The sequence below is a fragment of the Arvicanthis niloticus genome, chromosome 3 (genome assembly GCF_011762505.2).
Source record: "Arvicanthis niloticus isolate mArvNil1 chromosome 3, mArvNil1.pat.X, whole genome shotgun sequence".
Classification (NCBI taxonomy): domain Eukaryota; kingdom Metazoa; phylum Chordata; class Mammalia; order Rodentia; family Muridae; genus Arvicanthis; species Arvicanthis niloticus.
The window spans coordinates 64,779,155-64,920,264 of record NC_047660.1 but is presented as its reverse complement, the minus strand read 5'-3'; the positions used below and the strand labels follow the sequence as shown (position 1 = coordinate 64,920,264).

The following is a 141,110-nucleotide window of genomic DNA, read 5'->3' as shown; positions in this document are numbered from 1 at the left end:
GGCTCTGCGATTCTTCTCTGGAGACCCCTCCATGGGTCTTTCCCTTAGTAAATACAGTCCATGTTGCTACTGAGTTTCTCATTCTTTTTTCTGTCCTTCCTTCTCCCTGACATGACAGAATAAAGGCAACTAATAGAAGACAAAGGAGAGCCAGTCTCCAACTGCAGAATATTAACAAGCATGGTCTGGAAATCCCAAACTGGGAGCTCTTGGATGCTGTAACCCAGCACCTCAGAGTTGTCACACACACACACACACACACACACACACACACACACAAAGCTTAGACCAACACTGCCTTTATCTGCATGGCAGAGATTCCATAAACAGAAATTGCTATGTACTCAGACACTTGCATTGACCTACAGAGGCATCCACCAGCCACTCTAAACTTCTCTCCTTTGTAAGTTTTAATTACATCCCAGGAAACTACTCACAAGAAACTTACCCAAACCATAGAGATGCACCATAGACATAGATTTAAAATAAATAAATAAATGGAAATACCTTCCCAAGCATAATCTACACATGCTATCTGTGATGTTGTATCCATCTTATTCTTCTGACTTAGAAGGTAAGTGTCTCCATTGCCCACCAACTTCTTTATTGACTCAAGCTACTATACTATAAGCTACTTATTCCCTAAGGCACTTTGTGCCATAATGGCCTCCACATTAGCTAACCATTTATCGCATACTCAGAATATACCTGTGCGTGCAAAGGCTGATTGGTTAGAACTTCAGTGACTGGAAGGCTTGTATTGTTGCAAGTCCATAGCCTAATTACAATATGTCTTGGACTATCTTTTTTTAGCACCCTAAATAGCCATTCTTTGTTGTTTACCTCTGCATCATGACTAACTGATAAAGTCAAACCTAACATCCTGTGACTAACAGATTTTAAATAAATAAATAATCAAACAAACTTTTGGAATTTGCTTATTAGCAAATTCCACCAAAAAGGTCTCCGATAGACTCTCAGATAGTGTCTAGGGCATATAACAGTTCTGTTGGGAATTGGTTCTAATGCTTTGATTTAATCGGGAATCTGTGTGTTCAAACGCTGAAGGTCCTTGTCCCCAGTTGGATTTTTGATTGATCAATAAAGATGCCAGTGGCCAATGGCTGGACAAAAGGAGATAGGACAGGACCTTTAGATGTGCATGGGCTAGGAACTAGGCAAGAGGAAACAAAGAATCGCCATGACTCAGGGGAGAAGGATGGGACCTAGAAACTGCATTAGAGAGAGACAATCAGTCATGTAAGAATGGCTGACATACCCACCAATGTGTTTGAAAAGTATCTTGATTCATAATTTTGTTTTGTTTTGTTTTGTTTTTGTTTTTGTTTTTGTTTTTCAAGATGGGGTTTCCCTGTGTGTCCTGGAACTTGTTCTGTAGACCAGGCTGGCCTTGAACTCACAGAGATCCATCTGCCTCTGCCTCCTGAGTGTTGGGATTAAAGGCTACCTAGTGATTCATAACTTTTTTTTGTTCAATTCCTGTAAACACTTCATGAAAGTGCTTCTATGTAGAAATATAGAATTTCTAGTGATCTAGACCTGTGTTCCCAGGCTCTGTGATGAAGTATGCCTCACTTTGAGGTGAGGGCTGGTTTTCATCACACATTCAATAACTCATTAGTTTGAGAAGACCATGTTAGGAGGCAGAATACAAGAATACACTGAATGCTCAAGTAGCTTATGTCTACAAAGGTCACACACACATGCAAGTGGCATACAGTGTGAGCAGCATGGTGGGGTGCCAAAGCGAGTGTTCACAGTCAGTAGATCCCAGGAAAGCCTGAAGATGAAAAGAAACCAAAGTTCAGCCAGGAGGAATGAAGTCTGAAATGAAGGCAAAGCCAGAAAAGATAAGCAAAAGAAAGGAGGGAGGTGCCCCTGGCTGTGGGAACAGCGCTGGCAAAGGCCAGAGTCTGGGTAAAGCGGAAGCCCTTCCAAAGCACTGAGAGAGAAAGAACAAAGCAGGCCCCTCATTAGACCCACAGGCCAGTTTAAATCTCTTTCCCAAGGCATAGCGAAATTTTGTTCAGAGACTGTGTGTGAACTAGGCATCTTTTAACAGTGTGGCTTATAATTATACCATTGTCTCTAGTCATTGTTAGGTAGCCTCCCAGAAAAGCCAGTTACCCCGCGCTAATGTATAACTCCTTTGTTTTCGGTAAAATAGCTAGCTCTGGTCTAAAAAAGAGCTTCATGCCTCTATTCAAGTGGAATGAATACCCCTCTCTGGCTGAAAAAGAGAAAACCTTGGGCTTTAATGATCTGTGGACCTTTCTTGGATGCACATAGCCAGCGCACCATGTAACCTTGTTCCTTCTACAGCGCGGAGAAAGAAGGCCTGCAGGGAGACTGAAGAATGAGCCACTGCCTTTCTATTTCTGGGCACAAAAGAGGAGGAGCCTGAGTGAGCACTGTTAGAAGGAGCAGGGGGAGGCTTCTGAGGCAGGGTAGAAAGAACAGAGATATTATGGGAACATGGAAAGGGAGAGACGCCCCTTCCCTCAGAGTTGGTTGAAGCCTCTCTCCAGCTGAAGAACAAGAATTCCAGCAATTGACATGCACTGTAAAGACTGGACACAGAATATTGCTTCTCAGGTTTATGTTAAAATAATGCAAAGGCTTAAGACCTAAGGGAGGACCCCCACTCCTTTCCCGGACATTTCCTAAGACTCTTGAGACATTAACTTGGTTTTTAGCAAATATGTCCTACCTTCCTGGAATTGTTTTAGTTTATCTGTTGTAATCCCACCAGGAACCTCCCTGTGCCCTCATTTAGGTTCCTTAGTGAACTTTTGAAAATAATAGCTTCAACCCAAAAATGTCCTGTCCATGCAAGAAGAGCCATTGTCTCAAAAGGGAAGAAATGTAATTCATTCTGTAACCAAATATGAGTGACCATGCCCAGGGTCGTAGATTTTGGTTGCCCTGAATTTCATGTTCCCAGGGGATAGCTGTTCCATAAAGTTTTTAATAGTAAAGAGACGAAAAACTCTTTAAATACATTGGTGGGTACATTGGGTAGGTAGGTTGCAGCCACCTGGGGAAATCTCTTTTATAGGCCTCAGATGTTATCTGGTGACATTCTTAGCTTTTGACTGATGGAAGCTAGGGATCTATTGATGCATTCCAAAACTCTTCACCAGATAATCACAAGGCTACTAGGCCAGACACAGAGGTAGACAACAAATGGCTATTAATGGTGCTAAAGATAGCCCAGGATACAGTACCATTAAGCTCTGCACCATCCCAGTCACTGAAGCTCTAGTCAGTTCACCAACCTCGTAGAGCATTCAATGTGAAGTTCACCTTCTTTGCAGGAACTTCATCCACAGTCCTACACAAGTCCACTGTAACAGTGCAGGACCATTCTCTCTCTCTCTTAAGGAAGCCCACCTATGCTCTCAGGTGTCTTATTTTCTTCCTGGGCATCTTTTTCCTCTTCTTAGGCCTTGTGCTTATGATACATATTTAAAATGCCATTTTATAGAGCACAGTTGTACCCCTACCATGCTACACTGCCTGTCTGCCTGCCAGTTGAGACCATATTAATAAAGCTCTTTCCTGAAGGACAATTTGACTAACCAACTTTCTTTCAACCCCTACCCACAACAACTTTACACTCCCCACATCTGAGGCTGGCTTGCAATTTGTAGTAAACCCTGGGACAAACAGCAGAAGATGTCAGAATTTGACTATGAGACAGTTTAGCCATCCCTTCCCTGGGGAAAAGACAATTTGGCTCCAGGTTACCTGCATTGACTCCTTTGTTACAGAGACAGTTTATTCAAGGCCAGACTTAAGGAAAATGGGGTAGGCATATCTTCTTAAAGAGTCACTACTTTTTACATAGAAAGGAGTTGAAAGATGTGTTGGTGACTTTTCCTGTTATAGAATAACCTGTGATAGAATGACCTGGTCAAAAGCAACTTAAGGAAGACAGGGTTTGCTTTAGTGTCTGATTCCAGAGAAACAGAGTCCATTGAGTTAGAGAAAGTATGGCACTAGGCAGGAGGACAAAACTGGCTGAGCACAGTTTTCATCCTCACACAGGAAACAAACAGAACAGGAAGTAGGATAAGACCATAAACCCTGAAAGCCCAGCCCCAGTGACATAATTTCTCCAACACTGCATCTCCTAAAGATAACAGACCCTCCCAAGACAGTGTCACCAACTGGGGTCCCAGTGTTCAAATGTGTGAGCCTACAGGAGACATTTCTCATTGAAACTGTCACATTCCATTCCCTGGCCTCGGGGCTCATGACCATGTCATGATACAAGCATGTTTAGTCTAGCTGCAAAACTCCCCAGAGGTCTTCACAGTCTCAATGCTGTTCAAAAGTCCCAGGCCTCTTCTGAAACTCAAGGAAATATCTTAACTTCGGCCCTCCTATTTAAATATATATTTATTTTATGTTCATTCCCATCCTAAAATAGAGCAATGAGGGCATAATTAGAAAAGGTTGGACAAAGCAAGACCAAACCCATCAGGGCAAACATCAAATTTTGTAGCTGTACCCAGAATCTGATGCTTCAATTTTAAAGGGTTTAGATGCCTCCACCCCTTCATCTTTGCTACCTACAATCTCTCTGTCTCTTTCTGTCTCTCTCTGTCTCTTTGTCTCTATGACTCCCTCTGTGTGTCTCTCTGTCTCTCTCTGTCTCTGTCTCTGTCTCTCTCTCTCTCTCTCTCTCTCTCCCTCCCTCCCTCCCTCCCTCCCTCTCTCTCTCTTCCCAATCCTTCACAAATAGTCCCACAAACTGCAAACTAAGCATTCATTTGAATGCTTATGTTTATGAGTCTGTGGGGCCATTCTCATTCAAACCACCACAGTTCATTCCTGAGGGAAAATGAAGCAGAAACTCAGGCAGGAGTCTAAAGTCAGGAACTGTAGGAACCTGGTCCAAGAACAAAGTCATCTGAGGAGATTGCTGAGTGCTAGTGAGAAAACTCTAAGAAAACAAGAGAAGAGTCTTTTTTTATTTATTTAATGTATAGGAGTACACTGTCGCTGTCTTCAGACACATCAGAAGAGGGCATCAGATCCCATTACAGATGGTCATGAGCCACCATGTGGTTTCTGGGAATTAAACTCAGGACCTCTGGAAGAGCAGTCAGTGCTTTTAACCACTGAGCCATGTCTCCAACCCCAAGAGAAGAATCTTATGGCCTCAGTTTCTTCAAAACACAGAATTGTTCTTGGAATGTGTTTCTGTGGCCCTCCCAGACATAGAAGATAAGTGAGTTTACATCAGATTATTCATTACAACTGGCTATTGTTATTTGTTTCTATGCCTTTGGAACACATGTTTTTGCCATAGGAAGCTTGTCCTTGTCATTGCACACTTTACTCGAGTGATTCTTCTTAACTATCACAATATAAAATGTCTGGTGCCCTGAATAAAGTTGGCTATTGCTCAAGACTTTAATCCACCTCATATATCAGCTCCATTCTCCAGGTCTCACCACCTCTAGACCAGCGACCATGAGCCAAAGCAAACTATGGAGGAACACTGCTTCCTAACTTGTTTTCTATGGCTTGCTCAGCTGCCTTTCCGCCCCAACCCTCAGGACCTTCGACAGGGTACCCTAAGAGAAAGGGGGAGAGAATGAAAGGGACAGGAGACACAAAGAACAAGACCAAGTCAAGTTTTCTGATCAAGGTCCATTGAGCTGTATTTTCTCAGGCAATTTATACAGGCAGGAAAGGGGATAATGTGTTTGGGGGAGTTTCACAGAAGCTGGGTGTTCCACCATGGCAGATATCATGCGGCCCCGATGTTTTTGTCTGGCTCAGGGCACAGCAACCACTTTCCTTTGAGCTCAGTGACCACTGGCCATCTGCTTTCTCGGGAGTTGATAGCTGAGGAAAAACAAAACCTAAAACTATTCTTTTGAAATGGAATCAGGTTGGCTCCCAGCACCTTTCTTATATACAAAAGACCACCTAACCAGCAATGACACTGCCTCCCCCATAGGCTCGACCCTCCAACATTATTCAGCATTCATTCAGAAAAATGTCCCAGGGACATACCCATAGATCAGTCTGATGGAGGCATCTCCCCAGTTGAGTTTCCCTCTTCCAGGTGACTCTAGCTTGTGTCAAGGAGACAAAAATTATAACCAGCATAGATAAAAAGAACCTGGGAAGATGTATTTCAAGTTCTAAAAGATCATAGCTGCCAATCCTAACTATTGCACTGTACCGGTCTGGCCCGTACAAAGTCAAACAGTCTTCTGAGTGGGGAATGAGGATGATTATAGGAAAGATAGAAAAAAGATGTAAAAGACAGATACGGGAAGGCTGCAGGTCATTACCATGCCAGCCCTGAGTGTATTTCTCATAGCCTTTTTATAATACAGTACCATGGGAAGCAAAGCCACAAGCTAACATTAACAATTGCTGAAATATACACAGAACATTTGTTCTCACACAAAAATCTCCCTGTTCCTTCTACCAAGGTCAATAGAATCTTCAGCCCCTCGCCTTGAGCCTCAAAGTGCACCTCCTCTTATCCTTCCATGCCTCAGCAGGCTGGGAAATCTGCCAACAGGCCCTGACCCGCCTTGACTCTGCCTGGCAGACAGACTTTCTCTTTTTTTCCCTCTGCTTCAGAAAAGCAGCAAATGGCTCCCAACATTTTGTACCCAAAGAAACTATTAAAATTGAGCTGAGACAGCAAATGGCAGACTTGGATATCTACCAGATCACAACATGCCAGCCTACAGAAGCTTCAGTGGTGGCAGAGGACACGATGACTGTGCTGGTGGCCATGGGTCCCAAAGCCAGAGGAGCTGCCCACAAAGCCGCTTACACAGCATACATAGGATATCTCCCTTTTAACATAATTCAGGACAACACAGATGCTATCTTTAAGGATCTCATACTATGGAGTAGAGTGTGCAGCTAGTTACAAAGATTCAGGCAAACTTGCAGGGTTCTGTTCTGTCAAATTCAAAGGAATGGATTTCCTGAAGAAAGCTCTAACAAAGGACAGTGCATTCTTGGGGAACTGGCCACTTCAACTGAACATTAGAGAAGGCAGGAAACAAAATGAAGGTGGCTTTGGATTCAGGAAAAGTAGACTCAGCAGCAGAGGAATGGGTGACTCATAAGAACCTTGAGGCAGATGGGACACCTTCAATTCTAGCTATAACTTCTTGGAAAGTGGGCAATCACCCTAGGAAATGGCGAGCAGGCTCTCCAGGGGAGAGTGGCTTTCAAAATGATCCTTCTTTTTTCAACTCCAATGCAGACTTTACAGAACCTATAAATAAGAAAAAAGCACCAAGACCATGACTGCCCCTTAAACCTGGGCAGTGGCAACACTGCTCGGCCAGAGTATCCACAGTGACTCCAACATCATAGGGGAAGCCAGAAGAGGAGTGGTTCAGAAGAAGCAAGAAGGAACTTGGGTTGGAAGGAGATGGGGTGTGGGGAAGCTGGAGCAAGAGCACAGGCTCATGGCAGGAGCCAGTCACCGTGCAGGCTCCATTCCCTGTGCCTGGTCCTGTCTGCCCTACAGCCAGAACAGCTTGTGAGTGCATGTCAGCTGCTTCCAAGTGGTTTCTAAATGAAGAAGAAGAGGGGGGAGGAGAGAGAAAGGAGAAATTCATATTTTTCATAATGAAAACAGACTAAGGAATTTATGAACACTTCACCAGCTCTGCAAAGGATACTGGGAGGGATCCCTTAGACTGAGGAGGATAAAGTTGTCACCCACAGGAGACAAACAATAGCAAACTGTTCACCAAAAGTGTTCTAAGAAAGCACCACAAAATCAGCAAAATAGCAGGAATCAACACACACCTTGAATAATAACTCTGAGTATTTAGAAATCTCTACTCACTGATAAAAGTGAGACAGGCTTTCGCACTGTCTTAGGAAACAGGATCCATCTTCTTGTTGCCTCCAGTTTTTATGACCCATCACAAATACTGGGGTGGACTTTGGTGGTGTCTTTGAGTCATTTCTGGTCCTGTGAATAATTCCAGTATAACTCATTGGCTCACTAAGTTGGATTTCGATGGTACCCATACTTTGGTCTGTTGGGTGAGAAACTCTCATTTACATCTCCCCAGAAATAACGTCACACAGCAGGTACTAAGTGTCTATCTCAAAAAGTTCAAGAGATCTCAAATAAATAAATTAAGACTTAAGACTTAATTAAGACTTAAGCCTTAAGACTTTAAAAACTAGGTGGATAGTGCTGTCTCACGCCTTTAATCCCAGCACTAGGGAGGCAGAGGCAGATGGATCTCTTAAATTTGAGGCCAGCCTGATTGATCTACAGAGTGAGTCTCGGCACACCCAGGACTACACAGAGAAACCTTGTGTCAAAAGATCAAAAATAAATAAATAAATAAAAATGTAAAAGACTTTACAAAAACAAAACAAAGCCAGAGACATTAGACAGGGAGAAATAATTAAAATCAGGGCAGAAACTAAAACATAGCCCAAAGTTGGAATTGCGGGCGTTTTGCTCCCTCCTCTATAGTCAGAGCCTGACGGTTACTAAAAGCTCAAGTGAGCAGGATTTAAGGACAAGCTACTCCCACATAGCAGGCAGAACCAGCAGGAGTTAGACTTAGGGCACAAATCATATGAGCTATTGATATTACAGCAGCAGCCGTGGGATGAGAAAGACATCCAATAAATACGGTGTTAAGTGCCAGACCCAGGAGGAAGATAAAAGCAATGCTAACGTCCTCGCCAAGGCCATCAGGTGGAGGAAAAGCAAGTGCCTTTCTATTGTTTGCCCAGCCACTCGCTTTCAGCTTTATATATTGTCAAGAGTTTCTGCCTGGTCGTGAGATGGTTATTTCTACTGACAAAGTCCTGGGAAGAGACTTACGATATGTTTTCTAGGTGTAAGAATTTTCCCCCCAGGAAAGGTGAGTAATTGTATAAGCCATTTCAATAGCCAGTGGGAACTTATAAAACCGACATCATTTCCATTTTAAAAGTCAGGGTAGAAACTAACGATCTAGGAAAGAATAAAACAGGCTGGAAAGATAGGTCAGTGGTTATGAGTGAGTGTTGTTCTTGCAGAGGACTCAAGTTCCACTCATACCACCCACATCAAGCAACTGCCTAGAGCTCCAGCTGTACTGTATAACAGCAACTCTAGGAATTCAATATCCTCTCTGGCTTCCATGAACACTGTCATTCATGTGCGCACACACACACACACACAGCTAATTAAAAACAAAGATTTTTTAAAAAATGAAAGAAAAAAGAAAAGCACAAAACAGCACAAATAATGAGATAAAGAGTTGGTGGTAGTGCACATCTTTAATCCCAGCACTTGGGAGGCAGAGGCAGGTGGATCCTTGTGTAGACCAAGGCCAGCCTGGTCTACAGAGCGAATTCCAGGTCAGCCAGGACTACACAGAGAAAGCCCTGTCTCGAAAAACTACACACACACACACACATAAAAGCTGGCTCATTGAGAAACAAGATTGATAAATGCTTGGTCAAATTAGCCAAAAAAAAAAGGGAGAAAGAAAAATAAAATTAATAAAGATTTTAAAATTAGGACTGGAGAGATGACCTAGTAGCAAAGAGGACTGGTGGCTGCTCTTGTAGAGGACCCAGGTTCAATTCTTAGTACCCACGGAACAGCTCACAACTTACTATAACTTAAGTCTCAGGGGATCAGACGCATCTTCTGGCTTCTAGAAGCACCAAGCAAGCAAGTGGTACACAGACATAAATGCATACAAAAATTCATACACATAAGTAAAAATTAAAAGTTGAAAAATAAATAAAATATGTAGCAGGATGGTTTCCTGCTGCTGCCACATTGTTTACAGTGGAGCTGATGGGGGAGGAGCTAATGTGGGAGGAGCGAAGAGAGAGGAGGAGAGGAAGGGGAGGAGATGAAGGAGAGGAGAGAAGATGGCTGGAGATGTTGGAGAGTCTTTAGCAGTCTCAGCTATTCATATCTAGGTTAGTTAATTGGGTTATCAATTCTAATTGTGTGGGCATCTTGTTAATTGAGCATTTCCAAATATATAAATATTGGATAGCCATATAAGTATTAAGAATCTTCATTCTAGCCGGGTGGTGGTGGCGCACGCCTTTAATCCCAGCACTTGGGAGGCAGAGGCAGGCGGATTTCTGAGTTCGAGGCCAGCCTGGTCTACAGAGTGAGTTCCAGGACAGCCCAGGCTATACAGAGAAACCCTGTCTCGAAAAACAAAAACAAAAACAAAAAAAACAAAACAAAAAAAAAAAAAAAAAAAAAAAAAACAAAGAATCTTCATTCTACCTGGTACCGCAGGATGGCAGGTATTATCTGGGATCAGCCAAACATTGTGGACAGCATGGTGGACTGGCTGATCTAGGCCCCACAGTGGCATCTAGTGGGTGCCAGGGCCAATGCTTCAAGCTGGCTGGAGCCACGGTCTGAGCTGAGCAGCAGCAGGAGCACACCGCCAGCCGCTCTTGACCTCTGGCCGCAACTAGTCGGGAACATGGCGGCTGCTTAAGAACAAGCCAGACCAGACGCCTTTTTAAATAGTACCCTCAACAAAAATAAAATAAGAGAATAGCGCACACCTTTAATCCCAGCACTTGGGAGGCAGAGGCAGGCAGATTTCTGAGTTTGAAGCCAGCCTGGTCTACAGAATGAGTTCCAGGACAGCCTGGGCTATACAGAGAAACGCTGTCTCCAAAAACAAAACAAAACAAAAAACAAAACAAGAGATTAAAAGGGGAGACTTTGCAATAGATACTAATGAAACTCACAATCATGAAGACATACTTTAAAAACCTATACCCCAACAAATGAGAAAACTTCAAAGAAATGGATTAATCTCTGTATAAAATAATCTACTGAAATTAAACCAAGAACAAATTAATTTAACTAGATGTGATGGATATGCTCGGCCCAGGGAGTGGCACTATTAGAAGGTTTGGCCCTGTTGGAGTAGGTGTGTCACTGTGGGTGTGGGCTTTAAGATCCTCATCCTAACTGCCTGGAAGCCAGTACGTATTCTGCTAGCAGTCTTCAGAGGAAGATGTAGAACTCTCAGCTCCTCCTGTACCATGTGCCTGCCTGGACACTGCCATGTTCCCACCTTGATGAAAATGGACTGAACCTCTCAACCTGTGAGACAGCCCCAATTAAATGTTGTCCTTACAAGAGTTGCCTTGATCATGTGGTGTCTGTTCACAGCAATAAAACCCTAACTAAGATCTATAATCAACAGTGAAATTGAAGTTATAGTAAAACATCTCCCAACTAAAAAAGCCCAGGACTTAGGAAATAAAATAATTAATAATAATAATATAAAAAGTCCAGGACTAGCTTCACTGCAGAATTTTAACAGAGCTTTGAAGAAAAACCAACACCAAGGCTACTCAAATTATTCCATAAAACAGAAAAGGAGTGGAGGCTTCTGAGCTCTTTCTATGACCAGAAAGAAGTATTATCATGATATCAAAACCAGATAAAAAACACCACAAAAGAAAAAGATACAAAGGAAATAATAGACCTATCTTCCTATTAAATATCAATTTTTTTAAATTATCAATAAAATAAAATATCAACACTTCAAGATTCAAAAGTACATCAAAATGTTTGTTGTGGGGCTGGAGAGATGGTTCAGTGGCTAACCATGCTTGACACTTGCAGAGGACCCAAGTTCTGTTCTTAGCATCTATATAGTGGCTCACAACCATCTGTAAATCCAGTTCCAGTAGATATGATGACATCTTCTGGCCTGCTTAAGTACTAAATGCACACAATACATATACTTATATTCAAGCAAAACATTCATACACATAAAAGTAAATAATAAATAAAAGACCATTCATTATGACCAGGTAAGCTTTATTCTAGTACAAAGCTCAAGTCCAGGTAGATTAAGGACCTCAATATAAAACCAGATATACTGAACCTAATAGAAGAGAAAGTGGGAAAGAGCCTCGAACTCATTGGCACAGGGCAAAATTTCTTAAACGAAACACCAATGGCTCAGCCTCTAAGATCAAAATTTGACAAATGGGACCTCATAAAACTGAAAAGCTTCTATAAGGCAAAAGACACTGTCAACAGAACAAAACAGCAACCTATAAATTGGGAAAAAATCTTCACTAACCCCACATCTGATAGAGGCTAGTATCCAAAACATATAAAGAACTCAAAAAGCTAGCCTCCAAAAACCCAAATAACCCAATCTAAAAATAGGATACAGAGGAAAACAGAAAATTCACAACAGAGGAGTTTCAAATGGCCAAGAAGCATTTAAAGAAATGTTCAAAATCCTTAGTCATGAGGGAAATGCAAATCAAAAGGACCCTGAGATTCTGCCTCACACCAATCACAATGGCTAAGATCAAAAACTCAGGAAACGGCCCATGCTGGTGAGGATGTGGAGACAGAGGAACACTCTCCTCCATTGCTGGTGGGATTGAAAATTGGTACAACAACTCTGAAAATCAATCTGGAGGTTTAATGTGTTTATAAAAAGATATAAGAGATATAGAGTATGTTCTATGGGGGTGTGGTGAGGTATGGGGGAAGGGGATGTCTCAGAGGGCCCATTCTGAGGCATCTCTTCCCCCTGAGGGACCAGCCATAGGACAGTATAGTATAGAATAGAGTTTATTCAGGGCATGGGGAGGGGAGTTAAAAGGGAGAGAGAGAAAGAGAGAGAGAGAGAGAGAGAGAGAGAGAGAGAGAGAAGAAGAAGAAGAGGAGAGAAGAGAAGTAGAGGTTCGCCATGAGCACGTGAGAGAGAAGGGGTAGGGGAGAGGGGAAGGGAAGAGAGCAAGAGGGCAAGAGATGGGGGGGAGGCAAGCAGCCCCCTCTTAGAGTGGGCCAGGCCTACCTTGCTGTTGCCAGGTAACGGTGGGGTGGAGTTTAGACAGAATGCTAACTAGGTTCCTCAGAAAATTGGAAATAGACCTATTTGAAATTCCAGCTATACCACTCTTGGGCATATACCCAAAAGATGCCCCACCACACCAGAGGGACACATATGTGCCACTATGTCATAGCAGCCTTATTTGTAATAGCCAGAAGGTAGAAACAACCCAGATGTCCCACAATTGAAGAATGGATACCGAAAATGTGGTACATTTACACAATGGAATACTATTCAGCTATTAAGAACAAGGACATCGGCAGACCTTGGGTGGCAGCTCTGCCCCCAACATCCAAGAAACCAGAGGAAGCAGGGATCCCAGGTGCTCGAGCTCAGGCAGTATCTTAGGTAAGCAGACAGCAGGGCCTGCCCTAAACAGGGAGTAACTGGGAACCAAAAGGACCCAGGAAGTCACTCCCGGCCTGGAACACTGGTTCCTTCCTGTCTGGGCCAGAGCACTGAGCAGACCTTGGGTGGCAGCTCTGCCCCCAACCTCCAAGAACCCAGAGGAAGCAGGGATTCCAGGCGCTCGAACTCAGGCAGTATCTTAGAATACACAGCCTTGGTGTATCTACTCATCAAGCATACTGAGCAGACCTGCCCAAACCTCTGATGTCCTGGAATTCCATCTGGATTCAGTGAAGACACAGCATCAGAGGCTTATCAACTTACTCTCCCCCCCCCCCACCCCTCTTCTAAAATCTCAACGCCCTTAATCAGCTTGAAGAAGTTAAAGAAGAGTCAGCGCCCCTATTCCCTGAGCTTGGGGACTAATGTGGTTAATAATGGTCTGTCTTTCTAGGGACAAGTAGTGGTTTTGTTGGAACAGGGGGGATTAGCTAGGACTTACTGCATAGCCATAACCTACTGGTAGAAATCTGTATACTTATTATCAAGATGAAGTTATAAATTCTTAAATGGTACAAAATTTACTTTGATCTCAAATTTAAGGTTTTCATTGGTACGAGCCTCTTATTAATATAAAAATGAGATGAATATTGATACACTCATGGGCATTGTGCCTGTATAACACATTTAGGAATACAATGCCTAGACCCAGCCATTTTTTAACTTTTTTAACTGATTTGGGATGGTTAACCTATGAGTTAAGGGACTATAGCAAATTCATATTTTTGAGTTTATTGTTAGGGTGCTTTCCATATTTTACTTAGAAATAGCTGAGAGGAGTTAACAGAAAACAGTCCAGGTTACCTTACATGGATAGTTGGTTTTCAAAACATCAGAAGTCCATAGAACTGATGCTACAAATATTTATATATTAATGTTCATATTGATTAGAGACCTGTCTGCTCCTGACAGCTTCCTGTCGTGGATTCTAAGAAGAAATTGAGCATCCTTGGAGTTACTCCAGTTGTGTGGTAACAGCCACTAGGCAAGAATTGCCTCTCTCCATCTACAGACAAATTACTGTCCAGAAAAGGACACACATGCAGAATAGTCGACTGATTATATCTGCCTAGACAGAGTAATCAGTCCTTAATAATCCTGCATCACCAAGGTCTGTCAGATGATTCTGGGCCAGAAGGCTGAAGATTTGATGCTCCAACGTTCGGTAGTATAGGGGCTTTTCAGGTGTTCAGAGGTCTCTATAAATTGGCTAAGTTTTAGAAGCTATGCTTTGTGCTTCCCACAATTATAGTTAACTCAGTCATTCTGGATTTCTGACGGGGTTGAAAACTTATAGCTATTTACCGTAAGAGAAAAGATTTGAGTGGATGGTAGTCAGCTGACATTCATCCTAAAGCCAGGTTCAGAACTAAATGTTTTAGTTAGGATAGATGACAGAGGTGCTGGTTAGTCAACAAAATGATGGACTGGATATTAGGACTATCTTGTACCTCACTGTTACAAATTGGCATAATTATGCTCTAATTGTATTTTGAGAGAAAAGTTTCATTTTAACAGGAAGGGTGATGTGTAGGAAGAGCTAAGGTAGGAGGAGCACTGAGAGCAAGAAAAGGAGTAAGAAGAGGAGGAGAAGAAGGATAGGAGAAGCTAGGTGATAAAAGAGAGAAAGAGGGGGGAGACAGGGAGGCAGATATTCATGTATCTCCACCAGTCAAAGATAGTTGTTATATCTAGGTCGGTCAGTGGGTTACACCTCTGATTGAACAATTCCAAACTTATAACGCTTATGATTAACATTATTTTAAAAAAATGTATAAATGCAAAAAGGAAAAGGGGGCATGGGATAGGGGATTTCTAAGGGGGTTGGGGGGGAATGGGGAAAGGGGATGGCATCTGAAGTGTAAATAAAATATCTAATAAAAAAAAAAAAAGAACAAGGACATCATAAGTTTTACAGGCAAATGGATTGAACTAGAAAATATCCTGAGTGAGGTAACCCAGACACAAAAGGACATACATGACAGGAGCCTAGCATGGCTGTCCTCTGAGAGGCCCAACCAGCAGCTGACTGAGACAGACAAAGATACTTATACCCAACCATTGGACTGAAGCCAGAGACCCCTATGGGGAATTAGAGGAAGGATGGAGGAAGCAGAAGGGGAGGGCAACCCCATAAGAAGACCAGCAGTCTTAGCTAACCAGGACCCCTGGAAGCTCCCAGACACTGAGTCCCCAACCAAAGCAGACAACATACGCGAGGGACACACACACACACACACACACACACACACACACACACAGAGCAGGGGACTGCCTGGTCTGGCCTCAGTGGGAGAAGATGCACCTAATCCTCGAAAGACTCGAGGTCCCAGGGAGGGGGGAGACCTGGTGGTGGGAGAGCACCTTCTCGGAGACAGGGGGAGGAGGAATGGGATGAGGAACTGGGGAGGAGGGGGAGGAGGGGGAAAGGGGTAACGGCTAGATTGTAAATGAATAAACAAACAAACATGAAGAGGAAAAAAGTCAAAGGGATGGAGAGGCAGGAGCGAAGAGAGAGCTAAAGAATAAAGCAGGGGACGAGAATGGGGTGGTCGATCGGAGTTTTTGTTAATGACCCGTTGAACTTTCTGGATTTGGACAGACAGGTGTCAGTACAGTAGCTCTGTCCGAAGGCCTGGGTCTTTGGAACGGGTGCCAGGGTTACTCACAGTCTTTGTTTAATCTGGAGTTCCAGTGTGGGTCTGAGTGGTTGCCAGCTGGGGTACGAGTCAGCTAGGTGTGCCCCACATAGTAGAAGCCAGTTGTGGGTCTATATTCAACCCTGCCCTGGGATGTGAGACATGCTATTCCGGCAGGTAAAACTCGGAGGAGCCAGATGTAGGTCCACGGGAGGAGATAGTTGAACACAAATGATATTAAAGAAGCGGAGGATTCTGGGAGTTAAAGGTTTACATGAGGATAGGGACTGGAGAGATGGCTCAGCAGTTAAGAAAAGTCGTTGATCTTCAGAAGACCAGAGTTCAGTTTCCAGCACCTACACAGTGGCTCATAACCATCTGTAACTCCAGCTCAGGGGAGTGTTTGTTTGTTTGTTTGTGTTGGTGGTGGTGGTGGTTTTGTTGTTGTTGTTGTTGTTGTTGTTTCTTGGGTTGGGAGGGGTTGTTTATTTGTTTGTTTTTTGTATTTCATGAGCACCAAGCTCACACTGATACATTTATAGTCATGCAAACAAAAGATTTACACATATAAAGTAAAAACAAAAACTTTAAGAAAAATGTTTGAATAAAAGGCTTATGTGGGGATGGGGAGACAGACAAAGAAGCAGGTAATGAGTGCTTTTTTAGTCAGTATTAACTAAAAGAACAGAACTGATAGGATGGATATGTGCATACCAAAGGGGAATTTATTAAATTGGTTTACATGATATGATGTAAGTAATTCAACCATGGCTTTCTCCTACCAGAGAGGCTGAAAATCCGGAGTTGTTTGGTCCACAACCAACCTAAAGCTAAAGAATTCCTGGAGGGCAGCTGGTCTCAGTCAACATTGAAAATGGAAAGAATCTGGTTCTAATATTAGTGAAGGAATGCCACAACAACAGAGTAGGTGGACTTATCAACAAGAGCAAACCTAAAGAGGCAAAAAGCTGTTGTCCTCTTCCATATCCTTTTATCTGGGCTGTCTACACTTAGAATGCATCTTCCCATTTAAAATCTCTCACAGAATGCCCAGAAACTTACAGTTTAGTTGATTCCAGACCCTAAAAATTGACAACTAAGATCAACCATCACAGCAAGCTAATCCAAAGTAAGTATGTATGAGAAAACATTATAGAAACTCAGTAGTGCTGGGCAGTGGTGGCGCACGCCTTTAATCCCAGCACTTGGGAGGCAAAGACAGGCAGATTTCAGAGTTCCAGGACAGCCAGGGCTACACAGACAAACCCTTTCCAAAAAAAACAAAAAAACAAAAAAACAAAAAAACAAAAAACCAAAAAAACAAAAAAACAAAAAAACAAAAAAAAAAAAGAAGGAGGAGGGGGGGGAGGGAGGAAGGAAGGAAGGAAGGAAGGAAGGAAGAAACTCAGTAGTTAGTAACCAAATTTAAAAAGGAAACAATGTAAAGGAGTTTCAACCGCAATACCCTGCATGGGTGGCCAATGCTTCTCCCAGAAGACAGATAACAAAACGGAATCGGATTTTCAGTACCCACAATCTACCATCCTCCTTTCATCAGTGCACCTCGACCCCCACCCCCACCCCAGCCCCTCTCTACTTTCCTGGCTTGCTCTTGTGCCCCACATTAAACACAGAAAAGCTTTGAAGCTGGGATGTATGAATGAGAGAGAACACACAGCATTCGTCTTTCTGAGCCTCCCTATATGTTATTTGTCAGAGAAACTCCAGAGGCCTTCAAAACAACACGAGCTGATTTCATTGTTTATAGTTGTTCACTATAACTACAGGACAAGACTTTTGTCCTGGTTAGCTTTAATGTTAGCTATTTAATGTCCTGTTAGCTGTCACCTTAACAACAGCCTGGAGTCACCTGAGAGGAAAGCCTCAGTTAAGAAAGAAATTACCTAGATCAAATTTCCCTCTCTGTCTCTCTCTCTCTCTCTCTCTCTCTCTCTCTCTCTCTCTCTCTCTCTCTCTCTCTCTCTCTCTCTGTGTGTGTGTGTGTGTGTAGGATTATCTGGATTATTAACTGATGCACGAGGTTCCAGCCCACTTTGGGCAGGACCATCCCTAGGCAGAAGGTTCTGGACTATCTAAAAATGTTAGCTAAACATAAGCCAGTGAACAAACCAGAGAGCATGCCCAAAAGCAATATTCTTCCATGATTTCTGCTTCAGGTCCCTGTCTTGAGTTCCTGTCCTGTCTTCCTTCAAGGATGGACTGTTACAGAAGCGTAAGATAAAATAAACTCATTACTACCCTAAGTTGCTTTGGGTCAGAGTATTTTATCACTTTAAGGGAAAGGAAACTATGATACTGTTGCTGAAGATACCACACACAATTTGACTATTAGATATAAAGAAATCAATTTCAAACCATTTTAGAAACTTTCTCCCTTCTGGCTAACATGCCTAATATCAGAAGGTACTATTCAGATTGTTAGGGGGAAAAAGACATCAATGATCATACCCAGCATGGAACCCAAATACTATGATACCAACTTGCCAGGAGAGAGTTGCCATAGTGGCATGACTGTTATGGTGTAACCAACTGGCTTCCAACTGGATTGGAGGCTGGCTCCACAGGAGGGAATTCGTGCCTGACACTTAAACCTGGTCAGAAACCCATGGCTGGGGCAGTCATAGACACTAGGGCAGAACTTGCTGTTGTTATTTTGTTAAATGGTTGTGTTGTTAGACTACCCTCTTTACACACACTCTTTGTGGATCCAGGACCCTGGGGCGCCCCAGTGTGTTCTGCTGAATGGTGGAAGTGTCTAATCCAGCACTTGCTCTTGTGTTCTTTCACTCCTGCTTGCCGTATTCTTAGTAAACTCACTCACTGGAAACCCAAGGCTTGTGGACCATAAGGAACAGAATCAAAGTCTACATTTAGATTAGGTAAATGCCATTTAACTCTTCTTACTTCGGCTCCAGAACATGATACTCCTTCTCTGTCCACTTTAGTAAACACTATGGAGGTCAGTTGGCCTTTCAGGAGGTCCAGAAGTTTAACAAATGAACATTGCTCACAACCAAAGTCACAAGGTCTCAATTGACAACCAATCCTGTGGTGCTTTTCTGCCCTCCAGAGGCCATTTGACTTCTAGCCCAGGATCAGGACTGGTTAAAGTCTATCCTGACCACAAAGCATTTAGCCTCTTTCATATACCTCCCAGGACCATTTGCCTCGGAGTGACATTGCCCACAGTGGGCTGGATCAATCAAGAAAACACCACACAGATATGCCTACAAACTGATCTGATGGAAACATTTCCTCATTTAAGGTTCCCCCCTCCCAGGTGACTCTATTTTGCATCAGAGTGACAAAAAACAGCACACAGAAGAATAGAACAGTAGCATAGTCATGAACCATTTCCCACAAAATACTATTCAACTGCTCATGAGAAAATGAATTTAGCAGAGAGCAACTTGACCAGGCGATCAAGGTTAACCACCAGTGGGGACAAGAAGTAGGCGTTGAGGCAAGGATTTTGGTGGGTTTTCTGAGAATAAGTAGTTGGTGGATATAGAGAGAATCTTTTGTGTATTGGATGGAAAGTATCACCTGTCAATAAAAAAACCTATTGGCTTATTAGCTTAGGCAGGAAATAGGGATGGGAGTTCCAGCTGGGAGAGAAGATCCTGGGATAAAGTCAGGTCTGTGTGAAGGAGATTCTCCCTGAACACTGATGGAGTTGGTCGCCTGAATCTGAGGAGAGGTAACTAGCTATGCAGCAGGACTTAGAATAAGTAGGACAATTGAGTTCCGAACTAATGGGAATGAGTCAAAGCTTTGGCTTAGGCCTGGATTCATAAATAATTCAGTTTCAGAGTCTTTATTTTGGGAACTTGGGCACTGGTGGAAAAGCCCACTATTACAGGTCACGCAGGGCTTTTCTGAATCTGAGGATTTAGCTTGGGTGGGGCTTCTTTATCAGAAGAGATGGATGTTGTTCTCAGGGGAGCAGAGACTCCTTAGCTCAGGAAGCTACACAGTCCTCTGGATGTCCTCATCAGAAGGAGATGTTCTCTTTAGGAGAGAAAGAAAATTCCTTAATTTACAAGACATAGACTTTCACACACCATCATAAATCCATTGTTGTACTTACAAGTTTGTGGTTTATTTTATTTATGTTATGATTTTTCATATGATGTGTCTACATAATAAAATCCAAACTCTGAATGATGTGGCGTTTTCCCAAACCCTTGACACCTTGTTGAAATCAATCGTAAGCCGATAGTTCAGTGAGTGATAAGTAAGGTGCAGCACATGTAAGCACAGAGAACAATCTATCATCATGATGTAACTGGGTTCGTTTCCTGTACTTTTTCCATAATCAACTTTCCCCTAAGGGAACGAATGTTTCCTTTGTCCCACATTGAGATGAATCCCTCTAGTCATGATGGGGAAGGCAAGGCAGGAGTAGCTTGGCTTGTGGGCCCAGGAAGGAAACAAAGAAGAGGAATGGCTGCTCTCAGCTTTCTCCTCTGATTCAAAAGATCGAGCTGCCCACATTGAGGGCAGGCCTTTCCCTTTCAATTAAACTACTTCGGAGAATTCCTCATTGTCATATCCAAAGGTATTCAGCATCAAGGCCCCAAGTATTTCTAAATCTAGGGAACTGTCAATCAAAATTAGCTGCCACGAGTCAGCTTGTCACCCACACACATCACTTTAAACCATAATATTTTACTCCTGATCCTTAAGTCTCATGTTCATCTCATAATTCAGAATGTTTTAATCCATCCCTGAGGGTCCTCTAAGTCCTAACAGTTATAGCATTGTTCAAAATTCTAAATTCAAAGTTTTCTCTGAGAATCAAGGTATCCATTTAACGTTGAGTCTTTATAAAAATCAAAATACAAACTAGGTAGTGGTGGCACACACCTTTAATCCCAGCACTCAGGAGGCAGAGGCAGATGGATTTCTGGGTTCGAGGCCAGACTGGTCTACAGAGTAAGTTCCAGGATAGGCAGAAAAACCCTGTCTCTAAGGGGAAAAAAATCAAAATAAGGTTACATGCTGCGTGAGTGCAAGTTCTGGCACGGCCAAAAGAGGGTGTTGGATCCTCTGGAGCTGTGTTTCTGGGCAGATGTGAAATAGTTGCCTCAGTGCTGTGAACCAACTTCATGTCCTCTGTGAGAGCAGTAAGTGCTCTTAACCACTGAGCCATCTCTCTAGCCTCACTGCCAAATTCTACTGTCTGCCAAAACTGTCACCTGGACAGAACTACAGCAACAGCCTCTGTGTGCCTTCAGATGACTGTTCTCCAAAAAGACACTCTAAAGGCTCTGTTGATTGTGGGGTTTGTTTTGTGGTGGTGGTGGTGGTGGTGGTGGTGGTGGTGGTGGTGGTGGTGGTGGTGGTGGTGGTGGAGGAGTTTGTTTTGTGGTGGTGGTGGTGGTGGTGGTGGTGGTGGTGGTGGTGGTTGTTTTGTGGCTGTGGCATCGGTGGTGGTTGTTATGGAAGGTTGTTGTTCTGTTGTTTTATTGTTTTCAGGCAATATCTTCAAATGAGTGTTTTCCCCCTACAGTTATTTAGGGTGGAAGTGGTGATATTTGGGAGTAGTTATTTCTCTTCTTCTTGAGATATTTGGGAGTAGTTGTTCTTTCTCCTCTTCTTGAAATACAGTCTGCCTCTGTACTCCAGGCTGTCCTGTAATGCATTTTGCAGTCCAGGCTGGCCTCACACTGTGGTGAACTACTTTCTCAGCTTCCCCTCCTAGGACTATAGGCAAGAGCCACCACACCTATCAGGGTTTTAGTTTCCACCCTCAAGCCCTCAGTGCGTACGGTCTGGCCTTCAAGGTTCCTTCTTCCTGTGCAAAGCACAAGCTTTCTCCTTAGCTCACCAATCTCTCCAACTGTCACTACCATCTTGTCCACATCCAAACCCAAAATTGGGTTCACTCTCCTCTCCTCAACAAGCTGCACCTCTCTCTGTAGGGGTGGTTCTGATGCAAAGGTTCTTGATCAATCAATAAAGATGCCAGGGACTAATTGCTGGACAGAAGGGAAGGCAGGGACTTCTGGGTCAATGTAGGCAGGCTAAGAGATGCAGAAAGAAAAAGAGAGATTTCGCCACACTTCAAAGGGAGAAAAAAGTGACCAGCCATGTGAGTTCTAGGGCAGAGTGGCCATTGGCCACTTCCCAACTTGGCCTCGGGAAGCAGGAGGGATATTAAAAACATAATTAAGGGTGGATTTAGGGTGCTGAGCTGGGAGTGAAAAGAAGTGCACAAGATAGCCAAGGAATGCTTAGAAGAGCCCAGCAATTGAGCCAATAAGGCAGATTGAAATTGAGTGGTGTGTGTGTGTGTGTGTGTGTGTGTGTGTGTGTGTGTCTGTGTCTGTGTCTGTGTCTGTGTCTGTGTCTGTGTCTGTGTCTGTGTCTGTGTCTGTGTCTGTGTGTATTTTTCATCTGCAAAGCTAATATTCTCTGGGAAGAGGCTGGTAGCACAGTCCACCTGGAGCTTAAAGCAGGGTAGCAAAACCACACACTTCTCTTTCTCTCTCTCTCCTTCTCTCTCTCTCTCTCTCTCTCTCTCTCTCTCTGTCTCTCTCTCTCTCTCTCTCTCTCTCTCTCTCTCTCTCTGTGTGTGTGTGTGTGTGTGTGTCCCAAAATCTGATTTACACAATCAGCAATAACTATGCCACAGACTGAATGCCTTACTATTGGCTTCTGTAAACAACTTAGTTCATTATTTTTGAATTCAGTCTACCTGAGATGTCCATGACACAACAGAATGAAGCCAATCATTATGCCAAAAGTGTCATAGGAATGAATTTTGGCCCAGCTCCTAACAGAGTCTTTGCTCTCTGGAACCTTACAAGTAAGTCTTTCTAAGGTGGTCTTCCAAGTCTCCACAAAAAATAAAAAATAAAATAGCCCATTAAGCTCTGCTGACAACATTATATTCTCTAGCCCACAGCTCCAAATTCTTCCACATTCCTCCAAAAAAACAGTTTCAGAACCCTAAAAACCACATGGCTAGATTTGTCACATCAGTGGCCCCACTTCTGGTACCAGTTTCCTTTTCTTTACTTTTCTCATTCTTGTAATTAAGTATCTGACAAAAGAAACTTGAAGGAGAAAGCTTATTTTTACTCACAGTTTACATGAACACCGTCTATCATGCTATAGCTATGGGAGTGTTTCAGTCCGAGGAAGGGCAAGGGAAGGCCAGCACACCTATTTTACCTTCTCTCATACTGCTGTCTTTCTACTGTAGTCAGATTTGCCTTGATTTTGTTTGCATATTATCAGTACCATATTCCTTACCTTTTAAAATAGTCCACAGATTGAATTGTGTCTCCTCCAAAAATCACATATTGAAGTCTTAACCTGGTACCTCCAATATAGTTATATTTGGAAATAAGGCTTTTTAAATGTGATTTTTTTTCATTTTTAATTTATGTATGCGATGTTGGAGTGATGTTTTATACACTGTGTGAAGATGTGTCTCTGTCCTTCCCTGCCTATTTAAGGCACCTTCTGATTGGCTAAAATAAAAAGGCACCATAGTAAAGTGGGTCATCCAGGAGAGAGGAACTCTGAGGAGAGAGGCATAGGAGAGTCACCACCTGGGCTCAAAGGAAGTTGGACATATGAAAGTAAGGGGAGGTAACTGGTCACATGGCAGACACAGGCTAGAATAAATGGGCTAACATAAGTTAAGAGCAAGTTGGGAAGCAAGCCCAGCTTAAGGTCTAACACTCATTAATAAGCATAAACGTCCGTGTCATTATCCAGGAACTGGGGCAGGCATAGAAAACACCTAGATGGCTACAGTGTGATGCAGTACATGAGTTCAGTGTCCACCCCGGAACTGGAGTTGCAGGAGGTTGTGTACTACCTGGGTGGGTGCTGGGAACTGAACTCAGGAACTCTGCAAAAGTAGTACTAAACCACTAACCATATTTCTATCCCTAAAACTAAGGTCTTTAAAGAGCTGGCTAAGTTAAAATAAGGTTTTTCTTTCTTTGGGAGAGTGGGGGTGGAGTGGGGTTATATATTTGGTTGTTTTAGGAAGAGCCCTAATCCTCATCTGACTTGCATTCTTCTAAGAAGTAATTTGCTGGGTGCAATGACATATACCTGTAAACCTAGCACTCAGGAAGCTGAGACAGGAGGACCATAAATTCAAGGTCAAGCTAGGCTACAACATTTTTACAAATGGTTTCATGTCTGACCTTTGCCATGGTTTGAACACTGAGTACTCCCCGAAGGATCAATGTTGGAGGCTGGCACTATTTGGAGCTTTAAGAGGTAAGATCCAGTTAAGTTTTTAATAGTGCGACTTTGAGAAGGATTTGGAACTCTGGCCATTTCCTGTCCCTTTGCTTCCCATCCACCATCAGGTGAACAAGACTCTTCGGCCATGAGCCCTTGCCACAAAGTAATGTGTCACCATAGGCCAAAGCAAAAAACCCAAGCAACTATAACCCCAAAGCCCAGAAATGGTGAGTCAAATCACCTTAGAGTCTCTCCCTCTAAGGTGATTTTCTTATCACAGTGACAGAAAGTTAATGCGGTCAGGCTGTGGTTTCTGTGCTTTCTTTTCAAGACCCAACTTGAGGTCAGTTGGATCTACACACAATCTCAGCCGAAGGCTGAGAGGGATATTTGGTTGAATCTGAACGTTCATGATCATCATCCTGAAAACTTTAAGCCACAAGATTTTACACTCTCCCCTGAATCTCATGTCTAAACTCCAATTCCATGTACACTAGACCATTTTTAGCCTTTCACAGGCATTTTTAGCCTTTATTCTCCCTGCACCTTAGTTCAAATGGTTTCTATTGTCATCTTCAAATTTATGGTTATTTTCTTTTACAGTCTAATATGCTGTTAATTGACCCTGAGAGTGAATCATTTATTTTCAAATATTCTGTTTGTTTTCTTCCTTTTTTCTAAGACAGAGTTTCATCATGTAGCCCAGACTGGCTCAAACTTACTCTACAGCCAAGGATGACCTTGAACTTTTGATCTATCTGTCTCTACCTTCAAGTCATAAAAATGCACATATGTGCCGCCACACCAAGTATATTAAGTGCTGGGATCAAACCCAGAAGTTTATGCATTCTAGGCAAGCACTTTACCATCTGAGCTACATCCGCAGCTAACACACCGTGACTTCAATCTCTGGCTCTCACGTGTGTGTGTGTGTGTGTGTGTGTGTGTGTGTGTGTGTGTGTGTGTGTATGTATGTATTTTATATTCCCACCCTTTAAACCCTGACACCTGGCACTGCAGCATCCTTTCTGCTAATTCATCATCTCTGTTGTTTCTGGGTTGGTTTGTTTTACTTGTCTCTACTCCTATTGATATTTCAGGTTTTTTGTTTTCATTTTGCTTTGTTTTGTTTTTCGAGATAGAGCTTCTCTGTGTGTCCTTGGCTGTCCTGGAACTCACTCTATACACCAGACTGGCCTCAAACTCACAGAGGTCCGCCTGCCTCTGCCTCTAAAGTGCTGGGATTGAAGGCATGTGCCACCACTGCCTGGCTGATATTTTAGATTTTTTTAATCTTTATTTTTATTTTATGTGTATGAGTGTTTGCCTGAATGTATGTCTGTGAACCACATGGAGTGCCTGGTACCTGATGAACTAGAAGAGGGTATCAGATATCCTAGAACTGGAAATAGAGACAGTTGTGAGCCTACTATATGAGTGCCGGGAATCACACTCAGGTTAACTGAACCATCTCTCCAGTCTTGATTTTTTAGCTCTGTTCATTTTTTGCATGCCTATTAAATTTTATCGGATATTAAATAATGTAACCATTATATTATTGAAATTGTAAGATTGTTTTGTCTTCCTTAAAGTAATATTCAGTTTTGCCCAAACAAAAAAGAGATCAAATTTTCTAAGATTTATTTTTTGTTTTGTTTTGTTTTGCTTGTTTGTTGAGACAGACTTCATTATGTAGTCCTGGCTGTCCCAGAACTCACTATGTAGACCACGCTGGTCTCAAACTCACAGAGAGACACCTACCTGTCTCTGCCTTTTGAGTGCTGATATTAAAAGACCTGTGCCTACCACATCTAACTAAAAATATATGTGTGTGTGTGTGTGTGTGTGTGTGTGTGTGTGTGTGTGTGTGTGTGTATGTGTGTGTGTGTTGGGCTTGCATGTATATATGTGTACCACACACTTGCCAAGTGTCCATAGAGACCAGAAAAAGGTACCAGAACTCTTGGAGTTATATGTGATTGTTAGCTGCTATGTACATACATAAGAACATGTATGTGCGTGTGCGTGCACACACACACTCCAAAATAAAAGTCACAAAATAAATTTAGGGGTTGGACATGGCTCAGTGGTTAAGTGTACTTGCTGCACCATGGTGAATACCAGAGTTCAGATCCCAGAGCTCATGCAACAAACACCTCTAACTCCAGCTCAGGGAGACCCAATGGCCTCTTCTGGCCTCCAAGTGTGTACACCCAACACAACACACCAAATCTATGAAATAAACTTTAAATAAGTTTTTATTCCTCCAGAGTATCTAGTACCATATGAAGAAGTATATGTGATCAACCCCCTTCTTCCTTTATTTTTTACGTTACTTTTTTTATTTTTTTAAGATAAGGTCTCCGTTTTAAACCCCAGCTGGCCTTGATGGCCTCCCTGCATCAACTTCTTCTTCAGTGCTGAGATTACAGGCATGCAACACCATGCCCAGCTTGCTTCAACTTATACTTTAGGGAAGCTTTTAGTTTCAAGAAATACACAATGAAATCTACAAATAGATGATAGCAAGCTTGAAATAGCAGATCCAAGACATTAGGTTCAACTTTCATCTTTAGTCTCTGCACAGCCACAGTTATTTCCTGGAAGCTGCCTTCCCTATAGCTTTGTCAGATTACAGGGGACTTTCGAATTTCATTGAATCTGTAATTACAGTATATCTTGCAGTAAGAAAAAACGCCATGCACAGATTAAAAAACTACTGTTTTCACCTTTCTGGTTTGCCTGTTTGTGGAGTTATTTCTAGTTTGAGGTTTTGTTTCTTTATTATCTTCTCGTGACAGGGTCTCTCTCTGCAGTCCGGGCTGGCCTTAAACACAGTAAGTAACCAAGATTCACCTCGAACAATCCTCCTGCCTCCGCCTCCCAAATGCTGGGATTATAGACTTGAGCCACCATTCCAAGAGTAAAGGCTATTTTTAACCCAAGAAATCAGGGAACAGTTACGGTTTAGGAAATGGAAGGGAAAGGGGGAAATATGCTATGTTTACACTGCCACTTAACAGGGTCTCCAACGTGTCTCTTAGCTTCAATCTCTGCGGGATCTTGTTGATGCTTTTTAACCACTTCAGATCCCACCGCCTGACTCCTCCCTCACCACCTGAATTGTGACGATAGGTCTGACTTCCTGCCCATTTCCAAAATGGCCTCTCCCGCAGCTTCAAAGTTCCGAGTGCGCATGCGCGAGAGTAAGTTCTCTTGCCCGCAAGATGGCGATGAGTTCGGTGTGCGGTCGCTGGCACCTTCTGCGACTCCTAGGACCCCAGCGTTCGGTAAGGTTCGGTCCATAGCGCGGGGATGCTGCCTTGTCCTTGTCATCTGAGCTGAGGTCACGTTCAGACGCTGACCTGGTCATTAGGACCTGCGTGTCATGACCTCGGGTCGCGTGAGGACACCACCGGCTTACGTCCCGGGGGTTGGTCGCCCAGTTTCTCTGTAGCTGTCTGGGAACTGCCTTTGACCCTGAGCCGTGACCTCTGGGCCATGTCCTCCGGCCTCCGCAACAGGATGCGGGACACCAGGGCCCGAGCTGCATCCTGCGCGCTCCAGTGCATGCCTTCGGGCCTGCATTCTGTGCGAGCAGAGTTGCAGTGCCCCGACTGCTGCAGCAGGCTGTCTGCGGGAGAGGCAGGACGGCTGGGACTCAAGGCCTTCTCTTATCCTTTCACACGGTCAGTTCCACAGTGTCGCAGGGTCTCTGAAACCGCTGGCCGCCGAGCTCCTCGCAGCCCGCCCGTGTAATGGGCGGCCACACTACGCTCTTCTCGGTGTCTTAACTCCTCGCTGCATCAGTACATCTGCCACCCTCTTTGCAGAAGCCCAGGTAAGAGGTTCCCACTGAAGAAAGGAGCTCAGCTTCTTGGCCCGTTTCTTTTGTTCTGTGTTGTTTCGTTTGTTTTGTTTTGTTTTGTTTCACGGGAGGCATTTATGAAAGTGTAGCAGAGTTCTTTTCACACTCCATGCAGTTCCTCATAATACTAGCCTGTTTGTAATAGAAGTAGATTCTCAGTCAACTCAGTGGGGAAATGCTTAAAAGTACATGAGAAATTTGTGAGGCAGGCAAGATGACCCAGCTATACAAAAGCTCTTGCTATGCAACCCTGGTAACCTGAATGCCAATCATGGAACCCAAGTAAAGGTGGAGCCGCTTGTGGCACAATCCCTGTAATCCCAGCACTTGGGAGGCAAAGACAGACAGATCTCTGAGTTCAAAACCAGCCTGGTCAGCATAGCAAGTCAGAGCTGTGTAGTGTGAGCATGTCTCATGGTGGTAATAATACTAATACTAATACTAATAATAATAATAATAATAATGGCAAGAACTGGCTCCACAAAGTTAGTCTCTTGACTTCCACACATGCTGTGGCAGGCATGTCTACACACATCATGCACACACAATAAAAATAAATTAAATTTTATATTATGTTCAAGACACTACCAGAGGGGTGGTGGTAAGCCAATGAGGTGAAATGTGATTGTGGGTTTGTGTATTTGTGGTATGTGTGATTCTTTGAATACTGTTTCTTAGGAGCCTGAATAGGATTTTTCTCTTAAAGATTTATGTATTGTGTTATGTGTATTTGTGTGACTGTGTACATGTGATCATGGATGACCATTAGAGACACGGAGGCTGGAGTTACAGGTGGTTGTGTGCTGCCCTACAAGGGTGCTGGGGACTGAAAATGGATCTCTGCAAGAGCTCTTAACACCTAGCCATGACTTGGGATATACTCAACAACAGAGTTATTGGTTAGCATGTACAAGGCCAACCTGAACTACAGAGCAATCAAGATTGCGCCCAAAACTAACCTCCCCACCCACCCACCACCAGGAAAAAAAAAAAGAAAAAAAATTGAAAAAAGAATTGAGTTGAATTAAAGAGAATTTCAGGCTGAGGGCTGGCTCAGTCGGTGGTCTATGTTCTTGCCAGATGTATGTGAGACCCTGAGTTCAATTTCCAGCACAAAACAAAAGGATTCCAAGTGCTGTCGATTTGGAATATGGGAAGGGTGCTGACCATGATGCTCAAATGACCGAAGTCTGGGAAGTGCGATGTGGGAAGCAAGTTCCCTGTCTGAAGGGAAGCCATGAGACACTCTAAAGTTACTCTTCTTATGCTAGAGGCAAAAAATAATGTCCTTTGAAATCAGGAATGGATGAACACCATTGGCCATCCTTGAGCATCAAGAAACAAAACCAAGAAAATAGAGCCCAGGACTGGTTAGCGTAAGGGATCCTCACCTTTTGTCCATCCCACTTATGGTACTTGGTCTCATTCCTCACAGGTCCAGGCATCTCCTGTTGTTCCTGCTGCAGTACCAGAGGTAGCTTCAGGAGGCCCTGCAGATGTACTTCAGTGTGCTACAGAACAGAGCTTCACAGAACTGGGGCTTGGCTCGTACACCCCCGTGGGACTCATCCAGAACCTCTTGGAATATATACATGTCGACCTGGGGCTGCCTTGGTGGGGGGCCATTGCCACATGTAAGAGTAGATCCTGAGCAAGGATGGAGGAAATGGGGTCAGAACCTCAATGTTGGCAGTTCTGTCGGTGGACTAAGGAAATGGGTGTAATTAGCATAAGCTAATCATTTGCTAGAATGGCCAGTAGACCGGAGTCTAAGGAAGGGGAAGGCATTAAACCACCAGAACATGGTGGATTACTACCCCAGGGACTTGTAAATCTGACTTTTCAGCTTTGTTCTGAGCTGGGTGTGATGGCACATACCTGTAGTTATAGCACTAGGGAGGCTGAGGAAGGATGGTCATGAGTTCAAGGCCAGCTTGTACACACCAAGACCCTGTTGCAGAGAATGAACTCATACTTCCTTCTAAGACTCAGGGTAGAGATGCTGGTCATGGTGGAGGCTTTGGGTGAATATTTTTCCTTTATCAAGGAATTAGTTTGTGTATTTTCACCTACAACCTAAAAGTTGATGGGGCTGGAGAGGTGGCTCAGTGGTTAGGAGCACTGGCTGCTCTTCAATAGGACCCAGGTTCAGTTTCCAGCACCCATATGTCAGCTGACAACTGCCTGTAACTCCAGTTCCAGGGGATCCGACACTCTCACATAGACATGCAAACAGGCAAAACCCATTAGATAGATAGATAGATAGATAGATAGATAGATAGATAGATAGATCGATCGATCTTTAGAAAGTTGAGAAAAAGTTTCCATTAATAGAAAAATTTGGAGGCTATTAAAGTACAAAAGACTTTTGCTTGGTGATGGCAATAGTTGTTTCGGGGAAACAAACAAGATCCATGTTCATCTACTTAGAGAAGTTATGCTGAACTTTTATTCTGCCACAGCAGTCTGAGCTTTGAAGAACTGGGTATACCCTGTCCTTAATTCTGGGCCCCTTGGGTGAGAACCACAGTGAGGAAAAGTCTGGAGTAAGCACCTGGAGTGAGAACCTGAAGCCTTCAGCCTTCTAGGTGCGGGAAGCTTTTACTTTCACTCCAAGCCTGTGCTGTATTTTCCAGGTACTGTCCTTGCCCGTTGCCTGGTTTTTCCGCTCATTGTGAAGGGCCAGCGAGAAGCAGCCAAGATCCACAACCACATGCCAGTGATGCAGAAGTTTTCCACTCGAATCAGAGAGGCTAAGTTGGCAGGAGACCAGGCTGAGTGTGAGTTGGTTCCAGGGCAGGTGTGGGAGAGAAGCGAGTTTGCATTTGAGATATTTCACTTGGGGGAAGGAACAGGTGCCGTTGTTGGGCAATTTTGACAAATCTAAAGGGTTTTCCATTCCTTGGAAAGAATAGGATATTAAGCTTCACTGATGTCACTCTTAACCCAGTGATCCATCCCTCCCGTCACAGTTTACAAGGCCACCATAGAGATGACACGCTATCAGAAAAAACATGATATTAAACTCTTCAGACCACTCATTCTACCTCTCACTCAGGTGAGCAGAAATGCGTCCTGCTTGTTTATTCTGAACCCATCAAGTTGTCTCCTGTTTCCTACGTCCCCCGCTCCCCAGAAATGCAAGTGCTGTGCATGGCTTTTAGTAACGGGGCTATAAAAATGTACCTCCAGTTAGGTGTGCTGACCGTCTATCCTGTGTTGCAGGCTCCCGTCTTCATCTCCTTCTTTATTGCCTTGAGAGAGATGGCCAACCTGCCTGTGCCCAGCCTCCAGACAGGTGGGCTCTGGTGGTTTCAAGATCTCACTGTATCTGATCCCATCTACGTCTTGCCACTGGTAGTCACTGCCACAATGTGGGGTGTCCTTGAGGTAAGCTGGGTCTGGCCAAGTGCTAAGCCTGCCAGTAAAGTGGAGTACTATGTAGAGTGTGTGTCTTCCGTTCTCCATTCCCTGGAGAAGGAGAGTTGATGGCTCAGGGCTTAGAATTTACTCTTTCCCTCAACCCCTTTTTGGCAGCTAGGTGCTGAGACAGGTGTGCAGAGCTCTGACCTTCAGTTCATGAGGAACATTATCAGGGTGATGCCGCTAGTCGTCTTGCCTGTGACCATCCACTTCCCCTCGGTAGGTAATGGCTTAATAGCGCCTCCAGGTCCTTCTGCCTAGTGCCTCTGAACAAACTGACTGGGATGCAGCTCTGAGCGCCTTCCCTTCATTCACCCAGGCAGTGTTCATGTACTGGCTGTCCTCCAATATGTTCTCCCTGTGCCAAGTAGCCTGCCTCCGGATTCCAGCTGTGCGCACAGTGCTTAAGATCCCCCAGCGAGTCATACATGACCCCGACAAATTGCCTCCTAGGGAAGGCTTCTTGAAGAGCTTCAAAAAAGGTAATGGGTATGGGTATCTGTCATCCCAGCAAGCCCGAGGCTGAAGCAGGGTTGTACTACCTAGCCAACCTAGGCTACGTAGCGGGCTATAGAACTTGAGTCTTTCCTCAAAAAGGAAGGAACCAGGGGATCAGGACCAGGTGAAAGTAGCCTAAACATGAGAGGGGAACTTATTTTCTTCTCACACAGGCTGGAAGAATGCTGAAATTGCACATCAGCTTCGAGAGCGGGAGCAGCGAATGCAGAAACACTTGGACCTAGCTGCCAGAGGTAAGGAGGCTTTCAGGCTAAGTACTGTCTTCCATTTCTTGTTTCTCTTTGTTTACTGAGTTGTTGGTTTGTTTTTTTTTTTTTTTTTTCCCTCTCTTCTGCCAGGTCCCTTACGGCAGACTTTTACCCATAACCCTCTGCTACAGCATGATCCAAGTCACCCCCCCAACACCCCCAACAGCAGCACCAACAGCATCAAAGCAAATGCAAAGAAGCCTTGGCAGGACACACTTGGCTGATGTGTGCTCACTGTGATGAGAACCCTGCCTCTGCACAGACTCCTCTAAACAGACTTGAAGCTATGTCCTTGCCCCAGCCCTGGGGACTTCAGCATTTGGAAGTGTCCATTTTAAAAATTGTTTCCACTACAGGCTCCTACTTGTGTGTATTAAAAGAGCCCTGGAGAGCGAAGCAACCTTTCCATCTACAGAGTTAGTAAACCTCTGTCTTGTCTGGGCTTCTTGATGTTTGTTAAATATGAAAGGGGAGTTATTGAACACCACAGGGTGTAAAATGATTTCTCACGCTAGCCCTTGCTCTTGGGAAGGATCTTCATGTTTTATCCTGGACTTCAAAACTCAGACCTCTACCTCACATACTCCATCTCCATCCACATTTGCATTCTAGAGGTATGATGAACAAGACTGTATGACAGTCGCTTTTGTGGTGCTGGAGATTGATCCTACATCTCTAGCCCTGATCATGTTTCTTGACCCCTACAGTTACTTTTACAATTTCATTAAGAAGCAGATATGCTGAAATTCTTAGTGATGATTTAGAAGAATGAAGGGGGTCTGGGGAAAAGTGGATCAGCAGATAAGAGTTCAAATCCCTAGCACTCATGTGAAAAGCTGAGCATGGTCCTGCTTTTATGCCTGTGACCCCAGTGCTGTGGGGTGTGAAGACAGAAGGGCCACCTGGCTTGCTGGCCATCAGCCTAGCTCCAGGTTCAGTGTGAGATCCTGTCTCAGAATATAAAGGTAGACGTGATAGAGCAGGACACTTGACACCCTCCTCTGGCCTCTGTACATGCGCCATACTTTAAAAAGAAGCTGAAGAGTTTATGCACTAGCTTTTCACATTCATGACATTTTAACACAACAGTTTTGTTGTGTTTGTAGAAACCAGTTTTATTACCTTTGGCAGCTGGTTTTGGAGGGAGGAATTGAATCTTTTAGTTTCCATGTCTATTTTTGAACCGCACGAATATCCCAGAGTCACTAAGTAGAATAAAGCCACTCAGACCTTAGGAATATAACCTTTTTATTGTTTTGCATCTGTGACAGTTTTGTGTCCCTCTAAAGGAGACAAGTTTGGAGCATTGTTGGCCCTTGTAAAAGAAAAGAGGAGTGGGTAGGCACACCCAGGTGCTGCCAGAACCAAGCCCCAGAAATGGCCTGCTTCCTGCCACAGTCTGCATTGTCCATTTATGAAGTCTGAGACAACACGTAGCAAAACAAATAAATTACTCTTCATCCCTCAAAAGCAAGTTCAGAGTTGAAGCTGCCAAGCCTGGGCTCCTGGGTGGGGCCTCCAGACGTTCTGGCCAATGGGAGGTAAGAAACACCTGTCCACAGCTCAGAATCCCCTGCTCTATTTAGACTTGGTATCTTGTTTGGGCAACTCTCCATCTTCCAAGTCCATTTCCGCAGCAACTGACATACAGAGGATCTGGAGGTACCGTGTGGTAGAGGCTACAAAGAGAAACCTAAATTAAAACTGGGATCAGGTTCAGGAGGCTGAGTTCAGGCCCCCAAAGGGGACTGCTCCAGAAAGGAGTGATTCAGTTAAGCCATATGGTTAATAACAGGAACCAGCTGTGATAAGGTTTGCAGAAAAAGGCAAAAACCAGTCTATTCGGGTAGCTGACCCAACTGGAGATGCCAAGCTTACCTACAATCCTGCGAAGGCACAGAGGTCGTTTGTGCTCCGGCACTCTGATGATGAAGAAGTAGAAGGGTAAGCCCGAGAGTGCGATGCCAATGCCGATGAGGGAGTTGATGGTATCACTGTAAAGTGGAACAGCCACCAGGAAGATGGTACAGAGGCAGAAGATGATGGGAAAGAAAAGGCTGAGCTAAGACACAGAGGAAACAGAGTTAGCTCAGCATGGTTTTGTTTGCTGCTTGTTATTTCAAGATAGTGTCACTTTGTAGCCCGAGCTAGCCCAAAACTCATAAGCCTGCCTCAGCCTGAGTGCTGGGGTTGTAGGCACTGATTGGTCCCTACACCCAGCTAACTCAGGATTGCTTACAACCAAAAGCCCTTATCCCATAAAGATAAAAGCACTGAAGGGCTTAGAAACAGAAAACATTGGTATCGCACGTACCACCTTCCCATTGTCTGCATGCAGCTGCCACCAAGCCTTAGCATTGTTTATTGGGTTTTTGCGGGGGTGCTGGGCATTAGGATGAGACAGTGCTCAAGATCCAACCCAAGGCCTTGTGTATGCTAGACAAGTGTTCCACCACTGAGCTGTAGCCTCCTTGGGGTTTGTTTGGGTCGGGGCAGGATGTTAGATTTTCATTTTTTTTATTAAAGAAAAAAACAAACATAGTGTCTCATAGCCTAGCCTGGCCATTTACAACTGGTCTTCATGCCTTTACCTCCCAAAAGCTGGGGTGACAGGCATGTGCTACCATGTATGACTTCCTAGCCCTTGGGTTTTGTTGTTTCAGAGTGGTATTTTGGGGTTTGTTTGTTTGTTTTTAATGCATGTTTTGCTGCATGAGAAGCCAGAGAGGGTATTGGATCCCTTGGAACTGGGGTTAGATGGTTGTGAGCCGCACCATGTGAGTGCTGAGAATAAAAGCCAGGTTCTTTGTAAAATCAAGTACTCTTAACCACTGAGCCATGTCTCCAGCCCAACCCTTCAGATTATTTTCTATTTAAAAAAAAAAAAGTCTGTGTGTGTTTTTTTTGTTTTTTTCTTTTCTTTTCTTTTTTAATGTTCATTAGTGTTTTGACTGCATGTGTGAGGGTGACAGAAGCCCTGGAACTGGATTCACAGACAGGTGTGAGCTGCCATGTCTTTTCTCTAAACTGAACCCAAGTCTCATGGGAGGACAACCAGTGCTCTTAACTGCTGAGCCAGTTCTCTCTAGCCCCAAACACTTGATGTTTGATTTTGATTGGGGGGAGGAGGGAGTTGTTGGTTTTTTGGTTTGTTTTTTTTAAGATTTATTTATTTTATATATGTGAGTACACTGTCACTCTCTTCAGACACACCAGAAGAGGGCATCAATCCCATTACAGATGGTTGTGAGCCACCAAGCAGTTGCTGGGAATTGAACTCAGGACTCTGGAAGAGCAATCAGTGCTCTTAACCACTGAGCTATCAGCCCCAACCCTTACTTTTGAAATTGCAGATAAGTGCTACTATGCCTGGCCTAAGGAAAGGGAAATTTCTTGTAAGATCCCTGCGGTGGCAGCACTAGCTGCACTAAATAGAGCAAAGGTCGGTAAGGAGAATGGATTACCTTGAGAGGGCGAGGCCGGTCCGGTTCCTTCCAGCGTAGGTAAAGCTGACCCACAATAGAAAGGCCCACAAAGAACCAGTAGCTGAAGCTATAGTAGTTAATGAGCTGGAAGATGTCCTCCACACACAAGTAGAACAGTGCCAAGATACCCTGTTGGTGCAAGTCCAAAGTCAGCACCTCTCAGGCGTCCCTCCTATTCAATCCCTCCCAGGTCACAACTTCACAGTCTGCAGGTAGGCCTGCTGCCCCCACCCCTGGAGCACTCTGGGTACTGTACCCCTCTCTACTAAAAGATTGCTGCCGGGCGGTGGTGGCGCACGCCTTTAAGCCCAGCACTCGGGAGGCAGAGGCAGGTGGATCTCTGAGTTCGAGGCCAGCCTGGTCTACAGAGCAAGCTCCAGGACAGCCAGGACTACACAGAGAAACCCTGTCCCAAACAACAAAGAAGATACTTGCCTCTCAACTACATTTTTAGTGCATTCTTCAAACCCTTGCCAAATTAACCCTAACACTTTAAGTGTCTTAGGCAGAAGTCTTAGGCAACACCCTGTAGTCTCTCCAACTAACACTTCTACTTCTATGACCCAACTCCACAAAGCTTTATCGCAGGATTTGTGATGCTACCTTACCTAGAACCCATCTCCACAATCCTAACCTTCATACTCCACCTTAAAAATGCCCTCCTCCAACATATTTTTTGTCAGCCAACTTCTTTTTCTTTTAAAGAATGCATCACACAGTCATGGCTGTTACATTACAGTGTAGCCTGTGTCTCCTCTTAGACCACATGCAGTTGGCACTTTTCACAGAAGTTTGAGTCTTAGAAACTCCATCCGCAGATAGCACGGTGCATCAGTAGTTTACAGACCAGAACCCTCTTTATGGCTTTCAGGAACCTAGACCAGCCTCATCTAGTACTAGCAAGTCCCCCACGATCTGGCTATCAGTCTCATCCCTGAGATCACTCACATTGAAGAGTAGAGAAGGCACTGGTGTGAACCGTTCAACATGAATCATACAGATGGCATCAGGGAGGTGACCTTCTCTCGAGCCCACAAATAAAAGCCTGTTGAGATACAATAAGAAGCTGACAAAACTGTGGGGCACTTAGGGCAGCCTGGGTCACCTGCTACATCATTCCCCTCTTATCCCTTCAGAGGGTCTGAATAACAGAGAAGAGAGTTTAGTGTGGGGCTTAGAACTGGGGGTGGCTAATGGGAACAAGAAGAAAGGGAGGGGAAATCCTGGCAACTGAAATCCCAGTCCTAGAAGTTTAACTGTCTCTGCCAAAACTATTCATGATACCCGCCTTATGAGCAAAAAGTGAGAGTCATACCTAGAAGCAGCCACGATGGAAGCGTTGAGGCCACCAAAGCAAGATAATGCAACTGCTAATGGAATTGTCCAGTTGAATATTCCAAAAATCTGATCTGCGAAGGTCTGAGAAAAAGGAGAAGTCATTAGCAGATCCTAACAGGGATAAAAGGCATGCACAGACATATGCCCAAAGTCCTCAGGAATCCAGTCCCTTCCACAGTGAAGGAAACGGGACCTTCTTGAAAGTCCAGTATCCTTGTGCTCTTATCAGGCTGTCTACTTCCTTCCCAGGACTGAGCGAATTGGAATAGATTGAGGAGCCCACACACACCCTCAACCTGCTAGTGAAAATCCTTTACCACGGCAACAGCATCACTGGCCAAGATGTCCTTTATGTCTAGCACACTGTAATAGGCCACATTGGTCAAGAGGTAGATGATGGTGACAATGGGCATGGAAATGCCGATGGAGAGGGGCAAGTTCCTACAGCCAAACAGAAAGAAAAAAAGGATCTGTCAGTTCCCCCATTATGTCCCTACCTCTTGTCCTTAGGTCTGCCATGCCATCCTCTCTAGGGAATCAGACAGCTGTGGTTCCCAAGTCCTTTGCCTTTGAGGTTGCCTCGAAGTATTGGCGTAAGCTCTAACTAAACCCTTAAAAACTAAAAAGTATTAGGGGGAGAAATACTCCATTACAAAAGTTAGGTGGAGGAGGTGACGCTGCATGTAGTAGCTCTTGCTTGTTGTCCCCGACACTCTGAAGGCTACGTATGGTAGGAGGATCCTGAGTTCAAGACCTTCGGGGACAATTCAGTGAAACCTTCTCAAGTAGAAACAAGCTAGAGATGGCTTAGTATTAAAAGCATCTGTTGCTCTTGCAGAAGACCTGGGTTCAGTTCCCAGCACCCATGTGGTAGCTCACAGTGGTCTGTAACTCCAATTCCAGAAGACTTGAAGCCCTCTTCTGGCCTCTGAAAACACTGGGCATGCATATATGCAGAAAAAAACACCCACACAAAAATTTTAAAACAATTCTAAAAATAAAAAGTAAAGCAGGGCTGAAGACAGAACTTAGTGTAAAGTACTTGTCTAGCATGCCCAAGGGTCCTAGGCCCAATCGCCAGCACCCCTGGAAGACAACAACAAAAGAGGGGGCCAACTAGGGCTACATTATGTTCCAGCATAACAGGAAGTGGGTGAGATTCCTTTCTACAACCAGTGGTCAGGTGAGGATGCTGTCTCTGAGCCCTGCAAGTGTATCTTCAAGGTAAGAAACAGAAGAAACTAGAGAGGCAGATTGTGGAATCTCACTTCTTCAGTAGAAAGAACAGTGTGTGCATCCAAACAAGGAAGTCATTTCAGAGAATTCCAGGTGCCATCCTAACGCAGCCATAAAAAAGGCACAAAGACCCCTTAGGGTCTCTCAAGTGCAAAAAGATCACTGTCTGTATAAATGCCAAAAGAAGAGAGGAACAAATATGGGGTCTGTCTGTCTTTCTGGTAATGAGAATTAAATCTGGGATCAAGGACACATTTGCAGTGGTTCAACCTGTGTGTCTTGACCCCATCCTACATATCAGACATTTACATTACAATTTATAACAGCAAAACTACAGTTATGAAGTAGCAACCAAAATAACTATGGTTAGGGGTCACCACAACATGAGGAACTGTATTAAAGGGTTGTAGCGGTAAGAAGGTTGAGAACCACTGCTCTAAAGCCTTGATCATGCTAACAAACGTTCTACCATGAGCCCTGCCCCAAACCCTCTGTTAATGTTGATAAGGTCTCAGTAAGTTGTTCCAAGAAGCCTTGAATTCACTCTGTACTTGGCTTTGAACTTGTGATGCTCCTGCCTCAGCCTCCAGAGTGGTTGGATTTCAAACCTTCACCATGAGGCAGGGCTGCAAATTATCCAGTCATTCCGCTTCTCCCCAGTAGGTGGAAGCACACTACTCAGTCTCCAGTCACTTCCAGTACCCCTGCTCCTTGGTCACAGGGCCAGCAGCTGTATACCAGAAAAGTTTCTCATATTTCAAAGCCAAAAGCTAACTAAGATGAGAACTGTTATAATTTAGGGAAACTATTTCCTGGCAAATCTTAGTTTCTAGAATCATAATCTTTTAGAGCCAGGAAAGGCCATGGAGATCCTGTAATTCCACCCCGTTAATGTTATATTACAGAAGCAGGCAAGGGCTAGGGAAATGGCTCAGCTGATGAAGGTGCTTGCTTGCCGTGCAAGAAGGGCCTGGGTTTGACCTCAGAGCCCACATTGAAATGTTGGTGCTTTGTGGAGGACAGAATGCACTTGTAATCCCAGAATTAGAGAGGTGGAAACAAAGGGACCCTAGAGTTCCATAGCCAACCAGCCTAGCCTAATTAGCAAGCTCCAAGCCAGTGAAGGATCAGTCTCCAAAACAAACAAAAGAGATGGGAGCTGGAGAAATGGTTCAGCTGTTACAAATACAAGTTCCTTCAGAGGACCCAGATTTTGTTCCTAGCATGCACATTAGTGGCTCACAGCTGTCTAATGCACAGCCATGCACTCAGGCACACACACACACACACACACACACACACACACACACGTATAAAATAAATACATTTTCTTAAAGTACACAGTCCCTGAGGAATAACACCAAAGTGGTTTTCACAAGCATGTGTGCACACACCTCAGGCACACACACACAAAAGCACCAGGCAAGCTGGGCATTGTCAGGAAGGTTACAGATTCCAGGCCGACATGGACTGCATGCATAGTGAGATACTATCACAGAAAGGAAGGGGAAAGGGGGTTTTAGTAAAGAAAATGAAGAATGGCCAAGCATGGCGGTGGAGGCCATTGATCCAGCACTCAGGAGGCAAAGAGAACTGGATCTCTGTGATTTTTGAGGCCAGTATGGACTACATAGTGAGTTCCAGACCAGCCAGGGCTACACCACCAGAGTTTGTCTCAAAACAAAACAAAGGAAGAAAATAGAACAGCAAGTTTATGGCTACAAGAAAGAAAGAAAGAAAGAAAGAAAGAAAGAAAGAAAGAAAGAAAGAAAGAAAGAAAGAAAGAAAGAAAGAAGAAAAGAGGAATCTGCCAAAGAAAGAAGACAGACCCTAAGACCTGCCCGTGACTCACCACCCAAAGTTCCTCATCCGTGCGACTAGAGGACAGTTCAGAGCAATAAAGGTGAGGCAATCCAGTGAATGGCTGGAACAGTTCCACACTATTGGCAAGAATCAGGACAAAGGGAAAGGGCCCAAAAGGGAAATGGAAGTAGTTCTATAGACATTAGTTCTATGACTTAAAATTATCTGTGTGGGAGTAAGGGTGAGTGAAGGTCTGAAGACAGAAAGGGCTTTATGAGATTATCTCTGTTCCTCAGATTAGTTTACAAATCTGGAAGTAAAAGCAATCCTCTTGCTTCACCCTCCTAAGTAGCTGGCAAGGACCTTGGGTGTCTAAAGGCATATTTAAGCACAAAGTATAACCTGCTTTATTTTAGGTAGAAATGAGTGCATGTACAAACTTTTCTAAAAGGATTTATAAAACATGTGCAAGAAAGTGCACATCTTAACATAATTACTGCAACCATGGACATGTTATATCTCTAGGTCTTAAATCTGTTAAGATTCAGGTCGATGAAATGAATCCCAAAGGTGAGAAGGCATGCAGCCTGGCATGGCGAAGCTCAGGACACGGTGGCTAGCCCTGGTGTGGACAGGCGGCGCTGAAGTACCTACCTCTCAGGATTCCTGATCTCTTCGGTGACATAGTTAAGTGTGTCCCAGCCCGAGTAGGAGAACAAAGCTGAGTACAGTGCCAGAGCAATGTCACCCATAGCAAACGATGAGCCCTCAAAGGAGTTCTCAAAGTTAGTTGTGGCTCCTGGAAGGTGAGAACAACAGAAGACAAGGTTTAATGGCCCACTCCTACTTCAGCTAATCCTGAAAGGAGAGAACGCACATGGAAACCACAGCAAAGAAATGGTGGTAAGGGTGCCATGGAGGCCGGGGACAGAAGAAAGGCATCTACAGAGGGTCGAGGTGCAGGGAACCACGGATGCAGTCATGACAGGAAGAACTAACTAAGAGACTGTCTAGAAAAAGAAACTACCACGGAGCCCAAGAGGGCTAGAAACTGAGGTGGCGTTCTGCTCTGCACTGCAGGCTGCCTGAGTCCTACCCATTGTCTAACACTAGTCAGGGATAACATGAGAAGAGGAGAGAAGAGACAGGGTTCAATATGCCCAAGTCAACAGGAAATGTTGGGTAGGCTTGAGACCTGGAAACCAGGTAGGAGAGATGTCAACGAGTGCATCTCTGACTGCTCACTTCCAAGAGCAGAAGCGCCTGAGCAATAGCACTAGGCCCAGCAAACTGTGAGAGCCAATCCCCAGGGCACAGCTGTCAGCCCCCTTGCCAAGATCAGTTTCCTGTGGGAGGCAGCACAGTGGAAGGAGAAGGACAGGCTTTGGAGTGTCTGCCAGGGCACAAGTTTCACTTAACCACTGGGAACTTGAGCAAGATGGTCAACCTGGATGATCCATTTGGGGACTTTGTTGTTTTGCTTTAAAATAGGGTCTTACTGTGTAGCCCTGGCTGGAACTCAGTATGTAGATCAAGCTAGCCTCAAATGCAAAGATGCACCCAACTCTACCTCCAAGTGCTGGGATAGGGCATAAACCACCACACCCAGCTTTTGTTTTTGTTCTGAGGTAGGCTCTTCTGTGTCCCAGGCTGGCCCCCTGTTCTCTATGTAGCCGAGGATGATCTTAACCCCTGAGCCTCTTAGTGCCATCTCCCAAGTACTGGGATTATAGGTATGTACTGCTCTGCCTGGCTTAAGAGAGGCAATTTCATGGCCTGTTTCCTCACTTATATAAAAGGAGTAATAGTGCCTACCAAATATGGTATTTGGAGATTTAAATAAGGTCACTTAGAGACTCCTAGTGAAGGCATGGATCTGAGATATACCGCTTGCCTAGCATGGCCCAGAACTCTGGATTTCATCTCCCAACACTCCAAAGAAAAAGAAAAAAAAAAAAGGAAAGTTTAATAAAAGTTAGTTGCTATTTTTTTTTCTTACCCTGGCCAAGTCTAACAATGCCTGCAATGATGACTGCAATCAGCGCCAACACTTTAGCGTAGGTGAAAATATCTTGGACCAGGGTTCCCCACTTGACATAGGCACAGTTAATGAAGGTTAAGAGACCTGAAAGACAAATAACACTGACCGTGACCCACCCTCTGCACGTGGAGGGTCTTAGATTGCCAAGAGACTTTCCCAGCAGCACTCACGGAGTTGAACCCCATCAGGTAGTCAGCTATGTGTTTGGGCTGTGCCAGTTTGCCTCCAGATATCCTCAGCTTCAGCTCTGCAAGGCATTTGCTGAACACCTGTGCTTACACTGCCATATTCCCAAGACCTAGCTCCTTAAACTAGAGTCACAGAACAAGGTAGCAAAATTCCTGGTCACAGAAGTGGGAGGCACCTGGGAGTTGTACAGATTGCAGGTGTATTCTGGTCCTTTGCTCTTTAAAACCATTCTCTCCTTCCTAACACACACACACACAGAGGTCTAGAACCCAACATCCTGACTCTATGCTGTTGTTATTAACCCTGACAAGTCCTGCTGTAATTTACCCAGTGTCTAGGCCAGCAGGTCAGTATGTGTGTCCAAGGATTAGAATAGAGACCAAACTTCCTGGCCCCTGCCCACCAGCCAGCTACTTGTTTTGTGCTTTGTAAAACTTCTGCAGCTAAAACAAGTTCCCGGTGACAGAGAGCAAGGCACTTTCCCTGCCTGAACAGTGCATCAGTATGAGCCATAAACACTCCTCAGGTCCTTCAACCCGGGCCTAGAGGCAATCCCTCTGCCTGGATGAACTCAGGGAAAGTTCACAGATCATCCTCTGAGTAAGTGTTCCCAGCAGGGTGTGACAGTCTCTTGCCAAGTGCTGTGGCAGATGAATACACACATTCTTCGAAAAAAGAGTCCATATCTTTCGTAAAAATCTGAGTAGTAGCTGAGGGGGTGGCTTAGTGGTAGAGTCTGTGTTCCAATGCATGAAAACCCTGGGTTCAAATCCTTTCACAGTAATCTCAGGAAAATCCATTAGCCCAAAAGTTACTTGGGAAGAAATTCAAGAAGGGAAGCCTCACATGCTAAGGGTGACTGGCAGCTCGGGGATTCGAAGGGAAGAAAGGCAGAGGCAACAACCCTGAGACCCATTATGCAGCCTCTTCAGCAGGCAGGCAGGCAGGCAGGCATCTACATACCCCCCAACCCTGCACCCACCCCATGCCATAGGGAATCAATGTACGGCTTCTTCTAGCTCAGCGACTGGACGGCCCCACAGAGCACGTGACTGTTCAGTCTCCCTACAGTGGCCCTCAGAGCAAAGCTGGCCTTGCCAGTAAGGAAAGGGAAGTCCAATGATCAATTCGGGCCACCAACACAATTTTTTAAAAATCAAAAACCAAAACAAAGCAAAAGAAACCACTCCAACCAAGTCCAAGGTCAGTGGTCCAGGCTCTCACTCAGAAGACTGGGACAAGATCTCCTAGTATTAGGTCCAAAGGAGACTCCAATTCCCTAAACCCCAAAACACAACCCAAATATCCAGAAATGGGCTCAACCTGGACTAGAGAAGGATTTCTGGAGTTTAGATAAAAGCCAGCATCCTCAGGACCCTGCAAAGCCAGCTCCCCTCTACCAAAGGAGTCTTTCCCTTCATCACTAGCAGAAGATACAAGTGACTACCTGTGGTACCTACTAGCATATGTGCACACTGGCCTCTAAGCTCCCTCAGTATCACAGACACCTGTCCGAGTCCATGCTGGCATCTAGCTCTCCTCGCTTCCCCCCCCCCACCCTAAGTTCCCTCAGGTTCACAGGCTTCACTCCCCCAAGTACTCACTCTCCTTAGAACCCTGCTAGTCTCACTCTGCTTGCCCTCCCCCCAGCCCCACCCCACTCTGCTCTTGCTTTTTGTTCTCTCTGTTCTCTATCCCTGCTATCCCTATTCAGATATCTATTCAGATAGCCCCGCCTGAGTCCAGTCTGCTGGCCATGGCTGGTCTGCAGCTTTCTCCCTCTGTTCTGGACTCTTTCAGATGCCTCTGGCTGGTCTCTCTTGTCTACAATAAACACCTTCCCCTTAACCACACTACGGAGCAGTTCACGTCATCAGTTTATGCACCTACAAATCTTAATTTGAGGCCACCTTGGATTAGATAGTGAATCTCAAGCCAGCCTGGGCTCTAGAGACCCCATCTCAGAAGGAAAGAAAGCAACCTTACTAAAGAGTCCTGAAAACACCCTGAGGGGCCGCAGACCTCCTACAATTATTAGGTCCTGGCCTTGTTGTCACTCTGGCCCAGAGGCCACTCCACTAAGAAGCAGGGAGAATGAGCCATCTTCTCTGGTCCAGTCTTCCTTCTAACCTTTCTGTATCTGTGTGTATGTGAGTGCACACACATGAGGAGTGTGTGCTCACCCCTACAGGCACACAGGCATGTGCTCACCCCTGCAGGCACACTTGGAAGCCAATGTCAGGTGTTTTCCTCCATCACCTCTCCACCTTATCTTTTATTACAGTCACTCCCACGTAAGTGTGCATGCCACAGCGCACATGTGGAGGTCAGAAGACAACTTGTAGGCGTCAATTCTCTCCTTCGGCCATGTGGGGCTCAGGGGTCAAACTTGGACTTGGTGGCATGAACCTTTACTGGCTAAGCCATCTTCTCAGCTTGTCCTCCTTACTTTTTTGAGATAATCTCCCTGCACCTGGAGCTCATCGATTTCCCCAAGTACTCAGCAGCCTGGCTTTTAAAGCAGGCACTGAGGAGCTGAGCTCAGGTCTCCTTTCTTGAGCAGCAGGCACTTCGCCCAGTGAGCCAACTCTCCAGCTCCCTTTCTATGCATTACCCACTTTTTTTTTTTCCCTGAGGAAATTTCCGGCTCTACTCAAGTACACGTCTTTGTGCCTAATAGACATAACAGTAAACAACCAAACCTTATCAGAAAGCTGAGCAAACATGTACCCATCACTCCAGGCCTCCCCAGTGCCGAGTTAATCATTAAAAACACTACTGTACTGTCTCTTGCCCGCCACAAGCCTGTCTTCCTCAGTCAGTCATCCATCCCTTACAATCCACTGGACTTCCATCCTGAGCTATTCAAATGCCACCAAGGAAACCTGTCTCTCCTTGTCCTGCAATGGCTACTCTTCACAGCAGCACAAACCAGGTTTCCATTAGAAGCACCAAGCACAGATGTGCTGCTGTTGCTGCCATGTGCTCAGGAGAGTGATGTCCCCTAGAACAGGAACCCCCTGCGAGAATGAAGACATTCTAAAGTGAAACTTATGCCCCTCCCCACTTCTGGCTAGCAGGCCATTAAACAGTGGTCCTTAAGAAATTGGAATTTCCCTAGGAGTCTCATGCTAGGAAAAGAAAAAGAATGAAGCCTGGTGCCAGTTGGAGGAGAACCTTGCGACTCAAAGAGATTTCACACAGCTTGGCAACTTCTCAGATCACTTTGCAAGGCTCGTTAGAACTAAGGCAATGAGGGGCCAGGGTGGGCGGGACCACTCTTACTGGGGCTGCTTAGCTGTGCATAGCTCTTACCCTCTATTTGAACCTAAACCTCATGTTAGGATCTATTGAATCTCTTTACTTGTTCATTTCCCTTCCTAGTGTAGCCATACTGAGGACATCTCTTTCTACTTCTACGTTGTCTCTTTGAATGACCTACTATGCACCAGGGTGGCCCCACCTAGCAGGGTAACCATAGGTCACAACATGGAACTGGAATAGACATAAAGGAATGTTTCTGCTTTGCAGAGTCTGCAGCTCTGTGTCACAGGGCTCGTCTCGGTTCTGTTCACGGTCATGAGCACAGACAACAGACAGCTGACTCTCACCCTGTCCTTACAGGAACCCCAGGCATGAGAGTGCAGAGAGGCAGTTCTCAACCTTCCTAATGCTGCGGCCCTTTAATGCAGTTCCTCAGGTTACGGTGACCATCTCCCCAACCATAAAATTATCTCGTTGCTACTTCACAAGTTTAATTCTTCTACTGTTATGAATCATATTGTAAATATATGTTACGCAGGATATTTGATATGTGACCCCTGTGAAAGGGTCATTAGACCATACACACACACACACACACACACACACACACACACACACACACAACGGGGTCACAACTCCCAGATTCACAAATGGCTGATGTAGAGGTTGTTGATATTTTGATCCCTATTTTTTTTGTTGTTTTGTTTGTTTGGTTGGTTGGTTGGTTGGTTTTTTTTGAGACAGGGTTTCTCTGTATAGCCCTGGCTGCCTGGAACTCACTCTGTAGACCAGGCTGGCCTCGAACTCAGAAATCTGCCTGCCTCTGCCTCCCAAGTGCTGGGATTAAAGGCGCGCACCACCACCGCCCGGCCATTTTGATCCCTATTGCTGGGATCACTTCATCCCTTCTGTTGCCGCTGATGTTCTTCTGCTACTGTGCTTATTTTTCAGCCACAGACCCACCATCATGTCCTGGTCTACTCTCTGTACTAAACATGGAGGAGGGGGGCTCAATTTGAATGCAAAATCTGTACAAAGAGACTGGAGCACTGAGAGAACTGGCTGAAGAGAGCTGGTTCTCACCTTGCACAGCTCCCAGCTTCCCCCAGAGAGCCTGGCCCTGGGAACAGGAAATGAACAAGGCAAGCCTCAATGCTGACGAGGCTCTTTGTCCCCACCCCTGACAGATACAGCTGACCAGAGTCCCCGAAGCCCAGCCAAATGTATGGCTCTTGAAGCAAAGCCCCACCTCCTGCAGCAGAGTCAGAAAAGGGGATTGTAGGGTTAGAATTCTAGGGGTGGATGCAAGTTAGCCTACAGGCAAAGACACCTGCCCTTCTACCCTAGGGGTAATTCAGTCCCCACCCAATACTGAGCCAAGTCCATGGGAGGATTGCCTAAAATGACCTTTAACCTTGACCCAGCTGCCATTCTATCTCTGCTTTAACTCCAGAGGGAAAAAGCAGCTGCTGCAAAGATGACACTCCTGTAACCTGAAGAGGTACTCCAGGACATGTCAACCCCAGCAGACTCGAGGTCCCTGGGGAGGACATTGCCATGAGGGTCCAGAATCTGCTCTAGAACAAAATGGAAACACCCAGCTCAGGTTGTTCTGAAAAGGAAAAATGGGGGCTGATCAGTTAAGAGTACTTGCTGCTTTTGCAGAGGACCCATGTCTGGTTCCCATCAGTCACACAGTGTCACATAACTAACTACCCATAACTCCAGTTCCAGGGGACCACACACAACTAACTACCCATAACTCCAGTTCTAAGGGACCATACACAATTTTCTGATCTTTGCTGGCTCTTCCATGCACATGACACATACATACATCCAGGTACACATACATAATTTTTTAAGATTTATTTTATTTATATGAGTACACTGTAGCTGTTTCTAGACACACCAGAAGAGGGCATCAGATCTCTTTACAGATGATTGTGAGCCACCATGTGGTTGCTGGGAATTGAACTAAAGACCTTTGGAAGAGCAGTTAGTGCTCTTAACCACTGAGCCATCTCTCCAGCACCCCCCTCCCCTTAAAATAACTGTTTTTGTTTTTTTGTTTTTGTTTTGTTTTTCGAGACAATGTTTCTCTTTGTAGCCCTGGTTGTCCTGGAACTCTGTAGACCAGGCTGGCCTCGAACTCAGAAATCCACTTGCCTCTGCCTCCCAAGTGCTGGGATTAAAGGCCCAGGTTTACTTCAAATAGTCTAAAGTCTCATCAACAAACTGTGAGTCCTTATCCTGTGGCGATTAATCCTGAAGCCTTTACAAGTTAAATGTTAATGATGCCTCAGATAAGCTTCAGTAATCTCATAGGATGACAGCAACAACAACTTACAGTGCTTGAATAGCTTTTGCATTAATATAGAGTTGCATTTTTCCGTAATATGCTTTTCTTAATTCATAGCGTTCAATATCTAATAGAATGAAGTTAGTTCTAGCAAAAGATGTCCAAGGAACCCACATTTCCTTCCCCACTTGTTACATATTTTGTAATCTTTATTAGGAAAGCAACCTGTCTCTTTTTCTAATCTGATAATGCGTGCCACACACCACAAGTCCAGAACTTGGTCCTGCATCTGTTCTAGCTTGCTTGTTTGCATGAATACCACACGAGTGCAGAAAGCCTAAGAAAGCCAGAGACCAGAGTTACGGGTGTGTGTGAGCCACTCCTTGTGAGTGCTGTGACTCAAATGCAGGACCTGCACAAGAGCGAGTGGCAAGGGCTCTTACTGCTGAGCCATCTCTCCAGCCCTGATTTTCCTGCACTGTTGGGAGATGGTTTACATTATAATAGCAGACCTTATTGTTGTGGTGGTGTGGGTGGGCCTTTAATGACACCACTGGGGAGGCAGAGACTGGTGAACCTCTGGTTTTGAGGCCAGGCTGGTCTACATAGTATTGGACATAATAATACCCTGTCTCAAATTTGAGAGGGAGGGAAGGAGGGAGGGAGGGAGGGAGGGAGGAAGGAGAGAGAGAGAGAGAGAGAGAGAGAGAGAGAGAGAGAGAGAGAGAAGGTAGAGATGGGGAGAGGGAGGGAGGGAGGGAGGGAAGGAAAGAGGGAGGGAGGGAGGGAAGCCTAAGAGTCTGGTAGGGCAGTGGTGGTACACACCTTTTATCCCAGCACCCAGGAGGTAGATATCTAAATTCAAGGCCATCCTGGTCTATAGAGCACAGAGCCAAGTCCAAGACAGCCTGGGCTACAGAGAGGGAGAAAAAGTGTTAAGTAACACTTCTCCCTAAGGTAAGGACAAAATTAAGAGGCTGGCATCTCTGTGTCCCTTCTAAGAAATGGGCCACATTTCATAAGTAACAATGAAAGACCAGCCTTCCTGCATGCAGACAGAGAGCTGCTGGTGCTTAGTGGTATCTCTTATTACATTACTTAGAAAGTTAAAAAAAAAAAAAAAGAACGTGAAAGTCTTTGGGCAGGTCTCAGTATTTTGTACTGAAATTTTTCCTCTCATTGCAATCAAAGAATACAAATTCGACCTTGGCAGAAGGGGAAGGATCACCAACGAGAGTGCAGGAAACCAAACGCTGGTCCTGTGCAAGAGCAGCAAGCACTGTTGACCAGTGAGCCGCATGCAAACCACCTCTGATTCACATTGCACACCAGTGTACAAATCCATCCAAGTGTAATCTTTCACTGTCTGTCTCTAACCAAGTACCTCCAAGAAAGAGAGAAGCTGCTGACTTACACTCACAGACACCAGAAGCAAGTCCAAGAGATATCTTTAACTTTTTACTGACTCTTCTTTTCTGATGTTCCCCCCACCCCACCCCACCCCACCCCCGCCTTCCCAGGTCTTGTTCCGGGTCACAGCATTCCACTGACTCACGTGTCATGGGTGAAGAAGATGCAAACTCAGAGTGACCATGGGTCACTGAGTCAGACCCCTCCCACTGCCCTTCCTAGAATTCAGTCAGCACTTTAAACCCCGTGGCTCTGGCATCTCTAAGGAAGCAAGAACATGGCTTGTATATCCCCTTTCTAAGCAACTAGACAACAGGTGAGATGACTCAGTGGGTTATCTTGGTTATCAAGGTGCTCACAGCCAAGCCCGACAACCAAAGTCTGATTCCCAGGACCAACATAGTGAAAAATGGAGAACCAACTCCCACAAGCTGCCCCTTGACCTTCACAGGTACACCATGGCACATATGCACACACACAATAAATAAGTAAGTAAAATGTAATTTTTTTTGAAAGCAGCTACATCTTTCGTGTTTGCTGAGCAGTTCAGTTCAAGTCCTCAGACGCCAGGCACAAGGCCTGAGCAGGTCTGAGAGTCACCGGCCGCTGGGAGGCTCCGAGGCAGTTCTGATTCAGGAAGTTGGAACAGAGTTTCCCAGAGCAGTCAGGCAAGGTGCTGCTTTGCATTTAACTGGGGTAATTACCTCAAGAGATAATCACATGCAGGCTGACTTAGAGCAGAACATGCCTGAACCTTACCTGAGCTCCTACATCTCCATGGCACATTGCCATAGTTGGAGCCACCCACAGCACTGAAGTCAAAACCTCTGGGGCAACCCTGCTGTCACCAAGTTGTTAAAACTCAGGTACCATGGCAACACTGAGACCTGCTCTTCCATCCCCTGTAACAGGAGACCCCAGCTCTCCTTAGCAATAATTTGTTTGGTTTCCTCAAGTCTTGCCCTCCCACAGGCTTGTCTGTCTGAGTGGCTCCGATACCCCAAGCAGGGAGTAAGTAAGAAATGTTTTGGGGATTGGGGTTTTTAATTCTTTGGATGAGAGTGATGGCTAATGCCTTTCATCATGCCGATCTCTGTGAGTCTGAGGCTAGCCTGATCTACATGGCAAGTTTCAGGCCAGTCAAGGCTACATAGTGAGACCCTGTCTCAAAAGGGGGTGGGGAGGGGTGACTACAGAGATGGTTCAGCATTTACGAACACTGGATGCTCTTCTAGAGGAACAGGATTTGATTCCCAGCACCCACATGGTAGTTTACAGCCATCTGTAGCTTCAGTTCCAGGGACCCAGCACCTTCTTCTGACCTCCATGGGCACTAGGAATGAACACGCAGTACAGACATGCATGCAGGCAAAACACCCATGCACATAATAATATATTTTTTTTTAATTCTCTTAATAATCTCAGTGTACAGCCAAGATTCAGACACACTGTTCCAAGCAATTCTCCCTGCCTTCTCTAGAACATTCCTTCGGTACTTCTGAAGGGGAGACAAAGGTAACAGAGAAAAGGGACCAGGAATGAACCCCTAAGAGCTGTATGGGCTAAAGCCTCACTCACACAGCTGTGCCCCTTCACTTCTGGGGAGGGATTTGCACTGATCCTATATTAGGAATAATCCTAAATTCTGATGCCCCCACCCCCACCCAATTGCTAAGGTGACTATGGGACATGACCTAACCTCTAACTTAAAGATGGATCCTTGGAAAACTTCCAAAGACAGGAAACTAGCTTCCAAGAAGAAACTCAAGGGGCAAAAGTCAGTTGGAGGCCCAGCTGTTCCACCTCATTAGCCACAAGCACATGAGGTCAGTCATTCTAGTCAGGAAAAACTGCACGAGGACATATGATCAAAGATCTCAGACAGACACACACAGAGATCTGAAATCCTTCACAGGCCACCATCTGCCTTGTCAGATCTTGAACTGTCTGTCCTTCCATCTGCCCAGCTTCCACAGCAGCCCTCAGGCCTCAGCCAGGACCCTTGAGAGTCTACAGCATGAAGCACCCCATCTCAAAGATGCTGACTCTTGGGTTCTAGCTTCTGTAGAGTCAGCAAGCCAACACCTACTAAAGATCCTAAGTACATACTGTTCAGCAGGGCCAAGTGTGGGGCATGCAAAGATGCTTTGCCCTGTTCACAGCCCTCAGTAAATGCTGCTGGTTGACGCTGGTGGCAGGCTGACTAGAGGCATGTCCTGTCAACCAAAATAACTAGTTTGCAGTGAGTGACACTAGGCAAGGCAGGAGCAGCAATGTCTAACCATGCTCAGTAGCCAGAGCATCCTGGCTTGGAAGAAGGCTGGTGGGGCAGGCACTGACTTCCAGATGCTTATCTTAACTCTGCCAGCCTGTGTAGACACACAGTCAGTTCCAGGCCGGCCAGTGTTACATAATGAGAATCTGAAGAGAGAGACAGAGACAGACAGGGACAGAATATTGTCACTCTCTTCCCTTCAATGGTCTGGCGTCTCCCCTCCCCTGTCGTCCGTCACACCAAAGTTTCCTTGAGCTCCTGCTTGGAATCTGTTAATTCCAAATGATAAACCATTTCTTCTAGAAAGACTGCCTTGAGTATGAACGCACCAGCCCTGGCATGCTGCTCCTCTGTGCTCCCTCTTTTCCTCGATATTACAGTGGCTTGGAATGGTTTATGTATCTACCTTGAGCTACGTAAAGAAAGACCGTTTAATGGATCTGTCTCCCCTAGGTGCAGCACAGAAATAAGCTCTCAGTAACACTGAGTAGATTTTTCTTGGTGAAATAGTTCTGAAATCCAATTCCAACCTCACTGCCTTGAAATTGCCTTAGGAGAAAGACCCCGTGGGAAGTCACCACTGGCCTCCCTGTAACTCATCCTTATCTAGCTTGGCCACTTAGCAAATGAGACACTGCTGCTCGCTGGTTATTTCTCAAACCGCTCTCTCCCAATTGCCACCTCTCTGTCTCCCCTCTTAGCAGGTTCTCCTTTGTCACCACTTTGCAGAACTGAGATCTCTCAAACATTGGTAATCTTAGAGTCTGTTCTTTGCCCTCCCTTTCTACACCCAGGCCCTAGGACATGCCCTCTGTGCCCTTGGTTTCTATTACTATATGATAACAATTCCCACAATGCATTAGCAGCCAATGAGTGACTACAGAGACAGCTCAGCAGTTGAGTACTTGCTGCTCTTTCCAGAGGATTGGAGCACAGATCCCAGCACCCACATTGGGCAGCTTACAACTGTCATTCTAGCACCAGGGGATCTGGGACCCTCTTCCAGCCTCTGAGTGTACTATGTAGCATACATTCACTAAGACACACATACAGATAAATAAAAAAAAATAAAGCTTTAAGAAAACATCACTATTGGGGCTGGAGAGATGACTCAGCGATTAAGAGCACTGCCTGCTCTTCCAGAGGTCCTGAGTTCAATTCCCAGCAACCACATGATGGCTCACAACCATCTGGAATGGGATTTAATGTCCTCTTCTGGTGTGTCTGAAGAAAGTGACAGTGCACTCACATATATAAAATAAAATAAATAAATAAATCTTTTTTTTTTAAATCACTACTGGATGTCATCAGGCACATCCAACTCAACATATTGAAAATTAATCCCCAAAGTTCTCTCAAACCTACTCTTCCTCATATGAGTGATCAGCATCACCACGCACCATATAGCTTACTTACTACATGGAAATCACAGTATCATCAATCCCAGCCAGTGTCGGGTCCAGCTAGCTCCCTTACTCCCAAACCATGATTTTACGATTCTAGTCCAAGCCACCAGCTTACTTAACTCATCTCTCTGCTGTGGCCTGTATGCTTTTAAAAAGAAATCTTTTTAAAATCATAAATTCAAAAATACAAAGTTTCAGTATGGAGAGATGGCTCTGTACTGCTCCTGTAGATCCCAAAACCATATTAACAAGAGGGTCCCAGCCACCTGTAACTCTGGTTCCAGGGAGAACCAACACTCTAGCTTCTGTAGGCACCTGCACTCTGTGTGTGTGTGTGTGTGTGTGTGTGTGTGTGTGTGTGTGTGTGTGTGTGTGTGTTTGTGTGTGTGTGTGTGTGTGTGTATTCACACACACATAAAATAAAATCTTAAATAAATGAAAGTAAAAGCCTTACATAATAAAGTTGAATAAACGGAGTGCCTGGAGAGCTCGTTCTTGCAGCTCTTGCAAAGGACCTGGGTTTAGTTCCCAGCACCCACATGGTGGCTCACAAAACCATCTATAACTCCAGTTCCAAGGGAATTCAGCACCCTCTCCTGGTCTCTCTCGACACAGAGCATGCACCCAGTACACATACACACATGTAGGCACTTACACACATAAAATAAAAACATTTTTTAAATAGACTAAAGGAGCCAGGCATAGTAATGCATGCCTTTAATCCCAACACTCGGGAAGCAGGGGCAGGTATAGCTCTGTGAATTCAAGGACAACCTGATCTGCATAGACAGTCCCAGGGCAGCCAGGACTACATAGAAAGACCCTGTCTCAAACTAAATAAATACATATGAAGTTTTTTAAAAATAAAAATAGACTAAAGGAATGTATGACCAGTCAGCCAACTCCACAGAAGATATCTAATAGAGTTTTTTAGACTGAAGAGAAAGACAAGTCCATCCATGAGACCACAAGGAATGAACAAAATAGAATAACATTCAGCAAGGGAGGAAGAGAAAAACAAGTGCGACAAACAAATTGTCAGGAACTGATACACAACTTCCAATAATAACTCTGAATATTGGTGTTCTCAATTCCCCAGTCAAAAGATACAGACTAGAAGACTGGATGGAAACCAGGAGTCATCTACGTGCACCGTCCGTCCGAGGAATTCCCCTCACCACAAAAGACAAACACAACCTTAGGTTGAAAGGCTGGAAAAAGATTTGTAAGTGCATTGACCTAGTAAACAAGCAGCTGTTGCTGTTCTAATAACAAATAGAGTTCAAACCAAAACTAGTGAGAAAGGAGAAAGTCACCACTTCATGCTGATCAAAGGACCAATCCACCAGGAGGACAGAATGGCTCTAAACATTTACCACCTCAACAAAGGAGCACCCAATTTCATAAAACACATAGTGGTACAGTTGGTCAGAGTGTCCCCAAAAGAACAGTCATGAGAGATTTCAGTGCCCCACCTTCACGAAATGACAAGTCATCCTAACAAAGAAACGACAGGCACAGCACTGCATGTCGTCTCTCATAAGTGTCCTGGCTTTGAATTTTTAGATTTCTGTGTTTAATCTAGAGTGTCTATGGAGCTCCAGAGGCTGGAGCCCATGAGAGGGAGGTGACAAGTCTCAATGGTACAGGGAGAGCCTGCTTGTGTGTGTCTGTGTGTCTGAGTGTCTGTGTGTCCTGTGTAGGATGATGCATGGAATGCCTGTGAGGTCTGAAGAGGGTGTCAAATGAAGGATACAAATGATTAAAAGAAAGTGTAGGATGCAGGAACCTCGGGGTTAAGTACCTAAGCAGGATTGGGGGACAGGGGAGAGGAGGGTTTGGGGGTATATCAATCCAAACTAAGAATGTATGAAAATCCCTTATGGAAAGCCATTATTTTGTAATCTAATTAAAAATATAGTTTTGAAGGGCTGAGAGATGATGGCTCAGTGGGGAAGATCACTTATGACTCTTCCAGAAGACCTGAGCTGCATTTTCAGCGCCTACAGAGGCGGCTCACAACCCCCTGTAACTCCAGTTCCAGAGGATCTGACACTCTCTTCTGACCTCATAGGCACTCTGTGCATGCTACAGACATATGCAGGCCAAACACCCATACAACATAAAAATAAATCCAAAAAAAAAAAGAGCTTTAGTACAAAAATTTTAAAGGAATTTGAACACAATAACCCTTCATGGGTGAAAAATAGGTCTCAGAAAACATGGGTCATTAAATAAAAATCTCAGTTCCAGGCCTGGGATAAATCCTCATACCCAGTTATTGCATCCTGAGCACTGGTTAAGGAGGCCCCAAAATACAAAGGCTTTTGACATTACTCTTGGTTGCCCAACCAAACTAGATAAAACCCTATTACTGTAGACACCACACAAAAGAGGAATACCCTGGAAACAGAATTACAGTTAGTGATGAGCTACCACGTAGGTGCTAGGAATCGAAACCCAGGTCCTCTACAAAAGTTCTTAAGCACTGAGCCATCTCCTCAGCCCTGAAAGAGCATCCTAATGACATGCCTGCCTCTGGCTTTGCCCATGTTCCAATCCAGCTATATTGGTTCCCTATTAGGGATAACTCTGAACCCCCAGGAAGCTGCAACTCACAATCTACAAAAACACATACCCCATATTTTTTCTCACCTGTGTACCTTTCTATTGCCTTTCCCTGTGTCTAGAAAGTCTTACCACCACCACCCCTTCTTCAAACAATGTAATGATTCCTAGAAGGAGAAGGGCACTGATGTTGGTGCAGACTGCAGAGTAAACACTAAGCAAAGCAAAGTTCTTATTCCCATGATGTTCGCCTTGTAGAAGAAAAGGTAGACAATAAACAAACAAGTCATTGATGTTGAGTGGTGATAAGTACCACAGAGCAAAACGAACAGGGAGCTGAGGTGGCGCTCAGGAAGAGAGGGATCCAGAGGGTGGGGAAGAGGAGGAGGAGGAGGAAAAAGAGGAGGAAGAGGAAGAAATAGAGAGAGAAGAGAGGGACCCAGCAAGATGACTCAGGGTGTAAGAAACCTGCCACCAAGCCCAATGGCCTGAGTCTGATCCCCAGAACTCACATGATGAAGGAGAGAGCTTATTTCTGCACGTTTTCCTCTGACCTCCACACGTGTGCTATGGCATGCTTGTACTCACTCACAACACCAATAGCTGCAATACTTAGGTTTTTAAGGAGAGACTGGAAAGATGCTTCAGTAGTTGAGCACACTTGCTGCTCTTGCAGACTGGCATTCGGTTCTCCCCACCCCAGCAGCTCACCGCAGTCTATCAAGTCCCAAGAGACCTGGCTGATGCCTCCTGGTGTAACCTCTGAGTGTACCCACACACACTTGGCATTCACACAGACACACACACACACACACACACACACACACTCAAAAAATATTTTGTAAAGTGTTTTAAAGAAAGAAAGGAAGAAACAAAACCAGATGAGAAGCTGAGAAGTTGAGGAGAGTTACTCTCGTTCTGGTTCCATAGTTGGTTCTGGTGTTGAGGATCAAACCAGGAGCTCAACACATGCTAGACACATGTTCTACCTCTGAGCTACACCCCATCTCATGAGAAAAACCATTTTGACCCACCTTTCAGTAAGGTGGTATTTGCATCTGGGGAAAGACCTTCCTGGTAGAAGGAACAAACCAAACCCAAAACAGAACCCAACAGGCAGCGTTCAGCCAAAGCAAGAATAAGTGTGGGGGCAGCAAAGAGAATGAAGAGGAGAAGGCAGGAAGCGTGCTAGAACTCTGCGACCCCTCCACCCAACATAGATGCAGACACCATCCGTTGAGTGTCCACTCCTCCTAGAAACTGCCACATACACTGTTGGACATATATTTGCCTGGCTCCTCTACCACACTGCCAGTTACACTCCATGTTTTATAAAGCCTGCTACATTCAGTAAGTTTTCTTTTTGGGTTTTTTGGTTTTGTTTGTTTGATTGGTTGATTTGGGGGTTTCTTTTGGGGGGGTTGTTTGTTTGTTTGTTTGTTTGTTTTTGTTTTTCGAGACAGGGTTTCTCTGTGTAGCCCTGGCTGTCCTGGAACTCACTCTGTAGACCAGGCTGGCCTCAAACTCAGAAATCTGCCTGCCTCTGCCTCCCAAGGGCTGGGATTAAAGGCATGCACCACCACTGGGGGTTTTTGTTTTGCTTTGTTTTGTTTTGTTGTTGTTGTTGTTGTTGTTGTTGTTGTTGTTGTTGAGATGGGGTTCTATGCGTTAGTCCTTGCTGCCCTCCAACTCACTCTGTAGACCAGGCTGGCCACCAACTCAGAGATCCGACTACCTCTGCCTCCCAAGTGCTGGAATTAAAGGCGCACCATTGCTTCAGTGAAAGTTTTCTCAGCTCAGATTTTTAACCATTGTCCCGATTCTGTGCTCTGCAGGCAACTTCCTAGTGACTACTTTGTGCACCTGTGGTTTTTCACGCTGCTGAGGGAAGGGGATGATTTCATCTGGTCACTAGCAATCACACACATGCTCACCACCATACACTAACACCTGGCATGTCAATTTCTTTTTAAATTAAGCATGACTCAGCTTCCCAGAAAATGACCCAACCCAGGTCACAATGACCCATGGGAGGCATTGCTTGTAGAACTAAGGTGGGATAGAAGGTCAGGAAAACATCAGGGGCACGAGAAGGGGAGGAGCCTTTAATCTGGTTGAAATCCCACACCAGCTGAAGGTCGAGAGTGTTGACACAACTGAGAAAGTCTGCCACAAAGATTATCTAAAGGGACAATATTCTCTCCATGTAGAAATAATTCAAATAATGTTAAAATTAAAACGTACCATGTTTATAAGGCCTTTTAGTTTAACCTCATCCCTTTCCCCAGATGCAAACCTGTAATTTTTTGAGGAGCTCACTAGTATGACTATTAACTTTGTTTGTAATCAAAACACATGTCTTAACTCCCTTTAAACCACGAACCACCCTATGATCTCATTTACCAAAAAGGAGGAGAAAAAGTTCTTGGCAACTCTTTGAACCACATAACTTCAGAAACCATCCGAATTCTGTAAATGAATCCTGTTAAGAGCTCAAGAGCAAACTTTTCTAGAGACGCCCACAGCCACACGTGGGGGATTAGCCCGCTGTCCTAAGTAGCTTTCTTCCCCTTAACGGTCATGCTCAAACCTAGGTTAAAACTTTTTGTTTAGAAACTCCTACTGTGGGGACTGGAGAGATGACTCAGCCGTTAAGAACACTTAGTGCTCTTGCCAAGATCTGGGTTCAGTTCCCAGCACCCACATGGTGGCTCACAAGCATCTGTAACTTCACTTTCAAGTCATCTGATGCCTTCTTCTTGACTCTGTGGGTACCATGTAAGCAAGTGGTTCGCTCAACATATATGCACACAAAACACCCATACATGTAATATAACAATAAGTAAAGTTTGGACTGGAAAAACAGCTCAGTGGCTAAGGGTCAATTTTAAGGACCAGAGTTCAGATCCCAGCACCTCCATCAGTTGGTTCAAACACCTGTACTCCAACTTCAAGGTCTCTGACACCCTCTTTTAGCTGCTATGGGTACCTGCACAACATCTGTGTAAATAAATTCACATATACATATACACAGGAGACACATACAAGTAAAATAAAAAGAAACTCCAGGTCTCAGGCTGGAGAAAGGACTCAGTGGCTAGTGTGTGTGCTGGACTTGCAGAAACCTAAGTGTTATTCTCAATACCCATTTCAGGTAGCTTACACCCACCTATGATCCCAGGATCCAATGCCTCTGCCCTCTGTGGCACCTGCACGCACATGCACACAGCCACATACATACATACACATGCTCATAATTTAAAATAAAATAAAATCTTTTCAAACATTTCAGTGAACGCCAGATGTGATGGTGCATGCCTTTAGTTCCAGAACTTGTGAGCCCAAGGCAAGTTCTCTCTGATCTCAAGATCTCTCTGAGTTTGTTTGAGCCTGGTCTACATTTTTTTTTAATGCCAAGCATGGTGCCACGTCTTTAATCTCAACACTCAGGATGCAGAGGGAGGTGGATCTCTGTGATATAGAGACCAAAGTGGTCTGGTGATATATAATGAGACCCTGTCTCTCTGTCTCTCTCTTTCTCTTGTTTCTCTCTCTGTCCACGACCCCTGCCCCCCCTGCCCATTCCCCACCCCCACCCCCACTCTAAGCTGAGACGTGGCTTCTCCTGAGTAGAACTCTACAAAGAACTCCTCAGGTGGCTGCAGATGTAGTATGGGTCTCTTTGTTGACACAGGCCCAGAAGAATCGAAGGAGCCCAGGACAGGCCCAGAAGGATTGCAGGATCCCAGAACAGGCCCAGAAGGCCTATCTCCCTTGTTTTATAGGGTGGTCCCACCCAAAACACCCTTCTACAAAAGTCCCAACAATTCTCCATCCAACCCCTCCTCTCTGTCCCTAAGGCCACTCACTCCTCTTCACTGCTCTCCATGGGGACTCCGGTTTCTGTTCCTGAACCAGCCCCTCCACCTTCCTTCTCACATTCTTTCCAAATACACTCTCCACAAGGCCACCAGAGGTCTCCTTGGAACCAACTGTGTTCATTTCAGCACCTCCTGTCTCCTTCAACTTCACCTACTTTGTGAAACCAACAGCACCCCTACCCTCAAGATCCAGTCCATATCAGGCACCATGTAGAGCCATCTTCATCCCAGGCCAACTCCTTGCCCAGCCCACGGTCCAGACAGACAGCTACCTAGAACTCTCTGAACATTCCCCACATGGATGAGTCAGTCTCTACTTCTCTGCAAATAGGGTTTTCTCTGAGGAATTAGCTACGTGTCTCCTCAGCTAAGACTCATGCCTGAACTGAGCATGACATCCCTTCTCTGTGACATCTTCTAAACCTCTCCTCTCACCAAAAAAGCTTTACCAGGAATGGTAAGTAAACTCTTGAAATAACCAGTAATTGGGAGACTGAGATAGGAGACCAGCCTGGGCTACATTTTCAAAGCAATAAATAAATAAATAAATAAATAAATAAATAAAAACTAAAGTTGTCCTCCTGGCTTCTGCCATGCCTGTCCCACACTTACATTACATGGCATACTGTTGGATAGCATGTCTGTCTGTCTGTCTTCCTCCTGCCCTGTGAGTTCTTGAAAGAACAGGGATGTCCATTATTACTCTTTTCCAGCACCAAGTATAATATCTAGCACAGAGTATGCCTACATCGTGCTTCAGGAAGAACAGAATGAACGAGAGCTGTATATTAAAGCCTTTCTCTTGTTAAAAACAAGAGAAACAAGCTTGAGTCCTCATTTAGGTCGCTTGGAATCTCAGCATCTGACGTTTGCTGTGAGCTTATGAAACAGTAACTGAAGAACTGAGCCTGTGAATCGTCTCTGGAGTTACTAAAGACAAAACAACATCCAGATACTGCCTGTGTTATGTCTCATGTGCATGACCACTTGGGAGAGTCAAGCTGCAAAAAGAGTAAAGGCCTGCGACACAACGAGATACCAACTTCAAGCATCATAATAATCAATACTTTACACTTGAGTTCAATGTATGGTTTTTACAGCATCGTGTGTGTTTGTCTCTCTCTCTCTCTCTCTCTCTCTCTCTCTCTCTCTCTCTCTCTGTGTGTGTGTGTGTGTGTGTGTGTGTGTGTGTGTGTGTGTGTGTGTGTAACCCGTTGGCTGGCCTAGAATTCACTGTGTAGACCAGGCTGGCCTAGAACTCACTATGTAGACTAGGCTGGCCTAGAACTCAGTATGTAGACCAGGATGGCTTAGAACTTACTATGTAGACTAGGCTGGCCTTGAACTCAAAGGTCTCAGCAGCCATCCTGCCAAAGCCAAAGGGGGAAAAAAAAAACAAAACAATGACGTTGTCATCCCAATCTACCACCCCACATCCACCAAACACACTTAGACCCTGTCCCAGCACATAGGCAGGCTTTGGCTCTGGAGGGCTTGGTGGCTGCACTCTCTTTGGTCCACATTGCCACTGAGGCATGGAAAACCAAAAAAGTATCCTGAGAGGGGTCCAGCAAAAGGCTCTCACCTGGCCTCAGCATAGCACCTTGGGAGAAAAAGATGCTCAACAGTGAGGAATGCACAATCAAAGGTGAGACCAGGGGAAACTCAGGAGATGACAACTGGACCTCAGAGGGGAGTGCACAGGGGCAGCAGCTCCCCAGCAGGGACCACAAGCAGTAGAAGATGTGCATACAGGATTTAACTCCTGCCTCAGGACCAGGACTCAAACAGGAACCTCCTACTGAGAACTCCAAGGCAGCAGATTGCTGTGGTTTCGATTTGTCTCTTGCACCTGGAGTATTTTGAATATAGTAGGTGTACAATAAACTATTTTGAGTCACACACACACACACACACACACACACACACACACCCTTGCTCTGAACCCACATGCAAACCCTGTGCCTTTTACTGACAGGGGATGTCAACAGATTCTTAGTAACTGTGGCTACTTTGCATGCTTTCTGGTGCAAGTGTATATATGTAGATGTTCAAGAGTTTGAGTACATTCCTATTCTCAAGTTAGAGACAGCAAATCAGAGGGGAGTGACAGATGTAGGCAGGCATAATGCCAGAATCAAGGAATGACAGGCAGCTGTCACAGGTGGCACAAATAGACATCAGGAGAGAATAAAGCCCAAAGGACTAAAGTTAACAGTCTACAGCCCCTAAAGAAGCAAATGTTCTTTCCTACCTAAGGGGCCTGAGTAGACTTCACAGTTACAGAAAAATCGAGATGTGTTTAAGGCCAGCCTTTGCTATTTAGCAAGACCCTGTCTTAAAAGGAAGCAGGGGAAATGGGAAAAGAAGAGGCTGTGCAATAATAACCCTGAGTCATCAAAAGAAATGTCAAATTACAAAGGCAAGCAAACACACCGCTGGTTTTAAAGAGATGTCAGCAAAAGTGGTTAAAATAATAGAAGCCTGTCGCTTACAGTGATGCAGTCACCTTAAAAATATCACTTAGAGAACGTTCCCTCTCTACACAGCTCTATGCCACAACTGAGGGGCCCAAGACTAACAGAGCCTAAAAGGAGGTTCGACAGTGAGTGACCTACCAGGTCACACAAAAGTGCCACAAGAGAAACTACAGACCACATCAGACACCTCAGGGGAAAGGTCTCCCCTAGAGTCCTCTGCCCTTCCTGACTACAGCCTTGCATGACAAATATCCCCCACGCAGATCAGCAGCAAAGACCACAAACAAGTAAATCACAAAAACCAGTTAGCTGTTTACATAACTGTAAAGCGGGGGTGGGTGGGGTGGGGGATGGGAGATGATGAGCAAAGGCAACAATAAAGAAAGCAAAAGAGAATCGGAAATAAGGCTTAGTGGAGTCAGGCAATGAACAAGGCACTGGTGTAAAATTCCTGCACTCCCTGACACTGCTCCTCTGTAACTGACAGAGTGTCTGCACTTCACAGCTGAGGGATCACAGTCACCCCCAAGGCCATCGCCCTCTGAAAAGAGGGCTGGAAAGAAAGGACTAAAAGCTAGCCGCTCAACATCTCCAGTGTGGCTCTATTCATACAGAATTTAAGAGAGGAAAAAGTGAAGATGGATTGAAATGTCTACAACTCTGGCTCACAGAAATACTCATGCAAACTGCTTCCAAGCAACTTCTTCACCAACTCAACTCACAGAGACTAAGGCAAAGAGATGAAAATATGCATCATGCTATAGAAACCAAAACTGAACTGAAGTAGTACTTTTATCAAACAGAAAACAATTCAATTAAAAAACTATAAAGTCTCCGGGTGTAATAGCACAAACTGTTAATCCCAAGCATTCAGGAGGCGGCAGTAGGTGGATCTCTGTGAGTTTGAGGCTAGCCTGATCTACACAGAGAGTTCCAAGCTAGCCAGGACTACATAGTGAGACCCTGTCTAAAAAACAAACAAGCCAGGCGGTGGTGACGCATGCCTTTAATCCCAGCACTTGGGAGGCAGAGGCAGGCGGATTTCTGAGTTTGAGGCCAGCCTGGTCTACAGAGTGAGTTCCAGGACAGCCAGGGCTACACAGAAAAACCCTGTTTTGAAAAACCAAAATAAATAAATAAATAAATAAATAAATAACCCTACAAAGTTGAGGCATGAGGGTCACATGAACCCAAGATTTCAAGAACAGCCTGGGTAATATACAAAGTATAAGGAGTCAAAGAAAGTCAAAGCCACAGTGATAAAGAGATCAACCCAACAAGAAGAAATAATAGATGCTAGAGAGATAACCCAGCAGAAGAGATACTTACTGCTTTGCCAAGGACCTGGGTTCTGTTTCCAGCACTGACCTGGTGGTTCACAACCATCTGTAACTCTGGTTCTGGGGAATCTAATGCACTTTTCTGGCTTCCCCAGGCACTGCACACACATGACCCATACATGCATGCAGGCAAAACACTCATACAAGTTAAAATAATAATAATGATGATGATGATGATGATGATGATGATGATGATGATGATGATGATGAAATTAATCTTGCCAGGTGGTAGTGGCATACACCTTTAATCCCAGGTCCTAAGAAGTAGAGACAGGTGGACCTCCGAGTTCAAAGCCAGCCTAGTCTACAGAGTGACACTGTGAATTTAAAAAAAAAAAAAAAAAAAAAAAAGGTAAATAAATAAAGGTTTTTTTTTCTTTTTTACACAAGGTCTCACTATATAACCCTGGCTACCCTAGAACTTTTTATGAGGCTGGTCTTGAACTCAGAGAGATTTGTCTGCCTCTGCCTATAAGTGTTGAGATGAAAGACATGGGGCCACCACACCTGACCTAATAAATAAATCTTTGAAAAAAAGGAGGGGGGAGGAGGAGAGGGAGGAGGAGGAGTGGGGCCCAGTATTCAGTTAGCCAGGGAAGACAGCAGAGGTGGTGTTGGTGACCAGGGTCAAGTATGACTTCTGGCAATTTAATTCCCTCTTGCTCTTCAGGGGCCAAAAGCTGATGGCTTCTGGCAATTAACTCCTGCTGACTTCAGCGGAGAATTAGAAAAGAAACTTAGTTACCTGGGCTCTTTACTTTTTGACTCAGGCCTCTAGCTGTCCAGGCAAGAAGCTCAGAGTTCCTTAACTCTTCATGAGACACACACACACACACACACACACACACACACACACACACACACACACACTGTATGAAGGAGAAAAGGGCTACACTGCCACTACACTGCCACTTTATCGTTGTTCTTGGTTTTTATACCTTCTCAGGATAATTGATCACATGGTTTTCTAAGTACTTCTACAGTCCATGAGTTCATACCAAGTTTAAGGCAATAGCTCATGCCATAGGTCAATAGGCATAAGGAGTTACCATAGAATTGTTACGTGTCTTTCCATTAAGACTAGTGCCTGCCTAAGCATCCATTCTGTATTTTATGGCTCCACAAGCTCATTATAAGTTTAAAGCAACACTTTTTATGTCACAAGTTAGCAGGGTTTTGTCAAAAGACTAATCATCTGCCTTGTGTCGTATTATTCTGAAGTCTTGTATAAACTATTCCATCATTTATTTTCTGTCCTTGCACCTACAATAAATTGCCCCATTCCCAGTTTGTGACCTATAGTTACCAGATAGTGGCCTCATGCCTAACCTAGAAGGAAGGTTTTTCTAGATTGTAAATTTGTTCCACACCTGTTTTCTTTTCCTAGTGCAAGCAGCCCTTGACACATGAAGCTTTACAGAGCTCTATTTGCAGCTTTTACTCTACAGGGGGTTTGACACTACTTGTATCAGTTTAGGAATTCTATAAAATCATTATCAGGAATTATGAAATCACCACTTTGTCTATTCAGCATTACATGAGAGTATATCTTCAATGTTGATCTGCAGGAAATTTACCAAATACCGTTGGGTGGGCTGATGCCCAGGAAATCATTAGGCGATGCAATAGTGACAGGAAAGGAGCATCGGCAGGGAGAAGCAATCCTGGGATGAATCCTGAGGACCCTGCATCTCAGAGTGCACCCACTGCAGCCATGCAAAAATGGCGGGCCATCTCCAGAAAACTCACTTGCTTGCCATAGTCTTTCCTAGATGGCTTCTGACAGGAAGAGGAGGAAGAGAAGGAGGAAGAAGAGGAAATAATTGTAAACTTCCATCACTTCTGACTTTTACAATCTTTCCACCCCTTCTTCCACAAAAATCCCTGAGCCTTCAGGAAGCAGGTACAATACAAACGTCCCCCCTAGCAGCACTGAGAACTCCTCAGCCTCCTCTTCTCTACACTTTGACCAGTTGTGGGTCTCTGTGTTAAGTTCCATGTCCTACAAGAAGCACCTTATCTGGTGAGGGTTGGAAGATGCATGTAGTGGTTCAAAGAGCATCCCCTCACAGGCTCATATATTTGAATACTTGGTCTCCAGTTTGTTTGAATGTTTAGGAAGGATTAGGAGTGTGGCCTTACTGGAGGAGGTGTGTTACCAGGAGCAGGCTTTGAGGTTTCAAAAGACTCATGCCATTTCAAGTTAGTTCTCTCTTCCTCTTGCTTTTGGATCAAGATTCGAGCTCTCAGCTGCTCCTTCCATAATGCCTTTGTCCTGCCATCATGGACTCTAACCCTGAAACCCTAAGTCCAATTGAATGCTCTCTTTTATAATTTGCCTTGGTTGTGGTGTTTTGCCAACACAATAGAAAACTGATACAATGTGTTAATCTACAGGACTAGCAGTAAGCCATTAGAAGTCAGTTTAATGCTATGTCCATTTAGCAGAGTAATATTAGCAGGGACTCCCCAGGGCCTATGACTCATCCAGCCACAGGGCATGGCCTTGGGAACAGTGCCAGGAATGGGTTCCATCCCATGGGATAGGTCTTTTTTGTTTGTTTTGATGTGTATGAGTGTTTTGCCTATATGCATGTACCACACATGTGCCTGCTGCCCGTGTAGGTCAGAAGAGGATCCCCTGGAAATGGAGTTACAGACAGTTGCTTGTTGATCTCCCATGTGAGTGCTACAAATCAAGCCAAGGTTCACTGGGAGATCAGCTTGTGCTCTGAACTGATGAGCTGTCTCTCTAGCCCTATAAAATGAGCTTAAAACCAACCAGAGAGTAATTGGTTATTCCTATAACGTTCATGCCACTATTGTACTTGTGGGCATACCCTGCCAAGCGGATTGTTACTGTGGTTCTCAGGGTTCACGTCAGGGGAGACTGGCCATTATTTTTCTCCTCCAGTAATATGCATAGCACCTCCTAGCACTATGAAAGCCATTGGAGATGAAGCTTCCAGGTCAGTACCAGCTTGACACTCGTGTCTGTAGTGTCTTCACCGTGGTGTCTTATCATTCTGAAGGTAACCAATAGCACTGGCAATAGCCCGTAATATTTGGAAGTCTGCTGTATGTCACTGACCAACAACTCCAAAAGGTGTAACCCATTCCTGGCACCAGGCTTTTTATTTATTAGCCTGTGGTGTCTAGCAAGGGCTAGACTAAACAAGAAAAAAATCCTAAATAAATCAAATCAGAGACAAAAAAGGAAACATTACAAGTGAAATACAGAGGATCATTATGGACGAACATATAACAAAAACTAGAAAACTTAGAAGAAATGGATAGATTTCTGAACACATGTAATCTACCAATGGAATCGTGAGAACATACAAAACCTAAGCAGAACACTAACAAATAAGATTGTATCACAGATTAAAAGTCTCTCAAGAAAAAACTCCTCTCCAGCAAAACAGACTCAGTAGGTAATGGCGCTTGTCACCATGCCTGCTGACCTGAGTTTGAATCCTGTGACCCACATGGTGGAAAGGCAGAACAGGCTCACCCAGTTGTCCTCTAACTGAAACACACATACACACATACACACACACACACACACACACACACACACGCATTCGACACACACTCATACACTCATGCATGCACTCACACACATTAAATCACTTTCTAATGTAAGTTATTTATATAGAGAAAGAAGGAAAACAGCCCACTAGTAGACAGCTTTGCTGCTGAGCCTGCTAACCTGGAGACTGAACCTAGGACCTCATACCTGCTAAGCAAGTGCTCTACCACTGAGCTGCTCCTGGCACCAACTGGTTTTGCTGCTGTTTTTGTTTGAAGGAGGTTGCAGTGCCAGAGACTGAATCCAGCTCCTCACTGATGCTAAACAACCATTCTAGAACTAAGCCCCTCACCCAGCCCATGAACATGATGGTGCATGACTGTAACCCCAACATTCAAGGGGCTGAGGTGAGAGCAAAAGTATTGCAAGTTCACCGGGCGGTGGTGGCGCACACCTTTAATCCCAGCACTTGGGAGGCAGAGGCAGGCGGATTTCTGAGTTCGAGGCCAGCCTGGTCTACAAAGTGAGTTCCAGGACAGCCAGGGCTACACAGAGAAACCCTGTCTCGAAAAAACCAAAAAAAAAAAAAAAAAAAAAAGTATTGCAAGTCCAAGGCCAGTTTCTAACTGCACAGCATATAATATTAAAAAAAAAAAAAAAAAAAAAAAAAAAAAAAAAAAAAAGCCAGATGTGAAGGCAAACACCTTTAATCCCAGGCAGGTTGACCTCTGTATTCAAGGACAGCCTGATCTACAGAGTGAGTTCCAGCCCAGCAACTACATAGTGAGACCTTGTCTCAAAATAGTCAAAATCTTAAGGATTGTAGACAATACCAAAGGGGAATATACAGAGATGCAAAAATGTCTTAACATATACAGTATATTATCAGGCTGGGAATATGGCTTAGTGGTAGAGCATTCATTTAGCATGCACAAAGCCCTGGGTCCATTCTCCAGAAGCAAAAAGAAAGATGAGAGTAGGGAGAGGTGACTCAGTAGGCAAAGGCACTTGCTGCTAAAACTGATGACCTGAGTTTCATCCCCAGGACCCACAGGACACAAGCCCACCAGCACACACACACACACACACACACACAGAGAGAGAGAGAGAGAGAGAGAGAGAGAGAGAGAGAGAGAGAGAGAGAGGGAGAGGGAGAGGGAGAGGGAGAGGGAGAGGGAGAGGGAGAGGGAGAGGGAGAGGGAGGGAGAGGGAGAGGGAGAGGGAGAGGGAGAGGGAGAGGGAGAGGGAGAGGGAGAGGGAGAGGGAGAGGGAGAGGGAGAGGGAGAGGGAGAGGGAGAGGGAGAGGGAGAGGGAGAGGGAGAGGGAGAGGGAGAGGGAGAGGGAGAGGGAGAGGGAGAGGGAGAGGGAGAGGGAGAGGGAGAGGGAGAGGGAGAGGGAGAGAGGCATACATACAAAATAAATAAGTGGGAAATGCTTTTTAAAAAGATACACAAATCAGTACCTGTGATACATCAATCATATTAGTAGTAGATAGAAAGTATATTAACATTTCAATCAATGCAGACATCAACATTATTTTATAATAACCCCTCAGAGTCAGTGATGAGGAAAGGATAGAGCTCTACAGTAGAACATGGGGTGGGAAAACGGCTCAGTAAGAATTGCTCTCTAGCTCCTACATTTTAACAAACAACAAAACACAGGCTGTGGAGCTGAAGAGATGGCTCAGTAATTTGAGAGCACTTGCTGCTCTCAAAGAGGACCTAGGCTCAGTTCCCAGCACCCACATGGTGGTTCACAACTGCCTATAACTCCAGCTCCAGGGGATCTGACTCTGCCTTATGGACTCATTGAACACTGCACACATGTGGTACACTTATAAACATGGAAGCATTTATATATACACAAGCACTTATATGCATGCAAGCACTTATATACATGCAAGCACTTATTATATACATGTAGGCAAAACACTCATATAGATAAAAACAAATAAACCTTTAAAAACCTAGGGTGTGGTGGTAAGTGCTTGTAGCCCCCACACTAGGGACTCAGAAACAGAATGATCTCTGGAGCTCACTGGCCAGCCTGCCTAACCTAATTAGTAAGCCCCAATTCCCAGTAAGAGATTCTGTCTCATAAAACAAGGGGCTGAAGAGACGGCTCCTTCAGAGGCCCCAGATCCCATTCCCAGCACCCACATGGCTCACAACCTTCTTCAACTCTAGTTCCAGGGAATCTGACACCTTCTTCTGGCCTCCTCTAGTACCAGGCACACACATACACATATGCAGGTAAGACAGCCATCAGCATAAAATAAAAATAAATAAGTCTTAAAAACAAAGGTGAATAGCTCCTGAGAGGTGAAACCCGAGAGAGGGAGAAAGAGAGGGACAGAGACATAGACACAGAGACACGGAGAGAGACCACTGTTTAGGCCAGCCAGGGATGCATAGGGAGAGAAAGTGGGCTAGAATTGAGCTGGAAGTGTCCTCCCTGCTGGGTAGCTTTCCTGGTGCCAGAGAAGCTACCTCTGTCAGTTGCTAGGAAAGAAAGGGCCATCAATGGTCTAACCCAGCTGTGAACTGCACATGCTACAATACCAACCTGCCAGACAAGGTGTCCCCTTTGGCACAATAGAAGATGTGACTGTTATGTGGTTAACCAACTGCTTTGTGATTGGATTTGAGGCTAGCTCTATAGGAGGGAATTCATGCCTGTTATTGTAAACATAGATCCCTGGGGGAAACCAACTTGTGTTGCTAAATGGACATGGTATCAAACTGCCTTTTAAATATTAATATTTATAGCCATGGATTAATGTTGCTCTCAACCTTGGTCAGAGAAGCTTCTTTTGGTCTGGGCAATAATTAATGCAGAGACTCCCAGCTGATCAATGTCCCATGGACAAGTGGCTGTTGAGTGCTTAGCCCTAAATAGGACATCTATATTACCTGCTTCAAGGTTCAAGAAACATCTCAGAAAAGAGGATGAAAACTATGTAAGCTGTGGAGGATGGGGAGGAGGATCAGGGAGGATGGAGAAGAGGACTGGGGAGGATAGGGAGGAGGACTATGGAAGACAGGGAGTAGGACTGCTTCCACCTCCCAAGTAGGTTTGAAACCAGCCTGGTCTACTCAGCAAGCTCCAGGCCAGCCAGAGCTGTACAGTAAGACCCTGTGTTAATTTCTTTTAACAATAATAGAATGGTGGTGAAAAAAGGAAGAGGGAGGAGGAGTGCTCCCAGAACCTAGGAGGGGTGAGAAAGGCAGGGTGGGGTGTGGAAGGAGGATAGGAAGACTGATAGGAAGACCAAGGGTGCAACTGGAAAGGACAAATCACTTGTAAGATTATATAGCCCAGTCAGACTATGTTGGCCACAGTTTACTGAGGACTTTGAACATTCCTAACACAAAGAAATGACAGCACACAAATGAGATGACAGGAATGCCAGTCACCCGACTGATGATGACCCAGGCTGTGCGTATGGATTAAAATGCCACACTGGAGCTGGAGAGATGGCTCAGCCATTAAAGGCGAGGCTCAAGACCAAAAATATAAAGTGCCACACTGTATCCCATAAGACATACAGCTACTATGTATCAAATAAACATATAATTAAAAATCACTTATGCCGGGCAGTGGTGGCACACTTTCACTGAAGCAATGGTGCGCCTTTAATTCCAGCACTTGGGAGGAAGAGGTAGGTGGATTTCTGAGTTCGAGGCCAGCCTGGTCTACAGAGTGAGTTCCAGGACAGCCAGGGCTACACAGAGAAACCCTGCTTTGAAAAAAAAAAAAATCACTCATGAGGGCTGGAGAGATGGCTCAGTGATTAAGAACACTGACTGTGGGCTGGAGAGATGGCTCAGTGATTAAGAACACTGACTGAGGGCTGGAGAGATGGCTCAGTGATTAAGAACACTGACTGTGGGCTGGAGAGATGGCTCAGTGGTTAAAAGCACTGTCTGCTCTTACAAAGGTCCTGAGTTCAAATCCCAGCAACCACATGGTGACTCACAACCATCTGTAATGGGATCTAGTGCCCTCTTCTGGTGTGTCTGAAGACAATGTACTCACCATAAAGTAAATAAATCTTTAAAAAAAAAAAAAAAAAAAAAAACACTGACTGCTCTTCCAGAGGTCCTGAGTTCAATTCCCATCACCACATGGTGGCTCACAACCATCTGTAATGGAATCCAATGCCCTCTTTTGGTGTGTCTGAAGACAGCTAAACGTGTGCTCATATACATAAAAAAATAAAGTAAATAAATATTTTTAAAAACACATTAAAAATAAATCTTTTAAAAATAAAATTAAAAACCACTCATGAACCAGGCACAGTGGCACACACTTATAATCCTAGTACTTCAGAGGCTGAGCCACAAAGATGCCGGGGCCAAGGTCAGACTGGGTACTGTGGTGAGTTCTGGGCCAGTCTGTGCTATACAGCAAGACACTGTCTCAGAAAAAAGGAGGAGAAAAGGAAGAAAGGAAAAACCTAAACTCCTGAAAGTGATTACAGAATAAATACCACAGTACACCATTACCCATGATCATCTACAAAACTAGTGGGCAAGGCCATAAACAGGCCTGCAGCTAGGTAATCTGATAAATGCTAGGAGTTACACAATATAGGTACAAAGGCATCACCTGCTTCACTAACAAAAAAAAAAAAAAGCCTATCCTACTATCCTAGAACAATTAGGAAGAACCTGCCAATTGCTACAGGCAACCAGCATTAAGGAACATGATGAGGTGCTTTCTTCCTTTTACAGCAGGTGGAGAGATTCAAAGCAAGTTTTCTCTGTGTAGCCCTGACTGTCCTGGAACTCGTTCTGTAGACCAGGCTGGCCTCAAACTCAAAGAAACCCACAGTCCTCTGCCTCCTGAGTACTGGGCCTAAAGGCATGCACCACTACCACTTGGCTCTACCTTTATTTTTTAACACTATATTAAATTAATTGGTTTTTTGTTTGTTTGTTTGTTTGTGACATGGTTTTACTATGTAGACCAGGCTGGCCCCAGAAACCCATCAAGCTGCCTTCTGGAATTAAAGGCGTGCTCCATCACATCCAACCTGTTTGCTTGTTTTTCGAGACAGGATCTCTTTTATGCAAGGCTGGCCTCAAACTTACTAAGAAAGAAATGACCTTGAACTCCTGGCCCTCAAGAGACCACCATCTCCCAGATGCTGGAGTTACAGGGGCTAACTAGTACACACAATTTACGCAGTGCTGGGGAATGAAAGCATGTCCTCTTGCATGCCAGGCGAGCACTCTAACTGGCTACCTCACTAAACCTTAAACTAAGTTGAACTGAATTTTCACACTAAACTTCTTAAAGGTAACACTGGCCGTTGAACCCAGAGCTTCCACTTGAGGGTGTATTAAGCTATACCCCCTCAGTGTACATTAATTTTTACAATTAAAAAAGCTGTCATAGGTATCCATTTCCCAACTCCTCCTCCTTGACTGGACTCACCCCTCCCCCCACCCCCCACCCCCAGTCCTCCAATCGCCAATCCTGCTCCATCTCTACTTACAGATGCAGGCAGCGGCCAGCAGGCGGCCAGCAGCATAGGGAGCACCACAGCTCGGAAAGAGGGGCTGCACCATGTAGTTGGCAAAGGTGATGGCAATGACGGCCTGGCTGGTGGGTTCAATGATGAGCAGAGAAGTCCAGAGGCGGATGAAGGCAAGAAATCCCCCGAAGGCCTCCAGGATATAAGCATAGCTGGCCCCAGATTTCTTAATGGTGGTACCCAGTTCAGCATAACAAAGGGCCCCAAAGACGGAGAAAATGCCCCCAACAGCCCAGATGACCAGCGAGAGGCCAAACGAGGCACTGTACATGAGCACACCCTTGGGGGAGACGAAGATGCCGGAGCCGATCATGTTCCCCACGATCAGGCACACGCCATTAAGCAGCGAGATCTCCTTCTTCAGTTTTACCTGCTCAGCCACTGGGCTGGCCCCATCCCCAAGAGCAGAGCCATCTGCCTCGTGCTGAGCAGCCACTTCATACTTGGCGCCGTTGACCATGGTGGAGCGAAGGAAAGCCGTCACCAGCTTGTTTGCATTGCCCTCTAAGGAAGAAAGAAGGCTGCGTCGGTAACTGTAGAATCTCTTCCTCCCACTCCACAGGGCCCAAGATGGTCAGCACCCACCAACCCAGAGACCTTCTTCACTTCTGTCTCCCCGCAACCTTTCCCCCCCCAAGGCTTGTCAAAATAACCCCGACTTGACTTTCCCCCCAGAAAAGCACCAGTCTCTCTCATCCTTAGGATGTAGCATGCCTTATTTACCAGACAACTAAACTTTCAGCCTATTGTGCTACAGGACAGGCGTGAGGCAGTTTGGTAAAACTTTTTTCTGCCTCCCCACCACCCCCAGTCCCTCAACACCCCCTACCCAAAAGTCTCTTTTCCCTCTGATTTCACTTTCAAATGTCCCTAGGCTGAGATGCCCGCATGAGGAACCAGCCCTGAAACCAACTGATTTTGCTAGATCCTCTTTTTGCTGATTTGCTGCTCTTTCCCCTAAGGAGTCTGTGTGCTAGCCTGAAGCTTTTAAAGTGCTCCGGCTACGGATGCACAGCCATCTCCCTGCTCGGGAATATCCATTAACAAATGGTCAGCTGGCATCTTAGATGTTGGCAAAGCCCAAGCAGCCCCACCCATCCTGGGGGAAAACAAACAAACAAAAAAAAAAGATGGGCGATTCTCTTTGTACTGCTTTCCTTTTCCAGATACCTGTCCCAGCCTCTAGCATCCCAGGCCTCCTGCTGCCAAATCTCTCACATCCACACCAGCCAAAAAGTAGGAATGATCTTTCAGAAGGGTGGTTCAAATACACAGCAGAACCCAGAGATAACTGGAGGCAGTGGGTGGTGGCTGCCCACCCACCATAGAACTGCTGGAGACATACCAGAGCAAACCAAGGGAAGGAAAGAGCTAAAGCCAGGCAGCAGATGCCCTGAGATACAGCGCTAGAGACAGCTGCACAGCTGCGCAAAATAGGAAAGCTTAATCAGACAAATGGCGAAACACTACGGCCAGTGGCTCTGGAGCTTGAGGAAGTGACTGGACAGACAGAGAACAGCAGAGGGTTTAGCAAGGGTACAGGGTGGGGCACACTCACTCCCTGGCTCTGGATATAAGGAGGTTCCCACAGCAATGGCCAGCCGCAGTCTCTGAGACAAAGAGGCACACACACCCTCCAAGAACAGTGGTCTAACAGCTCCTCCTTCCTCCAGCAGTAAAAGGGAAACCCAGACAAATGCCTACCGGATTTAAGTCAGGGCAAGAAGGGAGGAGGAGGTGAGGGAGCTAGAAAAGGAAGGGGTGAGGAAAAGGGAGAGGAGCGTTAAGCAACCCTCTGGGTACAAGGTTCACAGGCCTTTCGCATCTGTGAAAGGGGCAGCTAGGAGCTCTTCGCTCAGCACTTTCTGTGATAAGAAGGTGCTCGCTCAGGAATCTCCTTTGTCAGCTTGGCCCCAGGCAGGACAGGAGGCCCAGAGGAAGGGACAGCTAACTGGGTGTGCTCTCTGAGACCCTGGAGAGTATAATAAGTTACCAAGGACAGAGCACTGGTGACACAGACCTCTGCCCGTGTGTCCTCCACGTCCCACCCAAACCTCACTTCTCTCTCACCCGAAACAAGAAAGGCAGGAAGGTTATAGAATGGGACACATTGTTCACAGGCTGAGATTGGAGGAAGTACAAGAGCAGTTCAGACACCCTGTATGGTGCTCTGAGAGCTCTGTACTTCCTCATGCGGAGAGAGGGGTGGCTGCCTCGGACTCCAGCCATCATCCCAAAGTCTGAGCTTCAAGATATTTCAAAAGAAATATGGTTCAGAAATGAGATCAAGCTTCTGGATCCAATTCCATCCCAGCAGTGTGGGCTTTCATCCTTGAGGAAACACATAAAACCTCTGGAGCATCCAAAGCTTCCTATGAATGTCCTGATACAAGCATTCCTCCATTTCTTAAAAAGATATGGCAGCACTTGGGAGGCAGAGGCAGGCGGATTTCTGAGTTTGAGGCCAGCCTGGTCTACAGAGTGAGTTCCAGGACAGCCAGGGCTATACAGAGAAACCCTGTCTCAAAAAACCAAAAAATAAAAATAAAAAAAATAAAAAATAAATAATAAAAAAAAAAAGATATGGAGGCCCAGATGCGATTGGCTCATACCTGTAATCCCACTACTCAGAAGGCTGAGACAGGAGGATCCTATTTAGTTAAGGCCAGACTGGGCTACAGAGTGAAACCCCCATGTCAAAAAAGTGGGGAGAGGTGCTGCCAAGACGAAGCCCACAATGGAAGGAGAAGAAAACTTCCTACTGTTCTCTGAGTGTCACGTCCCATGCACACACACTATAATAAAAAAAAATTAGCCGGGCATGCCGGTACACACTTTTAAACCCAGCACTCAGGAGGCAGAGGAAGGCAGCTTTCTGAATTCAAGGCCAGCCTGGTCTGCAGAGTGGGCTCTACGGCAGCCAGGGCTACACAGGGAAACCCTGTGTCAAAAAACTAAAATAATAAACACACACACACACACACACACACACGGAAAGCTGGAATATAGCTTTAATGGTAGAGTGCTTACCTATGACCATGCACAAAAAGAGTGTGGAAATAAGGTTTCACTGAGCTATGCTAGACAGGCCCAAAATAAACAGAAAAGGTTCTAATTTGAAAATCACAGTTGTATTCTACCTTTATAATCTACTTTAACTCTAGTTATTGAGCCTTTTTTGATAGTCTACCTGTTCTGAAACCCCCTGTCTGTCCCTTCTTCTACCCTTTCTTCCCCTCTTTGGTTATTCTACAGAAATATACTGAGACAGTTCGTCTCTATGCTCACTCACCTTCCCACTCAGGCCCCTTATTTTTTTTTTTTTTTTTTTTTTTTTTTTTAGATAAACCAAGATGGAATGCTGGGCTTAGGCCTCCCAAAGACCATGCTTGAGCACAGAGAGATGGTTCAGCAGTTAAGTGTACTAATTGTTCTTGAGAAGACACAGGCTCCATACCCAGCACCCACATGGCAGCTCACAACTCCAGTTTCAGGAGATTTGATGCCCTCTTCTGGACTCCATAGCGACTAATAATACACATATGGTACACAAACACACATGCAGGCAAAACACCTACCTATACACATAAAAATGAATTTTTAAAAAAATTTAAAGATTATGTTTCTCACAAGACAGCCCTACATCTGAAATCCATCTTGAAGACACTGTCCCTGTTCTCCCAGCATCCCCTGAAACGCATCTATGAAGGTAGTGCTAACATTGCCTGAGTTCTTGTCCAGGCTAGACACACCACTGTGCATTTCAGTGTGTAAGCGCACTACACTGTATGCAGCCAGGAGGCAGGTACTATACACTCTGCAGGGTGCCAAAGTGGAGGAGGCAGGCAGCAAAGATCACAGAGATAAGCTGTCTCCTCAGCTTCCAGCTCTCTGGCCCTCCATTGTCTCTGGTTACTTGACCATCCCTTTAGACAGGAAACCACTCCAGGTGGCTCCCCAATGAGTTACCTAGAGCAGAGTAAGATTAGATTGGAAAGCAATCTGCAGTCTTTAGGGGACAGCAAGGGCGGAAGCCTGTGACTGCCTTCCGGCTGCACCTCCCATTGTCATTTTGAGTGAGAATGAGAGGTGACAATGTCTACCCAGAGTGCTGTGACTTCTATTGAAGACACAGAAGTACACATCAAGACACCTGCCTTTTAGAATCAAAATGCACTTGCCATCAGTGGAGCACAGACTCAGATGTGAATCCCTGGAAAGAAGAAAGGACAGAAGGATGTGAGGATCCATGAGGTTAAGCTCATGGCTGGCAAACAAACAAACATACAACAATAAAAACCAGTGAAATCCTTAAGGAATTTAAGGATGGATGGAACCCACACCCCAGCAAACAGCATGCCCTAGTGGTCTCACCAGGAAGTACAACAAATGGAATCCTCTTCCCAACTGCCAGTAGCCCTCTGCAATCAGGAGATGTCCCCTCTACAGACTGCCATTCATGGAGATGTCCCCTCTTTGCTCACCACTGCCTAGCACCAAAGGCAAGAAGACACCACTTTTGGCTCTCGCTGTAAGCGCTTCCACCACAGACAGCCTGGGAAAGCAGCGTCCCCTAGGATCTCCTGGAGGAAGTCTGCCAGAGCAGATTTTACAGAAGCTGACACACTGCTTGTCATTTTCCCTTTCTTTTGCTGTGCTCATCTCTAAGGACATCACGGCTATTCCAGGAGAAAAAAAAAAAAAACCACTCATTCTACAGCCTAAAGAAGTTTCCAATCCAGGGCTTCTAGGGAGCAAGCGGCAGAAGCCCAGGCGTGGAGTACCTGACAGAGCAGTCAGCCAGTGCTGAACTACCATGCTGCATGCTTCAACAGAAACACCAGACATGCCCTTCCTCCAGGAACCTACACACAGTTCAGAGTCTAGACTGTGAGAACACACTTTCTCCCGGAGAGACCCCAGGGCTTGCCTTCCGCTCTTCAGCTGGTCTGTGTTGCCTCCCTCAACACCAGAAACAAAACAGATACATGCTAGTGTAGGTGGACTCCTCATCAGGCCTCCATAGCTGCTCAGCCCCTCCCTCTCCAGTTCTCCACTTGTTTTTCTATATTCCACTATAGCTAAAACCGTCCCTTAAAAAAAAAAAAAAAAAAAAAAAAAAAAAAAAAAAAAAAAAAAGTAAATTAAAAAAAGAAACTGTTTACTGTTCTGACCAGAGCTTGCATTAACTAAAGCTGAAGTCTCCGGCAGAGCGCTCTACCTAGACAGTGCCAGGGCAAGGGGCCAAGAAATAAGGTTCTTCCTCTCATTTTGGCCAATTTTCAGGTACCCCATCCTCCTCCTTGCTTCCTACACATCCACTTTCCTTGCTTCCCCGCCTCTTACCTGTCTGGAGACCTCTGGGCAAGTGCAGGGAGGAGGGGGCTAGCAGCACACTGGGGTGAGGGGTGGTAGTTAAGAGAATCGGGGGGGTGTGACTTCAGCAGCTGTTGACAGAGAGGAGCAGAAAAGGCAGAGGGTGCCTGGGACCAAAATGGAAAACAGGAAAACACATGTGTGACTCTGGCCGGCGGTGGGGAGGGGCCAGAGGACGAGCTGGAGCTGAGACTGCCTGATCAGACAGGGAGGACCTCAGAGCCCGCTGGCACCCAGGCATCTTCTCCTTTGGGCTCCTCCTCCTCATCTCAGCCCATAGCTTTCCTTGTTGCCCTGGCTTGTTGAGTATTTAAGTGTACTTGCAAAGGAAAGTCCCCTCCTGAGCCCCTCTCTGCCTCTCCTCCACTCTGTGTCCTAACTCTCCAGCCCTACCTTCTGTGCTTACTGCCTTTGGTCTCAAGATCCCACCATGAGGCCAGTGAAGCTCTGCAGTCCTATCTCAAGTGTGTGCCATTCAGCCTCTAAAACATACCAAGGAGGCCACCTGTGGGTACAGACGTGTTTGTACCCAGATACCAGCGAGGGAGCTCCCAGCTCAGATCTCTAATTGGCTGAGGAGTTGTCAATGGGTCTGAGTTATTAGGTAAAAACCAACTAGGCCTGTGCCACCCTGGGCACATTCCTAAAGTTGGCAGCCTTTCAAACCACTGTTACTTAAAAATCTGTTAAATGTTTACTTTGCAGAAATGGAGAAAATGTGACCCTGGGCTGAAAACAAGGAGAGGACTAGGGAGATGTTTCTGCAGGCAAAACTGCTTGCCTTCAAAACCTGACAAGCTCATCTAAGCCCTGAAACCCACAAGGAAAGGGAAAAAAGCAACTCCCAAAAGGTGTCCTCTGGCCACACACAGTGTTTTAAGGTATAATCCTCTATTCCCAGCACAGACAGATGACTATGAGTTCCTGTGAGTTTGAACCCAGACTAGCCTACATAGTGAGTTCAAGGACAGACAGGGAAACTTTGTCTCAGAAAAAAAAAAAAAAAAAGCACAGCTGTCCTCTGGCTTCCACACATGCACTGTGGACACACACACACACACACACACTAATTTAAAAAAATGTATAAGGAGCTGGAGAGATGGCTCAGAGATTAAGAACACTGGCTGCTCTTTCAGAGGACCTAGACTCAATTCCCAGCACCCACACGGCAGCTCACAACTGCCTGTAACTCCTGTGCCAGGGGATCTGACACCCTCACACAGACACACATGCAGGCAAAACACCAAGGTACATAAAAAAATAAATGAAATTTTAAACTAGATGAGCCTCTTTATATTATATTTAGAATCAGAAATATAATTTCCAGAAGATGCCTCTTGGCAGGCACATTAACCAACTGAAAATGTAGACGACACAAACCTCCGTCCAGGGGAGTGGCACTTGACAGTACAAGAAGTATTTGCACAATCCAGGTGTGACTGCTGCCTTTGGGCAGTCATCTGTTCTGTAAATTACTCCAGATCTGGTCCAGATAAGGAGCCCAGGATTCTGACTGGGGACTAGAGAGATGGCAAGTACTGCTATTCTAGAGCCACCTCAGGCACATCAGGCAGTCAGGACCTCCAGGTCATCTGACACCCTCTTCTGGCCCCTACAGGCTCTTGCATTCAAGTGCAGTACCCACACATAGCATGGATACACACAAAAAAATAATAAAGTAAACGTTAAAAAGAACTGTGATTGCATCCCTAGACAGGGAATCGAGTTATATGTTACCAAAAGGCAGAGATCAGAATTCACTGGCACCAAATCAGAAGTATTCCAAGGAAAATTGTGATGTTCTCTTAGATCCCAGGCCACTTCCTGGCTGACCTGCCCTTTAATCTTACTCTGGGGACAAGTCCAGGTTGTCAGTGAGGGAGGTTCACAGGAAGAGAGACAGAGCTGGCCCTGCTTTCCCCTCACAGAGGCGGCCTCTCGAGAGCTGGGACCACACAACCTCACTCCCACCACAGAGCTTTTGCAATGTCTGTTTGACTGTTTGACTGTTCTCCCTGCTGGGAACATTCTTCTCTGTGATATTTTTCATTCCTGGTGCTATTTGTTTGTCATCATCTCAGCCAAGAGCAGATAAGCATCATAAGAGCTCTGCTCTCCTGTTGTACCCTAAGAAGGTGGGGGACCTCACACAAACCACCAATACATGTAAAAGAAAGGAGAGGGAGAGAGCGAGAAAAGAGAGAGAGAGAGAGAGAGAGAGAGAGAGAGAGAGAGAGAGAGAGAGAGAACACAATACCGGCTCTACTGTCTCTCTTTGATTTCCGGCTGGCTGGGGCTGGCCTCCTGGGTGGGTCCTTGAATTTGCCCTCCAGGCCACCCAGTGTTACTACCCTTAGCTTCAGAACCAACCCATTCTCTACCCTTAGGTTATTTCCAGTAAGGAGAATTCACAGACACTTAATCTCTCCCATTTTGATACATTTAAGGGAAAAGAGTGTGGTTTTCATTTTTACTGATAGGCCTAAAACAGTGTGAACTTGACTTTTCAGACCTGGTGGCAGGACTTACCTAGCAAGCTCGGGAGCCTGGGTTCCATCTCTTAACAGCTGGTGCAGGTGGAAGCATGTGAAGGTTGGGGCAAGGCATGGTCATTCAAACTCAGCTTTTGAAATGTGAAGGCAGAAAGATCTGGAGTTCAAGGCCAGCCTCAATACATAATGAGTCCAAGGTTAGTCTAGACTGCAAAGAACCTGTTTCCAAAAAAGAAAAAAAAAAATAGAGAAGATGAAGGAAAAGTGAAAGGAGGGAAGAGTTCGGGGAGAACAGATGATTCCGTGGGTGAAATGGCTAAGTAGCTAAGATTGATGGCTGCCCAAGAAGTAAGACCTGAGTTCTAATCCCAGCTCCCCGGTAAAAAGCTACTATGAGTGGAAACAGGAAGAGTGCTCACTCAGACCTTGTCTCAAGGGAATATACCTTTGCATCCTCTGATGCCAGGTGTGCACAGGCACAAACAAGCACCGCCCCCGCCACACAGACACACACACCAGACTCAACATACATGCACACCAGAAATGAAACTGACATGTTTAGCTAATGGAAAAACTAAAAGGCCCACACCTAACGTTTTTCCTGGAGACCCTCATTTAGATGCGGCCCATCCCCCTCCACCAGCAGGCTCGCCTTTGCCTCTCTCCCACGCTTCCTCCCCAGCTACTCTCATTTCACTGGGGCCCCGTCCTGCACCTCTCTTATTTGTTGCGTCTTTCTCTTGGTCTGCAGCGCTAAAATATAGGCCGCTCAAGACTCAACCTAGCCACAATCACAGGGCTTGCCCTCGAATGGGCAGGCGCCGTCCAGGGCTGGGCTCTTTCCCTTTTATCTAAGAAGCTCTAGAATAAGGAACCGTGGAGAATGACCGCAAAGGAAGCAAAGGTCTGAGAACCCTGAGACCCTGCAAGCCGACACTCAGCCCGGGCCCGCGCCTACACGATGAGTCCCCGGGGAATGAAAATGACTGCGGATACCCTTAGAGAGGTGTCCTCTGCCCCAGGAACACTCAGCTTCCTCTTCCTTCCCTCCCTCCCAATCCAGCCCGAGCTGTCAGCCAGACGGCGGTCTGACCAAAAATTCCAACCCTAGACAGTCCCTGCCTCCAACCGAAGAGCTGGCTGAAGCTCCGGAGGAACCCAGGCCGGGAAGCCCCCGGGACTGCGGGGGACAGGGGCGGTGCAAGCTTGCAGCTGGGGGGGAGGGGTCTCCCGGACTTTATCTCGGCCTGCCTCCGTGTTCTGACTCTCCGCCCCCTCGGGGGAGCTGTTGCATCAGCTTCTAGGTCCCAAATTAAAGAAAGTGGCCACGGTGCCCCGAAGGTGTTCTGAGTAGTCGCCAGGAGGCAGCACTTAACCAAAAATAGCGGCTGCAAGGGTGATGTGAAGACTGAACTTTCCCAGTGAACCTTTCATCAAACCCAAGCAGAGACAGATGGGAGCTCTGAATTTGACAAGGCGGTACATGCTTGTAATTCCAGCACTTAGGAGGTGAAGACATGAGGATCAGAAGTTCAAAGTCATCTTTGGCTACATAGCAAGTTGAAGGCCATCCATTCTCAGAAAAGAAAAAGAAGAAAAGGTTTTTGAAAGACCAGAGTGATAATGGCTCTTTAGGCGCACTTGCCCAGCGTGCATGAGTTCCGGACAGTCAAAGGAGTACCTTAGGAGTCTTCTTTTAATACTCTTCTTATTCGCTTGAGACAGAGAGAGCTTCTCACTGGGCCTGAAGCTCACCATTTTAGTAAGGCTATCCAGACCAGCAAGCTTCTGGGACTTGCCTAGTTCTCAGTGAGCCAATCTTTATTGTTGAGGTAGCTGCTAGAGACTCAAACTTGGGTCCTCATGTTTGTTTAGCAAGTGCCTTTACCCACTGGCCCATCTTCCCAGCTACATAATTGTTTAAAACGTTTTATTCATTGGTACTTGTACGCATGTGTGTGTGCGCATGTGTGTGTGTGTGTGTGTGTGTGTGTGTGATGCTTATGGTTTATATGTGTAAATGCAAGTGCATGTATACCACAGTAAGTGTGGAGATCAAAGGGAACGTTCAGTAGGTTCAGGGGATTGAACTTAGGCTTTCGGGTTTACATAGGAGTATTTTTACCTACTAAACCATCTCACTGGTTCCCATAGATTTACTTATTAAAGAATCTGGAGCAGAGCAGATGCGGGAGGCTTGGAATGCTAGTACGTGTGAGGCTGAGACAGGAGAATCCTATACTAGAGACCAGCCTGAACTACTTTGCAAGTAGTTCTGTCTCAGTAAATAGAATACAAAAGAATATAGATCTGCTTTGTGGAGGTTCCTGCTAAACAGAGGTTTGTAAATCATTTTTCTTGCATAATTCAGCCTTGCCTTTTGGGGGAAGAGTGGGTTCTCACTTTGAAAGTCCTCATTGTATGTAGACCAGGCTGGCCTCAAAGTAACAATGATCCACTCTCCCTTTTGCCTCCTTAGTGCTGGGATCAAAGGTGTGGGCCTCCGTGCCTGCCTTTGGCAGTTTTTTAAAAGCCAACATTGCCTACCCACCTTTAAGACAAACCAAGTGAAAAAGCACACACTGTTTAAGAGATGTCACAGTTGGGGCTAGAAAGATGGCTCGATTGTTTAGAGAGCTTACTGCTCTTGCAGAGGACCAAGGTCCATTTCTTAGCACCCACATGCTGGCTTACAACCACCTGTAACTCCAATTCCAGAGGATCCAATACCTTCTTCTAATGTCCAGGGCTCATGCATGAAGATGGCACACATACATGCACTCAGGCACATGAACACACACATAGTAGATTCTTAAAATAAATAACAAGAACAAATGTTCCAGGTGGCACATGCCTTTAATCCCAGCACCTGGGAGGCAAAGGTCTCGATGGGTAGGCAAGAAAGAATGTATTCATAGCTGACTTATCTTGAAGCTGGGTCATTTAGTAGAATTGATCTACTACTAATTTAGCAGACATTTGATAGCTCTGAAAAAGAATAATACATATTATATATATATATATATATAATCAACAGTTTAAGAATAAGACAGTTTAATTATATATATATATATATATATATATATATATATATATATATTCAACAGACAGTTTAAGAATAAGTAGCCATGATGGCACTAGCTTGTAAGCACTCTGGAGGCTGAGGTAAGAGGGCATCTGTAAGTTCAAGGTCAGCCTACCCTACATAACTGTCTCAAAAGTGGGGGATCTGGAGAGCTAGCTGACCCTAGCCCTCACCCCTCACCACCACCACGATCTTCAATATTGTCACTGGTGATGAGCTTTTGTGCTCTGACACTGGGGGGAAGACTTGGTTACAAAGCCTTCTCTCTCTCACACAGAATTAGCTCAGGATTCATGGTCAAGGCCACAAGTTCATGTGCAGCATCTGGCCCATCAAAAATGCTGAACCAAACACAGATGTCTCCCAGGTTCTTATCTATACTTCCTGAGTGCCTGGATGGCTATATGGCAAGCCTGCAATCTTCAGGAAGGTGAAATCCAGTATTGCCGAAGCCAGGGAATGCCTTCAGACCAGAACAGCAAGGCCAACATAAAGCTCACCATTGCCCACTTAAACGGTTCTGATACTCCAGCTTGTGTGAATCTGAAGCAGCAGACTGTTCCTCTGGACATAGCCCTCCAGCCCATCTGTGCACAGATCTCCGTGGATCTCTGAGCTCTTGATGCAGTCCTTTGGTTTCCATATTCTCCTCCAACTCTAACTGAACGGCAAAGTTGAATTTCTGATTATGACTTTAAAAAAAAAAATCAGTAGCAAAAAAGGCATCTAATTTCTCAGAACAATGCTCTTGAGCAAAAGTAATGGTGTCTAGACCTATGGAACAGGGAGGTATTGGGGTAACATTGGGGGTGGGAGACGTGAGTGTGTAACAAAATGCTAAAGCTCTATGTTTTCTATATGGGACCTAATGGTCGTGAAAGGCAAAGAAGTCTAGGAGACAAAACACAGGCATCTCAAGCTCAATTTTTCCATAGCTCTCGGTTCCCTTGTTCTCAGATGAAGTACAGAACATATTCAGTGTGACAAGACAGAGCCAGTTTCCTGTGTGACAAGGCTGGATAAGTCATTCAAGAAGGCTGTGCAGATGCCAGACTCAACTGTTCCATAAAGTTCAAAAGCTGGTGCACTAGAGAGATGGCTCAGCAGTTAAGAAAACTCACTGCTTTTGCAGAAGACCCAGGTTCAATTCCTAGCACTCACATGGCAGCTTGAAACCACCTGTAACTCCAGTTCCAGGGGCTCTGATGACCTCTTTTGACCTCCAAGGGCTCCTGCCCACACATGGTGCACATACACACACTCAAGATACACACATATTGATAAAAATAAACATTTTATAAAGAATGGTGGCAATGCCAGCAGTCTATTTGTTTGTTTATTGTTTTTCCAAGTCAGGTTTCTCTAAGTAACCCTGGTTGTACTGGAACTTTGTAGAACAGGTTGGCTTCAAACTCAGAGATCTACCTACCTCTGCCTCTAAATGAGCCACCACCACCCAGCTGCAGTCTGTTTATAACCCATAGCTTACACCTCTGCTACATCAAATTAGCCATGTCAAAAGCAGGACTTGCCTTTCTCTTCCCAGACTTTATAGTTCTCATCAAATTTCCTGTCTGTCCCCCTCCCCCAAATCCTCCAGCTCTTGTTCTGTTGAATGACTTTTAATGTTTTGTTTGATAGGATATCACTGTGCAGCCTGCGCTGGCCTGGAACTCACTACATAGAACAAGCTGGCCTCAAATTCAGAGATCTGCCTGCCTCTGCCTCCTGAGAGCTGTGAGTAAAAGCTGGTGCTACCACTCCTGGCACACATGCCCATCTTTGCATGTTTTATTGTCCATGTTTTACTCACCCAAAGACACTTCCATCACTTTGATTTTGCCATCTGATAGTATTCTGTGTGACCTACCAAGAGACAGGAGAGCTGCTGATCAGACTCCCATATGTAGCAACGGTGCTAGCACATGGCTATCACCTTGCTTGTTACTGCAGAACGTTGAGTCTCACCCTGTTCTTCCAGCTTTTAGGGCACCCTGCCCTCTCAGCGGAAAACTATGGAATTCTAGTGCTGCCTTGGGGCCAGAGGCTTAGCAATACACATTTGGAAACAGTGTCACTTTCTTTATTCTAACACTTCCTAAAAAAAAAAAAAGAAAAAGAAACTCCAAGATCACTTTGTTCAAGTTTGTGTGTGTGCTGCTAAGATGAAGCCGGGGCCTCACAAATGGCAAATACACATTCTGTCACCGAGTCTTCTACCCCAACGGCCACATTTGTTTCTATCTTAAAGTCTTAAAAACTTCAAGAAAAGCTATACAGTTATTGCTCCAAAGCTATCTAATCTCCTTTGTAGGTTCCGTAAGAAAAGCATATGTAAATTTTAAGTGTGTGTGTGTGTGTGTGTGTGTGTGTGTGTGTGTGTGTGTACATTTGAGGGGCCCTCAGAGGCTAGATGGGTCAGATTCCCTGAAGCAAGAGTTACAGGCGATTCTGAGGTGCTTACTATGGGTTCTGAGACTCAAACTCGGTCCTTTGCAAGAGCAGTAGAAGTGTCTTTGAAAAGTAAATGTAGAGAAGAACCTGGAGAAATGACTGGTGGTTGAAAGCATCCTTGTAGGGGTTGGTTTGATTCCCAGAACCCAAGTGAGGGCTCTCAATGATCTGTAACTCCAGTTCCATGGGATCTCAAGCCTTCTTCTGGCTTCCATGGGCACAAGACATATACATGGTACATGGACATACATGGTACATGGACATACATATAGGCAAAACATCAATACACATAAAATACATCTTTAGAAAAGAAAAATAAGTGTGTGGTGCTGAGGGGTAGAGACCCTCCCTAGCATGTTCAAGACCTCCGACCACAAAAGAAAAAAAAAAAAAAAAAGCAACAGACCTCTACTCCTAGTTATTTGGGAGATGAGAGATGGGGCAGGCCATCTTGAGATACAGAGTTCAAGGCCAGTTTGAGCAACTTAAGAGAGACTCTTGTCTCAAGTTAAAAAAAATAAAGGACGGGGTCAGGCACACTGGCTCTCACATGTAATCTCAGCACACAGAAGGAGGTTCAGCTAAGATATCACTGCAAATTTGAAGCCTAGACCACACAATGAGCTCTAAGCTAGCCTAGGCTACTGAGACCCCATCTCAAAAAAGGGAGGGGGTTTATGTCATAGTAGTTCCACACTTCATACACTTTGTGGTAGTGTTTTGTTTTAATTTTCCAGACAGGGTTTCTGTACCAAAGGCTGGTCTGGAACTCATCCCCTACTCCCACCTCCCAAGTGCATTTGGTCTCCAGGCCTGCTCTCCCTTGTTTTATTTTGGGTGGGGGTGGAGGGGTGCAATCTGCAGCATCTAGTTAAGTTCCTTTTGTTCTTCACTCTGTCCTTTTAGTTCAGTCCCATCCTGCATCATTTTGTTATCACTTTGTGTTTTTTTTAAGACAAATTTATGTATACAGCATTTTGCCTGCAGGCCAGAAGAGGGCACCAGATCCCATTTTAGACGGTTGTGAGCAACCATGTGATTGCTGGGCTTTGAACTCAAGACCTCTGTAAGAGCAGTCAATGCTCTTAAAGTCATCTCTCCAGTCCCCAGTTTTTATTTCTTAAACCAGGATCCACCCTTCCCTTCTTCCAAAGCACAACTCTGAAACACTTCCAGGATAAAAACTCCCCAGTCTTGCAGAAGGAAATGACAGACTCGATATATCGGAAGACAGGCCATCACACCACTCTAGCCCAGCAACCCTGTAATGTAGTTTTGTCATAAAGGATTTTGGCATACATTACCACCCTTGAAATATTTTCAGAACTGTAATATTTATTTATTTATTTACTTAATATTTATACCAATAGAGACATGGGAGGTGAGAACTCCTGCTAGCTCAGGGAGGTAACTTTATTTTCTTAACTATATACAAAATATCTATTTATGGGCCTGGTCCTACAACTAAACTGCTAGCTCCTTAGAAATCTCTCTTTGTCATACTACCGAGCTAGTTCACTTTTCTCTTGAGCTCTTCCAAACCCAAGAGGGCTCCTGAGCTCTCTTCCCTAGAATCCTGTTTCACCTGTGTCCTGACAGCTGCTTCTCTGTGACTTCTGCAAGCCCTGAGAAATTCTTCTCTTACCTGGAGCTCCTTCCCTAACTAAAGCTCTTCCAAGCCCAAAGAAAGAGCTACTGAAGGTCCAATTGCAGTAAAAGAAGCCTCTAGCTCCTTCCCTACACTCTCGGCAGGCTGAACCAGGCCACCTTCACATCTTCACTGTAAGGGGGCTCAGAGCCAAGTCACTAAACAGAAGCCAGTCCTCTACTCCTAGTTATTTGGGCCACTTTGAGATACAGAGTTCAAGGACAGTTTAAGCAACTCGAGGCCATCCATTTGACTTGACCTAGACCTAGAGTCATAGAGTAAAGACCACAAGACATCTCCCAAGCATTTTGCCTTAAAATCGGTAGACCTTCCTATTCTTTAGCATCTTCCTATCTGTTTGAGGCTTTAGAGGCCAACCCTAACTGCATCTCTTCAGGACACACCTAACTGCATCTGACAAACCAATATCTAAGCTTCTATATTTTGTTAACAATTAGGTTTTCTATGTGTAATAATCAAATATCCTGTAACAAAGAACCAAGAATTCAAGAGTTTCTAAACCAAGCTTGGTTACAGAAGAAGACCCTGTCTCATAATGGGAGCAGGAAAGGTTTGGGAGGAGAGATGGAGAAAATAGAAAGAGAAAAGGAAGGAAAGATGAGTTCCTCAAAGGCAGAAATAAATATCAAAGAGTAAATAAAGCCAGGTACAGTGGTACAAACTGGTAATCCCAGCATTCTAAGGTTTGATGCAGGAACAGTGAGGGTAGCCAAGGCTACCTTGCAGGTACTGGGTGATCCAGAGCTACCTAGCAAGATCCCCATCTCAAAAGGGGTGGTGGGGAGAAAGGCAGCTCTAGCGTATAGGCTGAGTATCCTTTATTTGAAATGCTTGGTATTGTTAGCATCGCGGGTCTTGGTCAATCTTGTTTACACTGCCAACTAAAAAATTAAAAGGCAGGAAAACCTCAAATGTGACAGGAAACAGTGGAGAAAACAGAGCAGACAGAATCAGCAGTGGAAGAAAGGCTTTTTTGAAGGGTGAAGGAACACATACATGCATCAGACCCACAGAGAGAAAAGTGCCTTTGCAAAGCCAAGAAGGGGGACTCAGAAAACTGAAAATCCAGTCTCTTCTCTAAGGCTGGGGTTTTTAAGTCTCTGAAGTTTTCCTCCCCTAATTTAGGGTTGGTCAGTTTAGTGAAAAATAGGATGGATGATTGGCCCACAACTGTTTTGTATCATGTATGGATCCAGCCTTGAATTTCTGGAGTCACCATTAGCAGGAGGTCCACTGGAAGGGAGAAAAAAAGCCCACAAGGTCCTTGGTTTATGCTGTCAGGCTTTTGTCTCAGGGTAGGAGAGGAAGAAGCCAGACATCTTGGAAATTCATCATTATCTAGTCATGGTCTTATCTGTCTGCCTATCAGGAAATCTGTCCAACTCCTGGGCCCTTAATACAGAAATGCCTGATTTGGGAACACTTGAATATATATTGTATGTTGGGGAGAGACCTGAATTCTAAGCATTAAATTCTTTCATGTTGGATGTTATTTTTGTGTATGTTGGAGATGAATCCACAGTCTGAGCATGCTCCACCACTGCACCATTACCAGCCCTTAGTGCACCTGCTTTTTTGACTAAAATTCCATCATGACTTCGGGTATGTAACTTTCCATTGTAGCATCACGCTTGGATTCAACAAGTTTGATTTTGGAGCACTTCAGAGTTCAGTTTTTAGGTTTGGACCCCTCAAAGTATACTTAACTCATGAGAATGTGTGGTGGATGCTCTTGAAAAATTGGAATCAGAGTCACCTTCTATCTCTGCATTCAGGAGCAGAGGCAGATGCATATCTGTGAGTTTGAAGCCAGCCTAGTCTACATACTGAGTACCACAGTTACATGGTGAGACTCTGTCTCAAAAAAATTAAAAAAAAAAAAAAAATTGAAACCAGTACAACTTCCTCAAAAAAAAAAAAAAAGTTTAACAGTGTCCTCAGATCTGTATTTACATACATATTCTTGCAAATAACATATACTTCCTTTCCCAACATTGGGATGTACTATTAGTCATGTCTGTGACCATTTGTCTTCCCTAGACTCAGTGCCTTATCTGGACTGTTTTTAGCTATCTTTAACAATCTCCTAAACCATTCGTTACTTCTTCGATTCTTTTGGATGAGAACCAAATTTTCCAGACTCGTTCTACACTTGATCATATCATGATCAGAAAGCAAACGTTAAAATGATGCAGAAGGCTGCACAATGAAGTTCCTTGGACGTGGCACTTGTGAGTTACCCTAAATTCCAAAGTCTGAAGAACGTCCAGGAATGGTCTTGGAAACAGCTGCGAAGATTCGGTCACAGGCATCTCGACCACCTCGGAGGGTGCAGATGCACGCGCGGGACCGTTCCTCCTGTCCAGAACACCCAGCCCGCAGCTGACTCTCATTTCCGTACGATGACCCAAGATGGTGGGACCCACAATTGAAAACCACATTCAAGATGTCGGCTTCCGGTTTTCCCGGCAGCGTCCCGCGTGGCTACCGGGGCCACGCCTACTTCCGGCTCCCTGCTCCGGCATGGCTACCTTAGGGACCTGGCTATCCAGTGAGTGATTGTGGGGTTGGGGACCCGGGAGTCGCGGGGCGACCAGCCCTCTAACTCCCTGCTCTTCCAGTAGGTGTCCGGAGGTTGCACTGCAGCGTGGTCGCGCGGGCCGGCAGCCAGTGGCGACTCCAGTGAGTGCCGGGCGGGGGCGCGGCGGGACCTGACATCCCGCCGCGTCCTCACCCACTGTGTTTCCCCCCCACCTAGGCAGGGGCTGGCTGCCAACCCTTCTGGCTATGGGCCCCTCACGGAGCTTCCTGACTGGTCTTTCGCGGGTGAGCCTTGATGTCACAGTTTTTTTTTTCTTTTTCCTCTGAGAGACCACCCCGGTAGGGATTGGGGGGCGTGTCTGGGAAAACATTGACCCTTTTACATAGGAAAGAGATCGAGAACTGGAGCTGTAATTTTGCCTGAATACCTGAATACGTAGCCCGTTGTTAATTCACTTCTGAAGTTTTAGCTTTGGAGAGCTGAGGCAGAGGGATTGCTGTGAGGTTAGTGCTATGTAGGGAATCCCTGATTATCCTGAACCACAGATTGAGACCCTGTGTAGCAATAGATAGATAGATTAGATAGATAGATAGATAGATAGATAGATAGATAGATAGATAGATAGATAGATAGATAGTAAGTAAATTGGCTAAGGAAAATAAGCTGTAGAGGATCATGTCCTGAAGATTACCTTATGGTAATACTAACTTGTGCTGTCCTGGGGCTGGAAGTGTGAGTGACTTTTATCCTCTCAGAAGGGGACGGACATGTGTGATGAGTGTATTTTGAGAATCTGATTACAAATACACAATGAATTCTTTGAAGAGCTGCTGAAAAGAAAACCAAAGATCCCTACAAGTCTGAAGATGGGAGACTCAATACAGAGACGTTTTTCCTCTTTTTTTTAAAAAAAAAAAAAAAAAAAAAAAGCTTGTGGGTTGGAGAGATGCCTCCAATGGAGTGGCTGTTCTTCACCCACAGGGTGACTCACAATTGCTTGTAACTCCACGGGATCTGACGTCATCTTTTTACTTCACCTGTACCAGGCACCCACACGGTGCACAGACATACATGCAAGCAAAACACCCAATCACATGAAAATAAAACTTTTAAAAAACAAACTTTAAGAAGAGTAATGATGCAGGCCTGCAGTCAGCACTCAGGTGGCAAAAGCACCGAGAGGTAGAGGATGCCTTGGCTACATAGTGAGACCCTGCCTCAAAAATCAAAAGGGGGGGGTGGTGGAAATGCCTGCATTTCATTATACAGTGGGATGAAGTTTAGCAAAGACTCACTTTGAGAGAAAGGTTTCTCGCTGGGCAGTGGTGGCACATGCCTTTAATCCCAGCACTTGGGAGGCAGAGGCAGGCGGATTTCTGAGTTCGAGGCCAGCCTGGTCTACCGAGTGAGTTCCAGGACAGCCAACGCTATACAGAGAAACCCTGTCTCGAAAAAAAAAAAAAAAAAAAAAAAAAAAAAAAAAAAAAAAAAAAAAATCATAAAAAAAAAAAAAGAAAGGTTTCTGAATATAAATGTGAATTCAGCAAGGCAGATGACCCTAGGTCCATGCTAAGATGGGAAGACGTGCCTTGGAAGTCATTTTCATGATTCTGTTGTACCTCACCATTGACATTAGATCAGTTTCAGTTGTTGTGAACTAGGATCCTCTCCAGTATTTTTGGTGAGCAGAACTGGGACCTGAACCTAGGGCCTCACACCACCACCCACCTCAGCCACACTCAGTGTGAACTGGAAGAGGGGACTCTTCTCTAAATCCTATCACACTTGTTTGGACAAGATGCCCAGACCACATTTAACACTTTGCCTTTCTTTTGCTTTTGTCTGTAGATGGCCGCCCTGCTCCCCCAATGAAAGGCCAACTTCGAAGAAAAGCTCAAAGGGAGAAGCTTGCAGTGAGTGGTTGGAACTCCACCTATGTTTATAAGTGGAGGGGGGGGAATTTTAAATCATCATTTATCTTTGTTTTCTTTAAGATTGATTTTTATTTTATGTGTATGTGTTTTGCCTGTATCAATGTATGTTTATCATATGTGTTCATGATACCTGTAGTGGTCAGAGAAGGATGTCAGATCCCCTGGAACTGAAATTACAGATGGTTGTGAACTCTGGGGTGCCTATTGGGAGTTGAACCTGGGTCCCATGCAAGAGCAGAAAGTATTCTTTAACCTCTGAGCCATCTCTTCAGACCCATAAGTTAGAATCTGTTGTAAGTTGTGTTGCACTTTACTGTTTGGCAGTGCTTAGGAGAAAATCCAGGGCTTCCTGACTGATAGACAAGCCCACCAGTAGCAGCTCTTTCTCCAGTCCTTACACCCAACTAACTTACTTTCTTTCTTTCTTTCTTTCTTTTCTTTTCTTTTCTTTTCTTTTCTTTGTTTTTTTTTTTTTTTTTTTTTTTCTTTCAATGAGGCATGTAGACCAGGCCAGCCTCAAACTCACAAGAGATGGGCCTCCCTTTACCTTCCTGGTACTAGGATCAAAAGATGTATCACTCTACCTGGTCCAGGCCAAATGTTTTACTAGTACTGTGAGAAGGAAAGACTGGCATGGGGCACTCACAGCAACAGCAGGTGCTCCTGGCTTCCCGTTGTCAGAATGAAGCAGTAATATCCAGCTGAACGCGTGGCTTTGGGGAAGAAAGGATGTCTGCTCAATGGTACATATGCTTGAGCCCCAGATGTTACTCACTCTTTTCCTGTCTGTTTCAGAGACGAGTTGTACTGCTGACACAGGAAATGGATGCTGGATTACAGGCATGGAAACTCAGGCAGCAGAAATTGGAGGAAGAAAGGAAGCAGGAACATGATCTTAAACCTAAAGGGATTTTACTGAGAAGCCCACTTCCAAATCAATAAAAAGCAGCTCCTGTCTCACTTTCCCAGCCTCTCTCTGCCTTTCTTTTCTACTATCTGAATGCTTTATCCCAGGTAGAATCAAGTCATTTTTCCTGCCATTTGCATTGATAGCCAAAGACCTCAGGCACCAGGAGCAACTAAAAAATCACTGCCTGCGAGGCTTGGCTTGGTGCCCTTAGTCCTCACTCCATCCCAGCTCAGCCAGACCTTGCTCTGGGATCATTTTGCCCCTGGTGCTGAAGAATGTGCCCAGAGCCTTACAAAGGCTAAGCACACCACCACCCACCACTGCTCATGAGAAGAAGGGCAGCAGCAGTTTTCCTGGTCTACCCTCATGCTCATATCACTAATAGCCCATACACAGCTCAGATGCATACAGTTGTCATTCAACAAATGGTTTCTTCTGTTTGTTTGTTTGTTTGTTTGTTTTTCCAAGACAGGGTTTCTCTTTGTAGCCCTGGCTGTCCTGGAACTCACTTTGTAGACCAGGCTGACCTCGAACTCAGAAATCCACCTGCCTCTGCCTCCAAGTGCTGGGATTTAAAGGTGTGTGCCACCACTGCCCAGCTCAATAAATGTTCTGAAAAGGCCTTTTCATCTGAGGTTTTTTTTTTTTTGGGGGGGGGTGGTGGTGGTGGTGGTTGTTGTTGTTGTTTTTCCTTTTTGAGTCAGGGTCTCACAATAGCTCTGGCTGTCCTGAAACTAGCCAGGTAGACGAAGCTGCCTTGTAATCACAAAGATCCTCCTGCCTCTATCTGGATTTAAAGCCACGTGCCACCTCACCTGGCAAAAGTCCCTTTCTTAACAAGCAGCTAGTGATCCAGGAGACACCCGCACTGGAAGGCCTCATAGGAAGGGTTAAACTTGGAGTCTTCTGCTGAAGGAGTTATGATCAGACTAAATTCCAGAGGCTAAAGGGCCCTGTACTTCCCCACCCCCACACACAATGTTGCTGCCCATGACCCAGCAACCGTTCATTTTATTGATCATGAGCCCTCCCTTGGATTCTGGAGGCAAGGACCTTTGTTCCCATTCCAATGCTAGATGTTTGGCTCCCATCTTCCACCACAAAGCTAGTGGTGGTGGATCTCTGGAGCTTCCTACCTGGCCTTACTCCTCCCCCTTCCCTTACCGCTTCCCTTGCTTGCTTTCCTTCCCTCTCCCCGCTGCCTTCCTCTCGCTGACCAAATGCAATTCTTGGATCTTACATTTCGCTGATGGTCGAGTTTTCTGTCTCCCACACTTTTCCTGCCTCTGTCCCACCGCTTGGTGTTTTCCCAGATGCAGTTCTCAGCCTCTTATCTATCTCCCTCTATCGTGGCCAGCGCAGCCGTCCTCCCTCTTCCCTGCCTGCCTCCTTTTGTTCTCCAGCCCAGCCATCACGGAAGCTGCTCTCAAAGGAACTATCTCCACTGTAAAGACTGAAGGAAACTCCAAAATCCTACCTTCCAATCCTTCCTCTTCTAACAAATTTCATCAAACTTTTGTCTGACTTCACCCAATCCTGTGACCTTGAACCCTTTTCCTACCCAGGCAATTCACACTTAATGGAACAGCCAGATTTAAAAACCCATTAATAAAGGGGTGGGCCTCCAAATCCAAAGTAATTGTGTTGGCTGTTGGGCAATGGCATTTGTTACAGTCTTAAGTTGGGGGCAAGAGGAGGAGGAAGCTGTCCACAGGTCTCAGCATACAACTAACAGCCTTGTTAGTAAATGTCCCTTCTCCCAACCTTCCTCACAGGCATGGAAGACTTCATGTCTCCACCATCCCTAGCCATCCGGCCTCGAAATACTTAAACACTCTCAAGTGAGACATGCTGAATACTACGGGAATCAGGCCACCCAAAAAATGCTTAGGAAGAGAAAGTCTTCCGCATCCCGTCCCCTGGGACACCCAGGCTCCTAGTTAGTTGTCGGCTGTGGCCTTAACCCCTGCAGATGGCAGCCTGCACCACAGAAAAGACAACTTTTTTTCCTTCTCTCCTGCTCTTGGCTGTAATTGGATTCGGGCTGAAACACCACGTCCCCAGGAAAGGAGGGCATTGGGGCGGGGGCGGAGGAGAGGCTGTGGGAGAAGGGAGGGACCAAAGGAGAGAGCAGAGAGGACTTCCAACTCAGTTCGCCGACTAAGCAGAAGAAAGATCAAAAAACGGAAAAGAGAAGAGCAAACAGACATTTTCAGGAGCAATTCTCTCACCTCCAAGCCGACTGCGCTCTAGGAATCCACATTCCGTTCCTTTAGAAGACAAAGGCGCCCCAAGAGAGCGGCGGCGCGACCCCAGGGCGTGGGCCCCGCCGCGGAGCCCGCACCGCCCGGCGCCCCGACGCCGCGGACCATGTCTCCCGCCCCTCGACCCTCCCGCAGCCTCCTGCTCCCCCTGCTCACGCTCGGCACCACGCTCGCCTCCCTCGGCTGGGCCCAAGGCAGCAACTTCAGCCCCGAAGTAAGTGAGCTCCTCCGGCCCTTCCCTGAGTTTCTCCCTCCGGGTAGGCGAGCCCGGGGGTCGCCAAGGGGACAGCCCCCGCTAAGAGCTGGTCTGGGGGCGGGAGGGCTCTGCTGCGCCCGCCTTTCTTTATCTCCCCTCATCTGCAAACTTGAAAGTCGATCCAACTTTTGCCTGCCTCCAACAACCCCCCTCGGCCGCCACCGACTCTTTCCCATTCCTCCCGTCCCTGGAAGAACTCTGCAGCGGGGCCCGGGCCTCGCTTTCCCAAGCTCTGCGCGTACTGTGGCACCAGGCAGGAACCTCAGAAACTCTGGACCCCGCGCCAACCCCGCGCCGTCCGGGCCGGTGTCACACGCGAGTTGTTCCTTCAGTTTGGCAGCGCTCAGGTGCCCGCGGCCCTGCAGGCGCGCATCTGTACCAAGTCGGGGCGTCGGGGCGTCGGGGCGTCCGGGCGATACCCGCATCCCCTGGATCGCCCTCGTTGCGGGCCGCCGGCCCTGGCGTCGAGGATCGCGGCGGGCCGAACTTCCTCGCACACAAAGCTCTTCTTGTGAGCAGCCGGGCTCAGCCTGGTCACCGCCTCCCGCGTCCTCCACACCCCTGCCGGCGCCTTGGGGGGCCTTTTAAAATTATTATTGTTAATTGTTTTTCTGCATTGATCGCTGAGAGACTAGGGGAAGTCGCTCAGCGAGTGAGTTGAAGGCGGGCCTGGGTCTCCCTCGACTGTCCCGACTGACTGTGGCGCCCCCACCCCCAACTCTTCCGTGACCATAGCCCACCCCGGTCCTGAAGGAAGCGGCGTGGGAGTAGTCCGAGGAAGTTTTCCCTCCCTCTCTTATTTTGGGGTGAAGGTGGGAGACGGATTTAATCAGCTTCTTATTTTGGGCCATCCCAACCCACTCAGCCTGGTGAGGACCTGGGTGTGGTAGGGAAGGGCTGGGAAGGGCCCAAAATGCAGGATATGGTCTGGATTTGACTCCCTCTGCCCAGGCCGGGTCGCACCCTCAGAATGAACCTTTCCTGCGCACATGCTGCCTGTGTCACTGAAGAGACCTGGGGCTGAAAAGTCAAGTGTAGCCCTAGGTGTGGGGCCACAGTTGTGCATGGAAACTAGAAAGAGTAAAAATCCTCCCTGAGACTGGAAACCAAGCCCAATTGTCAGAGAGGAGGCGCCTTTCCCAGGCCTAAAGCTACCATCTTAGCCCCCAGAGAGTGCCTAACAAAAGGAGCCTCTGGAAAACTGCCCACTGCCAACTTCTTTTTCTCCTCCCCAGCCTCCAGTAGGTGCCCTAGGGGAGGGGCGGTAGCCCTGGCTCTGCTCTAAGTGGGTCATGGTCTTCCCAGAGCCAGAACCACCATTTGCTTCTGGAACACAGTAGGGTGGGAAGCTGAGGGCGGGACAGACCCAGAGGCCAGGATCCAAGACTTGATGTTGAGCTGGAGAGCCCCCACCCTCTCAGCCTCCTGAAGTGGGAGGTGTGCCTTGACTTTTTCATAGGGAATACCCTGCAGTTATTGATCAAGACAATGCCAGCCAGCTGGGTCCTGCCACCCACAAGAGTTGTTCCGTCTTCAGGCCAAGCCGAAGGGAGAGGGGTTGTGAGGCAGCTAGGTCCCTTTCACCAGGCCTCCACAGCTCCACACTAGCTCCAGGACAGCCCTCTCCTCCCCTTGGTGTGTCTGGTGCTTTTCCCTTCCCCCACTCAGCCGCAGACACCAGAGTCCTCTCCTGTGGTTCCAGTCTCATAGTCTGTGGTTCTTGCCTGGCTCAGAGATGGAGAAAGAAACTTGCCCAGTCCAGGAGAGGAAGAAAATGATGGGGACAGTTTCTTTCCTGGCTTTGTGATACTCTTCCGGGGAGTCCTTTTCCTGACAAAGCATCCATTTTGCTCCACAGGGCACTGGGCCGGGTTTATGAGTGTGCTTATTTAGACTTGCCTGCATCTCGAAAGACTCATAGGAAAGGGATTTATCCAGAACTCCTGTTTCTCCTGCCAACCTCCCTTCTCCGTCCTACTCTAAGCCTTTCCTCAATTTGGCAAAGGGTTGACCACCCGGCTTCACTCCGGACTTTCAGCTTGTGGGTGGGGGGAGTCGGGCCCTCCCACTCTCACCTATCCCCAAGCCTGAAGCCACTGTTACCCCAGCAGGGGTCAGAGCCTACAGGTGAGGCTAGGAGCAAACGGAGTTTCCTGCATACTTGGCACAGGCCACAGCACAGGTCAGGGCAAGCCTTCAGATCCGAGGGAACAGCTCTGAAGTTACCACCCTGCTAGGCCTCTCTGACACGCAAGAGGTTAAATCCTGTACCCTTGAGGAGGGCTCTGAGATACAGGTGATGCTAGGGCTTTGGCAAGCCTTATTGGCTGGGGAAAGGCTGGGTTGTTTACAGCTCAAGCCCTAACTCTTGTCAGTCTTGAGGGGATCACTTCCTGGAACTGTGTTGCAATTCCTGCCCTTTTGGGCTCAGGTCCTAAGTCAGCTGCTCCTGAATCACCCCCAGACCCCACACAAGAGCATTGCTGCAGCCTGAAGGGGAAGAGCATCGTGGAGCCATAGATCCATCCTAATGGTCACGGGTAGGGACAGGAGGAAGGCTCCAGGGCAGCTTTTACCGGTTCCTTTCCAAATGCCCATTCTAGGCAGCTTGAAACCCCCTCTGGACTCCTTAAAAAGGGTAAAACTGAAATAGGACCAGAGCTTTCAGGGTTATGTCTCCCAAAAAGAGTCCAGGCATCCTCATAGTCTGTACATAACATGGCTTGCTTGGCTCTCTAAGCCTAGATTCCTAGGTCATAGAGCATTTATTTAGGGTTATGGCTGATTAGCTACCACCCTAAAGGGTACAGCTTCCCCATCATCATCGAGCCTTACCCCTGGCTTTTTTTTTTTTTTTTTTTTTTTTCTTTTTTGCCCTCATTAAAAATATTTCTGCTGTGAGGGTCCTAGAAGTGTGGTATTTCTGTTCTAGAAACTCCCTCACCCTGTTCAGGCTCTCTCACCCCCACTATACCATTCTACCTACCATGGGTATAACCTTTTTTCAAATGGGACATGCTGTATTCTCAAAAGCTGACACAGAGGAGAAGAGTACCGGAGAGAATGCCAGCTCTAAGAAGAGATTTTTAAGGCGTGTCAAAATGCTTGCTTTGCAAGAATGGGGGCCTGGATTTGAACCCTAGCACCTTGTATATATAAAAAATGAAAGAGGTGGTGGTGACACACTTGTATTGTCAGTGCTAGAGAGGCAGAGGCAGAACAATCCCTGAGGCTTGCTGGCCATCCAGCCTGGCCTAATACACCAGAGACTGACCTCTGACTTCCACATATATGTCCAGACTAGCTAAAAATCTGCTAAAAACTCTTGTCAACTTTCTAGTGGCCTTATTCCCAAGAGCTCTATAGTTCAGTCAGGAGCAATGGCCCCCCAACCTTATATCTGTCTGCACCCGGTGACCCCTGAGGACAAGCCATACTTGGGTCTAGGCTAGAGCTCAGGCCAGGAGTCAGCCTGAGAGTTCCTGCCAGAACCAGATTGAGAGCCATCACATTTTTTTCACTGAAGTCGAGGACATTTGCCAAACATTGTGGAGAGGTAGGTGGGCCACCTGGACCAAGCAGAAATTCTCTAAGCCACACCCATCTCCCTACAGGCCTGGCTGCAGCAGTATGGCTACCTACCTCCAGGGGACCTGCGTACCCACACGCAACGCTCACCCCAGTCACTCTCAGCTGCCATCGCCGCCATGCAAAAGTTCTATGGTTTACAAGTGACAGGCAAGGCTGATTTGGACACGATGAGGTAAGTTCCTGGCCCCCACTGACCAAGCTGAATACCAGACATGCTTCCACTTGAACTTGCCTCCAGTGAATGCCCTCTCCCAGTCTCCTCACTACCTGGCCTTCGGCTACACTGACACACACAAAACCTCACCTATCACTGACCTGGGACCAGAGGTCAACTACAACACTACACTTTGTCCCCTTGAAGATGGTTTTATTTTATATACTACACTGACCCCATCTCCACCCCAGGGCCATGAGGCGCCCTCGCTGTGGTGTTCCAGATAAGTTTGGGACTGAGATCAAGGCCAATGTTCGGAGGAAGCGCTACGCCATTCAGGGCCTCAAGTGGCAGCATAATGAAATCACTTTCTGGTGAGTCCCCCAGCCTAGAGATGTTTCTTACATATAGTACCCTTCCCTGTTGTATTAGGAGTCAAAGGTGACCTATGCCACTGTCCTAGGTCACCATTCCTAGGGAGTGGCTCTAATTCCTAGGAAAATAGCTCTAAGCTTGCAGAGAAGTGCAACCATTTTGGAGGGCATGTACTCTAGTGACAACACCCCAAGCCTGAAGGTCCCCTAAGCCTTTAGTCCCCTGGGCTGAGATATATTTATGCAATAGCAGGGAAACAGGTCTGGCAAGGTGGGTGGGCAGTTCTGTCAGAGCTAGGGGAGTAGAGGGAACTTTGCCTCCTTTATTCTAATGTTTCCCTTCTCTACCTTCATGTCTGGATGTAGCATCCAGAATTACACCCCCAAAGTGGGCGAGTATGCCACATTCGAGGCCATTCGGAAGGCCTTCCGAGTATGGGAGAGTGCCACACCACTGCGCTTCCGAGAAGTACCCTATGCCTACATCCGGGAGGGTCATGAAAAGCAGGCTGACATCATGATCTTGTTTGCTGAGGGTTTCCATGGCGACAGTACACCCTTTGATGGTGAAGGAGGCTTCCTGGCTCATGCCTATTTCCCAGGCCCCAATATTGGAGGAGATACCCACTTCGATTCTGCTGAGCCCTGGACTGTCCAAAATGAGGATCTAAATGGTGAGTCAGGGAACCTTGGGTCCCGCCCCATGCAGAGTGTGCGGTCACTTGTACATAGAGGGTTTTCCTTCCAAAGTCTAAGCTAGCAGGGTGTAGTGGCCAGCCTGTTCTACATAGTAAGTTCTAGGCCAACCTGGGGCTACATAATGAGACCCTGTCTCAGAAGTCAATAAAATTAAAAAAATAAATCTTAAGTGTTGAGACAGGAGGATTGTGAGTTTAAGGCCTGCCTAGATTGTATAACAAGAGTCTATCTCAAAACAAAACAAAATACTGGCTGGTGAGATGGCTTAGTGGTTAAGAATACTGACTACTCTTCCGGAGGTCATAAGTTCAAATCTCAGCAACCACATGGTGGCTCACAACCACCTGTAATGAGATCTGATGCCCTCTTATGGGGTGTCTGAAGACAGCTACAGTGTACTTACAATAAATAAATAAATAAATAAATAAATAAATAAATAAATAAATAAAACCTTTGGGCCAGAATGAGTGGGGCTGGAGCAAGAGGGAGAAGGGAAGGGGAGAAAAAAAAAAAAAAACAAAAAACAAACAGCTAAGTGAATTAGCCATAGAAAGCTCTCCCTTCTCACCCACTTTTCCAGGCAAATATTATGCCTACCTTCTGGGAGAAATTGAACTCCACAGTATATGTTTTCTTGGAATTGGGATCCTGCCCCAGGCACCCCACCTTCCTCCAGAGGAGGGTAGTGACTGCCTTTGGACTTTCTGAACCAAACAGGAAGCTGACCCTCAAGACTTAATCAGTTGAGGTGGAAAACATGACCAGCAGGCTTATCTGTGAAACTGGAGTCTCTGGTGGGGAAGCAGGGAGCTTAAGTTCTCAACTTCTCCATCCCTCCAGGGAATGACATCTTCTTGGTGGCCGTGCATGAGTTGGGGCATGCCCTAGGCCTGGAACATTCCAACGATCCCTCTGCCATCATGGCGCCCTTTTACCAGTGGATGGACACAGAGAACTTCGTGTTGCCTGATGATGATCGCCGTGGCATCCAGCAACTATACGGCGAGTTATCCATCCCCATACCCACCTCTCAGTCTCTGTTCTTGTCCCCTCTTGGCCTCTGGTCTACATTCCGCTGCCCCCTCATGTTGTGAAGTCTCTACATCCACACTCTCTCATACATACACACACACCACTTTTTGTTGCCTCTATTAGCTACCACTTTTGAAAAGCATTTTTTTTATTGGTTTACATATTTAAGTGTGTTGCCTCTGTGTATGCATATGCACCACCTGCATGCCTGGTGCCTGTGGAGTCCCAAAGAGGACACTGGATCTCCTGAAACTGCCATGTGAGTGCTGAGAACCAAACTTGGGTCCTCTTTAGGAACTGCAGGTGCTCCTAATTAGGGAGCCATGTCTCCAGCCCCTCAGCTCCCGCTTTTTGAGCACACCTGTTAGACACACCCAAGCTGACTACTTCATCCTTCTCTAAAGCTGGTTGACGATGTCTTTTAAAAAAAATACTTGTTCTTCTTAGGAGGTGTGTGGGTTATAGGTGGTTGTGAGCCACTTGTTGTCAGCTCTGAGAACCAAACCCCCATCCTCTACAAGATCAGTAAATGCTTTTAACTACTGAGCTATCTCTGCAACACTGCCACCCTCTTCGCACTTTCTAAGGGTATTGTCTGCTTATCTGCCTGTCTTTCCGTCCTCTCTGCTCCAAAGTCTGAAGTGCCCACCCTATTGTTCTCTTCCTCAGGAAGCAAGTCAGGGTCACCCACAAAGATGCCCCCTCAACCCAGAACTACCTCTTGGCCCTCTGTCCCAGATAAGCCCAGAAACCCCACCTATGGGCCCAACATCTGTGACGGGAACTTTGACACCGTGGCCATGCTCCGAGGAGAGATGTTTGTCTTCAAGGTGAGAGGAAGAGAAGAGGTGGGTTTGTTTGGAGGACAGAAGGACTGGCAGCCAGGAAGCTGGATGGAAATAATAATAGAAGTACTGAAAACTAAAACTATAGAACCAAGGGCTTTGGGGGAGCTTTGGGAACTGAGGAAGGCTGAGGTATAAGACATAACGTGTTCTCTCTCATCTTTACTGGTTTCTAGGAGCGATGGTTCTGGCGGGTGAGGAATAACCAAGTGATGGACGGATACCCAATGCCCATTGGCCAATTCTGGAGGGGCCTGCCTGCATCCATCAACACTGCCTATGAGAGGAAGGATGGCAAATTTGTCTTCTTCAAAGGTAGCCATTCATTTCCTAGTCCTGGGAGGTTGGTTGGAAGGGTCTCCTTGGATGAGCTGATTCTGCTTCACACCTAAAGAACTCACCGTTGGACCCAGATTCTATCCTCCTCTCTTACCCCAGGAGATAAGCATTGGGTATTTGACGAAGCCTCCCTGGAACCTGGATACCCCAAGCACATCAAAGAGCTGGGCCGAGGGCTGCCCACAGACAAGATTGATGCAGCTCTCTTCTGGATGCCCAACGGGAAGACTTACTTCTTCCGAGGCAATAAGTAAGACCTCAGATCCTTAACCCTAAGCCTCTCTACTCAGAAACTACTACCACTGCCTCCCCAAATAGCCTCATCCCTAAATTCTAAAGAAAGCCCAGCCCCCCCCACCCCCCCCAAGGTTGTTGCTCTGGAAAAGGAACTTGCTTATCCTTTACTGTTGCCTAGCAATAGACAGCTTTTCTTAGTGCTGCCGTGAGTGGGATGTGACCGGGTCACCATTTCAAACCTGGTCATTTGATGCCTCCTGCCCCTAGCACTGTGCCTCCACCCCAGCCACCAGGCACTATCATTAAGGGGCTGCTGGTGGCTCCTTACAGCCTGGACCCCTCCCTTCCACCTCTTCCTTCCGCCTCTTTCAGCTGCAGGCCCTCATTACTCAAAACCCCTGTCCCCAACCGTGACCCTAGCTAACCTTTGTCCTGGGTCTGCTCACCTCTGAGGGCATACCCAGTATCCAACCACTCCCCTTTCTGTCCCCTCCTCCAGGTACTACCGTTTCAATGAGGAATTCAGGGCAGTGGACAGCGAGTACCCCAAAAACATCAAAGTCTGGGAAGGAATCCCTGAATCTCCCAGAGGGTCATTCATGGGTAGTGATGAAGGTGAGTGAAGCAAAGGAAACTATAGAGAAGGGCAGGCAAGGAAAAGCAGAAAGGCAGGTCTGGTGGGAAGCATTGATGATGTAGCAGTGGGGGTCGGGGGCTTGCCAGGAAATAGCCAAGTGCTTTCATGTGTAGTCTTTCCACTCTGCCAGCTTGGTTCTGGGATGAGTGGTAAGCTTAGCTGGCCATCACACTAATGGTGCTTTCTTCTCTTCTCTCTCGGGGCCTTTATGAACTCCGCCCCTTCCCCCCATCTTGGTTCTTATCTTCTTCGGCTGTCTTCTTGGGGCCCTTCAGTCTTCACATACTTCTACAAGGGGAACAAATACTGGAAATTCAACAACCAGAAGCTGAAGGTAGAGCCAGGGTACCCCAAGTCAGCTCTGCGGGACTGGATGGGCTGCCCTTCCGGGGGCCGGCCTGATGAGGGGACTGCTGAAGAAGAGACGGAGGTGATTATCATTGAGGTGGATGAGGAGGGCAGCGGAGCTGTGAGTGCAGCTGCCGTGGTCCTACCGGTGCTGCTGCTGCTCCTGGTACTGGCAGTGGGCCTTGCTGTCTTCTTCTTCAGACGTCATGGGACACCCAAGCGACTGCTTTACTGCCAGCGTTCACTGCTGGACAAGGTCTGACCCCCACCACTGGCCCACCCGCTTCTACCACAAGGACTTTGCTTCTGAAGGCCAGTGGCAGCAGGTGGTGGCAGGTGGGCTGCTCTCACCCATCCTGGGCTCCCTTCCTCCAGCCTCCCTTCTCAGTCCCTAACTGGCCTCTCCCACCCTCACCCCAGTATTGCTTTATCCATAGGTGGGTCCCTTGAGGGCTGAGCAGAAGACGGTTGGCCTCTGGCCCTCAAGGGAACCGCACAGCTTGCTGTGTGTCCAGCCCTATTTGAATGTTGTCAAGGCTCTGCACTTGAAGGCAAGACCCTCTGACCTTACAGGCAAAGGCCAAATGGGGTCATCTGCTTCTTTTCCATCCCCCTAACTACATACCTTAAATCTCTGAACTCTGACCTCAGGAGGCTCTGGGCATACGAGCCCTATCTGTACCAAGTGTACCCAGTTGGCTGCCTTCCACCACTCTGACTAAAAAGAATCTTAAGAGTGTACGTTTGGAGGTGGAAAGATTGTTCAGTTACCCTAAAGACTTTGAAAAAGAAGGAAAGAAAGAAAGAAAGAAAGAAAGAAAGAAAGAAAGAAAGAAAGAAAGAAAGAAAGAAAAAAAAGCTCACAGAGAGTCTTGGTGGCTTGGACAGCCAAGTTCCTCTCCACAAAGATCTGCCTCTATCCAACCCAGCCTGGAGAACTTCCAAAGGAGCCTGAGCCATTAAGGACTAAATGGGTCTGAGGAAACCCTTGGCAAACCTGACCCCTGACCCCTGAATGTTAGCCTTGGATGTCAAGTTCAAGGTTGGAAGAGCTGAAACCAGGGGGAATGGTCCCAGGTGGAGAGAGGGCAAGGGGAGACAGCAGGATCTGAAGCATGAAGGATGAGCCTCACGGCCCATAGCAGAAAAAGACCATGTTCAAATGCAGGTAGCTGGGGCTGGGACCCAAGGACAGCAGTTAGAGGGGGCAGGAAATGAAGTGTGGTGGTGACAGTGTATGCCTGGGAATCTGAGCAGACTGCAGTGCACACACAGGACACTGGTCTCCAGGAGTGGGCACATCTTATTAGACGTCTCAGAAAGGGTCTTAAGGAAGCCACACTGGCCTCTTTCTGTCCCCTTGCTCACTAACAGTGTAGAAGGCGAGGGTAAGAATTGATACAGGAGTAACGAGAGCATCCATACAAGGATCAATGGAGACCAGAGGAGGCTGTCATCGGCCTGGGCTTGCTCAGTCTTCCTCACTGCCCTAGTGAGGCAGGTGTCTGGGTGCTCTTGGTTAGGGTGGGCCTCCCTTTCCTGATGCAGGCCCTCCTCAACCCATTTTACCTATGTCCTGCCCTTCCTCTTCCCTGCCCAGTTGACCCATTTGAAGTCTCCTTCAGCCACTGAAGGTGGTCATGGTACTAGGGACTTGGAAGAGTGAGACCCTGTGGAGGGAGAGGAGAGGAGAGAAGTGTCTGGGTGGGGTTTGGGGATAGGGGTGAACGGTGCTGGAAGCCCAGCTAAATTTCTGTCTTGTTTGGGTTTTTTTTTGTTTTGTTTAATGTATATTTTTATTATAATTATTATATATGAATGCCATTCAAATCGTTCCTTTTTGTTAACAAGGGGCATGGGGAGGGGTGGGGGGTGGAGGGGGGCTGAGGCAACTGACCCCAGAAACCTGCAGGGCGGGGCTGGGTCGGTGCTCTCTAAGGACATTTTTTGACCTTGTTCAACCTTTCCACGAAGAATAAACTGTGTTTCACATTCTTTGTGTGACTATAGCTTGGTGTAGGGGTAGATGTGGTGTGGCCAAGCAGGGCTAGGAAGAGCAGACATTGAGAACAGCATTTCCCATGATGCAGGTTTTAGTATTTGTCATAAATATTTATTCCTAGACTGATAGCATGTAAGAGTTGCAGTTGGGGAACAAGTCATACACCCCACTGGAGGTTAGAGCAGTGACTGGAAGAACCCAGCTTTCTCCCCCCAAAAGCCTTAAAAGGCTACCTTTGAGAACCAAGGCTGCCAGAGTAGGAGGAAGTGGTCAAGCTGAGGCCGTTTGGAAAATCTTCCTAAATTGCATTATTCTGCCGTGTGATCTCGCCACATACGCATTTCCTCATAATCTGCCCCTGCAGCAAGGGTATTCCCATGATCACATTAGTCTCAAGTTCAGTGACAGGCCCCAGGACCTAAGAAGGTTCTGCTAAGTCTGGGCATGGTGGCACGCACCTCTACTCTCAGCACTCTGGAGGCAGGGGCAGGCATATTTCTGGGAGTTGAAGGCCAACCTGGTCTACATGAGCAGGATGTCAGCCTGCTGGGGCTACACAGTTAGACCCTGTCTTAAAAGGGGGGAAGGGGGCGAGGAGGTGGTGGTTCTTATAGGCCTGAGACTCTGCTGTTGGATCAGGAGACAAGGGAAGAAAAAAAGACAGAGGTTTCCCCATCACCCACGTTCCTAGGAATGGCCTCTCCCTGGCACAACAGTGTTTCTCAGTCACCCAGAAGAGCCAGGACCCTCAGGTTGGAAGGAGAGAATAAATAGCAAGGCTTTGTTTCCATTTTCCATAGAAACTGCTGCCCTAGACAGGGTTCCCAGGCTGTTGACCCTCCCTTCCTCCAAAACCAGCCTGAAGGGAGGGGTCAGCTCAGCTGCTGAGTCAGCTCAGCTGGAGGAGAGCAGCCCCCTTCTCCCGCCTTCTCTTCCTGCCTCAGCCCAGTCTTCCCTGGGCTCCTGCCCAGGTCCTCCACAGCCTGCCTTCCAGAGCCTGGCTCCACCTATGCCCTCTTCCCTCCAGCTGCTCTGCAGGGTCGTTGGTATGATTACTTTGGCAGATGGGGTACCCTACCTCCCTGCCAGGGAGCAACCCTGACCCTATGCCTGGTCACCTGTGCCTCCGTTGCCAACAGCTGTTTGCCAGGACCTGTGTGTCTCAGTAAAGTTAGGAACAGACTCCACCACCACTCTCACCAGAAAGGATTGGAACTGAGGTGGCCCTGAAGAAGTCAGGGGCATCTAGGGGTAATCAAGCCTGTGCATGTGACAAAAAAAAAAAAAAAAAGTAAAAGATGAGCTAATGGCCCCTTTGTGTTTTTGTGGTCCACATCTGGAGACAATTACAGATGTTATCCAGAGGGAATTCTGCAAAACACAGCTGGAGCCAGTGGAAGAGCCCAGGAGGGGGTATTGCCAGAGGGAAGAGGAGGGGGAGCCTAGGGAAGGAGTGCGGTTTCCCCATCACGAGGAAATTGTTTGGCTGGGATTCTGGAATCACAAGATGCTCTCTGAAGCCAACGGAGAACGGGAATGCAGAACTGGAGACAAAGGGAGATGAGCTGGAGGATTGAGTTTGCGCGCACCGGACTGTGGGGTGGAGGCCGAATGCCTGGTGCTGATGATGTACTTGAGCCTGCCCACCCCACCCTGGGACCTTGGAAGGTGCCTTCGTGGTCATAAGGTCCCACTCGAGTGAGCCACCATGTCAGGATAGGATGACAGGAGGCAGAGGGCCCTCTGGCTCCCAAGGACCTGCAAAGTGTTTTCACTGGCCTGGCCTGGCCTGGCCTGGCCGATTTGTCTGCTGGGCCTGACCCAGTTTCTATGGTTCCAAGTTCCTTTATTCGAAAGCAGTACTTGTGAGTTAGGGCAGCCAGAAGGAGCCAGTTGGAATATGTGAGGAGGTTTGGGCTGCCTCGGGGACACTGGACAAAGAAGATACCGGAGTAAGAGCAAGGGCCGAGAAGGAGCAGCAATTTGCCCACCAACACACCCCATGGGGTGAGGGGCCTCTCTTTTCTTCACTTCCCCTTTCCAGGGATCCTGATAGCAGCAGGTCCAAAGCCTCTTGGGCTATGAGCCAGGCAGGCCAGGGAAGGGACAACCTAAGAGGAAAGAACTGCACTCTCTGAAAGAGAATATGGCAGAGAGACATCTCCACACATTACAATCTGGTTAGCCCTGTTGGTCCTTCCCTGCCCATTCTCAATGCCTTTACCCCATCAAACAGACTTTCCAACTGCCTTTCTGCTCTGTATCCTCCTTGCCCTTGCAGTAGGCTGGAGAATAGCAACTGCTGAGGCCTTCAGTATGCAGAGTAACAGTGCAAGGTCTCAGTTTGAATAAGTTCCTTACTTTAAATAAGCCCCATATCAGAAACTAAGGACGTGGCTCGGTGCTAGAACATTTGCCTAACATGAGCAGTACTGAATTTGATCCTCATCACTACAAAACAAAAGTTAAGGCCCAAACAAAACAGGGCGGTTGTTTGGCTGTTTGGCGGATTCCAACAAGGTTCCTTGGGCATCGCTTCCAGTGTAGCCCCATGCAGCTGGGTGACTTTGTAAGAGTATGTTCTGGGGGAACTGTCAGTATATCTGTGTTTGCTTGTTGGACCATGCAGCAGATCAGTGAAGGAGGACGGGCCATGGGAGAGTTTCCTCAGAAAGGAAAGCCAATTTGCAGCCAACCCCTTTGCTTCTCAGAGGTAGGAACAAGCATTTGGAAGGAAGGTGAAGGCCACAAAGACTCAGAAACTGGAGGGGCTAAAGGTACTTGCCATACAATAGCAGTAGGGGGTGTAGGAGGCACCAAAGCCTTCAGAGGAATGGCTACTATTCCCACAAGTCCCCAGAAAACTCCAGCCTTAGCTCAGACAATTGCCCTACAGTTCCTGTACCAGGTTTGTACTCATCCCAAATTGAAATCTATTTCTCCTTTAGGAAGCCAGTTTTCTATACCTACCCCTACCCCTAGAACTTAGTGCCTTTTCCCCTCAGTCTTGGGGAGACCCAGCGTCAGACTGCACTGGGGCTAAACAGCCAGGGCTTAGAAGGCAGGCAGGCCTGACTGGACAGAAACCAGCTTCCCAATGAGCTCATACACATACTTTCCACGCTGGTCCAGTGCCAATGGCTTAGTTCCTTCCAAGCCTGCCTTCCCCAAGCCAGGCTCAGCCCCCTCCATGCTCCCTTGCCACTAGTCCTGGTGCTCCACAGCAGGACTGTTAAACTCCTCAAACCAGGACTGTCATCACATCCCGGGGGAGGGGGAGCAGCTCACTCTGCATCCTTGCTTGATCCTAGACTTGGATCGTGGAGGCCAGGTTCCCCCTAAACAACTTATCCCCAGTCATTGTGTCCTTTGTGGCTGCTTCACAAAGAGCCAGGTCTGTGGCTGGGGGTGTGCCTCAGTTGGTAGAGGACTTGCTGACCATGTGCAAAGCCTGATCTTAATCCCAGCACCACATAAGACCAGGCATTGTGACATACATCCATAACCCTCGCATTCAGGAGATGGAAACAGAAAGGTCAGCAGTACCAGCTTAGGTTACATGAAACACTGTCTGAAAACAGACACCTGGGTAGAAAACGACAGAAGAGCAAGCAGACAGCAGAGGCGGCACTGCAGTGGATGTTGGAAGGGCATCCTCCAGTGCCTGAAGTAGCTCACTGACTCAGGGACCAGATGGGCCTGGGAAGTGCCTCAGCACAGCTCATATCCTGCCCACTCATTGGATTTCCCATCCCAGGCACTTCCCTAACTCCGGGAAGGATAGGGGGTCTAGTTGGGGCAATGCCAGGCTGCCCACCAAAGAGGAATTAAAAAAAAAAAAAGGCTTCTTGCCTAGCAGTCATGGTGCACACCTTTGATCCTCTGGAGGCAGAGGCAGGCAGATCTCTAAGTTCAAGGCCAGCCTGGTCTACAGAGCAAGTTCCTGGACAGACAGGGTTACTCAGAGAGAAACCCTGTCTCAAGAAATCAAAACAAACAAACAAACAAACAAAAAAGCGGCTCTTTGCAAGTTAGTGAAAAAGAGTCAGTCTATCTACTAAATGACTTAGGAAAATAGAGCCAGTATCTTTAAAGGACCCCTGTGTGCTCCCCAGATTCTCTCCATCAGAGGTACCAAGTCCTGGAATGTTGCTTTTTTTTTTTTTTTTTTTTTTTTTTTTTTTTTTGCCTTTCTTTCTTTTTAAGGCTTAATTTTATTTTATGTGTGCAAATGTTTTGCCTGCATGTAAGTGCACCAGATGCAGGTCCAGTTCCCTGCCAGAAGAGGGCATTGGAACTTCCTGGAACTGGCGTTCCAGACAATTGTGAGCCTCCATGTGTATTCTGGGAGCTGAACTCAGGTCCTCTGCGAGAGCAGCCATGGCCTCCTGAGCTACCTCTGCAGCTCTGAGACTTTGTTTCTCACGGTGGGCACCGCTGCTGTTTACTTTGTTCATTCCTGTTGTTGAGCTTAGCTCATGATGGTACGTGCAGCTACATTTTGTTTCTTTACAAGCACATCTCCTTGTACAAATATTTTGGTTTTACAGCGTCATATTTTCACTTGTGTGTGCAATCACCAAGCTTGACCACCTTCAGAAGGTGGAGCAACAGCTCGCTGATATTTTAGTTTGTATTTCTGTAAATCCTAATGAAGCTGAGCTTTTTTTTTTTTTTTTTTTTAAACTCATTCATGCTTTTGTTATGTGTTCTGTTGAGATAGGGTCTCACTATGAAACCTGAACTGCCTGAAAATTCCTGATCGCTCGCCTCAGCCTTCTAAATTATGGGATTGCAGGCCTGTACACATATTTGTGTGTGTGTGTGAGTGTGTGTGTGTGTGTGTGTTCGCACACGTGGGCATGGGTGGGCATATACAAGCACATGATGGGGGTGGGCATGCAGGCACAGCACACAAGTGGAGATGGCTCTCTCCTTCCACCTTTACATGGGTTCTGGGGATGAAGGTGCCAGGCTTTCACAGCAAATGCTTTTATTTGCTGAGCCACCTCATCTGCCCTCTTTCACAGTGTTTTTGTTTTTTAAAGCTGCTTTGAAGATATATCTTGGACACAGTGATGTCTCTGTGAGTATATTCAGACATGACAGAGGATTCTCATCTATACCTACATACCAGTCTAGACAGGATCTCAAGTAGCCCAGACTAGCCTCCAATTCCCTATGTAACCAAGAATAACCAACAATAACTTCTTCTTCTTCCTCTTCTTCCTCCTCCTTCTCCTTCAATAGTTTTTCTGTGAACTCACTCTGTAGATTAGGACTCAAATGCAGAGATTGGCCTGCTTCTGTACCCCACAACCCCCAGTGCTAGGACTATAGACCAGACTAGCCTCAAACTCAGAGACTGGCCTGCCTCTGCCCTGCCCCAACCACCAGTGCAAGGACTGAATGTGTGCACCACCACCCAACTGTTGTTAATATTTATTTTGTATACTTGAGAACACTGTAGCTGTCTTCAGACACACCAGAAGAGGGCATCAGATCCCATTACAGATGGTTGTGAGCCACCATGTGGTTGCTGGGAATTGAACTCAGGACCTCTGGAAGAGAGGTCCGTGCTCTTAGCTGCTGAGCCATCTCTCCAGCCTTAGCCACTGCTTTCTGATCCTCCTGCATCTACCTCTTTTCTGTTCCTTTGGAGCTCATTACATGAGATGCTAAATCTAAGTCAATCAATCACTCAGCCAATCAATAAAAGGAGCTGGGGGTATAGCTCAAGAGTAGAGTCCTTGTCCAGAATGAGCAAAGGCCTCCTTGGGCTGGAGTCCCAGTATGGAAAAAGAAAAAAAAATGTAGAGAAATACATCTAGGTAGAAGTTCATACATACCTTTTTTTATCTGCTGAGCCATCTACTGTGTCACTCAAAGATCCCCCTCTACCCTCTACAAAGCCTGTCCTTAATCTAAGAGTGGTATTAGGCTGTGTTGGTCCAGCTCTTGAGGAGATTCAAGCCTTCAGGTGCTGACCAGCCCAGCTGTCACAGTTCTGAAGAGAGCCCACAGGGCATCCCTTTTGGCATCCTTCTAACCTGTATAGCAGACATCTCCAACTGTCTCACTAGTCTTTACTGTCCTGTGACACAGAGACTAACCCTCCTCCACACCCACCTTGTGCAAGCCAACAGATAAGTTCTAAGAGAAGGAAACCTGGACAGAAAGCTAGAGGAATACACGTCCCACTCAGTGGGGACCCACCCACCTCTACAGCAGAAACCAGCTGGGCAGGGTTTGCAGGGTAGTATCGCCCCCTTGCGTTCGGCGTTAGGATTGGACGTCGACCCAAGGATAAAACTGGTCGGAGCCAAGGAAACCACCAGCCTCCCTCACGCTTTCCAAGTTTCCTCTCTAGACACCTGTACTTAAAGGGGTGGAACTATGGGCCAGACGGGGCCCACAGCTGTTCTTAGCCTCGCAATCACCGAAACAAAAGGTCAGAGTTTCCATCGCTGTCCGCCCTGGCCTAGGTGAGGGGGTTAGTGAGCTGCCCTCACTAACTCGGAAATCCAGAGCGGTCTGGGCGGTCCACAGGAGGAGGCTCTTCTGCATCCTCAGAGCTGCGAGCCGCCACAGGCCCCCTGTGGGCTCCGTAGACGCTGATTATTCTGCCATGCCTGTGGTGGGGACCCCAGGGTCATGAGTTTAATTGAGACTATAGTCCCGAACCCTATCTGGGTAAGGTGAGCATCTCTTGTGTTCCTTTTATCCGAGAGTGAGATGTTTCTGGGAAACTCCCAGAGACCTTTGAAAAACATAGGCTATGTCTCATTGAACGCTCTTTTAGCCTTCCTCTTGTCTTCACTCTGGGACCATGGGAGTCCATCCCTAGGTCTCACATTTATAAAGGTCCTTACATTTCTAGTTCTCTATCTATCTATCTATCTATATCCCAAGACAAGGATTTTCTCTACTCCCTGGCTGTCAGTTAAAGGTGTGGGACATCACACCCCACTAAATATCTAGTTTTGTAGTTAAAAAAAAAAAAAAAAACAAAAAAACTCCCATATCTTTTGAATAGCACTATATTGTGACAAATTTTTCATTTGGTAAATTTTAAGGGAATGGGGAGGTTATTTGTTTGCTTGATTGCTTGTTGCTTAGACAGTGTCTCCATTGGCTGGACTGTAACTCACTATATGGCCCAGGCTGGCCTTGAAATTACAAAGACCCACCAGCCTCTGCCTCCTAAATACTGGAATTACAAGTATGAGTGACTACATCTCACTTTAATATTTTAAATATATCAGGCCTTTAAAGATATGTCTTAATATCTGGGCATAGTGGTAATTACCTCTCATCCTAGCTCTGTGAGGGACTCTGGGGGAGAGGCAGATATATTGATACAAGTTCAAGGTCATCCTGGTCTATGTAACTAGCTGTAGGCCAAACAGAACTACAAAGCAAGACACTGGAGAGAGAGAGAGAGAGAGAGAGAGAGAGAGAGAGAGAGAGAGAGAGAGAGAGAGATATTAGTGTTTTTCAATTTTGAGATATACAAGACTCAAACACAATTAAAGTCACTAACCCTAGAAGGCATGCTCTACCCCACATAATAAAGAGGTAAAGCCGATTGTTTTTCTCCCTGAAGCACAAACAAGCACCTATAGCCATATGGTAGGGTCTTGCCTCTCCCTTCAAACAATTTTCCCATCTTGAAAACCTTTTTCTCAGGTAGTCAGAATTCTCCTTGAATTTTTTTTTAGTCTCCCTATTCAAAGTTGGAGTGTGTGTGTGTGTGTGTGTGTGTGTGTGTGTGTGTGTGTGTACAGGATGTGGAGACATGACTCAGGATGGCTCCTAACTGAAGATCCACCCTGAGGTTCAGAAGTACTGGGATTACAGAATTCTACCATCCAAGGTTGCTGCTGCTGCTGCTGCTGCTGCTTCTTCTTCTTCTTCTACTTCTTCTTCTTCTTCTTCTTCTTCTTCTTCTTCTTCTTCTTCTTCTTCTTCTTCTTCTTCTTCTTCTTCTTCTTTTCTTCTTCTTCTTCTTCTTCTTCTTCTTCTTCTTCTTCTTCTTCTTTTCTTCTTCTCTCTTCTTATTCTTCTTCTTCTCTCTTCTTCTTTCTTCTCCTCCTCCTTCTTCTTCAACTCCGGGTCTCACTAAGCAGGGCAGTGGTGGCATACACTTAATTACAGCATTAATAACAGCACTTAGGAGGCAGAGGCAGGTGGATCTCTATAAATTCAAGGCCAGCCTGGTCTCCAGATCGAGTTCCAGAACAGCCAAAGCTACACAGAGAAACCCTGTCTCAAAAAGAAAAAAAAAAAAAAAAGCAGGGGGCACTAAAATAAGATAAGATAGGGTCTCACTGTGTAGCCTTGGCTGGCCTAGAACTCCCTATGTAGACCAAGCTCCCTATGTAGACCAAACTCACAGAGATCCACCTGCCTCTGCCTCCCAAATGCTGGGACTGAAGATATGAGCTATGACTGGTGATTTAGCTCAGGGATAGAGCATTTGCCTAGCAAGCATCAGGCTGTGGGTTTAGTCCTCAGCTAAGGAACGGAGGAGGCCTTATGCTCTCCAGCCCAAGGCTTCATTTTAGTCAAGCTTCTGTACATGAATCTCAAACTGGGGCATTTACTGAACTTGCCTCCTAAAAAGCCTTCCTGAACCTTTCCATCACACCCCATGGGCATTTCCTGTCCCTCAATTTTGCTGGTCTAGCACAACTTGCTCATGAAGTCCCCATTGCCCCTGTGGTCTGTGAAGCTAGACAATCCTTTCACCCATGAGTCATGGAGTTGAGAAGGAGCATCAAAGGCCCTGACAGGTGCCCTGGGCAATGTAGGTCCTCAGCTTCTCTACCTCAAGAAGAGAGGCTCCTCGTCTTTAATGAGCAACTAGTAATTCAAAGGGTGGTCAAATCTTAAATGATGAAAAGACATCATTTAAGAGACTGTGACCAGCAGTCATCGATTCATTGATTAATTCATTCATTCACTATTCACTCAGCCAGTGTTTCCTGAGTACCAATACATACACCACTTTTAGTAATAAAGACGTAACAGAAGGCAAATGATCTCTGACATCTATTCTTGTGAGTGAAGTGAACAGCAAATGTGATAAATTAGAGAGATATATATGTTGCATAACAACAAGTATTGAGGGCAAATTTTAAATGAGGAAGGGAGATACTGATTCCATGTGATTTTACATGATACGGTTAGAGAAGGCCCCACTGGAATCTTGAGCTATTAGCAAACAAGCCATGCAGTTCTCAGGAAGAATATTCCAAATAAAGGGAAAAGCAAATGCCAAAAGCCTGAGGTGGAATCCATAGGGAGCAAGGCAGAGTGGCTGGACAGAAGGAGCAAGGAAGAGAACAGGAGAAGTAGAGGTGAGGTGGGTACTGGGGCAAGAGACCATTGTGTCTTATATGTCATTGTAAAGATTTTGACTTCAGTGTGTTTGGTTTGGTTGTTCTGTTGGTGGTGATGTCTTGTTTTGTTGACACAAGATCTCATGTAGCCAAGGCTGGCCTTAAACTTACTTTGTAACTGAGGATGGCTTTGAACTCCTATTCTTCCTGTCTCAGGCTCCTGAGTGCTAGAATCACAGGCATAAACCATGATGTCTGGCAAAAACTTGGGCTCCCATTCTGACTAAAAGGAGCCTTTGAAGTGCAGGAAAGAAAGGCTATTTTAGTACATTGCAAATAGTATTATTTCAATAATTCGATGCAGTCTGGTCAGGAGAACAATCGCCATTGTTACATAATGCTTTCTGTAATCCAAGATACTTAATTCTTTGATGTTCCTGTCTTCAGAAGCTAGAAAGACTGGGATCAGTGTGAATGAAAACCAAAGTGTTCACAGTAGCTTTAGTAGAACCGTGATGAGCTTTTAAGAAGCCTTTTCAGGGAGGTTAACATCGCTTACTGCTCTTGCAGAGAACCCAGGTTTAATTCCCAGAATTCTTATCTGGTGGCTCACAACTGCCAGTGGCTCACAACTCCAGCTTCAAGTATCCAGTGCCTTCTTCCAGCCTCCACAGACACTTGCATGTACACGGTACACATACATACACTCAGGTACACAATGCAATAAAATAAATACATCTTTCATTATTTTAAAGGCGCAAGTGGAAACTTAAAGGAGATGCAGAATATTTTGAACTGGGGGAAAGGCTATTCTTGCTATGCTGGAATTTAATAAAGGTAGTCAGCCTCAAGTCATGAAAGCAGGAAAATGGGCTGGAGAGAAGACTCAGCGGTTAAGAGCACTGATTGCTCTTCCAGAGGTCCTGAGTTCAATTCCCAGCAACCACATGGTGGCTCACAACCAACTGTAATGGGATCTGATGCCCTCTTCTGGTGTATCTAAAGACAGCTACAGTGTACTCACATAAATAAATAAATAAATAAATAAATAAATAAATAAATATTTTTAAAAAATCTCCAGCTCTAGATGGATTGGAGCCTCAAATTTCTATGAGACACACACTATTTAAATAAATCTTATATAAAAAGAAGCTGAATAGGACTGCAAATGTAGCTCAGAAGTAGAATATAGGCATTGCCTGCATGATGCCCTGAATTTAGTCCCAAGCACCACCCTTATTTCCATAAAAAAAAAATCTGAACACCACTATTCTTTAGCGGTCTCAGAGAAGACAAATTATGCCACCGACATTTGAGAGTACACCTTTCATCTAGCAGAGTCCCAATACAATTCACAGGGGGCCCACAAAAGTTTTCTTTTAAAAAATTTAAATGGATTTATTTATTTATTTATTTATTTATTTATTTATTTATTTATCTGTTTATTGCATCTGCAGAAGAGTGGTATACACATGTCATGGTTTGTGGGTTGTGGGAGGGTTCTCTTCATCTACTGCTTGGGTCCCAGGGATGGAGCTCAGACCATCAGGCTCAGCAGCAAACACCAGCCTTCTCACCAATCAGAGATCCACATAAGTTTTTAAAAGGATTGTATTAGCAGAATCGCTGCTGGCTTTGCTCAAAAGAAGAAGAAAAAAAAAAAAGATACAAAATGAAGCTCTAAAACGAAACAAGGAGGTTGAAAAAACCTCCCAGAAGATAAAAATAAAGAAAGAAAGAACCCACTGGGGACACAAGCACTCTGAAAAAGCATGCTCAGGTCTTGAGTTCTGATACCAATGGCTAAGCTGTACCTTCTGGATTCAGGATATGTACGGTCTAGTGAGTACTTTGTATACCTTGCTCCCTTTGTGATGAGGAATATCCATAAAACTTCCTGCACTTGACTGGTCTCCCATCCTGCCTTTAGGTGTTGGGAATGGGATGGGTGGGAACAAGAGTCTAAGGTTTTGTTGTGTTCATAGGTCTTCAGATCACCACAGCCAGTAACTAAGGAGCTGCCCTCAAGGCACTAGTCAAGAAAAACTCCACTTTACTCCCCAGGGCTGGGAGTGCTGGGAATGCTGAGGTTAAAGGTGTGCACGGCACACCTGGCCTTCTTAGCCAGTTTTCTATTGATGTGATAAAACACTAACGAGAAGCAATTTGGGGAGGGAAGGATTTATTTGGTTTACATACCCCAGGTCATAGTCCACTGAAGAAAGCCAAGGCAGGAACACAGACAGGGCAAGGTGCCTGGAGGCAGAAACCATAGAGGTGCAATGCTTGTTGGCTTGCTCCTCAGGGCTTGCTCAACCCGCTCTTACATAATCCAGGACCATCTTGCCTAGGAGTAGCACCTCCTACAACGGGCTGGGCCCTTCAATCTAATCATTAATCAGGAAAATGTCTCCACAGACTTTCCTACAGGCCAATCTGATGAAGGTGATTCCTCAAAAAGACTCCCTCTTTCCAGATATGATTAGAATTATGTCTAACTGACAAAAATCAACCAGCACACCAGGCAAATACTTTACCACAGAGCTGCACACCCAGCCTTGGAATGTGATCGCTGAGATTAGTGTTACAGGATTGGACTCCCACTTTGCTCCCTGTGGATTCTCCTTTTTGAGGAGCCAGCTGCCATGGCATAAGGACACTCAGATAGTCTATGAAGATGCTTACATGGAATGGGACTGAGTCTTCCTGCCAACAGCTTGCCTACTTGTCAAGCATGGAAATGAACTATCTTGGAAATGTATCTTCCAGCCCCAGGCAAGACTTTAGATGACTACAATGAGACCCAAAATAGGCTGGCTCCAGGGTCCAGTGCAGTGGCAAAACACTATACTTACATTTTTAAAAAGTGTTTCATTTGACTTTTGGTTGAGCTAGAGCCCTCGATGGTAGAGCAAAGGAATATATGAGAGCTCACATCTTTGATCCACAGCCACAAAGGGGGGGGGGGGGGGAGTCTCTTGTGCGTTGTGTAAACACATTCACCTGTCAATAAAAGGCTGATTGGCCAATGAGCTGAGGTAGAATTAGAAGGTGGTTGGACATCTGGCAGAGACAGATAGGATTCTGGGAAATAGTTCCGTATGGAAGATTTGTCCCAGTACACTGAAGGAGACAATCTCATGAAATTGAGGTGAAATAACCAACCGTATGGCACCCACAGAATAAATTGGCCTAGGCATTTATTCATATAGAATTCTGTCTCCAAGTTATATTTTGGGGATCTTGGGCATGGGTGGAAAGCCATGATGATGATGATGATGGTGATGTGTGTGTGTGTGTGTGTGTGTGTGTGTGTGTGTGTGTGTGTGAGAGAGAGAGAGAAAGAGAGAGAGAGAGAGAGAGAGATGGATGGATCAGCTATTTCACATCTCTCATCCATGGAACAGGGGATAAAAGGATTGTAAGAGCCAGATGTTGGAGCCGGGCGGTGGTGGCATAAGCCTTTAATCCCAGCACTTGGGAGGCAGAGGCAGGTGGATTTCTGAGTTCAAGGCCAGCCTGGTCTACAAAGTGAGTTCCAGGACAGCCAGGGCTACAAAGAGAAACCCTGTCTTGGAAAAAAAAAAAAAAAAAAAAAAAAAAGAGCCAGATGTTGGGGAGGACTTGAACAAAATAGTGACTGCCCAGCCCACTGTACTCACAGACTCACAGCAGCTACAGTTGTTTGCACAAGACCTGCACAAGATCAAGCCAGTCAACATTCCAGCATGGCAGGCTTGGGTTCACAAGTCCCCACCCCTAGCTAGGGAGCTATTGACAGTTGATGACTTCTAGAGTAGGGAGAATCACTTCTTCTTAAGGATGTGGCCCCTAGTAGTTAAATTACACTCTAGTGGATGCTTCTATATGCTCAAGTATGTGAGCAGCACAAATTAGACATAATATTTTTGTTGTTTTTAGATAAAAGCTCTCTATGTAGAACAGGCTGGATTTGAACTCACAGATATCCTCCACCCACCTGCATGTGCCTCCTGAGTGCTGGGATTAAACGTGAATACTACTAAGCCTAACATATTTTTACAAAGAGAAACAACTTTGACAAATGAGATGGCTCAGTGGGTAAGGATGTCTGCCACCAATCCTGACAACTTAAATTCAATCGCTGGAACTCCCAGGGAGGAAGGAAAACTGACTAACTCATGAAAATTGTTCTCTGACCTTCATAGAAATGTATGCTCATGCACTCCAGGGTACACACACAGTAAATGAACAAGCAAGTAAACGAATATACGGAGAAGGAAGAAGAAGAAGAGGAGGAGGAAGAAGAGGAGGAAGAGGAGGAAGAGGGAGGAAGATGGCTTAACGGGTAAAGATACCATCAATGAACTGAGCTCAATCAAAGTCAAACACAACAGACACACACACATACAAACATACATCATACACACACATACATATATACATACACATATATATACACACACATATATATACATATATATGTATATATACAATATATATGTATATATATGTGTGTGTAAATATATATACATGTATATATATACATATATACATACATACACAGAGAGAGAAAAATATTTTTCATTAAAAAAATTAATAGTAATGGCATATCTGTAATCTTAGCACTGGGATGGTAGAAGCAGAAGATGAGGAGTTCAAAGCTAGCCTCAACTACATGAGACTGTCTCAAATCACACACACACACACACACACACACACACAAAAAAAAAAAAAAAAAAAAAAAAAGGAGCTAGAGAGATGGCTCAGCAATTAGGAGTGCTTGCTGCTCTTCCAGAGGGCAATACCCAGCACCCATATCAGGGAACCTACAATTGCACATTAACTCCAGCCACAGGGGATCTGATGTCCTCTTCTGGCCTCTACATGCACTTACACTTGACATGGCACAAACACACACACACACACCTACGTCATACTCACATACACAAAAATAAATCTTGGGTGGGAAAAAAGAAGTTGAGAATGTATGAAAGAAATATGTACAGATAAGGCAAAATTGCCAAAACACTAAAAGGAGATGCTGAGAAACTCAGGAGAAGCTGAGGAAGGAAGAAGGGAAGGAAGTAGTAAAGCCAGAGCGGCTGGAGGCTAAGCTACCCAGCCAGAGCTGAAACCATGGCAGACTGATAGCTCCTGCTCCACCCAAAGTTAAAGCAGGGGTGTAGGGTACATCTGGATCCTCCTTCCTCCTCCCTGCCCCAATCTTCCCCCAAAGAGATTATTCTGAAAGGAAGCCTGGGAAATGTAGTTTGCACAAAGTTGCACAATGAATCTCAAAGCAGGTGAATAGTTGGCAGATATAACCTCTTTCTTTATTTACAAATAGTGTTTTGGGATTTTTTTTTTTTTTTTTAGATTTATTTATTTCATGAATGTGAGTACACCAGAGAGGGCATCAGATCCCCAAACGGATGGTTGTGGTTGCTGGGAATTGAACTCAAGACCTCTGGAAGAGCTGACAGTGCTCTTAACCACTGAGCCATCTCTCTAGCCCCAGTCTAGTGTTTTTGTATTTGAGACAGGCCCTCACTTCGTAGTATTGGCTTACCTGGAACTTACTAGGTAGACCAGACAGGTCTCAGACACATAAAGATCCACCTGCCTTGGCCTCCTGAGTGCTGGAACTAAAGGTATACACCAAAATGACCAGCTGTTTTTACATAAAATCTATTCTAGAAAGTAGTTAGGCCGGGCAGTGGTGGTGCACACCTTTAATCCCAGCACTTGGGAGGCAGAGGCAGGCGGATTTCTGAGTTCCAGGCCAGCCTGGTCTACAGAGTGAGTTCCAGGACAGCCAGGGCTACACAGAGAAACCCTGTCTCGAAAAACCAAAAAAAAAAAAAAAAAAAAGTAGTTAGGTGTTAAAATCCTGGTTCTAGCTGAACATGGTAACATGTTTATGATCCCATCACTTGGAAGTAGAGGCAAGAGAATCAGGAGTTCAAAGCCAGCCCATGATACAGGAAACCCTCCCTAAAACAAAGTCTTTGATCTGAGGATTTTAGAATCTACCATGTCACACTTAGTAGCAGGGAGTCTGGCCCAGACAACTTGACTGAGTCTTGTTGTCTGAGTCTAGCTCTTTTATATGCTAAGAGTTTGATTTAGAAACAAGTTATCTCAACTATTTGTGACTCAGTTTCCAACACTGACTTCTCAGAGGTGTGGTCACCTTTCAATGAGATAATATATGCAAAATGCTATGAATAATGCCTAGCAGATGGTGAGTGATCCTAGAAGCACTGAAAATAATTGTTGACATTTATTTTAATCACAGACACAGACACACACACACACTACAATGTATGCCACAACACACCAGTAGATGGAATTTAACCATGTACATCACATGTACACATCACAAGTAACCTGAAGATAAATTCAATCAGTATTTTTAGCAATTTTGCAGATGAAACAAAGCTTCACTGTACGAAATTTCCCACCTATGGCACTATGTTGGTGCTCAAATAGTTTAAAATTGTGGGAGCCGTTCAGATTTGAATTTTCAGATTAGAGGAACATATTACTGAACTTCTCCATGCCAGCACTTCCTTATCTGTAAAATGGATGTGACCATAGAATCTACCTCACAGGACCGTTGACAAGAGGAACAAACATCTCGCTGTTAAATATTTACTATATGTGTACTAAATGTACTTAGGTATAACCCTGAAATGTGAAAAAAATTCAATTTGTTATTCTTTGTAAATATTACCCACCTGTGCCACAGAAAGCCGGTAACCCACAAAATTTAATAATACCACCCTATGACTGAGAATAATTGTTGCTATTGGATAGAAGCACTTCACAACGTGCTTAGGGCTCAATCTGCATTATTACCCTAAATGTTCACAAGTACCATAGGAGGGAGTCGCACTATCAAGACCCTCAATTTTACAGGACTGCTGAACGGAGGAGTAATTTTCTCAAGTTCCTCAAACCAGCAAGTGAAGCCATATTATGTATTTACCATTCGTTGCGTTCTTACTGGATCTCAGCAGGGGAGCAAGCAACACTGTTGGGACAAAGGTACCCAGCCTAGGCCTCAGCCTACAGGAAGTGTCAGTTTCCAAAGCTGAGGCGGGGGCGGGAGTGATAAATAAACATTGTAACAGATAATTATAATAGCTCCTGGTAATTGGTTCAGGAAAGGCTTGTTACCAGAAGTGCTACCGGATCTCAGGCGTTAGGTCAAGAAAAAGTACTGAGAATTTAAGGGTCCAAAGACACTTAACAGTTACGGCGGGTAAAACAGACGTCCTTTGACAAGACACATCCCGAAAGATAACGCAGGCGGCAAGCAAAGGACTATCCAAAGCCTGATGGCAAAAGCAACCCGGAAAAGGGCTGAGCGCGGGTGGGCGTGGCCGCGCGGTGACTGGCAGGGGTGGGGCTAGGCTGGCCGCGCCCCTCGTCGCCGGCTGCTGGGCTTCGGCCGGGGTCCACTGGGCACCGCGAGCTGTGCAAAGCCGCCGTCCCGCTCCCCTAAGGGCCACGGGGACCGAGCCCCGCGCCGGCTCGGGGACGGACAATCCACAAAGTTTGGTCTGCTGAGGACGCAGCGTCGAGCTCGGCAGGTGCGGCCGGGCCTGGCCCGGGCGATCGCGGCCTTCCGGGCGAGCACCGCCGGGCACCGGTAAGGAGCGATCAACTCTGAAGTTGGCAAGAGGCGTCACCCCTGTTCCTCTTCGCTGTGCGTCCAGCCCTGGCATCCCGAGCCTGGGTCGCTTCAGGGCTATGCAGCCCCCACCCGGAGCGGAGTTTCCTGCCAGGTAGACAAGCGGCGCCCCTGGACCCTGCCGGCACCCCTGTTCGACCCAGGATGCTATCGGCCCTCCCCCTTCTTTTCCTCCTCCTCGGTAAGAGTCCCCGCCCCGGTGTCACTGTCCGCCGTCCCGCGACTTCCTTGGCGACCCACGACCCCTGCGACCGCCGCCCCGTCTAGCCTCGGCCTCCTCTCGGGCTGTCCCACACTGTCCCTCCCACTCAGCTAGGGAAGGCGACCTTACCGCGAGGTCACGCACCTCCTTCCGGCTCCTCTACCCTTCCTATAAACTGTCCGGAAGTCTCAGATGGGCCTCTCTCTGGAGTTGCCCAGGTGAAGAAAACTTGACTCACTCTGCTGCCCTTTCTCGATCCCCCTCTAGGAGGTGCTCTGGCTCGCCCAGACCGGATCACTTTCCCAAATTCTGGTAAGTAGAGGGAGTTCCTAGGGTTCTGGTGCATGGGAATGAAGATGCACCCAAGAGAAAGACTCTCTCTCCTGGATCCTGGAATCTGCTGTAATTTTAGAATAGGTATCCTCCATTACTTTACAGGAAGGGAAACTGAGGCCCAACATGAACTCGCACCTGGTAGTTGTCATGAACCATCTCATTTTTCATGTGTAATATCAGTATTTTGTCTTCATAGCTAGTGGTAAGGTCTTCCTGAGAATAGAAACAGTATTTCCTTTGCCTACTAACCCCATGGCTGGCACAAAGCCTATATTAACATTACTTATAGTGTTAATATTTAATATGGCGTATAAAGAATATGGAGAAGGGATGGAGTAACCAACTCCTATATTCCCAGCGCTTGGGAGGTAGAGGCAGGAGGATCAGTTCAAGGCTAGCCTCAGCTACATAGTGACTTTGAGGATAGCCTAGGCTACAAAAGATTTTTGTCTTTAAGAAAAATAATGAAGAGGAGGACCAGTTGGCTATAACTGGTGGGTGGGGTCTTTGCCTTCTTGAAGCATCCAGAGGTATCTAGGGGAGGAAGAATGTTAAAGAACTCTACCAGTGGCCCCACCTTCTCCCTCCAGCTTGTGAGGCACCCCCAGCAGTGCTCTCGGATGTACAAGGCACTTTACAGAGGCCTCTAGGCCGGGACAGCCGAAGCTCCCCTGCCAACTGCACCTGGATTATTCTGGGCAGCAAGGAACAGACAGTAACTGTCAGGTGAGAAACAAGGCAAGTCCCCATTTCTCTCTACTGTCCCTCCCCTCTCACTCTGCGAAAGCCTTAGATCACTTCTCTATGTATTTCCATCCTTGTCAGCAGACTAGAATTTGGTTTGGCTGGGTCTACTGTAAAGGCTTGGTTTCTAGGCTAGAGTGGTACATGGAAGCTAAGCTGTAGTGAATGTTTAGCTTGGCGACTGGCCATTTCCAGAGGATTCTAGAAACTGTTCTGGACTGAGCTAGACTTGTGATGAGCCCCGCAGTCCATAGCATGGCCCACTTGTTCATCAGCATAGACCCTTCCCCAGGGTCAGGACTGTATTACTAGCTCATTGGTGGAACGCTTGTGTGGAGTGTGCAGAAGTCCTGGGTTCAGTTCCTAGCAAAATAAACTTTCTCTGGGTCTGCCTTTCTGCATTGCACTGCTCATCCTTACTCTTCCCCTCCCTGCCTTCCCTTTCCCGTCCTTTCCCATTGTGTATCCTCTCCTTTTTTTTTTTTTTTTTTTTTTTTTTTTTTTTTTTTCTTCTGTTTTGAGACAGTTTCACTGTGCAGCCCAGGCTGGCCTTAAGTTTGTGCTCCGTCTCATCCTCCCAAATGTTGAGTTTTCCTGTGGAGTCACTATGCCTAGTATTCCTTTTTCTTTTTTCTTTTTATTTCTTCTTCTTTCTTTCTTTCTTTTTTTTTTTTTTTTTTTTTTGTTTTTTGTTTGGGGTTTTTTTTGTTGTTGTTGTTTTTCATTTGTTGGTTGGTTGGGGTTTTTGTGTAGTTTTGGTTTTGTTCATTTTGCTTTCAGGACTGGGAAGCAACTCAGGGTTTCACACATCCTCGATGAGAGCACTCTGTCTCTAAGTAACAGTCCCAGCCCTGTACCCCTAAGTCTCCTCATTGGGACCCATGTCAGCTGGCAGTTTGTCTCATACATTGCACTTGATAACAGCCCTCAGGCAGAGGCAGGCAGATCTCTGTGAGTTCGAGGCTAGCCTAGTCTAAGTCCTGAGTTCCAGGATAGCCAAGGCTACATACACACACACACACACACAAAAACCCTATCTCAAAACAAAATAAACAAACAAAACACCAAAGAATTTATCCAGAAAGGTATATAAAGGAGAGAACAATCTAAAAAGAGGCTGTGTTGGCCCATGGGCCAGCCATGAGGATCTCAGATTTTCCTCATCGCTCGTAGAGCTGAGCTGTTGTGGTTAATTGAACTAATACATTTTGTCAGGTAGCTGCTGGGCACTGTGCTTGGGTCACAACAACTGCAGAGTAGTAATCCTGGTCTCTCCTTGGTCCCTGAGCACATCGTTTCTCTCAGAGGACTCTAGGAAGGGTCTTGTGGTCTGATGGCACCTCTGTTGGAACTTTCTTCATTGATTATATTTTACTGCTAAAGGATTGGCTGAGTTCTCACTTGGCTCTTTGAATCATTGGGAAGGAAGCCTTTGTGTTTCCTGGGGCTACTAGGGACCCGTCCTCAGGAGGGGAGGGGGTGAGCAAAACTCTAGAGCATCTCATGTCTTACTCTTCTGTACCTCGTAGGTTCCAGAAGCTGCGCTTGGCCTGTGGCTCAGAGCATTTAATCCTGCACTCCCCTCTGCAGCCATCAATCTCCCTGTGTGAGGCCCCTGCTGGCCCTTTGCAGTTACCAGGGGGCAATGTTACCATTACATACATCTATACTGGGGCCAGAGCACCCATGGGCCAGGGCTTCTTGCTGACTTACAGTCAAGGTAGGCTGAACAGGGAGTACCTTGGGATCAATGAAGAAGTGGGAGTCCCGGGGAAGAGGCAAGGAGCCTGGGAGTTCTGGCACTTCCCTGTCTCTTGGTGCCTCTGCAGATTGGCTACTGTGCCTGCAGGAAGAGTTCCAGTGCCTGAACCACCGCTGCATACCAGCAGCTCAGCGCTGTGATGGGATCGATGCCTGTGGTGATGGCTCTGATGAGGCAGGTTGCAGCTCAGATCCATTCCCTAACCTCAATCCAGCCCCTGCGCCAACTCTGGCCTGCAATCTCACCTTGGAGGACTTTTATGGGGTCTTTTCTTCCCCTGGATATTCACACCTGGCCTCAGTCTCCCACCCGCAGTCCTGCCTGTGGCTGCTGGACCCCCATGACGGCCGGAGGCTGGCAGTGCGCTTCACAGCCTTGGACTTGAGTTATGGAGATGCCGTGCATGTGTATGATGGTGCTGGGCCACCTGAGACCCCTCGACTGCTGCGTAGTCTCACCCACTTCAGCAACGGCAAGGCTGTCACTGTGGAGACCCTGTCTGGTCAAGCTGTTGTGTCCTACCACACAGTTGCTTGGAGCAGTGGCCGGGGCTTTAATGCTACCTACCATGTTCGGGGCTACTGTTTACCTTGGGACAGACCCTGCGGCTTGGGCTCGGGCCTGGGGGCTAGTGAAAATCTAGGCGAGCGTTGCTATAGCGAGGCACAGCGCTGTGATGGCTCATGGGACTGTGCTGATGGCACAGATGAGGAGGGTTGCCCTGGCTGCCCACCGGGGCACTTCCCCTGCGGAGCTGCCGGCACCCCTGGTGCCACAGCCTGCTACCTGCCTGCCGATCGCTGCAACTACCAGACGTTCTGCGCTGATGGAGCGGATGAGAGGCGCTGCCGGCATTGCCAGCCTGGCAACTTCCGGTGCCGGGATGAGAAGTGTGTGTATGAGACATGGGTGTGTGACGGCCAGCCAGACTGTACTGATGGCAGTGATGAGTGGGATTGCCCCTACACCCTGCCCCGAAAAGTCATCACAGCAGCGGTCATCGGCAGCCTGGTATGTGGCCTGTTGCTGGTCATCGCTCTCGGCTGCACCTGCAAACTCTATGCCATTCGCACCCAGGAGTACAGGTCAGTTGAAGGGGGGCTGGCAGTGCAGGAGTCGGGACTGAGGGTGAGATGGGACCCATGCAGTTCCTGGACACTGAGCAGGCCCACCTTAAGGAATGGTTCCTACAATCGGCTCCTGCGAGTAGTCTCTAGGAAGGAGGGACATGACTGGACAGAACTGGCCTGGGAATGGAGGGAAGAGGCACATTGCCCTCACTGTGAGTGACTTATATCTGAGTGATTCTCCTTTCTTCTAGCATCTTTGCCCCCCTCTCCCGGATGGAGGCTGAGATTGTGCAGCAACAGGCACCCCCTTCCTATGGGCAGCTTATTGCCCAGGGTGCCATCCCACCTGTAGAAGACTTCCCCACAGAGAACCCTAATGATGTAAGTCGTTCTTCCAACCTTGTACCTCATGGTGCCAGCCTTGTTTCCTACCTAGCCTTCTGGCCCCTGATTCTGATGTCTGCCCCCTCTCCTTGCAGAACTCTGTGCTGGGGAACCTACGTTCTCTGCTTCAGATCTTACGCCAGGATATGACTCCAGGAGGTACTTCAGGGGGCCGCCGACGCCAGCGTGGCCGCTCAGTTCGTCGTCTGGTTCGCCGTCTTCGTCGTTGGGGCCTGCTTCCTCGAACTAATACCCCATCTCGGGCACCTGAGACCAGATCCCAGGTCACACCTTCTGTTCCCTCTGAGGTCCTGGATGACAGTACAGGCCAGGCTTGTGAGGATGGGGCAGTAGGGGGCCAGGATGGGGAGCAGGCTCCTCCACTGCCCATAAAGACTCCCATCCCAACCCCAAGCACACTTCCAGCCCTTGCTACTGTCTCTGAGCCTCCAGGGCCACTACCCTCCATGCCTGTAGAATCATCACTGTTGTCTGGAGTTGTCCAGGTCCTACGAGGCCGCCTTCTACCCAGCCTGTGGCCCCCAGGCCCCACTTGGACCCAAACTGGAACTCACACAACAGTCCTGTCCCCAGAGGATGAAGATGATGTGTTGTTAATGCCACTGGCTGAGCCAGAAGTCTGGGTGGTAGAGGCAGAGGATGAGCCACTGCTTGCCTGAGGGACTCTAGACACAATGGTTTGGTCCTTGGAAGTGGTTCAGCTTCCCCACTGATCTATGTAGCACATAAAGTTAGTGTCCCTCTGGCGGGAAGAGCGTTGACTGTGCGCACCTTCTGTGTATGACAAGACTTCACCACCACCCTCTGCCCAGCCTGCTGTCCAGGTGGCTGTGTTCAGAAAGATGCCAAAAGGATCACAGGCTTGGACACTCCGTTCTTTTCAACTTCCACCCAAAAGTGGCCTTAACTACTAGACTGGTTGGCTGGAGACCTAGTCCCTGAGGCGGGGGTGGGGGTGTTGGGGGTTGGCCAGCTTCCGTCCCTGTGGTGCCTGGCCCACTTAGAGGACACAAGTAAGTGCTTTTGCCTCTTAGCTGCATCATTGTCCAGGAAATCAATTTGACAAAAATAAAGGAATCATAAATTTCAGCCCTTGGTAAATCAGCTGTGAACCTGCATCCTACCTCCACCCATCTCTGCCTCTCACTGTGCTTGCTTCTCCAGAGCTTATGGCTCAGCCTTCTGCTTCTGCTCTCCTCCAGTGTGTTCTCAACCGCTCCCCTTTCCTTTTTGTGCTACTTAGAAGGCAGGACCATGCAGGGAACCCTGAGGAATAAATAACCTTCTCCGCTTCGTTCACCAGGACCCAGCCCTATACTGACTGACATCAGGCTGAGCCTCAAGCCTGAACTCAGTGCAAGCCCAGTTCAGAGCCAGCTGAGCCGCGAAGTCAAGAAGGGTTCTGTTTATAGAATGCTCTCAGAGCACAGATCACAGCAGCAGTCTGTTCCTGGGTAAAACCTGGGAGCCACTGGCACTCCACCCCAGCCAGGCAAGAGAGGTGAGGTCTCCATCTGGGTCCTTCAAAGCAGGTAGAGAAGCAGAAGGAAAGAATTCGAGGTTGTGAAATTACTGGCACGACTGACCAAATCTAAGGGGTCTTCCTGGAGGAGGGCCCCAACTGAGTTCTCAACCATGCTGTCAACGGTAAGCCGAATTCCAGGCAGGAGAAGCAGATTAAAACACAGAAGCTAGACCCAACCTCAGTGAAGCCCAAGGAGAGGTCAGAGCCAAAGTGCTGGGGATGGTGGGTGAGGGTTTGAGATGGGAGAAGTACTGTAACCCTGGCTGATGACAGAAGCTACCCCAGAGCCTCAGAGAAAAGTCAGCATTCCCTACAAGTCCCTAGGAAACTGGCTTTCCCAGGCTCTCCCCTCTGAGGACTGTCAACAACTTGGATCAGGGAAACCCTAAGCTTTGACCTCACTCTCACCAGAGATTGCTGCCAGGCTAGGGATCTCACACTTTTCTTTTTGGGCCCTCCTCCCAAGATAATCCTTGGACCCTTCAAGCAAAAATGGCACAAGTGGTTCAGCGTGAGTTCCAGGACAGCCAAGGCTACCCAGGCAGACTTTGGGGTGGGGGGGAGTGTGGGGGTGGGGGGGGAGAGAATGAAGTGAAGCTGCCTGATCTCTCACTGTAGCCACCTCTGACCCTGCTTACTGATACCTTAATCCCTCCACCTCCCCAAGGCCTTTCCCTTCCTTGGGTATTTGCACCTTGGACAGAGAGAGGGATCCTGGTTGGGGTGCATCAGCATGTTGGGCTGGGCTTATAGGTCATTGTACGTGTACATAGCAGTTTATCCTATTCTGATGCAAGCAAGAACTTTGCTTTTGCCAACCACAGTGGAACCCCAGGGTAGGTGGGAAGGGAAATTGACCTGGCACAGACAATATAAGGAAGCAGATGTGCTCACTAAGGTTTCCTTTTTTTTTTTTTTTTTTTAAAAAAAGAGTCTCCTAGGCCCACCAAGGGCTGGAATTACAGGCATGTAACACCATACCAGGTTGCTTGTCCAGTGCTGTGGATTGAAGCCAGGGCTTCATGCCTGTAAGTTAATCTAGGCTATCAACTTGACTAGTTCTTCCAGGGAACCCTGACTAATACAATAGGCACACACTTTACCAACAGTGCAAATTTACTTTGACCAGGGTCCAAGGGGGAAAAAGTAGTGTTACTGCTACTGTAGGAAACAACAGAGACAACCAACTTATAAAAAGAAGGCAGAGGTATGCACACAGTCTTAACAAATGCAAAGGAGGCTGAGGCAGGATTGTCATGAGTTCAATACCAGCCTAAGCTACAAAGCATCACTCTGTCTCAGTTACTTTGCTCACAGTTCTGGAAGTTTTGTTCTATGATGCTGGTTGGTGCAGGGAGCACCACATCACAAATCGGGCTGAAACTCAAGGCACAGTAAAGCCATTCTCTAATATGAACTGTAGGGGGCACTGAAGAGGCCAGGCAGGGTGCCACATTCCCCTTAGAGGCTGGCCTAGTTACTTAGTAATGAAACACCATGATGAGCAAAAGCAAATCGGAGAGGAACGGGTTTATTTGCTTACACATTTACATTGCTGTTCATCATTAGAAGTTGGGACAGGACCTCAAGCAGGGCAAAACCTGGTAACAGGAGCTGATACTGAGGCCATGGAGGAATGCAGCTCCTGGCTTGTCCATCATGGCCTGCTCAGCCTGCTTTCTTGTGGAATCCCAGACCACCAGCCCAAGGATGACTACACCCAACAATGGCTGGTCCCTTCCCCATCAATCCCTAATTAAGAAAATGCCTTACAGTTGGACTTCACCCTCACTCCCAGAGCTGAGGCCTGAATTTAGGGCCTTGGGCTTGCCAAGCAAGCATTCTACCACTGAATTAAATTTCCATCTATACCTGGAGCTTCTAGAGGCATTCTCTCAACTGAGGTTTTCTCCTTTCAGATAACTCCAACTTGTGTCAAGTTGACATAAAACTAGCCAGGACAGAAGCCACGCCCAGTAACTTAAAACATCCCACTAAGTCCCACTGCTTCAAAGGGCAAAGGGCTGGATCTCTGAGGCTTATTCTAGATTCAAAATGTAGCATGAGTCCCTTTTAAATAGAGTGGGGAGATACCACTAAGAGGCCCAGACTCGGGTGTGTGGGACCCCCATGGAGGTCCTTAGAAGGGAATGAGAAAATACAGAGTGGGGTGGGTGTTCAGCAACAGACATTTCTAGCCCCTCTCAGTGCAGTGGAGAAGGCTGTTCAGTGAAACCCATGCTGCTCCTGTGGTCCAAGACTGGCAGAAAGAGGCAATAATCCCAGTGGGAAGCTTGCCAGGGGCTGCAGCTTTTGATTCAATCTTACGTAGCATCAGAGAAACGAATCCAAGCACCAAGTCAGCTTTGCAGATAAGTAAAACTTGCATTGGTAGGGTGTCTGCTGAGTTCAGTTTTGAGACAGGATCTTACTTGATAGGCCAGGCTTGGTCTCTCAACTCCATACTCTGCCTCAGCCTTCAGAACAGCAGTTCTTCGCTGATTAGTTGAGTCCGTGTTTACCACTGAGCTATATTCCTAATGCTGCCTTCCAAATGTTTCTAAACAGATTTCAGCCAGCCTCTTTATGGTGAGTCTTCTGAGATTAGTTTTGAGACAGGATCTTACTAGATAGGGCAGGCCTCCTATCCACTTCAAACCCTTTGGGGTTCGAACAACCCTTACACAGGGGTTACCTAAAACCATAGGAAAATACAGATATTTACATTACAATTAATTTATAACAGTAGCAAAATTACAAGTAAGATGAAGCAGCAATGAAAATAATTTTATGGTTGAAGGTCAGCTCACCACAAGGAACTGTATAAAGCAATGCAGCATTCGGAAGGCTGAGAGCCACTGACGTAGAGTAGAGAGATTACAGATGTGTCACCATCCATGCCCAACTACGGTTTAAACTTCAAAACCAGAGCTGGAGAAGTATCTCGGTGGTATCAGGCTTATTTCACTTGAATAATGTCCTGGATTTAATTCCCAGAACTTCAAAAAATAATAAAATTATAAAAGCTAAAACAGGGCTGGTGAGATGGCTCACTGGGTAAAGGCACTTGCTACCCGGCCTGAGTTCAATCACCACACCTCGCAGAGTGGAAGGAGAGAGGAGCTCCAAAGTTGTCCTCTGACCTCTCTCCACATGAGTGCAGCTACACGTGTGTGTCCACACACATACACAAAAAATAAAGGCAAAAAATAAAAAATACAAATGTGTCAAACCTTAGCATTCAGGAGGCTGAGGCAAAAGGATCACCATGAGTTCAAGGACAGCCTGAGGAACAGAATTGCTAAGGCAAGATTCAGTCACACACACACACACACACACACACACACACACACACACACACACACTCTCACACTCGCCCGTTGGGAGCTGGATGCTGAGAGGTAGGTACCTCAGAAGTTAAAAGTCTGGAAAAGTTGCTGCTTTTCCAGAGGACCTGGCGTGCACTCAGATCGCAACTGCCAATAGCGTAAGGTCCACAGGATCTGACACCATCTCCTGGCCTATGTAGGCACCTACATACATGTGGCTTACACACATGACATACACACAAACCTGAAACATAAAACTTTCCAAATGGTGCTGGGTGGTAATGTCCACGGGGGTGTACATCCTTTAATCTCCACACTCGGGAGGCAGAGACAGGCAGCCTGGTCTACAGAGTTCCAGGACAGCCGGGGATATGCAAAGAAATCCTGTCGTGGGGGGGGGGGGGGAGATGTTACAAAAGGCTAAGGAGTAATTAGAAACCATGGCTACCAAGGTCAGTGCTCCAAGTATACATCTATTACAGAATATACTCAGTATAGCAAACTTATGAATAAAGTAAGTATCACATTAGTTTCAGTTGTCAAAGTGACACCTGGGAAGAGGAAACCTAAATCAAGGAATGACTTCTGCCAGATTAGTCTATGGCCATGTCTGTGGGGCATTTTCTTGATTGCTAGTTGGTATGGGTCCTGGCCCAACATAGGCAGTTCTGGGCAAGGGCCCTCCCTGTGCTACATAAGAAAGTTAGCTGAGTATCCAGAACTCAGCATGATTTCTGGCCAAGCTCCTTTCCTGTGTTCTTGCCTTGGCTTCCCCTGGTGATGCACTGTAACCTGTTACCCAAAAAAAACTTTCCTTCCAAGGTTGTTTCTGGGTTTTATCACAGCAATAGAGAAGTGAAACAGAACAATAGGCTTTGAGTGGAGACTGAAGGGTCTGTGGAGTTAAGTTCTGTCAGCCCCTTCCGATCCTGCTCAGGGGCTGATCTCCAGATTAAGTGGTACTACACATATTCCCAGGATTACTTGTAGTTTCTTCCATGGGAGAAATTTGCTGAGAATGGCAGAATATATCACCAATAAAAGAAGGTTGCGGATATTTAAGAGAAAGTGAGCAGCTTTGTTTAGAAATGGTGGGTTGTCTTGGCATTGGGAATATAAAGGTGGGAATCATACAAGGTGACACTTTGCAAGAGTGCTTTGGGGACAGGCCACCCACCAACCCTTCTAAACCTTAGTCATGAAAAAGAAGAGAGTTAACATAGGCAGGTACTTGACAAAATAGGGTGAAGCAGAGAGGCACGGGGTAGGTAGAAGGAGGCTGATGGGAACCAGAGAAAAAAGGAAGCTGGGCAGACAAGGAACAGTCAGGAGTTGCCGGTTCTGCCTGCCCATTGATTAACAGTGGCTGTGCCGACGACCTAGCGGAGAGAGCCGGTGACAGCAAAAAACGCTGCACCGAGGCTTCCTTCCTCAGAGCTCTCAGCCGCCTGCCTGAGGACCTTTGTAGCTCTTACTCCAGAAGAGGCAGGGTGAAGGACCTTGACAGGAGAGTGGCCATTCCCCAGCTTCGCCATCCCTTGATTTATTTCTGTCTTTCCAGTTAGCCTTTCGTCAGTCTGTCACACTCTTTAGCCACTGAACACCCACCCTGAGCTGGACGGTGGGGTGGGGACTGGAAACAACACACAGGCTTATAGTCTTGGACCCTGGAGCAAAAGTCCTCTGGCTCTCGGGGTCCCTGCCTCCTGCCACTCTCAACTCCTTTATCCCCAGCCCCCTGCCTCCATCCACACTGCACTCTGAAACCTCCTCCGTCCCTCAGACTGCTCTGTTCTACTTGTGTGCCAAGCTGTGCCTATGCAGGGAGTATGCTCCCAGAGGGAAGTGACACAAAGAAAAAGGAGGGAGACAGAAGGAGGGAATCCCGCTTACATCACTGCTCATTAGCATATGTGACCTCATCAGGAGGCGGGGCAATTTCCCCAGGTGTCTAGAGCGGGGATGGGGGGGGGGGGACTGGATGGGGGGGGCAGTATTTAAAGGGAAAAGCTGACAGTGCTGCTGAGTGAGGAACCGGTGCTCTGAGCCGCCGGGCTGCACTCGCACATGCACGCCGATGCACACGGACCTTGACACCGAAATGGACACGGACACAGAAACCGTAGCACTTTGTTCTTCCAGCAGCCGCCAGGCCTCCCCACTAGGGACACCCACACCAGGTGAGGGCTAAGGGGAGTAGGATGTGGCTGAATCGATGGGTGGGGTAGCTGAAGCCTTGGTGGAAAGGTCTGGGCAGGGTCCAACGAAGGGAAGAGCAAATGCGGCAAAGGAGACCCCTGCACTTTTAAGGTCCGGACAGCCAAGGGGGAGGGGGAAAGCTGCCCAGGTGCCCCTCCCCCAACGCTCCTGGGGCTTTGCCAAAGAAACTGGCACTTGGCCCCTAGGTTAACCTCATCCCTGTTAGGCAGCGAGAGTCAAGAGGGAAGGGGAAAGAAAAGAAACAGCCCACAAACCAAGGAATCCCCAGCAAAGGTCTTCCCTGGGGACCTGTTGTAAGGGCTTCTTCTAGCTCCATCTTTGGCTGCCTGCCAAATATTGATCCTGTGCTATTTATAGACTCGCTTCGTCCCCCTTTGTTGTGTCTGTTGTTATTCCTCTAGTTACCCCAACCCTTGAATTGTCCTCCTCCTCACACACACTCTCCACGGCTACCTCCCCACAAACACAACATTCTCTCCCACTCGCCAGGACAGGCAAGGATCCAGGAGGATTCTCTCTCACACACAAACACACACCCATGCGATGCTCACCTACCTACGGGGACACAGGAAACAGTGCACTCCCCTTCTCTAGCCCCCCTCCCCCAGACCTAGGAATAAGGCCCCTGTGAAGTTTCTGATTCTGCCTACACCTGCCAGTCTGGGGACTGGGGTGCAATAAGAAATAGGAGGCAGGGCCCACTAGTGGAAAGATATAGCTTCCCAACCCACTAGGCCTAGTATAGGGGTGTGCCTATGACAATGTAAGATGTGAGTGGTGTGTAACCCTGTGTATAGGACCTTCCTCGGTGACACAAGTTTTGAACTTGTTGTAGCTAGGATCAACATGGGAAACTATCATGCCGGCTCCTTGAAAGTTCATCCCTTTGAGTTTCAGGGGAATTTTAGTACATGAGGATAGACTAATGATTCTCAGTTCTTTTGGGGGTCATGGTCTTTAGCTGGGTGTAGCTGGGCCTCTGAAGAAGCAGCCTAAATTAACCCCTCATTGGATGTCTGGATATACCTCACCCATGGTTTCCTTTTCTCCCTCTCTAGAAGCAGATACTACACTTCTGAAACAGAAGCCAGAGAAACTGTTGGCAGAGTTGGACCGGAGTGGTCCACCTCCTGCTCCTGGGGTCCCCAGACGAAGAGGAAGTATGCCCGTGCCCTACAAACACCAGCTTCGGCGGGCCCAAGCTGTAGATGAGCTTGACTGGCCACCTCAGGCCTCCTCCTCCAGCTCCTCTGACTCGCTGGGCTCAGGGGAGGCAGCCCTTGCCCAAAAAGATGGCGTCTTTAAGGTCATGCTCGTGGGGGAGAGTGGCGTGGGCAAGAGCACTCTAGCGGGCACTTTTGGAGGTCTCCAGGGAGACAATGCTCATGAGATGGAGAACTCAGGTATTTGGGGGTACCCTGGAGGGCTCTAGTCAGGTATGAAAGTGTTTGTGTGGTGAACAGTCCCTGGAGGACAGAATCTAAGAGAGATGTCTCCAGTGCTTTCTATGAAGTATCATCCCTGGAGGAAATCCCTGATGTTGGGAGGTGTTCCTGGATGCCAGGTCTCACTCGTGTTGGGGAACGGCCTCATGTTCTGTCCCTTCTTTCCCAACAGAGGACACCTATGAGAGACGGATCATGGTGGACAAAGAGGAAGTGACTTTAATTGTCTATGACATCTGGGAACAGGTGAGAACTAAGATGTGGCTGTGACTCTGCAGGGACTGGGGAAGAGCAGTCTGGCTGGAGCTGCTGGCATTGCCCATCCTGGCTCCAACCATGGCTAGCAATGACTCTGCATTACTGCGTCTCACCTTGGCACCTTGGCATGTCTATCCTGGCTCACGGTTGTGATACCCACCACTTTCCTAGGACCTTTTGGCTCAGACAAAAGTTAGAATCTGAATTTGACAAACCCTTCAGCTTCAAGTCAGGTTAAATACACAGAAACTGACCCATTTATAAATTCTTCGGCCTGAAAGGCTGATGTGACAGGACCAGAGGTCTCTATGGTATGTGAAGGAGAGTGAAGGGCTTCTGAAGGCTTGAACATAATAGTGCTATGGAAAAGAGAGGCTAAATTCTGTTACTTTAAAAAAAAATTTTTTTTTTTAGTTCTTTATTTGGGGGAACAGGGCCTCATACTGTAGCCCACAGCGACTTGGAACTCACAACACTCCTCTCCTCTTGCCTTAGCCTGCTGTGTGGGGAATTACAGGCTTACAACATACTAGGGACAGAACTCAGGCCTTTGTGCATACTAGGCAAGCGTTCTACCAATTGTGCTACATCCCCAGCCCCTCCATAGTCCTAGCAGCCTTCTAAGTCTAAGAAAGCAGATGGTTAACCTACTATGAGATCCTGTTTCTCCAGTTCTCCCGCGTGGGGTTCACATCACTAACTCCTCCATCCTCCACAAGGCCCCTGAGCATTGAAATTCTGCCATTAACTAGCTCCTAGTCCTGAGCAAGTGGCCTCTCTCACAGTCGGTTCCTGGTCCCTGGTCGGTTGAGATACAGGTTCTAGGCCGTCTCAATGCATCTAGCCCTAGCATTTCATGGTTCTTTGCTCATCTGCAGGAAGATGCAGGAGGATGGCTACAGGACCATTGCCTTCAGACGGGGGATGCCTTTCTCATCGTCTTCTCAGTCACAGACCGACGAAGCTTCTCCAAAGTTCCAGAGACCCTTCTTCGGCTCCGGGCTGGGAGGCCCCACCACGACCTACCTGTCATCCTTGTTGGAAATAAGAGTGACCTGGCCCGCTCCCGGGAGGTATCGCTGGAGGGTGTGTATTCTGAACTTATTCTGTACTTGAAATCTCCAGGAGGCCTTTTGGTGCGTGAGTCACTGGTGGGTCAGGGAAGAACCCCACTACCCAGCTTCTGAGGTCCTTCTCTAGCCTCACTACTCCTCCTGGGCACCTTGTCCACCCTTTCGAACCTCCGCCTTAGGATCCTAGCCCAGTTCTAAGTTGGGATTCAGTGGTCCCTTTCCCATTTCCCGCCCCACCTGTGCGAGCCCACCCTAGTCACGGGCAAAGCTGCCCAGCAGGCGCCTGAGCTGCTGCTCTCTTCCTACAGAGGGTCGCCATCTGGCCGGGACGCTGAGCTGCAAGCACATAGAGACGTCGGCCGCTCTCCACCACAACACTCGAGAGCTCTTCGAGGGCGCTGTGCGTCAGATCAGGCTGCGGCGGGGCCGGGGTCATGCCGGGGGCCAGCGACCCGAACCTAGCAGCCCCGACGGCCCCGCGCCACCCACGCGCCGCGAAAGCCTCACCAAGAAAGCTAAGCGCTTCCTCGCCAACCTGGTGCCGCGCAACGCCAAGTTCTTTAAGCAACGCTCCAGGTCGTGTCACGACCTCTCTGTGCTCTGAGCCACGGTCGCCATGGTCACTGCAGTCGCCATGGTCACCGTGCCCTCCGCTCGCCCCCTCACCCCACTCCTGTCCGTCTAGGAAACCAAAAATACCCAGGATGCCCTGGTGTGAGCGGGAGGCGGGGCCGGGTAGCTGGTAGGTCCACCACCTCTCCTGGTCTGACCAGCCGACCGACCACTCACAGCACCTCAAGACCTGCAAGTCAGGGAAGAAATCCGTGCTGCAAGGTATTTTTTTTACTGTTATTATTAACTTGCAAGAAGCCACCTCTCCCGGAAAGAGACTCCAAAAGCTAGAACCGGAAAAGTGCTTTGTAGCCTCCTGGATGGAGTTGACCTCTTTAGTACTCTGAACATGCCTTACCTTTAAGCAAGTTTTAAAGGTAAAAACCCAGAGATGACTCTTCCAGAGATAACTGGAAATGTTCTCTTATCCTCTATCCTGGTCCACTTTGCCCTTAAGAAGTTCTTAAAAGAAAGGGCTGGAAGTCATTCTTGAAATTGGACTCTGACCTACCATTCTAGTATGGCACAATTCCTTTAAGGTTATTGACGTGAAGATGTGGGCAGACTCTGCATTTAAGATGCCCTAAGATTGAGCTGAGTGCTGGCAACCCCTTTGGCCAGGGACTAGGAGGTACCAGCAAGGGCCACCCATTCCCCTTTCCAATAAAAAAAATTTTTTTTCTATTGCACTATGTTTATCTTGGCTTTCTGTTCTGGTGGTGCCCAGAGGAGACGTGAAGGAAAGCTTCTGTTACAGGCAGGAGAACTTGGGAGAGCCTGGAAGCAAGGACTGGACATCTTTAGGAAAGGTCTGGGGCTGGCTTGGTCCTGGGACAGGCCCCTAACAATAGTAGGACAACAGATCTGGAGAGAAACAGACCCAGAGGTGATCTGGCAGAGTCCCAGGATCTGGGCCCAGGTCCCAACTTTGTATCCTCTTCATCCTGCAGGGACCAGGTGGAGAGGTCCAGAGTCACTCTGCTTTGACTTGGGCTAGTTCAAGGTGGAGACTGTGTCCCCCAGGGATGCCCATTAGCTGGGGCATGTTAGGGTGGGCTCTTGCCTTCCCTGTCAGGGCCCCACAGCTCCAGCTGTCACCTGCAAAGCCCGTGTGAGAACTGAAGCTGTCATTGCCTCCCCTGGGGACACCCACGCCTGCTGCTGCCTGAGCCATGAGTTTGAACAAAGAGAGCAGAGGCAGCAGCTCTCCTCACCTCTCTAGACATTTAGTTCAGCTACCTGAGTGCTGGAGAGCCAGGCCTCCAACCCACCACATGTAGCGTCCTACAAACTGGTAAAGAGAGGTGAGGTACTTCCTAAGTCCCTGTAGCTAGGGAGTAGGGCTGCCCAGTGGAGGATGGGGTGGGAATGCAAATAATGGAGTTATCCTTAGGAATAGATTTAACTTTGTTAGTTCCTTAAAGACCTTATAAGGCAGTGCTGTCTGCTTCACAGTAGAGGACACCTTTGCTGTAGCTCGCCTGCAAGTTACCCAGTAAACAACAGGACAGAGATCCTATGCATTACATGCTTTGGTTCTAGCTTTAACCCTGCAATTCAGCACAGATGAGATGGAACCATAGCAGAGAAGATGTAGGGAGACAGCGGGCAGAGCCATGTGCGATGCAAGGCAGGGATGTCGGTCGGCAGGAGTCAGTAAGAAGGCCTGTGGTGCCCGTGCATAGAGCAGTTCGGATTTAAACATGCAGGGAAACACACAGGGCCAGTGAGGGACCAGATGGTTGTGCATTTGGATGGAAACCTCAGGGACACGAAGAGGAGGGTAAGAGAGGAGCACGGGAAAGATTTGAAGCCAGACCACAAAGGACCTTAAATGTCAGCAAAGGAGTTTGTGCCCAACTGCAGGAAGTGAGTCACTGAAGGCCTCTGAATGTGTAACACGTTAGTAATGGTCCTCTGAGACTAAGAGGCTGGTAGAGCTGTCCCTGGACCCAGACAGCAGTGAGTGGTAAGAACCATGGAACTGTGTTTCAGGAGCTAGAAACCGTGAGTCACACGGAGGTGATGCTGGGTCACCCTAAGAGGTAGCATTGGAAAGCACAGGAAGCACGGCCTGGAAGATCAGAACTCATGGACTTGGTCCAGCACTCAGGAGACTGAACAGAAGGATTGTGAGTTCAAACCCAGCCTGAGCTACATGGAGCCAAGGGTTGTCTAGTATCCCAGTCTCCTTGCCCTCGTCTCTCGAGTGTTTCAATTACAGGTGTTGACTACCGTGCCTGCCGTCATGGGTGCTGTGGGTACAGGTGTTGACTACCTTGCCTGCTGTCATGGGAGCTGTGGGTACAGGTGTTGACTACCGTGCCTGCCGTCATGGGTGCCGTGGACTGAACCGAAGGCTTCATGCATGCTAGGCATACCCAGACTTGGATTTTTGTTTTGTTTGTTTTTAATCATTTTTTAAATTTGGAACAGGAGAAATGACTGAGAAGTTAAGAGACTAGTTGTTCTTCCAAAGGACTTAGGTTTGATTTCTGGGACCCACATGGCAGCTCAAAACTGTAACTCCAGTTTCAGGGGATTTGACACTTTTGTCTGGTCTCTGTGGGCACCAGGCATGTAAGTAGTACACAGATGTGCATGCAGGAAAAACACTCATACACATAAAATAATAAATGACTAAAATGTAATTCATTTATACTTGTGTGTTGGGTATAAGCAAGCCATGGTGTGCATGTGGAGATAGGAGGACAGCTTGCAGGAGCTGGTTTTCTCCTTCCACCATAAAGGTCTTGGGGATCGTAGCACGTGCCTTTACCCACTGAGCTGTCTCATCCTAATTTTGCTTTTGGACACAGGGTCTCACATTGTACCCCAGGCTGCCCTGTACTTCCGTCAGTCCTCTTGTCTCAGTCTCCTGGGACTACAGGTATAAACCATCACATCTGCTTTTTTATTATTTTATTCTTATTTTCTGTGTATTGCCCAAATATGTCAGTACATTGTGTGCATGCAATGCCTATGGAGTCCACAAGGGGGCATTGCATGCCCTGGAACTGGGGTCAGAGACTGTTGTAAGCTGCCATGTGGGTGCTAATGACCAGGTGCTCTGCAAGAGTAGCCAGTATTTTTAACTAGTGAGCCATCTCACCAGACTCCCAGGTTTGGATTTCAACCATGGAATTTATTGCCTGTTCACAGACCAAATAAGAATAAAACCAGTCATGAAATTACATGCCTGCAGTCTCCGAACTTGAAAGGTATCCCTGTCTCAACAACAACAACAACTAATAATAACAGCAATTTAAAATAAACTGTTAGGTTGGGTTTTGTAGTTCATATGTTTAATGCCAGCACTCAGAAAGCAGAGGCAGGTGTATTTCTGTAAGTTCAAGACTAGCCTGCTCTATGTAGTAAGTTCCAGGTTAGATAGGGGTACATAGTAAGACCCTGTATCGGGGATGGAGAACTGGTTCAGAGGTTAAGAGGCTCAAAAGTGTCTATAACTCCATTCCAGGGGATCTGAAACCCTCACACAGACATATATGCAAGAAACACCAATGCACATAAAT

The 141,110-nt window shown here is 46.5% G+C and overlaps 6 protein-coding genes across 19 annotated transcripts; 5 read left to right on the top strand and 1 right to left on the bottom strand.

Moving 5' to 3' along the window:
• Window positions 1-27,348: 27,348 nt before the first annotated feature.
• On the top strand, window positions 27,349-32,681 carry Oxa1l (OXA1L mitochondrial inner membrane insertase). The gene is made up of 10 exons (XM_034497709.2): window positions 27,349-27,471; window positions 27,876-28,022; window positions 29,485-29,683; window positions 30,686-30,829; window positions 31,022-31,107; window positions 31,275-31,439; window positions 31,587-31,691; window positions 31,792-31,954; window positions 32,144-32,224; window positions 32,330-32,681. The coding sequence occupies exons 1-10, from the start codon at window positions 27,409-27,411 to the stop codon at window positions 32,461-32,463; spliced, it is 1,287 nt and encodes a 428-aa protein (XP_034353600.1). The 5' UTR covers window positions 27,349-27,408; the 3' UTR covers window positions 32,464-32,681.
• A 789-nt stretch (window positions 32,682-33,470) lies between these two features.
• Slc7a7 (solute carrier family 7 member 7) lies at window positions 33,471-81,332 on the bottom strand. Of its 12 annotated transcripts, none has more exons than XM_076931025.1 (11): window positions 81,196-81,332; window positions 80,237-80,418; window positions 76,489-76,544; window positions 72,293-72,835; window positions 42,101-42,226; window positions 40,756-40,900; window positions 37,380-37,503; window positions 37,040-37,143; window positions 36,673-36,769; window positions 35,704-35,853; window positions 33,471-34,301 (listed from the first exon to the last, which is right to left on the bottom strand). In XM_076931025.1, exons 4-11 carry the CDS (start codon window positions 72,789-72,791, stop codon window positions 34,008-34,010), a joined length of 1,539 nt encoding a protein of 512 aa, XP_076787140.1. In that variant the 5' UTR covers window positions 72,792-72,835; window positions 76,489-76,544; window positions 80,237-80,418; window positions 81,196-81,332; the 3' UTR covers window positions 33,471-34,007. The 12 variants fall into 12 exon arrangements, with proteins under 12 accessions (XP_076787140.1, XP_076787137.1, XP_076787136.1 ...); XM_076931022.1 differs by lacking the exon at window positions 76,489-76,544 and having other exon boundaries at window positions 33,471-33,918; window positions 34,118-34,301; window positions 81,196-81,326; XM_076931021.1 differs by lacking the exon at window positions 76,489-76,544.
• An 8,478-nt stretch (window positions 81,333-89,810) lies between these two features.
• Mrpl52 (mitochondrial ribosomal protein L52) lies at window positions 89,811-92,846 on the top strand. Of its 3 annotated transcripts, none has more exons than XM_076931033.1 (5): window positions 89,811-89,958; window positions 90,032-90,089; window positions 90,166-90,233; window positions 91,798-91,869; window positions 92,679-92,846. In XM_076931033.1, exons 1-5 carry the CDS (start codon window positions 89,820-89,822, stop codon window positions 92,774-92,776), a joined length of 435 nt encoding a protein of 144 aa, XP_076787148.1. In that variant the 5' UTR covers window positions 89,811-89,819; the 3' UTR covers window positions 92,777-92,846. The 3 variants fall into 3 exon arrangements, with proteins under 3 accessions (XP_076787148.1, XP_034354045.2, XP_034354046.1); XM_034498154.2 differs by having other exon boundaries at window positions 89,820-89,958; window positions 90,029-90,089; window positions 91,798-91,862; XM_034498155.2 differs by having other exon boundaries at window positions 89,849-89,958; window positions 91,798-91,862.
• Window positions 92,847-94,890: 2,044 nt separating this feature from the next.
• Mmp14 (matrix metallopeptidase 14) lies at window positions 94,891-105,561 on the top strand. Its single transcript, XM_034497584.2, has 10 exons — window positions 94,891-95,271; window positions 98,928-99,076; window positions 99,310-99,432; window positions 99,799-100,106; window positions 100,972-101,133; window positions 101,833-101,993; window positions 102,185-102,323; window positions 102,447-102,597; window positions 103,084-103,199; window positions 103,497-105,561. Exons 1-10 carry the CDS (start codon window positions 95,164-95,166, stop codon window positions 103,829-103,831), a joined length of 1,752 nt encoding a protein of 583 aa, XP_034353475.1. The 5' UTR covers window positions 94,891-95,163; the 3' UTR covers window positions 103,832-105,561.
• Window positions 105,562-122,307: 16,746 nt separating this feature from the next.
• Lrp10 (LDL receptor related protein 10) lies at window positions 122,308-128,204 on the top strand. Its single transcript, XM_034498042.2, has 7 exons — window positions 122,308-122,777; window positions 123,066-123,110; window positions 123,725-123,860; window positions 125,408-125,598; window positions 125,708-126,725; window positions 126,962-127,091; window positions 127,190-128,204. The coding sequence occupies exons 1-7, from the start codon at window positions 122,741-122,743 to the stop codon at window positions 127,772-127,774; spliced, it is 2,142 nt and encodes a 713-aa protein (XP_034353933.1). The 5' UTR covers window positions 122,308-122,740; the 3' UTR covers window positions 127,775-128,204.
• A 5,766-nt stretch (window positions 128,205-133,970) lies between these two features.
• On the top strand, window positions 133,971-138,265 carry Rem2 (RRAD and GEM like GTPase 2). Its single transcript, XM_034498612.2, has 5 exons — window positions 133,971-134,149; window positions 135,248-135,592; window positions 135,807-135,880; window positions 136,771-136,978; window positions 137,274-138,265. Exons 1-5 carry the CDS (start codon window positions 134,047-134,049, stop codon window positions 137,567-137,569), a joined length of 1,026 nt encoding a protein of 341 aa, XP_034354503.1. The 5' UTR covers window positions 133,971-134,046; the 3' UTR covers window positions 137,570-138,265.
• The last annotated feature ends 2,845 nt before the right edge of the window (window positions 138,266-141,110 follow it).

Excerpts from the sequence above, each read along its gene's own strand:
- Oxa1l (XM_034497709.2), top strand. The coding sequence starts at position 27,409 with ATGGCGATGAGTTCGGTGTGCGGTCGCTGGCACCTTCTGCGACTCCTA. Across the intron at positions 29,684-30,685 it reads GTGGGGGGCCATTGCCACAT|GTACTGTCCTTGCCCGTTGC; the intron begins GTAAGAGTAGAT and ends TGTATTTTCCAG. Across the intron at positions 31,955-32,143 it reads CTTGAAGAGCTTCAAAAAAG|GCTGGAAGAATGCTGAAATT; the intron begins GTAATGGGTATG and ends CTTCTCACACAG.
- Slc7a7 (XM_076931021.1), bottom strand. The coding sequence starts at position 80,264 with ATGGAACCCAGGCTCCCGAGCTTGCTAG. Across the intron at positions 42,227-72,292 it reads GCTGGCCGCTGCCTGCATCT|GTCTCTTAACCTTCATTAAC; the intron begins GTAAGTAGAGAT and ends TTTGTCTTTCAG. Across the intron at positions 37,144-37,379 it reads CCAGTGATGCTGTTGCCGTG|ACCTTCGCAGATCAGATTTT; the intron begins GTAAAGGATTTT and ends CCTTTTTCTCAG.
- Mrpl52 (XM_034498154.2), top strand. The coding sequence starts at position 89,820 with ATGGTGGGACCCACAATTGAAAACCACATTCAAGATGTCGGCTTCCGG. Across the intron at positions 90,090-90,165 it reads GGCAGCCAGTGGCGACTCCA|GCAGGGGCTGGCTGCCAACC; the intron begins GTGAGTGCCGGG and ends CCCCCCACCTAG. Across the intron at positions 91,863-92,678 it reads CTCAAAGGGAGAAGCTTGCA|AGACGAGTTGTACTGCTGAC; the intron begins GTGAGTGGTTGG and ends TGTCTGTTTCAG.
- Mmp14 (XM_034497584.2), top strand. The coding sequence starts at position 95,164 with ATGTCTCCCGCCCCTCGACCCTCCCGCAGCCTCCTGCTCCCCCTGCTC. Across the intron at positions 102,598-103,083 it reads TACTTCTTCCGAGGCAATAA|GTACTACCGTTTCAATGAGG; the intron begins GTAAGACCTCAG and ends CCCCTCCTCCAG. Across the intron at positions 103,200-103,496 it reads ATTCATGGGTAGTGATGAAG|TCTTCACATACTTCTACAAG; the intron begins GTGAGTGAAGCA and ends GGGGCCCTTCAG.
- Lrp10 (XM_034498042.2), top strand. The coding sequence starts at position 122,741 with ATGCTATCGGCCCTCCCCCTTCTTTTCCTCCTCCTCG. Across the intron at positions 122,778-123,065 it reads CCTTCTTTTCCTCCTCCTCG|GAGGTGCTCTGGCTCGCCCA; the intron begins GTAAGAGTCCCC and ends ATCCCCCTCTAG. Across the intron at positions 123,861-125,407 it reads GAACAGACAGTAACTGTCAG|GTTCCAGAAGCTGCGCTTGG; the intron begins GTGAGAAACAAG and ends TGTACCTCGTAG.
- Rem2 (XM_034498612.2), top strand. The coding sequence starts at position 134,047 with ATGCACACGGACCTTGACACCGAAATGGACACGGACACAGAAACCGTA. Across the intron at positions 135,881-136,770 it reads TCTATGACATCTGGGAACAG|GAAGATGCAGGAGGATGGCT; the intron begins GTGAGAACTAAG and ends GCTCATCTGCAG. Across the intron at positions 136,979-137,273 it reads CCGGGAGGTATCGCTGGAGG|AGGGTCGCCATCTGGCCGGG; the intron begins GTGTGTATTCTG and ends CTCTTCCTACAG.